This window comes from Bos javanicus, chromosome 1, assembly GCF_032452875.1.
Source record: "Bos javanicus breed banteng chromosome 1, ARS-OSU_banteng_1.0, whole genome shotgun sequence".
Lineage (NCBI taxonomy): Eukaryota > Metazoa > Chordata > Mammalia > Artiodactyla > Bovidae > Bos > Bos javanicus.
Window position 1 is genome coordinate 76,008,727 of NC_083868.1, and position 144,179 is coordinate 76,152,905.

A 144,179-nucleotide genomic window follows, 5' to 3' on the forward strand; every position below is an offset into this window, starting at 1 on the left:
ACATTTGCTTACTGAGTTTCTTTGCTCAGTTAACTTTGCCATAGTTAATCTACCTTGTTCTAGTAGCAGAATTAAGTTCCATAAGCTGGCATTTTCAGTATGTAATAACCATTCAGGATGTAATACAAATGCCAAGAAAAAGAGGACCGTTCTTTTGGAGCCTCTTTATTGTCAATACCATTCTTTAAAATGACCTAATATTAAGGTAAATCCTGAGCAGGAAAAATGTCATTAGCTGGCTTTTACCAGTCTCACTACTAACCTTGGGGGTCAGAAAAATGAAGTTTTGTTCTTGTCCTGATAGTGAATGATCTTGATCAAGTAATCCATCTCTCAAATTAAGAATCTGACAAGGCCATCAGACTAGAATATCATGGCACAAACAGCAGAAGAAATATTAAAATGCCAGCCAATCCATTTGCTATACTGCATATCATGCTGATTGCAATAAAAAAAAAATTAGTAATGTACATTCTGCCTACTATAAGAAAAGTTCCATGCTAAGTCTGATATCATTGAGTTACCCTACACAATGACCATTGCTGTGAATCTTAAAAGATCATTTAAAGTTTCCTGTACGGTATTAAATATTAGAACATGTCCAAAGGGAACTCCTTCTCATCACTTTTCTTTGAAAATTTCCCTCCTCCTTAAAGTTCCTCATTAACTTAGCTGTATCTTTCCCCAGGTACGAAAGCAGTTGAGGCAAAAGGGCCACATTATGATATGGTGATGAGTTTTGCAGAATCTATTTTTAATTTTTAAAATGACTAATTTGGAAAGCAAAAGTATGTTATTAAAGTAAATTACAACTAATAAAGATTATATTGAAGAATTTTTTATTTTGGTATTTCCTAGAGTCTTACAATCTCTTACAAACTAATTCCAGGTACCTTCATATTTACTTTTTATCTATAGATTTTTCTGCTGTTAATGTTTTGCTATAACAAGGAAGCTGAATTGGTTGGCAAAGATCAGCTGTGTGATATGAATCTTGAGATAAAGATATGGCTTATTCTAATTGTGTTTCCAGAATTTTGAGACATTTCATTAAAAATAATTTCTGAGTGATAGTCACAAACACATATAAACACACATATCCATACACACACATCCACTAACCACAAATATACTCTTAGGGTATGGTGAGAGACTATGATTATCATTTTCGTTTAGTGTTTTCAGTTCTATGTTTTAACGCAATTCGTAATTTCCCATAAGACATCAACTACAAATCCCTAATTAAAAGCAGTGAAAGGAAAAATGTAAAGAGGGAATTTCTTTCATTAATTCTTTGGAAAAATTAAAAAAAAAATAGTCCAATAAAAAACAAGGATCCATCAATTTGATCAGAACCCCTATAGAGAAGATTTTCCTCTCTGATAAAGTCCCGGCTTAACCTGACTTGGCCAATTCACCCTGCCTTCATTACTTCTTAGCAGCTTCCCTGGTGCAGCCACCAGGTAATAAGTTTAAAGGAAAAAAATCGACATGTTCAACATGGCAGAATAGAAAATTAGTAAAAGTCTACATACTCGATGTCATCAAAAGCAATCCAATCCGGAACAACTCCTTGAAGATATATTGTTATATGACATTATTAGTTAACTTCTTTGCTTACACTGTTTCTAAGGTATTCTGACACCCTGCAGCCAGACATCTTACACAAAGCACAATTAACCCATTACATGAACTGATGGTTATAGCAAGGATGATATCAGCTTCTCTGTGTTGCTTTCATTATCTGAGTTCAAAACACAACTATTATTATTATGACTATTATCTGAGTTCAGAACACTTATAAACCCATATGACTATTCAACTTCCTCCCTTGATGATTAAGCACCTCAGATTTTCTGAAAAGCTCAAAGATTTTCTACTCCAAAATCACTACCTTCAAAATCACCCCACCATTAGTGCTATTGTTTACATCAAAACCCCGAGATTTTATTAATTGTTCTTTCTCTCAATTCCTACTTTCAATAAATCAATATAATTGTTGGCATTAGTAAAAAAAAAAGATCCAGATCTGATTATTTATAATCCCAACTGCTATCGCCCTAGGCCAAGCTACAGTCTACTGTTATGCTGTTACATGTGCATGCTCAATTGTGTCCAATTCTTTACAACCCATGGACTGTAACCCTCCAGGCTTCACTGTTCATGGAGTTTTCCGGGCAAGAATACTGGAGCAGGTTGCCATTTCCTACTCCAGGGGTTTTCCTGACCCAGGGATCAAACCCTCATCTCCTGTGTCTCCTGCTTTGGCAGGTGAATTCTTTACCACTGAGCCACCTGCAAAGCCATAGTCTACCCTTATCCCTCCAGTATCGTTCCTGCTTTCATTTTTAGGCTGCATGCTCCACATAGGAGCAAGAAAGGTCCGTTTTAAATATAAAACAGATTATGTTCCTTCCCTGTTTATACTTCAATGGCATTTCACCACTTTTAGAATGTAATTCAAGCAATTACAATGGTCTGAGGGACTTCATAGATAGATAACTGCCCATATCTTTGACTTTCTCTCTTTCCACTTTTTCTCTTTCATTCATTTGACTGCAACAGAACTAGACTTACTGGTATTTCTTGAAGACAACAATTCTTCCCTGACTCAGGACCTTTCCACTTGCTGTTTTTTCATCCTGGAGTGCCCTTTGCCCACACTATGGGATGACATGCAGTCTCATTTCATTCAGGGGTTTGCCCAGCTATCACTTCAACGGATGGTGTCCCTAAATGACCCCATTTAAAATAGCATGGCAGAGCACGAAAATAGTAGATTTGGATTAAAATTCCACAGAATCTTGAGACTTGGTAGTATTATAGAAGAAGTCTCTAAAGATTTGCATCTCTGTTTTCTTATCAGTAAAACAGGTAAAAATAAGGCATGAACATAAAGTATGGCAAAATTCTGAGTACACATCTGCATGAAAATGGGTCGTTAATCTCACAAAACTGTCAAGATGTAGGATTATATATTTTAAGTGATTACAAATAATTGGAAGCAATATTTCACTGACAATAGTAATATGGCAAAACCATATAAACACCTACACTGATGTATTGCTTTGGATTTTACAGCTTCACAAATGGTTATACAGTGATCTTCAAAATGATCTGATGACAATAAAGAAGATATCAGTTCAGTTCAGTCACTCAGTCATGTCTGACTCTCTGTGACCCCATGAATCGCAGCACGCCAGGCCTCCCTGTCCATCACCATCTCCCGGAGTTCACTCAAACTCACATCCATCGAGTCAGTGATGCCATCCAGCCATCTCATCCTCTGTTGTCCCCTTCGCCTCCTGCCCCCAATCCCTCCCAGCATCAGAGTCTTTTCCAATGAGTCAGCTCTTCCCATGAGGTGGCCAAAGTACTGGAGTTTCTGCTTCAGCATCAGTCCTTCCAAAGAACACCCAGGGCTGATCTCCTTCAGAATGGATTGGTTGGATCTCCTTGCAGTCCAAGGGACTCTCAAGAGTCTCCTCCAACACCACAGCTCAAAAGCATCAATTCTTAAGCACTCAGCTTTCTTCACAGTCCAACTCTCACACCCATACATGACCACTGGAAAAATCATAGCCTTGACTAGATGGACCTTTGTTGGCAAAGTAATGTCTCTGCTTTTCAATATGCTAGCTAGGTAGGTCATAACTTTTCTTCCAAGGAGTAAGTGTCTTTTAATTTCATGGCTGTAATCACCATCTGAAGTGATTTTGGAGCCCCCAAAAATAAAGTCTGACACTGTTTCCACTGTTTCCCCATCTATTTCCCATGAAATGATGGGACCAGATGCGATGATCTTCGTTTTCTGAATGTTGAGCTTTAAGCCAACTTTTTCACTCTCCTCTTTCACTTTCATCAAGAGGCTTTTACTTTCTGCCATAAGGGTGGTGTCATCTCCATATCTGAGGTTATTGATATTTCTCCCGGCAATCTTGATTCCAGCTTGTGCTTCTTCCAGCCCAGCGTTTCTCATGATATAAGTTAAATAAACAGGGTGACAATATACAGCCTTGATGTACTCCTTTTCCTATTTGGAACCAGTCTGTTGTTCCATGTCCAGTTCTAACTGTTGCTTCCTGACCTGCATATAGATTTCTCAAGAGGCAAGTCAGGTGGTCTGGTATTCCCATCTCTTGAAGAATTTTCCACAGTTTCTTGTGATCCACACAGTCAAAGGCTTTGGCATAGTCAATAAAGCAGAAATAGATGTTTTTCTGGAACTCTCTTGCTTTTTTGATGATCCATTGGATGTTGGCAATTTGATCTCTGGTTCCTCTGCCTTTTCTAAAACCAGCTTGAACATCAGGAAGTTCACGGTTCACATATTGCTGAAGCCTGGCTTGGAGAATTTTGAGCATTACTTTACTAGCGTGTGAGATGAGTGTGACTGTTTGAGCATTCTTTGGCATTGCCTTTCTTTGGGATTGGAATGAAAACTGACCTTTTCCAGTCCTGCAATGCTGAGTTTTCCAAATTTGCTGGCATATTGAGTGCAGCACTTTCAACAGCATCATCTTTTAGGATTTGAAATAGCTCAACTGGAATTCCATCACCTCCATTAGCTTTGTTCACAATGATGCTTTCTAAGGCCCACTTGACTTCACATTCCAGAATATCTGGCTCTAGGTGAGTGATCATATCATCGTGATTATCTGGGTCATGAAGATCTTTTTTGTACAGTTCTGTGTATTCTTGCCACCTCTTCTTAATATCTTCTGCTTCTGTTAGGTCCCTACCATTTCTGTCATTTATCAAGCCCATCTTTGTATGAAATGTTCCCTTGGTATCTCTGATTTTCTTGATGAGATCTCTAGTCTTTCCCATTCTGTTGTTTTCCTCTATTACTTTGCATTGATTGCTGAGGAAGGCTTTCTTATCTCTCCTTGCTATTCTTTGGAACTCTGCATTCAGATGCTTATATCTTTCCTTTACTCCTTTGCTTTTCACTTTTCTTCTTCTCACAGCTATTTGTAAGGCCTCCCCAGACAGCCATTTTGCTTTATTGCATTTCTTTTCCATGGGGATGGTCTTGATCCCTGTCTCCTATACAATGTCACAAACCTCAGTCCATAGTTCATCAGGCACTCTATTTACCAGATCTAGTCCCTTAAATCTATTTCTCACTTTCACTGTATAAATATAAAGGATTTTATTTAGGTCATACCTGAATGGTCTAGTGGTTTTCCCTACTTTCTTCAATTTAAGTCTGAATTTGGCAATAAGGAGTTCATGATCTGAGCCACAGTCAGCTCCCGGTCTTGTTTCTGCTGACTGTATAGAGCTTCTCCATCTTTGGCTGCAAAAAATGTAATCAATCTGATTTTGGTATTGACCATCTGGTGATGTCCACGTGTAGAGTCTTGTCTTGTGTTGTTGGAAGAGGGTGTTTGCTATGACCAGTGCATTCTCTTGGCAAAAATGAAGCCTTTGCCCTGCTTCATTCCATATTTCAAGGCCAAATTTGCCTGTTACTCGAGGTGTTTCTTGACTTCCTACTTTTGCATTCAAGTCCCCTATAATGAAAAGGACATCTTTTTGGGGTGTTAGTTCTAAAAGGTCTTGTAGGTCTTCATAAAACCATTCAACTTCACCTACTTCACCATTACTGATTGGAGCATAGACTTGTATCACTGTGATATTGAATGGTTTGCCTTGGAAATGAACAGAGATCATTCTGTAGTTTTTGAGACTGCATCCAAGTACTGCATTTTGGACTCTTTTGTTGACCATGAATGCTACTCCATTTCTTCTAAGGGATTCCTGCCCACAGTAGTAGATATAATGGTCATCTGAGTTAAATTCACCCATTCCAGCCCATTTTAGTTTGTTGATTCCTAGAATGTTGACGTTCACTCTTGCCATCTCATGTTTGACCATTTCCAATTTGCCTTGATTCATGGACCTAACATTCCAGGTTCCTATGCAATATTGTTCTTTACCACATCGGACCTTGCTTCTATCACCAGTCACATTCACAACTGGGCATTGTTTTTGCTTTGGCTCCATCCCTTCATTCTTTCTGGAGTTATTTCTCCACTGATCTGCAGTAGCATATTAGGCACCTACTGACCCAGGGAGTTCCCCTTTCAGTATCCTATCATTTTGCCTTTTCATACTGTTCATGGGGTTCTCAAGGCAAGAATACTGAAGTGGTTTGCCATTCCCTTCTCCAGTGGAAGAAGATATAGTACTATTTAAATCACTGGACTACGAGAAAACTGAGATCCTAACAGTGAAATAACTTGCAATCACAGCCTAGAAGTATTAGATTTTATATTTATTACAACATTTCTATAACTAAACTTTAATACCTTTTGTGTAACACCCTATATCAGGTTTAAATACCAGAGAGGAAGATACAAACTTAAATATTCTACCCATTAAGATCCACATTGATGATTATTCAGTAATCTCTAATGTGTTGATATGCATACTGCACCATTCCTACTTACACAATGAATGAGTGTGTTTTTTTTTTTTTTCCATTGCTTCAATCATCAAAGCAAAGAAATTGGAAATTGTTTGGAGAAAGCTTATAGTACTCTTCTCAGTTCCTGAGTTTGTCACTACAAATGAGAGTCTTTCATAGACCATAAAATTAACTTTCTCCATTGTCACTTGCCCAGCTGCACAAGGCAACCTACAAGTCTTTGTTAATTGGATGAAGCAAGCTTGCTATGTTTTCCTTTCATTCTCACTAGCAACACAAGTTGTGTGAAATTTTCCAAAGGGAAAATCCTTCTTGAGAAGATTTACTCCTGACAATCTGTCAAAGCAGTGTAGGGCCAAGGTTCCAATGAGTGAAGATAAGTGAATATTGCCACACTATGCTCAATGTGCAATTGGGAAACTTCACCAGGTCATAGATACTTGAGACATATCTCTCAGAGAATTTTTTATACATTAGTATTGTAAGCATGAGAAATACTGTGGGGGCTATTCAAGCTTTATTCTACAATTGTCCAGGAAGCATCATGCTTTAAGTTCAATGGCTCTAGAATACACTTTTCATGAGCATGGATTCAAACTTTAGAAGGTTATTGTCAAAAAGTCAGCAAACCACTCCAAGTTTTCAGCTTAAATATGTCTTTGTTCCTTGTTTAAATTTGTATTGATTCCTACTGTGTGCAAGATTCTGTACTAGATGCCAAGGAAGACACAGATAACCTGGGGGCTCCGGGTTGCTTTTCTAACCTATGGTAGCTATGGTCTAATAGAACTGATGAGACTTTTATAAAAATAATGTTATAAGGTTATATCTACATATCTACATAAGGTTATATCTACATATCTAGAGTGACAACAAAAGTAAAATCTCTCTAAAAGCAGAAGAAAGTACCAAGTTTGGGAAGTTTAGAATACTTACGACTTTTATTGTAAATTCTGGGTTGTAGAAATGAACGTTAATTAAAGATTATTTAGCCTAGTCTCCTCATTTTTGATATGAGGAAATCAGAATCCTGAGTGAAAAAATAATTTCTCCTAGTTCATACAGCTAATTAGTAAGAGTCAGAAAGAAAGTTCTCCAAGTTCTCTGTCTTTGGATACTTATAGGAACAGATGTTCACAACAGTTAAGAATAACAACCTTGGGGCTCAGTAGAATTGAACACCTGGATGTTTTTAATATCAGGCAGTCAACTAGTTGCTACTTTCACCATTTAGAATCTTGGCCAGCCTCTCATGCTGCATCCAGCTCTAACTGTTCCAGTGGGAGCTCTTAGAGAAACAAACCAGAGCATCAAGAAAAGAAACAAAAAATCAATTCTAGCCTTCAACAACCCAAAAAAAAAGTCTCTGTCATTGACACATGAATCTCAATATTCTGACAAGTCTTCTTTCCAGTACCCAGGTTCACACCACCAGTTGGACAGTTACACATAGACATTTAAAATGTGCTTCAAACACAAAATATGTAAACCCAGTTGCATTATTTCCCTTGCATTACATGTTTCTCCAGTTTTATTCCCTCTCCCAAAGTAACTGCAAAATTCTAAAATGACTTGTAAAATGTGTTTATTAATAATTCAGTTTCTATCCTTGTATCCTGCTCTGTGAAAGATTGCCTTCCTCTAAACTCCACAACTTCCTAGATATAACAAGTTTCTTAAAGTTCCTGGGGGTTAACATCTTCAGTTGTAAAATAGAGACTGTAATTTCACTTCCCCTCATAAGATTGTTATGGTGAGATCATGGTGGTTATTGGACAGTTTCTTCTGCTTACTTATTTTTATCTTTCGTTTTCCATTTTATATAAAGGGCATGCATTTAACTTTAAAATCACAAAACAAACTCAAAATTTAAAGCAAAAAACACATAAAGGACACTTTTCATGTCATTTTTGTGATTATTTCCATGCAAAGATAAAATACACCATTATTTTTAAGTTCAAGCAGTAATCACAGATTATATAACAAAAAGTAGGTCCCTCTATCCATGGCAGAAAAATTGTGTTCACAAAATTCATTTCCTCTTTTCCTGGGCACACAGCCATATCACTACATTTTCAATCTCACTGGCAGTTAGGTATGGCTTCCGGATAGTTTCCTAGCCAATAAGTAAAAGTTTAAGCTTCAGGCCTTCCCATTAAAAACCTCCCACACGCCATTTGCTGTGATCTTTGCCCTTCTTTCAGCTAAATTTTAACATCCAGGAAAACTTTGGAAGCCACAGGGGAAAAGATACCACAAACTTGATCACCTTGAGTTCCTGAATAACTATATGCAGAGATGATCGCCTTCATCAATCCAATTAGTGCTAAATCTCCAAGGGCTGATAAGTGTCATCCCTCAGTCATGTCCAACTCTTTGTGACCCCCATGGACTGTAGCCTATGAGGCTCCTCCATCCATGGGATTTTCCAGGCAAGAGTACTGGATTGGGTTACCATTTCCTTCTCCAGGCAATCTTCCTGACCCAGGGATCAAACCCGGGTCTCCTGCATTGCAGGCAGACGCTTTACCCTCTAAGCCACCAGGGAAGCCAAGGACTGATAAATGCACAAAAAATAGACTTCTGTTGCATTTGAGCTATTACACAATTTGGAGTCTATATATTACAATTGTAGGACAATTTTAAATACATTTGGCTTCCTTAATGAACTGCTCATAGGAGTTAGGATAGTCTATGTTTATTCTTTGATAAACGAAACCCAAAATCCTTAATAGTTTAACACAGTAAGCATTTATGTGTTGTTCCTACAAACTTCTCGCCAGATCATCTGACCCTCAGGCATCTGTTTTATACATGAATCAGTCATCCAAACTGTTTTTATCTTGTGGCTTCACCTTTTCAACACAAGACCCTCTGCTTGAAAACAGAGGGAGAGACTGGAGAGTTTTAAAAAGGCTTTTCAGTCACATTTTATTTGCTAGAACTAGTTTTGTGGCTCTGGATAGAAACAAGAAGTTTGGAAAGTATAATCTTCTCTATATCCAAGAAGAAAAAGAAAACTAGAAGACATGAATACCAGTCATGTTTACCACACAACTGTAATCTATTTCTTATACTTCTTACCAGAAAAACTGTTCACACATTTAAGCATATCATAGAATATTAGATAAATGAGAAAATGCTATGAACAGTGTTTGATGTCTTACTTTTCTATAGAATATATTTTGCTGATTACAATATAGATCATTCTATAAACAAGTTCCTACTATATAGCACTGAAAATAACAACTATATAGCACAGAGAACTATACTCAATATCCTAAGATAAATCGTAATGGAAAAGAAAATTTAAAAAGAATATACATATGCATAACTGGGTCATTTTTCTGTATGGAAGAAATTAACACAACTTTGTAAATCACTATATTTTGATTTAAAAGGATATAGATCATTCCTTTTTTAAGTTTTACATTTAAAATATGTCACTTATCAGTGGATATTTAATTTACTTGCATATATTTTCTATTGCAAACAAAATTGTAGTGAACATTCTTTGGTTTTTTACAAGACTATCTATGGGATAAATACCTAGAAATAATCTTGCCAAGCTATATTTGTATTTTTAATTTTGATATATGTTTTCATAATTGAAAAATTTATAATTTCCTCTCAATGACTCTGGATCAATTTACATTTCTACTAACAGTTTATAAGAGCAGGCTTTCCTGTCCTTCACTGTCTTCTGAAGCTTGCTCAAATTCATGTCCATTGAGTCAGTGATGCCATCCAACCATCTCACCCTCTGTCATCCTATTTTCCTTCTGCCTTTGATCTTTCCCAGCATCAAGGTCTTTTCCAGTGAGTCAGTTCTTCACATCAGGTGGCCAAAGTATTGGAGTTTCAGCTTCAGCATCAGTCTTTCCAATGAATTTTCAGGACTGATTTCCTTTAGGATGGACTGGCTGGATCTCTTTGCTGTCTCAAAGGGACTCTCAAGGGACTCTCAAGATTCTTTTCCAACACCACAGTTTAAAAGCTTCAATTTTTCAGTGCTCCACTTTCTGTGTGGTCCAATTCTCACATCCATACATGACTACTGGAAAAACTGCAGCTTTAACTAGACGGACTTTTGTTGGCAATGTTTCTCCTTTTTAACATGCTGTCTAGGTTGGTCATAGCTTTTCCTTCAAGGAGCAAGCATACTTTTAGTTTCATGGCTGTAGTCAAGGTCCACAGTGATTTTGGAGCCCAAGAAAGTAAAATTGTTCACTGCTTCCATTGTTTCCTCCCCTATTTGTCATGAAGTGATGAAACTGGAAGCCATGATCTTAGTTTCTTGAATGTTAAATTTTAAGCCAGCTTTTCACTCTCCTCTTTCACACTCATCAAGAGGTCCTTTAGTTCCTCTTCACTTTCTGTCATTAAGATAATATCATCTGCATATTTGAAGTTGTTGATATTCCTCCTGGCAGTCTTGATTCCAGCTTGTGATTCATCCAGTCCAGTATTTCACATGATGCACTCTGCATAAAAGTTAAATAAGCAGGGTGACAATATACAGCCTTGTTGTATCCTTTTCCCAATTTTGAAACAGTTCATTCTTCCATGTCCAGTTCTAACTGTTGCTTCTTACCTGCATACAGAGGCAGGTAAGGTGGTCTGGTATTCCCAACTTTTTAAGAATTTTCCACAATTTGTTGTGATCCACACAGTCAAAGGCTTTAGCATACTCATTGGATCAGAAATAGATGTTTTCCTGGAATTTGCTTGCTTTCTCTATGATCAAACAAATGTCGACAGTTTGATCTCTGGTTCCTCTACCTTTTCTAAATCCAGCTTGTACATCTGGAAACTCTTGATTCATGTACTTTTGAAGCCTCACTTGATGGTTTTTGAGCATGACCTTTTTAGCATGTGAAATGAGCATAATTGTACGGTAGTTTGAACATTCTTTGGCATTGCCCTTCTTTGGGATTAGAATGAAAACTGACCTTTTTTCAGTCCTAAGTCCACTGCTGAGTTTTCCAAATTTGTTGACATACTGAGTACAGCAGTTTAACAGTATCATCTTTCAGGATTTGAAATAGCTCAGCCTGAATTTCATCATCTCTACTAACCTTGTTCATAGTAATGCTTCCTAAGGCCTACTTGACTTAACACTCCAGGATGTCTGGCTCCAGGTGAGGGACCACACCATCGTGGCTATCTGGGTCATTAAGACTTTCTTTGTATAAATCTTGTGTATATTCTGGCCACCTCTTCTTAATCTCTTCTGCTTCTGTTACGTCCCTCCCACTTTTTGTGATCAGAGTGAGCGTAACAGTTTATTTACCAGTTCTCCAGACACACTATTATAATTATATTAGTAACAAAAAATAATCTACTGAGCATTTCTGTGTTATAAGACCATGTATCAGATATCACAGAAGATAAGACGAAGTAGAGTAATCTGATAACAATATTATCAGATTAACACATTGTCCAACAAAATGGAAAAATCCATAGACAGAAGGATTAATTCAGTCATTACATATTTATAAGCATCTGTTTTCTCCAGTCATCATTCTAAAGTGCTGTGAATACAGTAGTCAGTGTTGTAGGCAAGGTATCAGCAGACAGGAAGTGTACATTTTAATGAGGGAGACATCACCTTAGTAGTGCTGGTGAGCAAAATACGATGATAGAACAGCCAATGACTAGGAGGTGACTTCACCTTGCATGGTCCGAGAAGATCTCTTTGTTGTGGCAGAATTTTAAGTTAAGACCTGGATGACAAGAGTAAACCAGATAAAGCTGGAGAAAATATTCCAGGATGAATGAACAATTAGTGCAAATATGTAAGGTCTTTACTATATGACATATACTACATAGTATGTAGGAAAAGTACGATTATACTAAGGTGACCTAGGACAGGAAGCTGTGGGAATTCAGAAGCTCAAGAAATATGTGGAGTGGGAGATAGGGGATTTGTGAAAAAAATCTGAATGAACCTCAGGTTTCAGTGGGCTGCCATCAGAAGGACATGTGTCAAGGTCAAGGAATAGAACTCAAATTTTAGAGATCTGCTGTATAACACCATGTCTACAATTAACAATAGAGTATTATGCATTTAAAAACTTGTTAAAAAATAGGTATCATGGTAAGTGTTCTTAACACAAAAATAAAATCAAGAGAAAGTCAAGAAACTAGTCTTTTGGAGGTTATGTGTATATTGTTACTTTGATTGTGGTGATGGGTGAAGGTGAATGTCCAAATTCATCAAAATGTATACATTAAATATGAGAAATTTTTATTAATCATACCACAATAAATATGAAAATAAGAAAATAATATGGAAATAAGAAAATAAAAACATAAACTGATAATTTCTATTAAATAATCATAATCTTCACCACTTTATCCAGCGATGACTAATACTTACTAACACAAAATGGAAGAGTAACCTCAGGAAGTCTTTGGTGAGCTTTCTCCAAAAATACCATAAAAGAACACCTAGTCACTTATTTCACAATCTCAAATTAAGTAATTTTCCCTAATATCCAAGATATAAATAATTTCAAGAAAGAAATTTAATTTTCATTTTTAAAACTTTAAATCGTATCCTCCTTTCCTCTGTCCCAGGAGATTGATTTTTAATTTTCATTTCAGTCTGTCTGACAAAGATACATTCTCATTACTTGAAACTTTCAAATATTTGAGTGAACTCAGGCAACTACAACACAGTAGAAAGTCTATTAGATGTAGTTTGTTAAAATGAATAGTTAAGGTACCAAAATAGGTTAATTATTTTCATATTTTGTAGCTAAGATGATTCAAGGTAATTTCTTTAAATAATATCAGACTTGTTCACTTTGCATTCACATATGCTTTCTAAAAGGTCAAAAAAGAGTGGGGTTTGTAATATTTAGTGTCATATAGAAAATCTATCTAAAATATACCCTCCTATAGTTTACTCAGCATTTTTTAAATTTAGCCTGAAAACACTACATAAAAATGTGTAGATACAACCTTTAAATATACCATGAAAAAAAAAAGTCTAAATATTGGTAGGAGTTGAAGGAGAAGATATAAGACCTTTTTTTTTTTTTTTAATCTCTTTACTTTGATTAGATTAAGGATGATTGAAACAATACATTTCTCATTACCCACATCTCTGCCTGCTTACCTATCAATCTAACTACCAGCAAAAAACCAAACACCTTCAGTGAATACACACAATGACTGGTCTGCTAATCTGGGCTCTGTCCTCTCCAGCGTGGAAGGCTCAGAAGGTACTTAACATAACTTCAAGGAAACATAGCATATTAAATGTTTCCTAGTTCCCCTAAACTCTCTTGTTGATCAGATCCAATTACAAGTCCCCTCATAGGATTTACAAATATCTGACTGCTTAGAATTCTCAATTTTAATTACTTGTGTTTTGAAGTACTAATCAAGAAGGAGAAACAAAAAGAAAGAAATTAGGAAAAAAGCTTCTATTGTATTTCCAAAGAAAGTAATGCTAGAGGTTACAATTAGTGTTCCTTTCAATTATAGTACCTCTCATTGAAAGGAGAAAACAACACAATTAATATGCAAAGTCTTAAAATAAAACTTTAAAATATTTATGATGCTTTCTCAATTGTTTGCTTTTAGAGACAAGAAACAGTTTGCCTGGCTCTCTCAATTTATAAGGTGATGTCTACACACTGTCCTTGCTAGTTCAATAAATCTGACACCCGTCTTGCTGAGCTGATGTAATCCACATCTCACCTCACTTCAATTTGTCTGAATTCCCTTGATAACAATTGCCATATACACTGATGCTTTTATTTGTAACTAAGAAAATTCCAATGCTGCCTTTGGCTTTTTTCCAACATGCCAAAAGCTGACACATTTTAATTCAATAGCTAATCCCTCATAGCTTAATCATTTCAGGTACATTCTGATATTTATTTTATATATTTTTAAGTTAGTAACAGTTTTCTACCCTTCCAAAAGGGATATTTTTCTTCCTGCAATCAAATTACCTGTCTTTCTCTATGCTGGAAGTTGTTATTCGTCTTTTGATAAAGCAAGGAGGTTCAAAGCCAGGGAAGCCAACCTAGCACTTTGATCACCTCACACTGTCATTTGAGAGGCATTACCTCAAAATGTGGCTTTAAAAAATCCAGATACCTCAGGTAAAATTATCAGAAAATGTCTTCTTCACCACTCTTCTGTTTAGGCCACAAGTTGCTTTTTTTATCCTTAACTTTAATCTTTTAGATAGGTATAAGACCTTGACATTCTGTAAGTTTCCTAGCTCTTGCTATTGGCAGAAAGATGTCTTCATAAATCATTCCCAGAAGAACATGGCCATTTAAACTCTTAGAGCTAGAAATTGTGTGATATAATTGTAGGTATACTTGTTCAACCAGTGATTCTTGGCATGACCTTAGGTAAATCACTTCACCTTTCCAATTCTCATTCATTTTTCATTTGTGGAGCAAATGGATATTATGGTTCTCTCTTCTGTTCTTGCATGGGATAAACCAGAGGGATAACATGAGAGAAACAGCATACTACAGTGCTGTAAATGATTACTAAAAAGGAGAATGAATTTTAAGAAAACAAACAAACCAAAAAACTCTAGTAAGAGCAAGTAATAACAGTCTCCAAGATAGTTGATAAAAATGTGGCTAATTGTGTATGCTTCAGTTGAGTATACATGAATATCTGTGAAATGAAACAGATGAGGGTCTTCTTGATTTGACTATATCATGGTGAGTACCTCTAATCTTACCTTATATAAGTTTTCATCAAGCATATATAAATATTGTTTCTACTTCAGAAATCATGTTCCAGGAAAACAAATAAATTAGACCTAGACACATCCCAAGAAATTTCAAAAAGAATTAAGTAGTTTTATTAATTCTAATTTAAATATATTATTCATTTTATACTATATTTAATGAGCAAGTAAACTTACACATGCTGGTTTTCTGTCCTAGTTTTTTCAGAATTGGTTGTGTTAATTATCAGTATAAGCTTCTAAGACAGGAAAGGTTCTGAAATGTCTTTATTAACTCCAAAAATAAAATTGAGTAGAGAACATTATGGTCATTGAAATACATTTAGGTATTAATTCATTAATATTTGTATACAGTGTAAAATAAGACTCTAGTTCTTTTGCATATGGGTATCCAGTTTTACCAACGCCACTTATTGAGCAGATTATCCTTTCCCCCACTGTATATTCTTTGTGCCATTTCCAAAGATTAGGTGACTATTTATGGGTAGGTTTATTTTAGGGCTCTCTATCCTGAGATAGAGATCTTCCACAGATCTTTAAATATGTTTTAAAGTCACTGCCATACTGTTTTGACTATTATAACCTTGTAATACAGTTTGAAATTAAGATGTTTGATGCGTCAAGCTTTGTCTCCTTTCTCAAAATTGCTAAATAAAAAGGCAAGGACATTTTCAAATTTATTTTATGAGGTCAGGATTACCCTGACACCAAAGTTATATAAGGACAATACAAGAAACTGCAAAAAAAAAATTACAGGGCAATATCCCAAATGAATACAGATGCAAAAATCCTCAACAAAATACTAGCAAGCCAAATTAAACAGTACATTAAAAATATCACACACCATGATTTGCTGAGATTTATTCTGGTAGTGCAAGGATGGTTCAATGTGTACAAATCAATTAATGAAGACACCACATTAACATAATGAAACATGAAAATCATATGATCATTCAAGAGATGCAGAAAAACCATTGACAACATTCAACCTCATTTTATGATAAAAAACGCTCAACAAATTAGGTATGGAATAAATGTGCCTTAACAAAATAAAGGCCATATATTACAAGACCAGAGCTAGCATCGTACTATATGGCAAATACCTGAAAGTTTCTCTTTTAAGATCAGGAACAAGACCAGGGCACCCACTCGCACCACCTCTATTCAACATAATACTGGAAACCCTAGCCAGAACAATTAGGCAAGAGAAAGAAATAACTGGCATAAAAATAAAAACAAAAGTTAAATTGTTTCTGTTTGTAGCTGATGTGATATTAATAAATAGAAAACCCTAAAGACTCCACCAAAAAACTCTTAGAAGTAATAAAGGAATTCAGCAAAATTTCAGGGTACAAAATCAATATATAAAAATCAGTCACATTTTTCTATACTAACACTAAATATTACAAAAAGAATTTAGGAAACAATCTCATTAACAACAGCACCAAAATGAATGAAATACTTACAAATTATTTTAACTAAAGAAGTTCAAGATCTATACACTGAAAACTATACGACATTGATAAAATAACTAAAGACAAAATAAATAGATTTCTCATATTCATGAATTATAATAATTAACATTGTTAAAATTTCTATTCTACTCAAAGCAATATATAGATTCAATGCAATCCCTATCAAACTTCCAAATGGTACATTTTACAGAAACAGAAGAAATCATCCTAAAATTCAACTGGAACTGCAAGACTCCACATAGTCAAGGCAATATCTTAACTCCATAAATATTACAGTACTTCAATGCTAAAGCAATTGAAGAAACTAATAAATGCACACCTCAGGGCAAAGTCTGAGACTTGACTGATAGAAATCAACTGATATAGAGAGGAATATTTTATTTGTATGCCAACTTTCTCACCTTAATTCTCTTCTTTGATTAATGCTATTGTATTTATTCAGAGAATAAATCTTTGTTTTTCATATTTTACAAGCAGAAGTTATGAGTTAATGTCCCCTTTTAGACTAACCAAAACTTAGATTCCTTTCATAGGAATGCTTATTTATTAATCTATTCATTCAACACACAGTTAATTGTAGTAAGTATGGGGTATTATTATAAACACTGAATATAGCAATAAGCTGAAAAGCTGAAAATCTCTTTTCTTCTAGTAATAGACAACCAGCCAGAAACAAAATGATAAAAAGATTACTGCAGAATTAGATAAATAAGCAGATTTAGAAGATGAAGCAAGTAAGTAGATTAATGAGATGGAGAATAGCTGTGGGAGGAGAACACCTCTAGCTAGATAGTTTTAAGGAAAAATCTCCAAGAATTTTCTTTAAAAGCTAATACCTGAAGGGTAAGGAGAATTACAAAAAGAAGAAGTAATCATTTTAAGCCCTCAATGATGAGAAAGATTAGAAACATTCAAGAGACAGAGGAGACAACTGTGGCTGGATCATAATGTGAGAAGTAGAAAATGATATGAGTATGGAGATATAAGTGGGAAGCATTGTGTTTTAGGTCTTGAAGACAGTGACAAGTAATCTGCAGTTAAACTAAGTTTTATGGTATATTTTTGAAGGTTAGTAAGCATGATCCTATCTTATTAAAAATGTTTTGGTTTCACTGCAGCATGAAAGATATACGCTAAAAGTCAATTGAATATGAGTCTGGAGCTCAGAAAAGAAGATGGAAATTTTGAATTTATCACCATAAAATCTATTTTGTTTAGAATAGAAAATTTGATTATAAAGAAAATGACACAAGTGATATAACATTTAAAAGACTGAGATGCATAGAAAGGGAAGATCTCACAAGAGATTTTTAAAAAATAGAAATAGATCTTCCAGTAGCCAATACTGGAACAACTAGAGCAACAAAATAAAGCAGTATTGGATTATAACCAAAATTATAAAACAAATATCCATGAGTCCATATGTTATGAAGTCAAGCTTGCTCTCTGCTCACCACAGGACAGGCCAATGAATTGGAGACGAAATGTTGAGGCAAGGAATATGACTTTATTCAGAAAGCCAGCTGACCAAGAAGAAAGCAGACTAATGTCTCAAAATAACCATATTACTGGGGTCTGGATGCCAGGTTCTTTTATAGAACAGAGATGGGGAGAGATGAGGAAGTAAAGTAAAAAGGCCATTAATCTTGCAAGTATCTCCTGGAATGACCAGTCTTGGGAAGGGGGTATGTTAATTCCTTCTTTCTTGTAGCCACTCACAGGCAGATAGGGTCCTGAATAAATGCATTTTGGTTTACCATTCAGGCAAAGGGGCAGGGTATCCTGAAGCAGGCCATTATGTAAGGACAGTATCCTTCAGAAAACAAAAGCAACAAGAAGCAAAGGTTAAAGTAAGAGAAACAGATCCAGAATGAAGTCAGTTCTTTCCTGTAATATATATAAATACATGTCGGTGGCAAAACGGAGAAGGCGATTGCACCCCACTCCAGTACTCTTACCTGGAAAATCCCATGGATGGAGGAGCCTGGTGCTGCAGTCCATGGGGTCGCGAAGAGTTGGACACCACTGAGCAACTTCACTTTCACTTTTCACTTCATGCAGAATTCTAAATAATTTATGTATTTTTTAAATTTAAATTTATTTATGTTAATTAGAGGCTAATTACTTTACAATATTGTATTGGTTTTGCCATACATCAACATGAATCCACCACGGGTGTACACGTGTTCCAAATCCTGAACCCCCTCCCACCTCCCTCCCCAACTCCATTCTATAGCAGATACACCATAACCCCTACTCCTTATATGTGTTTCACACATAATGAATTCCTTCAAAAAGATTGTATAAAAAGGGAAAAATAGAGTAATTTTTCAAAGGATTAACCAGACATTCACTAGTTTAGCCAATGACAAAGATTAACATCAAAAGTGACAAATTAGGTTGTCAGTACACCCAATATGATTTGGTGAGAATGATATTCTATGCCATTTTTAAATTTTAACTTTGTGGTCTTCCTCCCAAAAACTGCTAACTCCAGTCCAATCATGAAAACACATCAGACAAATACCATTGATGAACATTTTTCAAAATATCTGACAGTTACTCCTCAAAACTGTCAAGGTCATCGATTGGGAACACGTGTACACTCGTGGAGGATTCATGCTGATGTACGGCAAAACCAATACAATATTGTAAATTAATTAGCCTATAATTAAAATAAATAAGTTTAAATTAAAAAAAAAACAAAAAAACAAAGAAAGTTTGAGAAATTGTAATAGCCAGGAGGAATCAGAGGAAACATGATGCAGGCAGAAGGATAGAAATAAAGTGTAGAAATAAAATGAAACTAGAAAACAGACAAATAATAAAACATTAACAAAACCAAAAGGCATTTTTTTGAAGGATAAATAAAATTGACAATCTCGTAAATAAATCAAGGGGGAAGAAAAAATTAGTATCATGAATAAAAAAGGGATTTTTGTTACTTATCCATCAGACATTAAAAGATAATAAGAAAATAACATGAACACTGTTATGCAAACAAATTCAGCAATATAATATGAATACCATTATGGCAACAAATTCTACAATTTAGATGAAATGAAAAATATACTGGAAAAATATAACACAAAGTTGACATAACAATAATGACAAAATATGAATATTTTATATGTATATTTTAAAATAACATTATCAAAAACCTTCATACAAATAAAACCAAATAATTTCAAGTGTGAATTATATTAAAGATCCAAGAAAGAACAGTGCCAATAGTATACAATCTTTTTTCAGAGAATAGAGGAAATACACACTGGCCAAACCAATTTATGAAGTTAACATAAACATAAATTATTACAAAGACATTTTAAACAAAATTATGACCAATATCCCTCATGAACATAGACACAAAAATCTTTAACAAATTATTATAAAATTAAGCCAAATAATATAAAAAATTATAATACAATGTAAACAATTAGATTTTATCCCAGAACTGTACGATTGATTTAACAATCAAAAATCAATCTATGTAATTCACTGTTACCAGAATAAAGAAAAAAAGTGAAAATTTCAATATATCCAATTGACAAAATACTCATTCATGATAAAATTCTAGTGAAACTGGAATAATAGGAGCATCACCCAAAAATATATCATTAACTTTATACTTAATGTGGTGGTGGTTCAGTTACTAAGTCGTGTCTGACTCTTAGGACCCCATGGACTGAAGCCCACCAGGCTCCTCTATCCATTGGATTTCCCAGGCAAGAATACTGGAGTGGGTTGTCATTTTCTTCTCCAGGGCATCTTTCCGGCCCAGGGATCAGACCCATGTCTCCTGCATTGCAGGTGGATTCTTTACCACTGAGCCACATAGTAACAGACTAAATAGTTGCCAGTTAAGATCAGGAACAAAGCAAGGAAGCTCACTTTCTCTGTTTCTAGTCAACACTGTCTTGGAGGTCCTATCAATTGGAACATGTAAAGTATAAGCAATAAAATTTATAAAGTTCACAAATAAAGAAGTAAAACTATTCTTTCTAGATGTCATTTTTGCTTACCAAAAAAAAAAAAAAATAACAAATCTACAAAACAACTGTTAAAACCAGTGAGTAAATTTAAAAAGTTACAGGATAAAGAGCTAATATAAAGAACTGCTTTCCATGTGCATATATTAACCACAGGGAAACATAAAGCAAAACCTTTAAGAAAGCCCTATACAATAGAAAAATATAGCAAGGAAAACCAAGATCTTTGCACTAAAACTTATAAAATATTGTTGATAGAAATTAAAGAAGGGGGAAATAAATAAAATAACATCTTATAAATGGATTGAAAGTTATTGTTAAGATGTAAATTTTCCACAAAATGGCCAACATTTTCAATGCAGTTTCAATGTAAAACCCTTTAAGCTTTTTTTGTGTGTTTTATTCCACAGCACCCAGCATAGTGCTAGGCACACAGCAGATATTGCAAGAGAGGAAAGAAGGGAAGAGGGGAAAGAAGGAAGAAGTGAAACTGAGCAGGACCTTGTGAAATCCTCCTGGGAACAAAAAGGCTTTCTTGATTTCTCTATTTTTCCTTGCCACTTGAGTTTTTGTAGAATCAGTATGATTCTATTTAAGTTAAAACATTTTGCAGGAGCTACCTGAGAAGGAGCAAAGATAAAAACCCACAAATAAAATTTTCTCTCTTTAGGCAGGAGATGGACCTGGTTCTTGTCCAAATTCCAGAAAGCACCCTATCTCCTCCTTTACCTTAGCCCATAGTGGCTGTCTTTGAAATAAACTGACCTAATCTTAGATGTTTTTTAGAAACATTTCAGAATGTCTAATGCCTGTAAGAACTCAAGGTTTCAACATCTCCTCCATCTCACAGGTGGTGAAGGGATTTTAATAAGACACCCAGAGCTGAATATTAACCACTGACACTCCTTTCCCCTTTTTGCTTCTCTGTTCTGCTTCCCCTTTAAAAGCTCTTTGCCTGAGCCTATATGTTGTTGTTGTTGTTGTTTTTAATAAACTAGTCCACCATCTTCTTGGTCAGCAGGCTTTCTGGAATAAAGTTGCTTTCCTTGCCTCAAGCCTTGTCACCCAATTTATTGGCCTGTCAGGCAATGAGTAGCCAAATCTGTGTTCACTAACAGAAGAAACAGCTCTTTTACTTTGGTCTTTTACCTTATCTATTTGAATATTTTTCAGAACCTGACATCAACAACATTTCTATAAGGTTATAAAGCCAGCACAATTTAAAAAAATAAGTCCACCTCCCTAAAAGCCAACACTGGGCACTGGGTTCATAAATCCAGTTTAGACCATACTAGCAACTATTTCTGGAGAAGGCAATGGCACCCCACTCTAGTACTCTTGCCTGGAAAACCCCATGGACGGAGGAGCCTGGAGGGGTGCAGTCCATGGGGTTGCTAAGAGTCGGACACGACTGAGCGACTTCACTTTCCCTTTTCACTTTCACGCATTGGAGAAGGAAATGGCAACCCACTCCAGTGTTCTTGCCTGGAGAATCCCAGGGATAGGGGAGCCTGGTGAGCTGCCGTCTATGGGGTCACACAGAGTCAGACACGACTGAAGCCACTTAGCAGCAGCAGCAGCAACTATTTCGGGCTTTCCAGGTAGTGCTAGTAGTAGAGAATCTGCCTGCAAATGCAGGAGATGTGGATTTGATCCCTGGATTGGGAAGATCCCCTGAAATAGGAAATGGCAACCCACTCCAGTATTCTTGCATGGAAAATTCCATGGAAAGAGGAGTCTGGGGGGCTACAGTCAATGAGGTCACACAGTCGGACAGGCCTGAGCACACACAGCAGCACCTATTTCACAGGGATTTTCACGAATGCTCCTTTGTGCCTAAGTGCGTGAAATTCCTACTAAGAATCTATTTTAGAGACCAGCTGAGCCACCACCTTCTCAACATCCCACCCGGGCCACCATCTTCCCAAAACAGTCTTCCAGCAAAATGCTTAAGTGAATAAAGGAGGCTACTTGCTCTGGGTTGAATAACTGTCTTACTCTCAGCCTTCGAAACTGTAGGTAGTATGTTGGTTCATAATCTTGAAAGTCTCTCTGTGAAACTCCAAACTGTCCCCTGTACCAGGACGGCAAAAAGAGACAGAAGGCAGGGGCTGCTGCTGCTGCTGCTGCTAAGTCGCTTCAGTTGTGTCCGACTCTGTGCGACCCCATAGATGGCAGCCCACCAGGCTCCCCCGTCCCTGTGATTCTCCAGGCAAGAACACTGGAGTGGGTTGCCATTTCCTTCTCCAGAAGGCAGGGGCAGACCCCTCCAAATAGGTGGTGACAAGTCTGAAAGAAAGGGAACGTACATGTGAGGCTGGTCTTGAGTGGCTGCGAGACGAGTAGGTCTCTGAATCTGTCTGCCAGGATCTTAAACGTTTAAACAGAGGCCCTCACAGGGTTCAGTCATGTTTACAGTCCAGATGGTCTCAATAACACATTATTCTCTCAAGGTGAAGTGGCTCCTAGTGCAGGAACCATAGGCTGAATGTACATTCCAAGGACAGGGCAGGGAATGGAGAGTCTCTGGAGCACCCCTTGAACAGTTACATCCTCTTGATGATCCTCTCCAACATAGTACCATGATCTGCTATGGATCCCATACTATGCACAACAAGCCAAAGTGAATCCACCTTATGAAACTCTCTTAATCTTCCCAGACAAATCCTCTTTTTCGGTGTGCTGTGTAATGAAGCAGGACCCTACTGGACCTTAGTGGGAAATACCCTCTCCCCCATACCCTCCAGTTCAGCTCCTCTCTCAAGTACTCAGATAACAGTGTCTCACACATTTTTCCTGAATTTTTCAGCTGCTAAAACCCACCACCAAATGGAAGAAATTGACTACTTAATGAACCTGAGCTCCTAGCTCCCAGACATCCTGACATCTAAGGACTGATGACATTAACCACTCTGCTACCTCAGTCAACAAATCAGAGAATTGTGCAGGAGCTGACCACATACCCTAGGATGCCCCTCCCTCACCTGTGTTTTAATACTTTGCTGAAACCCTTCGTGGAGTTTGGGTCTTTGAGGCACATGAGGCCTCTGCTCTCCTTGCTTGGTCCTTCAATGTACCTTGCTCTGCTCCAAACTCTGATGTTTCAGCATTGTTTGGCCTCACTGTGTGGTGACAGTTGGAATTAATAAGAAAGAAAGAACCTAACTCTTTTGCATATTCCTGACCACTGTTATTTGGGAGTTTTACAGTGCTGCCTCAAGATTAGTTATAGCTGAAGCAGAAAACTAAGCAGTCACTGCTTCAGAAGTCAAGAAATAAAGGAGAAAATACTTAAATAATAATACTAATAACAAAACAACATATTTTATTTATAGCATCCTAACTACACATATAGGAGAAGGCAATGGCACCCCACTCCAGTACTCTTGCCTGGAAAATCCCCTGGATGGAGAAGGCTGGTAGGCTGCAGTCCATGGGGTCACTAAGAGTCAGGCATGACTGAGCGACTTCACTTTCACTATTCACTTTCATGCATTGGAGAAGGAAATGTCAACCCACTCCAGTGTTCTTGCCTGGAGAATCCCAGGGACGGGGGAGCCTGGTGGGCTGCTGTCTCTGGGGTTGCACAGAGTCGGACACGACTGAAGTGATGCAGCAGCAATCACACATATAAGTGCAAAAAAAAAAAAAAAGAGGTAAAAATATTACACATATCCAAATGAAAAAAAGTGAAACTAAGAGAACAGAGAAGCATTTAAATCATAAAAGTAGCAATTGGGAGCTAGAAGTAACATTAATGTTCCTCTCATTGAACCTCACTTTTAAGATAAAGACAAAAAAACTGACAGAAATAATAAATATTACTGTATGACTATCTTTGCTAAAGAAAGACTAACAATGATTTTGCTTCTAAGAGGGACAGGCTAAACTAGTTCCAAAGGAGATGTTGACCTGAGTTATACTGGTTTTGTGGTGTTTTTAAAACCCTTCTAGTTGCTGTTTCCTCTTCCAAGGAATAGCCTTTTTTTAGATACTTAAGTAGCTCAACACCTCAGCTCATTCGTGTCCCTGCCCAGCAAATGTGCGCCTTCCCTGACCAACCACTGCTATTTTACAACTTTTGTCACTTTCTATCCCTTTATTTTCTTTAAAAAGCTTATCAAATCCTAACAGCAGAGTTTGTATTGATTTGTCTACTTGTGTGTTTTCTATCTCCCCACTAGAGTGTAAGGTCATGACTTTGTCTTACTCAGGACTGTATCCCTGCTGGACTACAACAGTGCCTGGCACAGATTACACTCTCATGATTGTATGATGATGTAAGAAATAGATGAGTTTTCTGAGCAGCTCATTATTGTTCAGTCGTTCAGTCCTGTCTGACTCTTTTGTGACCCCATGGACTGCAGCACACTGGGTTTCCCTGTCCTTCACCATCTCCCAGAGTTTCCACTAGGAACTTGCTACACCAGATAGCAAGGTTTCCACTAGGTTCTGTTCACCGGGTACAGTATGTTGTGTAAGGGAAACGGACTCAAGACAAGCTCTTCACCTTCAGAGAACCCACTGCCTGGGTATACTGAAGAAGGAAAAAAACATCCTCTGTTGACTATTTAACTCTATGGTATATGAGAACATAAAAATATAAACTGTTATACTATAGATAATAACATATTACCTTATGATACCTTGAAAGGAGATCTGAAAAGCTTTTCACACAAAGTTCTGGAAGAGGTAAACAAACAGTCCAATCAGTAGAGAAGGATGGAGAAAGACCCTCCAGATAGAGAAAACTATACAAAAAAATGGCCTAAGGGTTGGGAATGCAAGGCATGTACAGAAAACATGTCCAGTTCCTACAGGACTGAATATGTGAAGGCAAGTCCTCTAACTGAAATGTTGGTATCAACCTTTGGCAATATTTGGACACTGTTCACACATATTTAGAATTTGTTTTCTTGGTAGTGGGAGGCCATTGATGGTTTTGTCTAGTGGAGAAACATTAAACAATTGAGTAGTGTCTTTTTTTTTAATATCAGGCAACTTTCTTAGAAATTAGATAAAATAATCTGGTCAATAAATCTGAAAATAAGACGGTGGAGTTTAGGGAACAGATTCTCAGAAAGATACATAACCTGACATAACCTGAAAGGGTAAAACAGCTTGTAAATACAAGGAGTAGTTTTAAAAGAGATCTCTTATCTTGAGGCTCAGTCTTTGTTCCATTCTGCCTACCCTGATCAAATCTCCAGTTTAAAACATTACTTCAGAGAGTATGGTGAGAAAAAGAGTATGTAGTTATGGAGTTCATTTAGGAATGTCTGCAAAAAAATGGCAGGGTGAGGAGAGGGTTCAGGATGGGGAAGACGTGTACACCCGTGGCAGATTCATGTTGATGTATGACAAAACCAACTCAATATTGTAAAGTAAAAAAAAAAAAAAAATCAATTCAGTGAAATTCATTGAGATTGACCCAAGGTCCAGAAATAATTGATTCACATGAACATTATACATGTGCCTAAAGGGAGTAAGTTTTCTGCAACTGTTTGATGAAATGTCTATAAGCATCTATTATGTAAAATTTTAAAATCTGGTTTAAACGTTCTAGACAATTATGATTGTTTCTTGTAAGATGTATCTATGACTTAGAGAGATAAACAGCATTACAGTCTACCACTTGGATGGTTATTATTTCTCCTTTTCTATAAATTTTTATTTTATATACTCAAAAAAAAAAAAAAAAGGCAGGTGGATACTAGAGCTTGAACTAGAACAGGGGAATGGAAGTGAAAAACAGATGGGATCGGTAGTGTGAGGTGATTGCACAGACCACTGGACAACTGGGTATTTTCCCTCTGGGGGAGTTTAGTTTTGAAGAAGAAAATAAAAATAAATTGCATTTCATTATTATCTATTTATTTGGTCAAGTAGTTTAGGGGAAGAAAAATGAAAATAGCAGTAGAATATAAAAGCAGGTGCCAGGAAAGAATTTTAAAAGAAATGGGCCATCTAACTTCATTCCCTCTCCATCCTTCTTAAAAAAGAGAGACATAAAAGCTTTCAGTGTTTGTAGGTTTCCAAATCCACCCACTTACACCTGTTCAGAAATATCTATTTTCTTGTATAATGGAAACTTCAACAAATAAAAAGGCCAGCTAATAATAACATGATGAAGAGAAAAATTGTTGTTAGCTTCTTTATATTTTTTTTCTAGGCTTAAAAGGGTGATTTTTAAAATAATATGTTTTAGAAATAAATGGTGCATTATTGGTTAGACCTATGCATGAATTTGTATTCCTGGCATTTCCTTATTTCTTAATGTAGTTAGTGCATACATTATTTTCCTATAGTTCAATAAATATGTGGATATTTGGGGAATTTCATGTCACTGTTTATTAAGATTTGAATTATATATATGTAGAAAGAGAGAATGAATCCCTTTATTTCAGAATATAGTAAAAACTGCTTAAATCTTTTATTTTAGAGCTGCAGAGACTTTAGCAGCTCTAAATAAATTCAAATCTAGCACAACAATGAGTCTTAGCAAGGAAATAGCTGGTTAAGAAGATGATCTATGGGACCTAAGAAGTAAGTGAAGGAGATAGCCATACAAAAACCAAGAGAGACACCCTTCCAAGTTAACAATGAAGGTAAAGATTCTGAATTTTCAATGGATAGAGAGTAAGAATAAGCTGGAATTTTCAATAGATAGAGAAAAATCTAGTGTGAATGAGGTGAAAAAGGCAGTGAGAGGCGACTTTGGAAAGGTCAATAGGAACAAGATTATGCTTGCCTTGGGGGCCATGGAGGAAATATTTTTTTTCTCTTTACAGAGGAAATTCATTAAAGTGTTTTATTCTAGTGAGTAAGCAGTCCATTTTATGTTTCTGAAAGTTTATTATGATGACTCGATGGGTAATGAATGCATGAAGGCAGGAGTAGAAGCAAGGAGACCAATTAAAAGGCTTTAATAGTTCAAGTAGGAAATGATGAAGTCTTGGGGTGGAGTGATAGAGGGGATATCCAGTGCTCATATTGGGGATATACAGTGGATGAATGAGTATATCTGGTAATAAATTAGCACGGAGTTTATGCCCCTAAATTCATTTTCAGTTGGTCTATGTTGCACAGAATTTCCTTTATTTTAAATAAGCAAAAACTATTCTCTGATGATTTAAATAATGCTATATTAAAATATAGTTTTAAAACTATAATTCAATACACAATGGCTTATAGTACCAAAATTTCACCTAGATATTAATGAAGTCATTTTACCCATAAAATAACATTGATGATACATTTATAACAAATATGATTACTTATTTATCATTTATGTGATTTATTCCTTATAAAATTTCTCACTGTCTTATGTCATATTTGCTTTTATGTGTTGAATTGCTATTATTTTCACAAAACTTTTATTTAAGGAATATGTCAAATGTATGAATTTCAACAAAATTGGGTCATTAAAACACAGAAACGTTTAAGCGTTAATTTATTTTCAACATACAGAAGACTTATGGGTTTCTCCATGCATGAGTAAAATATAACTGAGCCATTTGATAGTAAACATGGCTAATGCTTTTAAATGAAAACCTATTCTTGATCTAGAGAAATGCCTATTTAGCTGGAATTATGTGAACAGTTTATATTTTCTGCTAAGTACTTTCAAAGTCGTGCTTGTGTAATGAGATAGTCTACATTAAGCTCTAATAACGGTTTGCTGCATGATCATCACAATGATAATGTGTGTAATTTATCACACCTGCCACTGAAGGAGCTCTAAGAATTTCACAAACAGGCCCCTCATTAATCTATTCATTTAGCTTCCTTCTTCTTTAAAATTTCTAAAGCTGTGCAAGAAATTATGCAGCAACTGTGGGAAAGAAAAAGGCTTTAAAATAGTCAGAAAAAGGCATTAAAGTAGAGTGGGGTGCAGGATTACAAAGACAATAAATTCTGAGTAAAACTATCTGGAGAACTGTCACAATCACATGTGTAATAGATTCCTGTTTGGTTAAATTGGGAAACACCCTAAAATATTCAGATCAAATTCTTCCTTTTAGAAGTTGTACATCCCTGTTGATTTACTTACTGATCTGCCCTCCCTAGAGGTTTGAAACACACTGAAGACCCAGAGGTCTTTCATTCTAAAATAAAACTTGTGTTTCTCCACTGCTGTATAATTCTATACTCAAAAGATTGTTTCCCATGTAACTAAAGTGGATGTTATGTTTATGTATAATATACTTGGTATTCTAAAATATTATTTATATTGTCTAATAATAAAGAATAAAATATATTCTGAATACATTAGTTAAGGTATATGTTCTAGGTAGGCATAAAATGTTAGGCAAGCTTGAATATTAACAGACAACAAGTAATTGTTCTTTAATTTTGTGATCATTGCATATATATATATTTTATTAGATTATTATTTTTTAAGTACTTATAGAACACTTCCATTTGAGAGATATTATATAATATTACCAAAAGTCCAACCCTTAATCAAAGGTTTCTGCAAGGATAATAAATACCTTGGGGAAAAAGTATTTCCAAGGTTTGGATCAGGGTGGGATGAATAGGCAGAGCACAAAGATTTTATAGGGCAGTGAAAATACTCTGCATGATACCATAATGATGAATACCTACATGTCATTATACACGTGTCCAGTCCACAAAATGTATAACACCAAGTGAACCATAATATACACTACAGAAAGGAGGTGATTATGATATGTCAGTGTAGGTTCATAAGGCATATTGATACTGGGGGAGATTATGCTTGTGTGGGGCAGTGTGCATATAGGAAATCTCTGTACCTTCCTCTCAAATTTGTTGTGAACTTACACTGCTTTAAAAAAATAAAGTCTGAGGTGGCCAAGCCTTTGGAACCCATTAGGCACATTTCAGAGCTTCATCTCCAAGGAGAGTCCTCAGGGAAGTGGCCAGGTCCTGGTCAAGGTGATGGAGTGCCTGGAGCACCAAGCACTTACAGACTTAGGCAGCCATGAAGCCTATGGCACAACTGGAGAAAGTAGTTGCTTCTGTGGACTAGCTCCACCATTGGACATGAACAGAATGGAGCCCATGTGGTCAATACTGGAGGACAAATGTCTCCACTTGAGATCCAATAGTGTGGAGGATATACAGAGAGCTACTACAAATCTCCCTTTATCTTATGGAGGAGTATTCTGCGCCTCCACCCACACCCTCATCCCACCCTCTGCAAGTCTTTGCCAAAAGATGGATGAACAAGAGCCTGTCTCACCTGGCTGAGTAGCTGTCCTGGGAAGGGGAACTCTGTTCACAAGTGGGCATGTGAACACATGGATCAGATGGAAGCACAAGGGTAGTGTTTCGATATTCTGAACACTAATAGTTCCAATTTCTTCAGTCACCTGGAAAAAAATGGTTAAATGTTTTTTGGTAATTAACTCTTCTAAATACAGAAATAGGAAAGATCTGGTCAAAACAAAGCAGTGAGTTCCTGATGCTAGTGGAAATAAAGGGTATGGCCAGTTTCCAAGAAAATGGATCTAGTATTTACTCTCAGGCTATTCAGTATGAAAGATGTTATTCCCCTTTGTCTTATCCCCAAAAGACTTGTGTATCAACTGTACTTAAATAAATTTTTATATTTATGTAACTGTTAGATGTTACATCTAATCCCTATGTGACAACCTGAATTGTTCCTTTGTTAGTCATTTCTATCCACCTGAGCAGCCTTTTCTCTTTAACAAACACACTTGAAATTGCTACTGGGTACCCACTTTGTTCCCAGTAGAAAGAACTTTCTGCTAAGAGCTGAAGAGTGTTTAAAGTAGATTAAAGCTTGGACACCTAAAACTATCCACCATCCCACAAAGTGATTATATGCAAAAAAGAATACTAGCAACACATATGGTTTCTCTTTCTGAAAAGAATTTATCATCAAAATAACCCTGAGACAGCTAAAAATATGGTATTGTATATTAAAAATTTGCAAAAAGGGTAGATCTTATGTTAAGTGCTCTTGCCAGATATAAAAAAATAAAGACATAGGGAGGAAACTCTGGAAGGTGATGGGTATGTTCATGGCCTTGATGGTGGTGATGGTTTCATGTTGCAAAAATTAGATAGATACATATTTTTACATATGAATCATACTTTTAATAGTGTTCTTTAAAATAGAGTTGAAAAAATATAATGAAGATAAAAATAAATTAAGATTCGCTTTGAATGGAAATTGAAACTGTAATCAAAAATCTTCCAGCAAACAAAAGCCCCGGTCCAGACGGCTTCACAGCTGAATTCTACCAAAAATTTAGAGAAGAGCTAACACCTATCCTGCTCAAACTCTTCCAGAAAATTGCAGAGGAAGGTAAACTTCCAAACTCATTCTATGAGGCCACCATCACCCTAATACCAAAACCTGACAAAGATCCCACAAAAAAAGAAAACTACAGGCCAATATCACTGATGAACATAGATGCAAAAATCCTTAACAAAATTCTAGCAATCAGAATCCAACAACACATTAAAAAGATCATACACCATGATCAAGTGGGCTTTATCCCAGGGATGCAAGGATTCTTCAATATCCGCAAATCAATCAATGTAATACACCACATTAACAAATTGAAAAATAAAAACCATATGATTATCTCAATAGATGCAGAGAAAGCCTTTGACAAAATTCAACATCCATTTATGATAAAAACTCTCCAGAAAGCAGGAATAGAAGGAACATACCTCAACATAATAAAAGCTATATATGACAAACCCACAGCAAACATTATCCTCAATGGTGAAAAGTTGAAAGCATTTCCTCTAAAGTCAGGAACAAGACAAGGGTGCCCACTTTCACCATTACTATTCAACATAGTTTTGGAAGTTTTGGCCACAGCAATCAGAGCAGAAAAAGAAATAAAAGGAATCCAAATTGGAAAAGAAGAAGTAAAACTCTCACTATTTGCAGATGACATGATCCTCTACATAGAAAACCCTAAAGAGTCCACCAGAAAATTACTAGAAATAATCAATGACTACAGTAAAGTTGCAGGATATAAAATCAACACACAGAAATCCCTTGCATTCCTATACACTAATAATGAGAAAACAGAAAGAGAAATTAAGGAAACAATTCCATTCACCATTGCAACGGAAAGAATAAAATACTTAGGAATATATCTACCTAAAGAAACTAAAGACCTATATATAGAAAACTATAAAACACTGGTGAAAGAAATCAAAGAGGACACTAATAGATGGAGAAATATACCATGTTCATGGATTGGAAGAATCAATATAGTGAAAATGAGTATACTACCCAAAGCAATTTATAGATTCAACACAATCCCTATCAAGCTACCAACAGTATTCTTCACAGAGCTAGAACAAATAATTTCACAATTTGTATGGAAATACAAAAAACCTCGAATAGCCAAAGCGATCTTGAGAAAGAAGAATGGAACTGGAGGAATCAACCTACCTGACTTCAGGCTCTACTACAAAGCCACAGTTATCAAGACAGTATGATACTGGCACAAAGACAGAAATATTGATCAATGGAATAAAATAGAAAGCCCAGAGATAAATCCACGCACATATGGACACCTTATCTTCGACAAAGGAGGCAAGAATATACAATGGATTAAAGACAACCTCTTTAACAAGTGGTGCTGGGAAATCTTGTCAACCACTTGTAAAAGAATGAAACTGGACCACTTTCTAACACCATACACAAAAATAAACTCAAAATGGATTAAAGATCTAAACGTAAGACCAGAAACTATAAAACTCCTAGAGGAGAACATAGGCAAAACACTCTCCGACATACATCACAGCAGGATCCTCTATGACCCACCTCCCAGAATATTGGAAATAAAAGCAAAAATAAACAAATGGGACCTAATTAACCTTAAAAGCTTCTGCACATCAAAGGAAACTATTAGCAAGGTGAAAAGACAGCCTTCAGAATGGGAGAAAATAATAGCAAATGAAGCAACCGACAAACAACTAATCTCAAAAATATACAAGCAACTCCTACAGCTCAACTCCAGAAAAATAAACGACCCAATCAAAAAATGGGCCAAAGAACTAAATAGACATTTCTCCAAAAAAGACATACAGATGGCTAACAAACACATGAAAAGATGCTCAACATCACTCATTATCAGAGAAATGCAAATCAAAACCACTATGAGGTACCATTTCACACCAGTCAGAATGGCTGCGATCCAAAAGTCTACAAATAATAAATGCTGGAGAGGGTGTGGAGAAAAGGGAACCCTCTTACACTGTTGGTGGGAATGCAAACTAGTACAGCCACTATGGAGAACAGTGTGGAGATTCCTTAAAAAACTGGAAATAGAACTGCCTTATGATCCAGCAACCCCACTGCTGGGCATACACACTGAGGAAACCAGAAGGGAAAGAGACACGTGTACCCCAATGTTCATCGCAGCACTGTTTATAATAGCCAAGACATGGAAGCAACCTAGATGTCCATCAGCAGATGAATGGATAAGCAAGCTGTGGTACATATACACAATGGAGTATTACTCAGCCATTAAAAAGAATACATTTGAATCAGTTCTAATGAGGTGGATGAAACTGGAGCCTATTATACAGAGTGAAGTAAGCCAGAAGGAAAAACATAAATACAGTATACTAACGCATATATATGGAATTTAGAAAGATGCTAACAATAACCTGGTGTACGAGACAGTAAAAGAGACACTGATGTATAGAAGAGTCTTATGGACTCTGTGGGAGAGGGAGAGGGTGGGAAGATTTGGGAGAATGGCAATGAAACATGTAAAATATCATGTAGGAAACGAGTTGCCAGTCCAGGTTCGATGCATGATGCTGGATGCTTGGGGCTGGTGCACTGGGACGGCCCAGAGGGATGGTATGGGGAGGGAGGAGGGAGGAGGGTTCGGGATGGGGAACACATGTATACCTGTGGCGGATTCATTTTGATATTTGGCAAAACTAATACAATTATGTAAAGTTTAAGAATAAAATAAAATTGGAAGAATAAAAAAAAAAAAAAGATTCGCTTTGATTTAAGGAAAATTTTAAAATGAACACAGTTATAGTTTACATCAATATTAAAAAAAATAATTCTCACAACAAAAATATACTTTACTCTGCAAAAACATTCAATATAGGATTTTTATAGGCATAATTTCATATATTCCTGTTTAAGCTGTATATTTTATGTAGAAATATTATTTAAAGCTCATATGATGGGAAATAGTTTATACTCAGAAAATATTTAGATTCTTCTTTACAAGTAATATGTTTGAATGGAGTTGAGAAGCTGCAGAGCTTTGCGAAGGAGTGGCCACCCTCTCCAGTATTCTTGCCTGGAGAATTCCGTTGACATTGGAGACTGGAGGGCTACAGTCCATGGAGTTGCAAAGAGTGGGATGTAACTGTGTAATACTTTCACTTTCTTCAGCAAGCAGATGTAGCCAATTAATTATGTAAATGTCAAGTCAAGCATCCATCTGTAGGTGAAGTAGGTCAGGCAGAATAAAATATCCCCTTAATTAGATAGTAAAGGACAGTCCATTTGGAAGTGGTATATGCAGATACAGATATATTTCTGGATGAATGAAATCAGAGGACCTAGCTGCATTTAATAATGATGTTGCTTACAGCCGTCTCAGATTTAACGCAAAGCGTGCCATCCTCATTTTCTATGGCTATGAGAATCAACTGCATACGAAAGTGTACAAAATAACTCAAAACTTAAATAATTTGGGGGAATGCCTACAAGCCTGAGGACATCTGATCCCAAAGAATTTTAATTGTGAAAAAAGATTTAACATATAACTGTGTACACATCACTTCGTATGTTGAAATTTAGCCACTTCTTCAAAAAGAAGAAATAATTATCAAAAAATTATTTTTACTGTGAAACATTACAGGCAGGATTGAATCCCCCAGGTACTCCTTGCGTCCCATTGCCCTCCTTTTCAAAAGGTCTTAAATAGGCTTTATGTTGCATGTGTCAGACCCATTCATGGTCACTTACATTTACCTCCTATATTTTTCTCTCATTGAAGATAATTATATTGTTTTATATGCTTTAAGCTTTATATAAACACTATCATGCTATGCATATGTTTTTCCAACTTGTTTCTTTGTCGTGATCTTATGTTTTTAGAACTTCATCTTTGTTGATACATGTAAATAGAGTTAGTTTATTTAAATTGCCCTGTAGCATAACACATTATGGATATGAAATAACTTATTCATCCATCCACCTGTTGATGACGGCAACAAAACTTCACAGATTTGCAGGAATGACATACAGAATTTTGCAAATCTTTAGTGGTAAATGTGATAAAATCTTTTAAAGATATAATTAATAACACTAAAATATATGGAAAAATATTTGCATGTACTAGATGAAAGACTCAGTGTCATAAAAATGATGATTTCCCACAGAGAAATCAATCCATTTAATGTAATTCCAATCAAAATCAAAATAAAACTTTTTGATAATCTGATTCTTACATTCACGTTGAATATAAAGAATCAAAAATAGCGAGGAACATTTTTCAGAACAAAAACAAACTGAAACGTACATCATGTGAGCATCACTCTTGATTTCCTTTGCCTCCTGCCCCAGGCTTTTGTTTCATTGAAGTCTGAGGCATCTGCTTCTCACCATGTGTGTGCTCTAACCTCACTTGCCTCAGCTCATGCATTTGCTGTGTCCTTTTTGCCTCCTGCCTCAGAGTTTCCCTGTTCACACCAAGTCATCGAACTCTGATCAGTCTCAAATCACGGAGAACATGAAAAGTCATGAGAATAAATGTTTTATGAATAAATGTTTTTCTTTCCCCCTCTGCAAAGTCTGAGACTCAAAGTAGATTACTTATCTGAGGACTGTCCAGCAATCAGTTACACTTAAGAGCCATCCTCCTAGAATTCCCTTACTCCACTTGTCTCTCATTTCTCCTCCCCAATAGGTTGTACTACATAAGCTTTCTATTGTAGTCTCTGCTTCTTGGAAAATGCAGAATAAAACACAGCCAGGGTTACCATCAAGCTGTGGTTATTAAGACAATAATCAGGGTTATTATCTTGAGAGATAAGTTACCATAAAGCTGTGGTTATTAAGACAATTTGACATAGGTACAGGAGATGACAAATGGACCAAAGGGACAGACTAGAGTGACTCAAAACAAATTCACACAAACAAAGAAGCTAAATAAATGACATAGGAACATTATAAATTACTGGGGAAAAGATATACTACTCAACAAATTGTGATAAAGCAATTGCTTACTATTACTGATCTAAAACAAAAAGACTGCTAATTATTTCTTCCTCAAGAGTGAGTTTATTCAGAATCAGCAAAGAATTGCAATTCAGGGTCTGCAACCGTGGTGAACCATGCACAAAAACAGAGAGAAGAACTCTTTTACTAAGGAAGTCAGGAGGGCTGTAGTAAGCAAAGTCTCCATGGCTTTTAATTGGCTGACTTGGGTCTGTCTCATTGGTTAGCTCTTGCCAGGCAAGAAGAGGGAGTATTTTTCTCCTTGTAGGACTCAGTTATCATGGTAGAGGATAAGAGCTTTCCCTTCTGGCTTCATGGTCCTATTGATATGTGTCATCTCAACTACTACTCCAACCAATCTTATTTAAGGGTAATGCAGATGATAAAATTGTGATTCAGTAATTTTTTTCAATAGTCATGATACTAATAAAAGTAGAAACTAGATTTCAAACATAACTGTTGCATTCAAGGCCAAATATAATAGGAGACCATCCTTCGCTCTCCATTGTATTTATTTGAAATGTTAAAAGAAATTACAGAGCATCAAAAATTGTCTCACCTATACCTGTAAAGCAGTGGTGGCAAATATTTTAAGTTTTCTTTTGAATTAATGTGCTTATTAAGTATATTTACGGCATCACCCAAATCTTACATATATATTTTATCAAAACATTTTAGGAAACCAGGCATTATTTTTGTGTACAAAATATACACAGCAAGTATGGTAACAAAAATCAGACTGCTGGCCAGGCATTTGGTTAATCTCTGTCCATCAACAAAAATAACTTTTCCATTACTATGCTACATGCTCTGGCCAGAATCTTGTTCAGTTCAGTTCAGTCACTCAGTCATGTCCAACTCTTTGCGACGCCAGGCCTCCCTGTCCATTACCAACTCCCGGAGTTCACTCAGACTCACGTTGGGGAAACAGTGGAAACAGTGTCAGACTTTATTTTGGGGGACTCCAAAATCACTGCAGGTGGTGACTGCAGCCATGAAATTAAAAGATGCTTACTCCTTGGAAGAAAAGTTATGACCAACCTAGATAGCATATTGAAAAGCAGAATCTCGTTAGTTTGTCCCTATTAAGTAAGGGAGTTAGACTAGGTAACTTATGCATCTCTCTAAACCTACATGCAGACAGCAACATGTAAAGGAGAGAGATAGTATAATAAATCAGACATAAAGAACTGGCAATCAAAAAATGATTCTCAATCAACTGAGTCCACATATGTAAAAAACTTTCCTGCATTATAGTGTACACAACATATGTCTCAGAGTAAAGCATTGAAAAGTAAGCCTTATTAATATTTTAGAAGAAAATATTTTCTATTATTTCATTATAGGAAAGAATTTTTGAAAACAGGAATTGGAAATTATAAAACATAAAGAAAAAGATAGGTAGTTTGACTACATTAAAATTAAATAAGTAAATATATGAATATATTGAAATATCAATTTGTTGTTGTTTAGTCACTCATTTGAGTCCAACTCTTTGTGACACCATGGACTGTAGTTCACCAGGCTCCCCTGTCCATGGAATTTTCCAGGCAAGATTACTGGAGTGAGTTGCTGTTTCCTTCTCCAGGGGGGTCTTCCTGACCCAGGGATCAAACCCAGGTCTCCTCATCTCCTGCATTGCAGGTGGATTCTTTACCACTAAAATATCAATTAGAATACATTAAAGTATATTAAAATACATGGGCATGAATACAAGTCCCATACTTCAGAACATAACATATATGTTATGGATATCTATGATAATAGATATTAATATATAACTGCACACAAATTGAAAAACTGTCGGAGATTGGGAGACTGCTAGTATCAGTAAGTAAAAGACAAAAAGCCAATGCAGAAGGAGAGACAGTTTTTAGAGACTTTAAAAAACAACTAGAAATTTCCACATAAGATATTTTTCTTAATAGAAGACAATAAATAATTACTCTGCATAATAGATACGAGGTTTCCTTTTGGAGGGCTTTCCTTGTGGCTCAGCTGGTAAAGAATCTGTCTGCAATGTGGGAGATCTGGGTTCGATCCCTGGGTTGGGAAGGTCCCCTGGAGAAGGGAAAGACTACCCACTCCAGTATTCTGGCCTGGAGAATTCCATGGACTGTATAGTCCATGGGGTCGCTAGGAGTCGGACATGACCGAGTGACTTTCACTTTCACTTTCCTTTTGAAGTGAATAAAATGTTTCAGAATTAGACAGAGATAGTAGGCTGCAATCCATGGGGTGGCTGAGGGTCGGACACAACTGAGCGACTTCACTTTCACTTTTCACTTTCATGCATTGGAGAAGGAAATGGCAACCCATTCCAGTGTTCTTGCCTGGAGAATCCCAGGGATGGGGAAGCCTGGTGGGCTGCCATCTATGGGGTCGCACAGAGTCAGACACGACTGAAGTGACTTAGCAGCAGCAGTTGTGGCCCAACATTGTGAATGTGCTAATGCCATTGAATTGTTCACTTTAATATGGTCAATTTTATTACACTACATAAAATTTTTCAATACAAAATTGAAAGATACTAGATGAGGAAAATCTTGTTAATTTGATCACTGAAACTATTATCCTCTTAAATTAAATTCTACCATAAGAACAGAGAATAATTTGATTGTATGTTTAAATATAGGATATAATCATTTTAATGTACTTAATATGAAATGAAAATTGATGATTCTAAAATCCTGACAAGATCAAGGTCAGAAAAAGTTAGAACATGGTGTCTTTTGCCAGATGTCTGGCACACCAAGCCAGACTGTTGTTTGATAAAATATTATGTATGCTGTAGGAAATGTTTGATTTCCACTGAGACAAGGTTAGATGACTGCACAAGTGGCTTATTCATTCCCTGGTGACTGCATGTTCAAGGTCTAAATATTGTTAACTATTTTCTCCCCTTATACTTCTTTTGCTTTTCTTTTATCAACAATTCACCCTACTGCCTAAAACTCATTTAAGTACACAGACAAACCCATTATCTCATTTCCCCCTCCTCTAGCCCATTAACTGACACAGAAGGAAATCAGATCAAATTATTCAGAAGGATTGGACTAGAAGCCCCATACATAACATAGTGGTTAGTACAGGTGCTTGGGGGATCAACTCTTGGGCTTCCAATGGTAGTTGGTGAGAGACTGATGTAGGCACTCCACTTCAATTATATAACATTGGAGATGGGAATTAAATTTCATATAACTCAGTTGCCTGACTTGTATAATGAGAATGATAATAGTACCTATTTTCAAGGTTATTGCTATTTATTAAAATTAGAGGTAAATATAGAGCACTTTGAACAGTTTTGTCACATGGTAAGAATACCTTTTAGCTATTGTAATGTCATTATTTAGTGCAGCCTCAGAGCAAAGCACCTTGCCTAATAATGAACCAAATTCTGCTCATGTTAAGTCTAATATTTTTGAGTTATGAATCAGTACAGTTTCAAGAGAAGAAATTGCACCATATATAGTCCTTCCAATACTTCAGCTACCTGATGTGAAGAGTTGACATTAGAATAGACCCTGAGGCTGGAACGATTGAATGCAGGATGAGAAGGGGACGACAGGATGAGATGGTTGGATGGCATATCTGACTCAATGGACACGAGTTTGAGCAAGCTCCAGGAGATGGTGAAGGACAGAAAATCCTGGCATGCTGCAGTCCATGGGGTTGCAAAGAGTCAGACACAACTGAGTGACTGACAACAACAAGAAGGCTGCTGTCTTTGTGTCTTGTGCTGGAGACTGAAGTGGGAAAGGGAAGCAAAACAAGCCATAACATATATTTGTTACACTGGGAAGGTGGTGCAGGGACATGAGGCACCGTACGGCTCACGCACACTGCTGCTTGGTGCTGGCTCACCCTGTCAGTGTGGGGCAACAGCTGGGCATTTGTTACTGCAGTTGTCACCACACTCTCCTTTAGTTTCTTTAGTGTCTGTTTCATGGGCTGTTTATTAATCCCAATTTGACAAGTCAATTCATATCAAAATAAAGAAGAAATATGCATGACTAATAGAGTTCACATTTCTGCAACCAGCCTCATAGTCATAACTGGTATTTATAGCTACATTTCCCCACTACGTGTCCTGTGTTCCCTTTATCCTCAGCAAGTACCTCACCTGGTCAGTTACTTTCTGGCTAAGATGTCCCACACTTTCATTCTTGAAGCGTATGGACTTTTAGCAGACCTGCTTGTATTGGGCCATTAAAGTTTTTCCATTGACTTTAAACACAGGATATGCAATTATGGAAAAACATCCAAGGGGATATCCCTGAATTATTACAGACATATTCCTTTTTATCTACCTCATATAGTAGCAACATATAAAGTTATAAACACAGTTATATACAACTTTGTATTATATATAATATATTGGGTTGGCCAAAAAGGTCATTCAGGTTTTTCTGTAAGATGCTATGGAAAACCCCAAACTTTTTGATCAACCCAATATGTATGTACATATACAATCAAATAAAGCATTTAGTGTAGAATTTGACCTAAAGCCATTGTGGGAGTTGGTCCAACAGTCAATATAAGATTACTGTGATTCAGTTGGAATTTCACAGGCAAGCACGCAGCATGGAAGGGAAGATGGATATGAAGTTGATGAGGACACGGACAAGCTGTAGCTCATGAGGACAAAGGTCTCCATCTCATATTAGCCTCTCACTGTCTCCTAACCTCCAACTTCAGGGCTGCAGTTATTCTACAGGATATGCTGATGCTCTTCAACCAAGAGACAGACTTGTACCTGGCCTAGAAGTCATAGAAGCCAAAAGATGATCAAGAGAACTACACTAACTAGGACCTAGGCATAGAAACGAATTCTGAAAAACATATTTATAGCCCACTTCAACTGGTACAATATAAATTCATCATACATTCCAAGACAGGCAGAAAATAACAATAAAAAACAAAAACAAAACTTCAACCTGGATTGGAATGTAAGAGATTTCTAATCTTTTAAGAATCATCCCTAATCTTTTTCTTCCAAAATCAGAGATGTACTGCCCATTCTAAGTTGGAGAATGCTTTTCTAGAAGTAGAAGTTCTGCATCCCAAGTTAGTTTTGCAACTTAGAAACTCTGCGATATTTATTAATTTACTTAACAATTGTAAGGCTCGGCTTCCCTGTCTTATAATTGGGACAAGTAAATGTAGCCTCTTTTCATTCACTGATTTGTTGATATAAGTAAATGAAATAATGGATGTTGATGTATTCTCTAGCTAATAAAGAGTAATGTACACACAAATAATAGAATTATGAAATCTGCTTTTCATTTTTGTGAACAACAAAGACAGATGATGTCAGCAGACCTACAGAGATTATAATTGATCTTTGTGGCCTCAGTCCAGGGCCTTGTGACATTTTTCCAGCATTTCAACAAGCTGCCTGATTTACTTGTGAGGAATTTTCTTTCCATGTGGCCAGCAGCAGGAAATGAAATGCATTATAGCCCCATGTAGGTGGTTAATTTGTTTGAACTGTCATTTAGCTGGGCCTTCAGAATCTTCCTAATGATCTCCCTGGTGCAATGCAGTGCAACTCTTACATGTTACCTGTCACCAAAACAGCTGTTTTCAAAGATGCTATTTTGTTTTATTTTATGAATTAGCATCTTTCCATACTTTAATGAAAAACTCACAATATACATAAAAATTCTAGAAGAAAATGTAGGAGGTAAGATTCTTAACATTGGTCTTGGCAATGATTTTTTGGATTTGACATCAAAAATAAAGGCACAAAAGCAAAATTAAAGAAGTGGGATTACTTCAAGCTAAAAGGCTCAGTAAACAAAGAAACTTCTCAGCAAAATGAAAAGGCAACTTCAGAATGAAATAAAAATTTGAAATAATATATGATAAGGAATTAATAACCAAAATGTATAAAAGGTATATTCAACTAAATAGCAAAAAATAAAAAAGATCTGATTTAAAAATGGACAAAGGAACCAAAAAGACATTTTTCCAAAGAAGGCATACAAATGGCCAATAAGTACATGAAAAAGTGACCGACATCACTAAAGATCAACATCACTAAAGATGCAAATCAAAGCCACAATGAGATACCACCTCACACCTGCTATCGTCAAAAAAACAGAGATAAGCAAGTGTCGGCCATGACTGGAAAAAAGGGAATCCTTGGGCACTGCTTGTAGGTATGTAAATTAATGCAGCTACCATGGAAAATAGTATGAAGGTTTCTCAAAATATTAAAAAAAAAATTACCATGTGATCCAGCAATTCCACTTCTGGATATATATCCAAAGGAAATTAAAACATATCAAAAGGTATCTCTATTCCCATGCTTAGTGCAGCAATATTTGCAATATAGCCAAGACATAGAAGCAACTTAAGGGTCTGTCAACAGATGAGAGGGTAAAGATGTATATATATATATGAAATAAAAACACATACATATTTAATATAAAATACATAGATTTTATATATACATAAGGGAATATTATTATAATTTAAAAGTTCTCACCAGAAATACAAAACAATAAATATGTGAAAATATGTGATGGATGTATTAACTGACTAAAAGAGGGAAATCCTTAAACAATTTTTTAAAAATGTGTGTATATACATACAAACACATACACAGAAACACAACATATAGAGTACTAGGCCAAGGTCTGTGAGGTTTAGGGTGAGAATGGGGGTTAAAATGCAAAGAAACAAAGAGGGAAAAATAATTTTTCTGTCTACCCAAAAAACAGAGTCTAGTAAGTAAAAACAGTACACAATACTACAAATTAGAAAAGAGAAATAAACTGCTATTGGGCCAAAAAGGATGGAGGTTTTGGTTCAACAGCAGTTAGGACAAATGACATTATGAAGAAAAGATAACATTTGAACCGGACCTAGAAGAATGTTCAGAATTTCATTGTGTAGAGATGGGATGTGTGTGTGTTGGGAGTTATGACAAAGGGGAGAAAAATAATTATGTATGGAAGAAAAACTTCTCATGAGCATGAATATAGACTAGGATATTGACTATGACAAAGCCTTGACTGTGTGGATTACAACAAACTGTGAAAAATTCTTCAAGAGATGCGAATACCAGACCACCTTACCTGCCCCCTGTACATGGAACAAAAGACTGCTTCCAAATTGGGAAAGAAGTATGTCAAGGCTGTGTATTGTCACCCTGTTTATTTAACTTATACACAGGGTACATCATGAGAAATGCTGGACTAGATGAAGTACAAGTTGGGATCAAGATTGCAGTGAGAAATACCAATAACCACAGATATGCAGATGATACCATCTTTATGGGAGAAAGTGAAGAGGAACTAGAGTCTCTTGATGAAGGTGTCAGAGCAGAGTGAAAAAGCTGGCTTAAAACTCAACATTCAGAAAACAAAGATCATGGTATCTGGTCCCACCACCTCATGGCAAATAGATGGGGAAACAATGGAAACAGTGACAGACTTTCTTTTCTTGGGCTTCAAAATCACTGCAGATGGTGACTGCAGCCATAAAATTAAAAGACGCTTGCCCCTTGGAAGAAAAGCTATGACAAACCTAGACAGCATATTAAAAAACAGAGACATTACTTTGCCAACAAAGGTCCATCTAGTCAGAGCTATGGTTTTTCCAATAGTCATGTATGGATGTGGGATTTGGACCATAGAGAAAGCTGAGTGCCAAAGAATCGATGCTTTGAAGTGTGGTATTGGAGAAGACTCCGAGAGTCTCTTGGACTGCAAGGAGATCCAACCAGTCAATCCTAAAGGAAATCAGTCCTGAATATTCATTGGAAGGACTGATGCTGAAGCTGAAGCTCCAATACTTTGGCCAGCTGATGCAAACAACTGACTCATTGGAAAAGACCTTGATGCTGGGAAAGATTGAATGCAGGAGGAGAAGGGGACAACAGAGGATGAAATGGTTGGATGGCACCATTGACTTCATGTACATGATTTTAAGCAAGCTCTGGGAGTTGGTGATGGACAGGGAAGCCTGGTGTGCAGCAGTCCACGGGGTCACAAAGAATTGGATGTGACTGATCAATTGAACTGAACTAACCTAAGCACCTGGTTTATGTATGTTGCAGATAGTGGAGGACTGCAAATGCCCACCTTCTCAGCTAGAACTCTCCAATAAGCAAAAGTGAGTCATGTGAACAGGGCTAGTGATACAATCAGAGTAGTGCTTAGAGGCTTGCACTGTTAGCCATGGGGTGAGAAACCAAAGTATGGGGAAACACTTAGCTTGTAATAGTGCCTGTATAGGGGGAAAGGTTCACTGAGGGTGAAGATCATGCTCCAAAAAAGGAATAGTTGTGAGATGCAGGAAACAAAGAATAAAATTAAAAACATTGTGTTGCACCAGATCTCTGTCCTTTTAAAATCATTACCTGTTCCTGTCTGAAATGAGATATATTTCATTGGGGGGAAAATAAGATGTTATAATTATTCAGTGAAGTAGCATCTTTTTGAAATATTACTGCTGAAAAAATATTTAAAGCAGCCATGTAAGACTGTTGCTGCTGCTGCTAAGTCGCTTCAGTCGTGTCCGACTCTGTGCAATCCCATAGACGGCAGCTCACCAGGCTTCCCCGTTCCTGGGATTCTCCAGGCAATAACACTGGAGTGGGTTGCCATTTCCTTCTCCAATGCATGAAAGTGAAGTCTCTCAGTCCTGTCCAACTCTTAGCAACCCCATGGACTGTAGCCCCCTAGGCTCCTCCGTCCATGGGATTTTCCAGGCAAGAGTACTGGAGTGGGGTGCCATTGCCTTCTCCGCATGTAAGACTAGGATTCTGTAAATCCCCAGTGTCTTTGTCTGCATCGTTTTAGTTCTGAAGAACCTGCATTTGGAGGATCACTTCATGATACAGAGATAATAAGAGGATGCACCTCTGCTCTGAGAATGGCTTCAGGTTATCCGCGGGTGATTGAGACCAACAGCACACCTCTTGGCTAAGAGTAAACATTATGGCATATTTAAAAGTTGAAAGATTCACAATATCTTCTCCCCAAAACACAATTAAGCCACCATCCAAAAATGTGTTCACTGTCATACACCATCACCTATGTTTTCCTGTCTGATATCAACCTTGTATTGCACAAGAACTGGCCAGAGGCCAGCCTCCCAGCTTACCATCATCACTTGTTCTCCCATTTCATCTTTATGCTTGTAATTTCCCAAATGTCTCTTGCTGTTTTAATTATGCATGCTTCCATAATTTTGCACATGCCACACACTTTTCTCTTTGCCTAGAGTACTGAAACACCCAACTCAATCTGTCTGAACAATTATTACTCTTCCTCAGGAACTTAGGGTAAATGCCATTTATTCTAGGACACCTTCTCTGACTCAATCAAGATCTCCAAAGAAATATTTAACGTTATCCACTACCTTAACCGTTAAAACTGTACTGTGTGCTTACTTCCAGTGTTACCTTTAGTGAACGTTGAATTGTCCTCATCAATTCATAGATGCTCCTCAGAAGTATATACTGTTCCATAGTCTGCATTCTATGCAATAACCTATCTCTGGCCATATTTCATTGGCCTATCCTTATTTATCCTTATCTTTTTTACCAGCTTATAACTCAGAATGCTTTATAGTGTATAAACTTTTGTAGTTTACATTAAATCATTTTTGGTGCAAGATATATATATATATATATATATATATATATATATATATATATGAATAAATGTGTGCGTAAACAAAGAAATCATCTTTTCTACTGTTCTGTGCAATCCTTTCAGCAACCACTGTCTTTTGGTGACCTTAGATGTCCCAGAGATAGCAGAATAGATGGCATATGGCAAGTGTTCGATTAATTAGATTCAAAAATCAAACTGTAACTTTTGTTTCAGAGCTACTTTGAACACTATGAAATAAATAAATTAGCATTTACATCTTACTCTATATGTTGCAAAAGCAAGCACAGCTTTTACATCTTAAATGATCCAATTGTTGAAAGAAAATGTACATGCTTTTAAATGCAAATAAAATATTCTGATTCTGCAGATAATAAAAATTTTCAAGTGTTCTCAGTGTCATCAAATATACCAACTTTAGATATTCTATATAATAATTACAGATCCTCATGTAGAAAAAAGGGTAAAAGTATAAGTGGGATTTCATGCTAATGCAAACTGATTACCTTCTGCTTTAAAATCACTTGTGTTCTGTTGATCTCATGACTCCATTTCTTTGTCATGAAAAGGAGAAAAAAAAACTTTAATTTTTTAAAAAGATACATATGTATTTGAAGTAAACAGAACACTGAAGTCAGATAAATGGTGCTGTTTGGATTTTTATTTCATTTTAATTGCTTGGCTTAACTAGGTTATATTGATCTTTTTTAATAACTAGATACTTGTGCAAATGTATCTGATGAACTGAAGAGTGTATACTGATACAAATCTGTATTGGAATTTAAGATAGGTGTTAGATTGGATATTCATTATGATGTTATAATTATATCATGCATAGTTTTAAATAAAATAATTATTTTTCAAGAGTCCATATTTTGTTAATTAACTCAACAAATAATTATTGAGAACGTGCTTTGTGTCAGGCCCCTGTCTTAGGCTATGAGGATACAGCAGTGAACAAAACAAAAGAAATCCCTACCCATCTTTAAACTCATATTCTGCTGCTGCTGCTACGTCACTTGAGTCGTGTCCGACTCTGTGCGACCCCATAGACGGCAGCCCACCAAGCTCCCCCGTCCCTGGGATTCTCCAGGCAAGAACACTGGAGTGGGTTGCCATTTCCTTCTCCAATGCATGAAGATGAAAAGTGAAAGTGAAGTCGCTCAGTCATGTCCAACCCTCAGCGACCCCATGGACTGCAGCCTTCCAGGTTCCTCAGTCCATGGGATTTTCCAGGCAAGAGTATTCTAGTGAAGTAGATAATCTGTAAATAAAGGTATAGTGCGTTGTCAGTAACAATGATATGGTCAAAAACAAAGCACTGTAAGGAAACTGTTGTGCTGCTTTAAGACAATTGGCACAAATATTTTTAAAAATTATCTGAAGACTTAACAAAAGAGCAGAGCAGAGGAATCTAGGGAAGAGCTTTCCTGACAAAGGCAACAGCACATGCAAGGGTTTTTATACTATTTTACTATAGGACCTTTACATACTACATCAATTCATTTAAATGATAAAATTGTCAAAACAGCTGGGGCCCAGAGCATCTTTAATTCTAGTCAGAATCTTAATGTTTTGGTTATGGAAGAAACCATTGCTTTTTTTTCTAGTTTTTTGTTTGTTTTATCTCTTCTTTTTCTGTGTTCTTGTTTTATTGTTGTTATGAAAGTGAGATAACTATTAAGACCAATAGCATTGTATTACTAACAAGAGCTTTGAAAATAACAGATGCTTCCTTTTTGGCATCTTGCTCACTTATGGTTAGTTGCCATCATCTTGAACAGTATAACAACCTGAAGTAAAAGTGAGGGTAGAATGAAATGATAAAGCATAAAAGAATTGAATTTAATATGAAGAGAGAATTGGTATTGGCTCAGAATGCTGGTTATTTGAAAGCCCTAAATGAGGAAGTGTTTTCTTAAAGGAGAGGTGAAACCAGTTAACAGAAGTCAAGCCTTTAGCTGCATATCAGGATAAGCCTCCTGCCTGCCTCCAGACTCCAGTAAGCCTCATCTTTTGTATTGATTTTAAAAGTGTCAATGCTGAATAGGGTTTCATTAATTATGATGATGATTATTGCACAGTTAAAATAATAGAGAAACTGAATTTTGGTTCTTTGGTGGAAAAATATGCAGGGTTGAAACAAAAAAAAATCATCATGACATTAGGATAAGCTGGATACAAAATCATTTCAGAGATTGATGACATGTCATGGTAGCCTTGAATTATCTGCCTTATTCCTTTAAATTTCTATTTTGATCATCCACACAAGCAAGTGACATATTAAGGTCTATTAGCCCCAGTTATTTTGTCCTCCAAGTAACTTTGGATACTGCAGAAACAACTTTAAAATTGAATGGATTTCTTTCTGCATTATGAGATATGATATTTGACCTTTTATGTTTTTTATAAGCAATGCTTAGTTATTCTAGAAGTGGCTTGATATGCTATTATATTGGCCATAAAATATTTCTTTGTGTAATGTCCCTTTTGCCCTTTCTTTCAGCATTAGCATATATTTTATACTTTCAGTTCAACATCTAAGATCATTTCCATGGAAAGACATTCCTAGATCATTTGTGAAATTGAAATACTATACAAACTCATTGATAAGAAAAACATTTAAAAGCTTGAAACATCTTTTTACTGATCTTACCTAGGTTTGAGATATAGACACAAATGACAGAGGAGATAGAAAGGGAAAGGTATTAGAAGCAGAGAGAAAATCTTGCTGAAGACTTATTGATTCCAGACGAGAGTGAGAAGAGAGGCATGGTTCTCGCTGGCACAGTTCAGCTGCAGGGCAGTAAAAAAGCCAGGGGCCCAAATGGGCAAAGAACAGCACAGGCAGTTGTGAACCTTCTTTCTCTGTCTCACCAACTTAATAATAGCCATGGTGCCACCTGACCTTGAAAAGTAATTTTAAATGTTTATAAGAAAATGAGCAACTACTCCTACCTCCACTGTAGTTACACAAACAGCTACTTCTGGAAGCAGGAGTAGACCTTGAAAGCTACAGAACTTGAAAGCTAGCTACCATATGCTATAAGAGGCAAGAAAATCATTTTCCTAACTAGAACAAGGAACAAATGTTGAAGTCTTAAATTAAGGCAAATGGGAAGATAAAATAAGACTGAAAAATCCTGTGTATATACAGATAAAAACTTTGGAACAAGGATTAGAAACTCAAGGTTCACCTGGAAACTGTAACGGCACATTATCATGAGCTTCATTGGCCAGGTGAACTGAAGAGCACATACTTCAGTGAAAGTGTCACATAATGGTTCAGTTCAGAGACAGAGAAGGCAATGGCACCCAACTCCAGTACTCTTGCTTGGAAAATTCCATGGATGGAGGAGCCTGGTAGGCTGCAGTCCATGGTCTCGCTAAGAGTTGGACACGACTGAGCGACTTCACTTTCACTTTCAGAGACAGAGAAGTAAAATAGTCACTGTCTGCAGATGACATGATATTATATATCAGTTAAGTTCAGTCGCTCAGTTGTATCGGACTCTTTGCGACCCCATGAATCGCAGCACGCCAGGCCTCCCTGTCCATCACCAACTCCCGGAGTTCACTCAGACTCACATCTATGGAGTCAGTGATGCCATCCAGCCATCTCATCCTCTGTCATCCCCTTCTCCTCCTGCTCCAATCCCTCCCAACATCAGAGTCTTTTCCATTGAGTCAACTCTTCGCATGAGGTGGTCAAAGTACTGGAGTTTCAGCTTTAGCATCATTCCTTCCAAAGAAATCCCAGGGCTGATCTCCTTCAGAATGGACTGGTTGGATCTCCTTGCAGTCCAAGGGACTCTCAAGAGTCTTCTCCAACACCACAGTTCAAAAGCATCAATTCTTTGGCACTCAGCTTTCTTCACAGTCCAACTCTCACATAGGAAACCTTAAATTCTATGCCAAAATATTTTTAGAATAAATGAATTTAGTAAAGTTGCAGGATACAAGACTAATATACAGAAATATGTTGCTTTTCTGTGTATTAATAATGAACTACCAGAAAGAGAAATCAAGAAAACATTTCTTTTATAATCACATCAAAAAGTAAAGTACCTAGGAATAAACTTAATTAAGGAGGTGAAAGCCCAATACTTGGAAAACTATAAAACATTTATGAAGGAATTTGAAAATCATACAAAGATATGGAAAGATCCTGTGTTCTTGGATTGGGAGAATTAGCATTGCTAAAATGTTCATACTACACAAAGCAATCTATAGATATAATGCAATCTCTGAGACATTTTTCACAGAACTAGAACAAATAATCCTAATATTTGTATGGAACCACAAAGACCTTGAACCACCAAAGTTATCCTGAGAAAAAAGAACAAATCAGGAGGTATCATGCTTCTTGATTTCAAACTATACTACAAAACTAAAGTAATCAAAATGGCATGGTACTGCCACAAAGACAGATACATAGATAAGTGGAACAGAATAAGAAGCCCAGAAATAAACCCATGCACTTATGGTCAGTTGCTCTGTGACAAAGGAGGCAAGAATATATAATGGAGAAAAGACAATCTCTTCAATAAATTATCCTAGGATATTGGACAGCCTCATGCAAAAGAATGAGATAAGAAAATTTCTTCACACCATATACAAAAATAAACTCAAAATAGGTTAAAGACTTAAATTTAAGACCAGAAATCATAAAACTACTAGAAGATAGCATCACACTTTTTGACATAAATTGTAGCAATATATTTTTGGGTCTGTCTCCTAAGGCAAAAGAAATACAAGCAAAAATATACAAATGGGATACTGGGAAGATTCCCTGGAGAAGGAAATGCCAATGCACTCCAGTATTCTTGCTTTGGAAATCCCAGTGGACAGAGGAGCCTGGTAGGCTGCAGTCCATGGGGTAGCTGGAGTTGGACATGATGTAGTGACAAAACAACAACAACATATATAGATATAAAATATGCAATGAATATTATTCAGTCATTAGAAATGAAATTCTGCTATTTGCAGCAATGTGGATGGAAGTGTTATGCTTAGTAAAATAAGTCTGACAGACAAAGACAAATATACTATCTTATCACATACATGGAATCTAAAAAAATAAACAAATGTATGTAACAAAACAAAAACAACTCACAGATATAGAGAACAAACAAACTGCTATCTGTGGGGAGAGAGAAGTGGAAAGGATGAGATAAGAGTATGAGATTAAGAGACACAGGCTACTATATATAAAATAAATAAGCAACAAGAATATTTTGTACAGCATAGGGAAATATAGCCATTATTTTGTAATATTTTTAAATGGAATATAATCTATAAAAACATTGAATCACTGTGCTATACATTTGACTGTAAATCAACTACACTTCAATTTAAAAATGTATATTTTTAATGTGTGGTTTTTGCATGTTTTTATTGAAATATAGTTGCTATACAATACTGTGTAAGTTACAGGTATACGACATAGTGATTCACAATTGTAAAAGTTATATTCCATTTACAGTTATAAAATATTGACTATGTTCCCAATACACAATGTATCCTTATAGCTTACTTTACTTAATGTATACATTTTTTATGATTTTGGACATATGCATACATCACCACACCACAATCAGGGTTATAAACATATCCACCATCTCCAAAATATTTATGTCCCCTTCCTGCTGCTGCTACTTCTTTTTTGGTAAGAACACTACATAAGATCTACCTTATTAAGTTTTTAAGTGCATAGCATCATACAGTTAACCACAGGCACAATGTTGTGCAACTGATACCTTGAATCTATTTACTTCATATAACTGTAGCTTTATACCCAGTGAACAACTCCCCATTTCTTTCTTCCCTTCATCCAATGGTAACCACCATTCTATTCTCTGCTTCTATGAATGTGACTATTTTAGATACCTCATATAAATGGAATCATGATGTATTTATCCCTTGTGACTTACATTTCCTTTAGCATAGTCTCTTCCATATCTATCGATGCTGTTCCAAATGATAGGATTTTCTTCCTTTTAAGGATAAACAACATTCCATCATATGTATATACCACATTTTCTTAATCTATTCACCTATCAATAGACCTTTGTTTCCATATTCCTTAGCTATTGTGAAAAATGACAAAATGGATATGAAATAGCAAGTGCTGGCAAGAATATGGAGAAATATGAACCCTTCTCACTGCTGAGGGAATGTAAAATGGAGCAGCCTCTATGGAAAAATACTATAGCAGTTCCTCAAAAATATTAATCAGAGAAGGAAATGGCAACCCACTCCAGTACTCTTGCCTGGAAAATCCCATGGGCAGAGGAGCCTGGTGGGCTGCAGTCCATGGGGTTGCTAAGAGTCGGACATGACTGAACGTCTTCACTTTCACTTTTCACTTTCATGCATTGGAAAAGGAAATGGCAACCCACTCCAGTGTTCTTGACTGGAGAATCCCAGGGACGGGGGAGCCTTGTGAGCTGCTGTCTATGGGGTCGCACAGAGTCGGACACAACTGAAGTGACTTAGAAGCAGCAGCAGCAAAAAATTAATAATAGAATTAACTTCAGTTCAGTTCAGTCGCTCAGTCATGTCCGACTTTGTGACTCCATGAATTGCAGCACACCAGGCCTCCCTGTCCATCACCAACTCCCGGAGCTCACCCAAACTCATGTCCATCGAGTCGGTGATGCCATCCAGCCATCTCATCCTCTCTCATCCCCTTCTCCTCCTGCCCCCAATTCCTCCCAGCATCAGGGTCTTTTCCAATGAGTCAGCTCTTCGCATGAGGTGGCCAAAGTATTGGAGTTTCAGCTTTAGCATCAGTCCTTCTAAAGAAATCCCAGAGCTGATGTCCTTCAGAATGGACTGGTTGGATCTCCTTGCAGTCCAAGGGACTCTCAAGTGTCTTCTCCAACATTAGATATCCAATATAAAGAAATATATATGTAAAGAAAATAAAGAAAAAAATAAAGAAAGCTGAGCACCAAAGAATTGATGCTTTTGAACTGTGGTATTGAAGAAGACTCTTGAGAGTCCCTTGGACTGCAAGGAGATCCAACTAGTCAATCCTAAAGGAAATCAGTCCTGAATATTCATAGGAAGAACTGATGCTGAGGCTGACACTCCAATCCTTTGGCTACCTGATGCAAAGAACTGACTCATTGGAAATGACCTTGATGCTGGGAAAGATTGAAAGCATGAGCAGAAGGGGATGACAGAGGATGAGATGGTTGGATGGCATCACTGAGTCGATGGAGATGAGTTTGAGCAAGCTCCAAGAGTTGGTGATGGACAGGGAAGCCTGGAGTGCTGCAGTCCATGGGGTTGCAAAGAGTTGGACACAAATGAGCAAACGAACTGAACTGAACTGATCCAATATAAAATGCATTTGATGGCTACATATGATAATGTTTTTAACTTCTGAATCAGAGCCATATGAAAACAACCTAATTGCAATGCTCTGTGTTAATGCAAATTGACTATGGACCTAAGCTGTACAAGATAAACATAAAGTTAAAGAAAGCACTTGAAAAATGTTTCAGTATTTGGACTGACTGGAAACTAAAACTGTTTCTATTACTCCTGGATGTACCAGATTAATTCAATTCAGGATGTTTGTTTTGAAGAGCAGCAGTTTTTAGATATGGGCAGATTTTGCATTCTGGTATCCCACGTTGCAGGTGGATTCTTTACCAACTGAGCTATCAGGGAAGCCCATATATATATATATATATATATATATATATATATATATATATATATATGAAGTCCTACCAATGTGAATAAAACATTAATAATATAGAGTACTCATCTAATTATATATACATGTATTAATCTATATGTGTGCATACATGTTAGTACTCTCTCTCTCTCTCTCTCTCTCTCTCTCTCTCACTCTCTCTCTCTCTCTCTCTCTCTCTCTCTCTCTCTCTATATATATATATATATATATATATATATATATATAAAATGAAACTAAGTTGTGTGTACTTGTGTTTGAAGTGCTAAATTTGAAGTTAGAATGCCTGGGATGGAGTCAAAGTGAATGCTTAACAGCTATGAAACCTTAGGCAAATTCCTTCATTCATCCAATTCTGGATGTACTTCTTGATGAATAGGACAATAGTACCTATTATTGCCTAGCAGGATTACTATAAGGACCAAATTATACGAGAGGAAAGAGTGTTTTGTCAAATTCCATATTTTAAATAGGCCTCAACATTTGGTTAATTCATTCTTGCATTTTTCAGACATTTTACTCTTGGAACAAACAAGAAAGTATGATTTTCAACGGCATAACTTATCAGTCATAGCTACAAACCACAGTGAGTATGTAATAAGTACTATAACTTAAACCTACCAAATTATCAGTGTGAATATTAGCTGACTGTGCTTGCCAACAATACCTATTTGCTTGCTGAAATTAATAAACTAGCAGGAGAATTCACTGATGGGACTTAGAATACTTTTGTCTAATGTGATTCAGAAATAACACCCTACAAATCAGCTTACCTTTATGTAGGATTATTAAACATAAAATATAGTCTGCAGTGACACAATATTACACAATTTTCCTAGTTGAGTAACCTCTTTCCAAAAGAAGAAACTCAGAATGAGGTTTATATAATATTCGTTATTCAAGGGCATCAACATGGTCAGCCAGCTCCAGAGCAGTCAGAGCAAAAGAGAAGAAGCTCTGCTAGCTGTAGGCATCACGGGTATTTGACCCTCCATCCCTCACAATTCATTGAGTGTGACACCATTATAACACTTAGAACTTTATCACAGGTTGTATAAGTAGACTTCATTGATTTGAGATCAGACCTCAACACAAATTTGCAAATTTCATCCTTTCACATTAGCAAGGATTAAAATGGAATTGCTAGTTGGGGAAAGGTCATGAAAACTGTGTTTTTAACCCCAGTTAAACTGCTTTTAAACTCTTCTGTGACTTTAGACAACTTAACTGCCATTTCCTCACTTTAGTGTCCTTTCCTATAATATTAGGTGGTTGGACTAGTTAATCTCTAAAGTCCCATAAAGCTCCAATATTCTATTTCTATGAGCTCACCAGGTATTTCACTTTGGTATTGGAGAACAAAAAGCTGATAGCAAGCAGGCACCGGAGCCAAGAATATAATAATGAATAAATATTTATTATTACTATTCCACTTTGTCTCATTGTTTTCTTTCTCTAGGACATTCTGAAATGACTGCTTAAACTGTTTCTGTAATTATTTCTCTGAGGTAAGATGTTCTTAAGGTTAAAATTCAGCTTAGTCACTTTTTTTGGATCAGAAAGTGGGAAAACAGCATATGTAGTTTATTTGTTTCATTTAGCCACAGGTATATTTTGCATACAAATTTCAGGGAGAAAAATAATATTCAAAACCTTCAATGTATGTGTGACAGTGTATCTCTGCAGAACTATTAAAAAAATGTTGAGATGGCAAACACCCTTACAAAGCCTCAAGCCCATACCCTGGTCTTTGTAGAAATAATAATATTCAAGACTACAGAGTCAGGTTTACTACTTATGACACAATCAGTGGGAATGGTGTAATTTCTTATTCAGTGTGGAACTTATTCACAAAGAATGCCCTGCAGGAGGATGTAATTTGAAAATAACAAGTGCCTTATTGATTTATGTATCTAGTTTCATACATGAGGGAATTGACAGCTTGTCAAAAACAGCACACTGCTACTCTAAAGAACTGAAGTGTACATGGTTACCTTGGTCAGCACCTCTCAAAAGTAATTAAGAATTTAGATTTAAAATTCTACCTAATGTATGGCTAAAATTGCTTATAATTTATTACATATATTTTACATTTTTAAAATGGTCTGGTGGTGGAAAGGGTGTGACAAGTCCTGTTCCTGCCATATGCCTGGGAAGACAAAACTGCATATGTATATGTGCCCACACATGCACGCGCACACACACACACACACACACACACTCACACACACACTCACATGGACAAACTAACAATCTGTGCAGTAAGAAGTTAAAATAGAGAACTGTCAGTGAAAAGTAATTTTTATTAGGGAAGTCCCATTTGAAATAAGCAGAACTTGAACTAAAACATGAAAAATGGCCAGGATTTAGATAGGCACGAAAGAGAGTGGAAGGACATTCTCAAGAAATAAAAGGAGACTATGCTTAGACTACTTGGAGCCCAGACTGAGCAATTTGTTGGGAAGAAGAGGAACTGTCAAGACAATTGTTCTTACCCTTGATCACAGAGTGTAACAAATACACAGAAAAATAAAGTGTTGTCAAAGGACCTTTCATAATGGGTAAAGGGTTTCAGCCAATAAATGATATGGAGTTGGGAGTATGGGAGCAACCCACCAAAGATAAAATATAGCAATGCCATAAAGGATAGACTAACTGAAAAACAAAAGAGCCAGAGGATAGGAGAACAGTTAAGAAGCTTTTGTGGAAATTTCACTACAAAGTTAATGTGGTTCAGAATCAGACTAGGAAAAAATTGACAACACATAGCATTTTCAGAAAAAAAAACACTTTTGGTATTTAATTGTAGAGTTGCTACAAAGGGTAGAGAAGACTTTCAAAATTTATTCAAAGGGAAAAAAAAAAAAAAGAGGAAAAAAAATTGAATAGGAGTTGGGATAGTAGAGATGAAAGGGTTAAGGGTGTAGAGTTTGAATCTTAATGTGGCAGACAAAAATACAGAATATAGAAGAAAGTTTGAATATGATAAATACATTTGGGAGCTATCAACTTGAAACCATACAGATCGATATATTCTACATGAAATAAGTATGGTGTGGTTTGTAGTATTTTTTAAGGTTACAGATACCTGGAGAATGTAATTAACAATATAGAACTTTTTCCCAGGTAAAAGAAATATCTGTAATACTAAACACATACATAGTTTTGCACATAATTTCAGGAGACTAAGAACAAACTCCAAATACAGTAAAGACAGTTGGGGATTTATAGCCAATGAGCAGAAAGGGGAGCCAATGGATACAAAGTTACTAAGAATAAATCTATCAGAGATAGAGGATTCTTGATAAAGGATTCTTGATAAAGTTGGGCCAAGTGATCAGATACCAATGGTGGGATGTTGTCAATACTCTGGCTTAGTAGATTCTCCACTAAAACTGGGCTTAGGAGGCTAAGGGTAGGTTATTGTTGTCATTCAGTCACTAAGTCATATTTGACCCTTTGTGACCCCATGGACTGTATCACACAAGGCTTCTCTGTCTTCCACTGTCTCCCTAAATTTGCTCAAAGTCACATCCGTGGGGTCACAAAGAGTTGGACATGGCTGAGCAACTGAGCACAGCACTACACAAAGCTGGTGATGTTATCTAACCATTTTATCCTCTGTCACCCTCTTCTCCTGTTGCCTTCAATCTTTCCCAGCATCAGGATCTTTTCCAAGGAGTCTGAAGATCAAAATGAGAGGGCTCCTGACTGAAGTTTGATCAAGGAGGGAGTTTCTATCAATCTCTTCACTTTGCATACATCTCTTCATTCAAAAATATTTGTTGAATTTGAACTATATACAGGCACTGTATTAAGGATGTTTAGATGAATGAAACAGGTCTGTCCCTGCTCTTTGCAGAACTTGGATAATTGCTTTATGTCTCAGATCAGAGATTTGCTCCTCTATGATTTTCCTGACTCCACTTCATGTGGATCCAAACACTTCATCACAGATTTACCACTCCAGGCTATAACCTCCTGTTTAATTGTCTATGTATCCTATTAGACTGTAAGCTCTAGAGGATGTGGGCTATATTAACCTGGTTCACTCATGCCCAATCAGTTCAATTCAGTCATGTCTGACTCTTTGCCCAATAGCCAGCACTAAACCTGGCCAAGTAGTAATTTAGTAAATACTTAACAAAGTTTCGAGAATATAGGCAAGAAAAGCCAGGAACAGAAAAGTGATGCCATGCCAAATGCTAATCAAGAAAGATGTGGAGGTTGTCTTGTTTCCCACGTACAAAGATACAAACACTATAGCAAAAATCAAATGGATGAGAAATTAAAGACACTATCAAAAGTAGGAGTTCCATGATCTATTCAGTTACTAAAGTCTGAGGTCCTCAGAGGACCAAACAGCGAAGGCACTGGGATTTCAAATGCAATTTATTAGAACACAGAATATGGACTTGATGCCGAAGCAAATGACTAATGACTCTTGACCCTCGGGGGAGCTATAATACTTTTAGCTGATATAAGCTTCCAGCTGCTGCTGCTGCTGCTAAGTCACTTCAGTCGTGTCTGACTCTGTGCGACCCCATAGATGGCAGCCCACCAAGCTCCCCCATCCCTGGGATTCTCCAGGCAAGAACACTGGAGTGGGTTGCCATTTCCTTCTCCAATGCATGAAAGTGAAAAGTGAAAGTGAAGTCACTCAGTCATGTCCAACTCTTAGCTTCCAGAGCTCAGTTTAATTCATGATTTCATAAATTTCTTTCTCTGGACCTCATTTTCCTCATTAGCAAAATGAGGATCTGTGACAGGGAAAGAGTTGACAGCAAAATATGTGACTATATGGTGCAATACCTATGAGCAATAATTTAAAGAGCCTATGATTTCTTTGCCTACCTGAGTGTTTTGAGGCAGGTGAGGGTTATCAAAGGAGCTATATATATATATTTTTTAATGGTGACATATGGGTTGTTGAGGATAACGGGGGTCTAATTAATAGAATGGAGCTTCCCTGGTGGCTCAGTGGTAAAGAACCTGCCTGCCAATGCAGGAGCCGCAGGAGACTCACTCCCTGGGTCTGGAAGTTCCCCTAGAGGAGGAAATGGCTACCCACTCCAGTATTCCTGCCTGGGAAATCCCAAGGACAGAAGAGCCTGGAGGGCTACAGTCCATGCGGTCACAAAGAGTAGAACATGACTGAGCATGAGCATGATGATGAATTAACAGAATATCATATTTATTTTGTTTAGGCAATTTCCAGCACGACTGTCATCTTTTGTTTTCTCACTGAAAATCAAATTATAAAAGAGCTTTGAATCAGGTAAGAATGATATTTCTTTAATGAAAATCACATAGGCTCAAAGACCAGCTGCCTAGGGTGGAGTTCTAGTTTTGTTACCTGTTAGCTATGTAACCCTAAGCAAATACTTAAACTCTCTGTACTTTTTAATTTCCTCATGAGATAAATGGGAATGATTATATATTATTCATGGGGTTTTTATAAATATCACGTAGACCAATACTGGTGAAGGGCTGAAAGCATTGCCTGTCACATAATACAGGCTCCAAATATGCTTTACCATGGGGGAGAGTACCAAAATCAGTGGCATAACAAGTGTCAAGGACGATGCTAGATATTTTTACATAGATTATATCATTTTATCCCAGCTATAAAAAGGTTATAGATTGAAGTCTAACATTCAAGACTTTTCTCATATCCCTATATCTGTTTATCTCAGTGATTCCAGCCAGCTGCTGTATACATGGGGCTATACAGGGTGTCACTTCAATTCTGAATATTACTTGAATCTTGTAATTAGTAGTAAGGAAAACTACTGAATTAAAAAAAAAAAAGAAATTAAGAAAATTCTCATGTTTTCTTCTGTTTTTCTGTAGATGCAATATCATGACTGACTTTCCTATATATGACTAACCTACATTGCAGAGTTGCAATGACAGCTCTGCACATAATCATATTGTGTGGATAATCCAAGTGTATAACTTTATTTCCCTTAGCTCTGAGAATTTAGGATGATATTTCAAGATCAAATTTTCAAGGTTAAATGCTTCTGCTGCTGCTGCTAAATCGCTTCAGTCGTGTCCGACTCTGTGCAACCCCATAGACAGCAGCCCACCAGGCTTCCCCATCCCTGGGATTCTCCAGGCAAGAACACTGGAGTGGGTTACCATTTCCTTCTCCAATGCATGAAAGTGAAAAGTGAAAGTGAAGTCGCTCAGTCGTGTCCGACCCTCAGCAGCTCCATGGACTGTGGACTTCCAGGCCCTTCCGTCCATGGGATTTTTCAGGCAAGAATACTGGAGTGGGGTGCCATCACCTTTCTAATGTCTGCTAAATCTGAGTCCAGATGTCTTTCATATTCAGTCTATGTCCAAGTTCATAATCAACTCAGGATTTGTGATTTTACCTGTATGTTTAGCACAAATAAAACAAATTTGCTTTTGTTAATCCATGTCTGAATAATAACCCTAAAAATAATACCATCTTGTGTTGCATAAAAATAAAGTAAGGACAGGATTAAGTCAGGACAGGATTTTTTCTTTTCAACTTTTTTCCTGTCTCTTCAGTTCAGTTCATTTCAGTTCATTCGCTCAGTCGTGTCCGACTCTTTGCATCCCCATGAATCGCAGCACACCAGGCCTCCCTGTCCATCACCAACTCCCAGATTTCACTCAGACTCACGTCCATTGAGTCAGTGATGCCATCCAGCCATCTTATCCTCTGTCGTCCCTTTCTCCTCCTGCCCCTAATCCCTCTCAGCATCAGAGTCTTTTCCAATGAATCAACTCTTCGCATGAAGTGGCCAAAGTACTGGAGTTTCAGCTTTAGCATCATTCCTTCCAAAGAAATCCCAGGGCTGATCTCCTTCAGAATGGACTGGTTGGATCTCCTTGCAGTCCAAGGGACTCTCAAGAGTCTTCTCCAACACCCCACTTCAAAAGCATCAATTCTTCGACACTCAGCTTTCTTCACAGTCCGACTCTCACATCCATACATGACCACAGGAAAAACCATAGCCTTGACTAGACTGACCTTTGTTGGCAAAGTAATGTCTCTGCTTTTCAACATGCTATATAGGTTGGTCATAACTTTTCTTCCAAGGAGTAAGCATCTTAATTTCATGGCTGCAGTCACCATCTGCAGTGATTTTGGAGCCCAAATTTCTCCCAAATGATTAAACCCTAAATAAACATTTAGAAATCTGAATACCAATATCCAGCACCTGTATGCTTGTGAGTAATGATTAAAGAAAATAAGGAAATGGCCAATATGAATGCCATTTATAATCACTCCTGGTGTTCTGGATACAATTTGCCTTTAATTATTGACACTTACAGTGTACATTTCAGTTTACAGCAAAATACTCATGTGTATTATGTCCTTATAACAACGCTATAAATAGCTGTCAATTCTTTTTTTCCAGTTGACAAACCATGAAACTGAGAGACCCAAAAGTGAGTCAATAATAGAACCAGGGTCTCTGTATCCCCTGGCAAGTCTGACTATACTGATCTCTCCCTGCCCAGCCCATCCTACTAACTCAAACAGTGCTTTCTTTCCTCTATTCTTTTTTTTTTTCTTCAATTTTTTTATTATTATTTTTTTTTACTTTATAATATTGTATTGGTTTTGCCATACATCAACATGCATCTGCCATAGGTGTACACATGTTCCCCATCCTAAAAGCCTCTCCCACCTTCCTCCCCATACCATCCTCTGGGTCATCCCAGTGCACCAGCCCCAAGCTTCCTATATCCTGCATCCAACCTGGGCTGGTGATATTCTACAGTAATTTTAAATGCCTTATCTCAGTTTTCAGTGAGGCTGTCTATGGCCATGTTTTTACAGATCTGTAATGAAGACCTGTAAGAGACCACTGAACTAATCCCACTGATTTTTTAAATAATGGGATTAAGCTTCAGTGGTCTATTTATTTCTCAACATTTTTTATTTTAGAAAAATTTCAATTTTGTTTCTTTACCCCACAAACCATAAACCCTAGACAAATGGTCTTATTTCCATTAATGAGTTACATACAAGCTGTTCATTTTTGGTATATTTGGCAAGGGAGTATCCTGTTCACTTTACTCTATAAAGAGCTATAGAGGTCCAGGTGTCTGGCCAGGGATAGAAGAGAGATAAATTCCTAAATCCCTCCAGGTCAGTGATTCTAACTTTGCTGCTCATCAGAATAACCTGGGGAGGTTTTGAAAAATACCGATACCCAGGCCCTTCCTCCAGAGAGTCATATTTAATTGGCCTGGCCTGCTGCCTGGGGACAGGGATTTTTAAAACTCCCTAAGTAATTTGTGTCAGCCAGGGTTGAGAAACACTAACTTAAGACATAACCTAGAGCAGTTCTCCTCAATATTGGCCGCACATTAGAATGTCCAGGGGGACTTTTAAAAATACTGTTGCCAAGGCCCTGTCCAAGACCCAATTAAATCAGAAGCTCTGTTTGAAATCAGAAGGTCCAGGCATTGGTAGATGTTCAAGCTCCACAGGTGATAATGCTGTGTTATCAAGCCTGAAGATCACTGTTCTAAAACCCTTGTCATTCAATGTGTGGTCTATAGATAAGCAAAAAAGAAAAAAAAAAAAAAACTGGAAACAAGACAGAAACAAACAAACCCTATATTGTTATAATTGAAGATTCTCAAGCTTCATGGACATACCAAATAGCATGCACACTAAAGTGTGAACAGCTCTGTTCTGAATTCCTTTTATAAGGACCTGAAGGCAGTGTTGGCTTTGCCCAGCTCTCCCCTTTCTTCTCACTTGACTCTCTTCTCAAGTTCCATGTAACAATGTACAATTGGCTAGGGTCATTGAGGTAAACTGCTTGCCATATATGCCTAATTGTCATAGAGTACAAAAATGATTACTTATACCTTATTATCATCAAATGTGCTTAGTCGCTTAGTCATGTCTGACTTTTTGTGACCCCACCAGGCTCCTCTGTCCACGGGGACTCTCCAGGCAAGTATAGTGGAGTTGGTTGTCATGCCCTCCTCCAAGGGATCTTCCCAAGCCAAGGACTGAACCCAGGTCTCCCACATTGCAGGCAGATTCTTTACTGTCTGAGCCACCAGGAAAGCCCATCAAATAGTTTTCTACTAAACTAACTCCTGAGCTTGAAATGCAGGAATTTTCATAATCTAAACTGATTTAATCACTTTCTTGCCGATCTTCCACCATCTATTCTCACTCTACCCTCTACCTAAATATAGACTGCTGTGTTCTCTCAAGCATGATCCATGCCTTCTAGCTTCCTACCCTATGTATCCATCTCTACTTAATATTCTTTCCTTCCATGTTCAAATATATCCTTTACAATGCAGTTAATGCCATTGCTCCATGAAGGCTTCTCTGATTTTGCCCCATCTCCAGGTGGTAATAATCTCTCCTAGCACAGAATATTCATAGCATCCTACCTGTACCTCTCTTGAGGCCCATTTTATATCCTTCACATCAGTTTTCCAGACCTTTTTATATCATCTATTAGACGATAAGTTATGTTAGGAAAGGATCCATGCATAATTCACTTTTGTAAAATTCACACTCTTTCTCAGAGCTGTATGTATAGTAGGTAATTTTTGTCTTTCTTTTTACAACTTTTTAGTGCTTAACCAGTTCAAGCCAGGCTTCTAAGCAAAGTGTCATCCACCTTTCCTTTTGAACTTACTGATAAAAAGCATTCAGGTTTCTCTGCTCATCAACTCTGCCCTGGATAGGCTAGCATTTTATAAATTGTGATCTTTGCAGAATGTGGATTATAAATCTCTAAGGAAGATACTGTATGGTGTGGTTAAGAAACTTTATTCTTCAAAACACCTTTTTTATATTAAATTTTTTATTTTGCACTTTATTTTATTTGCATTTTATTTTATTTGTATAGCAGATTGACAATGTTGTGATAGTTTCAGGTAGACAGCAAAAGAACCCAGTCATACATATACACATATGCATTTTCTCCCAATCTCCCTCCCATCCAGGCTTCCACATAACATTGAGCGGAGTTATCTGAGCTATACAGTAGGTCCTTGTTGGTGTCCCTTGCACTGGCAGGTGGGTTTTTAACCACTAGACTTATCAAGGAAGTCCCTAGAAACACCTTTTTTTTTTTTTTTTAAAGAAATTCTCACAGGCATTATTTGTGCTGTGTGACACATTCTGGGATATTTTTAATAATAGTGAGTAATAAGTCATCCAAGATTAATGTAGGACTATTCAGGATCTTAGGGCTTACCTAGGTATTTTGTCAACATTTCTTCCTTTCCAATGAGAACATGGGAGTCCTGACTAAAAGAGATAATACAACAGCAGAATTCTCAGGCTGAATGGGTGAGCACATGGGACAAGATATCATCAAAGGAAGAAAATGAGAAAATAACAAAAACAAACAAAAAACACCTTATGTTATTACTAGGGAAACTCCTGTGTTATGTGTGGATTGAATAGGACACTTAACATATAGTCTGTTATGTCTGAGAAATACTCTGTACATAATGAGCTCAAACTATCTTAGGAAACACATGCACTAGTGAGGGTCTTAGATGTAAGGTATTCTACTCTACTGCTTTGAAAACATGAAATAAAAGCAGGAAAAGGGAGGAATTAAAAATACTTTTATCATCTCCAAAAATCTTAGCGGCTTCTATGATTTTGAGAAATAAAAACAAAGAAAATGACAGAACCAGCTGTAACAGATGGTACTAATTAGTATCTTAGAATTCATTAGGAACTATGTCAAAGTTGACTGGCTATTTGCAAAAATATTTCTGATAAGTTGTCTAAACTACTTTCATAAATGTAATGGAATATTCCACCACATTTTACCAAAGTTGAAAATTTCAAAAGAAAAGACATAGTGATATAGACAGTATTTAGTTACTATTTTCCAGTAATGACATTTCCTCATCAAAGCTAATGATAAAGCACCTTTCTATTTCCTATTAGATGACTTTATAACAGAGGGATAAATGGATTGGAGGGAAAAGTAGCTGAGTCCCTATAGCTAAAGGCTAAAAAAAAAGAGGTCAGGTATATTTATTTTATGTCTGATATCTATATTTATCTCTATTGACTCTGATTTCAGGCAATCCCAATGACTACATCCTTTGTTCCTTACTTCCTCAGTTCAGTTCAGTTCAGTTCATTTCAGTCGCTCAGTCATGTCTGACTCTTTGTGACCGCATGAATCGCAGCATGCCAGACCTCCCTGTCCATCACCAACTCCTGGAGCTCACCCAAACTCATGTCCATCGAGTTGGTGATGCCATCCAGCCATCTCATCCTCTGTCGTCCCCTTCTCCTCCTGCCCCCAATCTCTCCCAGCATCAGGGTCTTTTTCAGTGAGTCAACTCTTCGCATGAGGTGGCCAAAGTATTGGAGTTTCAGCTTTAGCATCAGTCCTTCCAATGAACACCCAAGACTGATCTCCTTTAGGATGGACTGGTTGGATCTCCTTGCAGTCCAAGGGATTCTCAAGAGTCTTCTCCAACACATCTGGAGTCTGTTTACTGATGATTCCAGAAACACATGAACTAAATTGATAAGAATATTGGTATAGAAATGTTTCATACTGAATGATTTTGTGTCTTTTCAAATGGTTTTAAAATAAAGCTCACTACCTCTGTATCATTGATGACAGTGACATTAAAAAGTTTCACCACCACACAGCTTTTCCCAGCCATACTCTTTTCTGTTTAATTGTTTAAATCACTCATAAATATCTCTCCCAGTTGAATTGCCAGAGGATTTAATACATTTTTTTCTGTCATTTAGACCAGTGGCTCCTTAACTTAGATACACACTGAAAGTACCTGTGTGCTTATAAAAATATTGATCCCTGGGCAATACCTTAAGAATGTGTATATAGTTATTCTTATGTGTGGCCTGGGGAGTATTTTTTAAATCTTCCTATGCCATTCAAAGATGAAAATGAGGTTGAAAAAATAATTATTTAGACCAAACTTTTCAACAATGAATTTAAACATCCTTTTTTACTCTCATCTTTTTACTCTCATAATGGGTATGAATCCTGATCTCTACAACACAATTCTATTTCAGACTTTTTGTTGGATTCTCTCAGAGGTCACGGAATTCTTCTGAATATCTGACTCCAAATCTGAACACAGATGACCTACTTAACGGTACACTGATAAATAACAGTAAATGTCCTATAAAAACTCTTTTCAGGAAGAGAGGGAAAAAGAAATGAAAAGTCACCACTATCTAAGGATGCTATCTCCATTGCCTCTTTAGCCATTTGTTCATAGCTACTGTGAATATAGTCCTAAGAGCACTTTTTCCCTCTACTAATTTAAAACTTACTACTTGTCCTATAGCATACTAAGAATGAGTTCTCATTTCCTTCTTTCTTTGTCTTCTTCTATTTCCATGGAAGACACAATAATAAATGATTTTAAATAACTAAATCATGACCAATGTCGGTATGAACTTACGTTTCAAGTTGTAAAACCTGTTTAGAAGTCTTATAAATAAAAACTAGTATATAAAAATGTAAATTATTGCCAAATTGATTTGTTCACTGTGACATTCATGTAGCTTCTCCTTCTGGACTCCACGTCCTCTCCAGTGAAACACTGGCAATATTATATGCCAAATGGAATATATCCAAGGTAGATGACCTTATAAGAAATAGTTATATCTGCCAGGAAATAACTCTCAATTGTTGAAAAGTAGCCCAAAAACTGAAAAAAGCCATTAATCATATATAGGCTCAATACCAAAATGGAAACGTAATGATGGACTATAGTATTCACTGATGCCAACATGCCTACTCCACTTCCATGTTTAATTATCCTTGCTATCAAGCTGTAGAAGATGTTCTTTGTAAACTTTCCTAAGCCTGTATGTCATCCCAATTCCAGGGTCCTTTGGCAGTTAATAGTAGTTGCAGAACCCACTCCAGTACTCTTGCCTGGAAAACCCCATGGACGGAGGAGCCTGGTGGGCTGCAGCCCATGAGGTCACCAAGAGTCGGACACGACTGAGCGACTTCAGTTTCACTTTTCACTTTCATGCATTGGAGAAGGAAATGGCAGCCCACCCCAGTGTTCTTGCCTGGAGAATCCCAGGGACGGAGGAGCCTGGTGGGCTGCCATCTCTGGGGTCGTACAGAGTCGGACACGACTGAAGCGACTTAGCAGCAGTAGCAGAAGAAGTTGCAGGAATTTTGAGTTTGTTAAATCCTCCTCAACTACCTTTCTACTAACTTATCAAGACAGCAGGTCGTAGAAAACATTTTGTGTACATAGAAACATGTATAAACCAAACAACTACTATCAATTCAGTGTAAGCTAAACTATATAGTTATCTTCTAGACCTTAAGAAAGTCCAGTCTTCTTTCAGATAACAAAATACCACCTTGCAAGAAAAATTCACTGAAGATAGTCAAGATTCTAGAGGTAGAATCCTGTTTTCCTTATAATTGCTACTCTAGTTTTGCTGGCCAGCAGAAGTCAGTGTACAGGTTGATACAGATCTCTGGGGATTTCACTGATGAAGGGCAGAGGCCTTGATGATACTTAGACACTGTTCATGCAAGTATATGAAGTTTTTCACATATTTTTGACAATCTACCTCTTGGAAAGCTTTAATATCATCAGTAAAGAACCATTTCTAGGATTCATACATTTACTGTACTAATAGGTCACCAAGTGCACCACTAAATACCCACTTCTGGCACTCAGGATGAAAACTAGCAAAGCTTCGATTATAGCTACAGAAATACAGATGTCATAGCTGCTTCTGTAGGTTTACTGAGTAGAAGCTTACTGAAGTCCAGAGTGTATGTCCTTGAGTAGAGTTCCAGCTGCACCTGGGATTTTCTTAATAATTATATTTATTTGTTTACATACACAGTACATATCTGTACACATACATATTAAGACATATGTGGTTTATATATGTAATCATATTGCTGACACTGAAGAATTTAAAATAACTTAGCCATTAAATCAGGGCTGTTTCTGTTTCTGTCCTATAAGTTGTTTGTTTCCTCCTTGTTTCATCAGAATTTTTTACCCACACTGCCTCCCTTACTGAATTAAGGTTCTTGATGCCAGAAATACATTATTTATTTTTGACCCCTCAACATTTAACGTGATATTCAAAAAATGCTTAATATATATTTTGAAAAACACACTATTTTCTAGAAATTCTAGTTCTTATTATGTTTAACATTTGGGTCTTCAAATTTTTTAAAATTTGTGTTTGAAATTGTCTTGATATTTTTATCTTGAAAAAAGGGAAAATCTAGGCAGAAGTGGTCACTAAGTGCTTATTAGCCATTAGACTTCAGAAATTATCACTCTTTGTGATTATTTTTTAAGAAAGAAGACTGCAAATGACCTCTCATGACTCAACAACTCAGTACAGAACACATTTTCCAAACCAGTACCATCCACTTGCCACAACTAACAAACAGCCCACGGCAATCTCAAATTCCAGCCACTTGTTTTGTGAGAAGCAAGATGAATTGGAAAGATGCAATCATCATTACTCAATTTACCCTGCCAGGGTTTCCATCTTATTGCTCCAATTTGTTCCTCACAGGCATGCTGGAAGATAGATGTGAGATGGTTTGCCAGATTCATTTTGAGAAATCACTGATTGGGAAATTAAAACTGACATTTATTTTTTGCTTCTGTAAAGACTGAATTCTGAGACACCTAATGATTAAAGTATTATAAAAGCAAATAGCACTTAAAAGTCCCTGAAAATTTGTGAAGCTAATTATACGCCCTACACGTTTACTTATAATTTGAACTGGGTAAATTTCTCTCTTGGCAAACAGCCTATTCCTCAGGAACAATGCAGACAGATACAGATCATAGATCATCAAATTCCTCTGTATGGTTATCAGAATTTCTCCCTAGGTGGGGTTATTAGGCCACAGACGAGGGCCTGGTTTTCTGATGCTGCAATTTCAGCTTTGGCAGTCTCTAGATACACTCACTGTTAGAGCAGTTATTTCAGAGTTGCATTTCAAAGGCACCTTCTCAAAGGGTATAGATTGTTTAGTCACACCTGAAGAGGAATGCTCCCAAAACAATAAGACATTATTTTCTGACTTGATTCTTGTATTGGTCTATGTCTCCAACACCTTGGGATTAAGGTTACCAGATCTGTCCTTAGAAGAAGAATGAGCAAGGGTCTCCATTGTGACAGAGTAAATAGGCAACTTAAGGGTTAGAGAAGTTAACAAAGTGATGAAATAATTTCAACTTGTGAAATTCTGAATTTTTCTGGAGTTTTGAAGCATTATTCTGCATTAAATAGAAAGACTTCAGTTGTATTATGTATAAGGAACGAAACATATGACTGGATATGAATCTGGTGAATATCTCACTGTCTGATTTACCTTGTAGGACAATCTTCCATGTATTTACTTTCGTGTACTATAAAATAAAGGGCACTGTATAAGATGTTATATGAGAAAAATTGATAAACCAAATAGGTTTTTCTGATAGGGAAAATAAACATAAAGTACAGTGGACTGATTTAAGCAATTGTAATGGCATGTGGGAAACAAAAACAAAAAAATTTATATATATATATTTTTTAAAGTTCAGAATTAACCCGTGTGTTAACATTTGAGGATGTGAAACATCCTCAAATATGATTATAAGAATTAGTATGAAAATGATGTTATTGGATAATCAAAACTGTTATTAGAAAACTCTACAAGGATAATAGAAGTGAAGAACTGAAAATCATCACTTGCTTTAAAAAAAAAAGCTGACTTCTGAAAAATAGAAACTATTAAAACTTCTTTCAAGTATTGAGTCATGGCACATGTTCCTGATTTTTTCAGTTGTGAAATATATTACAGATAAAATAATAGCTAAAAAATGAGTCGTGTTTAATGGTGTGCCCTTTTTTTTATAAATTGAACAGATATAAAGTCTTCCTTTTAATAACTTCAGTCATACTCTCTTACCTTTCTGTTTGCTATCTTGTGTGGGAGACAAAATCAGAGTTGCTTCCTCCGAGTTCCACAGCCTCATCTATCAGATGTACCAGAGCAAAATGAAGGAGGCAAACAAGCCAATGAACCAACAGAAGGTCAAGAACTTCTCCATGATCAATACTCACTGAGGCAGAGCAATTAGGTAATGTAGAAAGTAATTAACAAGGGCTCTATATGATATTGCTCACAGTTCTTTTAGTTCAGGGACATTTTCCTACAGAAACCATGTTAGTATTCTTTTTACTTCTCTGACTTTATAATGCAGAAAAGATCAATCTTAGAATTAACTCTCAGGAAGCTGAAACTTGGTAAAAAGAGAGGAGGATAGTATCATTGTGCTAGCTACAGTTTATTGGACATTAACACATTTCAGGTCTGTGCTAAATGCATTTAATATATTGTCTCAGGTAAACCTCATGAAAATATATGAGTCCAACATAATCTCTTGATGAGACATATTCGGATTTGAAAATTTAAGAAAAGTTACCTAATCTCACATGAAAACTAATCAGAGAATTGGGATTTCATGTGAAATCTCTTGTCACATTTGATGATGTTCTCTGTATCGCTTCATGTAACAATAACAGTGTTAGAAAATATGTGCCATAAAGAAATGGCAAATAAAAAACTGCTGGATTGAGAGAAGGGAGAGGGCTTTCTAAAATGGAATCATGCAAAAGTCTTTCTTTAAAAAGTTACTATATAAGGATATGAACTAAACTAGCATAAAGGTCAGAGAAGGCGATGGCACTCCACTCCAGTACTCTTGCCTGGAAAATCCCATGGACAGAGGAGCCTGGTAAGCCTGGTAAGCTACAGTCCATGGGGTCACGAAGAGTCAGACACGACTGAGCAACTTCACTTTCCCTTTTCACTTTCATGCATTGGAGAAGGGAATGGCAACCCACTCCAGTGTTCTTGCCTAGAGAATCCCAGGGATGGCGGAGCCTGGTGGGCTGCCGTCTATGGGGTCTCATAGAGTCGGACACGACTGAAGCGACTTAGCAGCAGCACCAGCAGCAGCAGCATAAAGGTATCATAGAGTCCATGAGTCTTAGGGGGTCTTGCTCAATCCCATTGGTTTCTCTCTTATCCCAGCCTAATTACCAAGTGGATTATGAGTTTGGCACTGCTTTCCAGACTTACACACATTTACTAAGAAGATAAGAACTTAATATGGGAATTGACATCCTCTCATTTTCTCTAAAAACTGTAAAATTTTGCAGATTCTATCTGAAACTAGGGAAACAATTTATAATGTGCTATTTCCTTACTCTTGGGCTTGAGGGAACACTGTATTTGCATTATTGATTGAAATGTAATTTAAATTGCCTTTGTGCTAAAGTGACTTGTGAGGTGTGAATCATTTACTTGAAAAAAACAAAACTAAACTTCCATATCTCATTAGCATAATCAAATAACAGGAGACTTTCTATGTTTTTTGCTCATCCTCAGGCCATACTCTAGTTTTCTGTTGGAAGGATAGAGGCAGATGGAAATTCCAAATCCATGTGCTTCATTAGAGTACATCAGGTAGCTTCAGATCCACACTGTGAATCTCAGAGAATCTACAAGTCTGGAGCAATTCTAAAACTCAAACTTTTCAATATATATATATTTTTAATACAGAGGTGATCACTCATTTAATAATCAAACTAAAATTTAATCCTGTTTCCTTTAGAGTCTTAATTTCCAGAAGGGCAAACCTAAAGTTTATTTATTACATAACCTAATAATTATATAAATTCAAAACTGATCACGATTTTATTTCTCGATTTAAAAATTCCTCTTTTTCTTTCTGTTTTTTTTCTTGGTGTTCTATATCTTGTCCTAACAAAGAAAAGTGAAAGCCTACCATAGACTGTAGCTTACAGGCTTCTCCATCCATGGGATTTTCCAGGCAAGAGTACTGGAGTGGGTTGCCATTTCCTTTTCAGGGGATCTTCCCAACCCAGGGATCGAACCCAGGTCTCCTGCATTGCAGGCAGACGCTTTACCCTCTGTGCCATATTTGGAGTATAAATACTATTTTGTAGTGTGCTTTTGTCAGTCATGGAGAAAGAAATGGCAACCCACTCCAGCATTCTTGCCTGGAGAATCCTGTGTACAGAAGAGCTTGGCAAGCCCCAGTCCACGTGGTCACAAAGAGTCAGACAGGACTGAGTGACTAACACTTCACTCTGTCAATCACAGCAGAAGCATTTTCCAAGTTGTTCCACAAACTTCATAATTAACATTTTAATGACTAAGAAATAATTATTTATGAATATAATTTATTATTACACATGAAGATCACTTTTAGTCAAAATAAATACAATTTAAAATTTTAAAGCCCTCATATCCCAGATTTGGAGAGTATTCATTACTTGTTTTATTACTCTGTATGACTATGGTGTTGGAGAAGATCTAACTAGTCCATACTAAATGAGATCAGTCCTGGGTGTTCATTGGAAGGACTGATTGGGAGTTCATTGGGAGTTCACTGAAACTCCAATACTTTGGCCACTTTATGCGAAGAGCTGACTCATTGGAAAAGACCCTGATGCTGGGAGGGATTGGGGGCAGGAGGAGAAGGGGATGAGAGAGGATGAGATGGCTGGATGGCATAACCGACTCGATGGACGTGAGTCTGAGTGAACTCCGGGAGTTGGTGATGGACAGGGAGGCCTGGCGTGCTTCGCTTCATGGGGTCACAGAGTCGGACACGACTGAGTGACTGAACTGAACTGAAGGTCTTCTAGTCATTTCTCAAAACATGAGTCTCAGGTTTACTCTGCTCTGGTTCCCACCATGTGGAGGGGGTCTATATATACCAGGAGAAGAAATACATATTGATTATATTTAGTTTGAGAATTTCCATTGGTTCTTTTCTATATATTTTATTTCTCCACTGAGATATCCTATCTTTTCATTTATTATATTTCATCAAGCATATTTTATTCAATGCCTGAAATAATTATCTGCTTATTCTAACATTTGGGTCATCTCAGATTCGGCCTCCATGGGCCACATTTGTTCTTCCCAAGAATGATTATATTTTTGTTTAGTAGGCAGTTATTGGTTAAACATACACTGGAACCTTTGTCTCCTAGGCAAAGGTCAGATCTCAGCCCAGTTTTTTGGTTGTTGTTTTTGCTTTATGTCCTGCCTCAGTGGGATTGCTTAGAGTCTGCCCACATATACATGGTTTAAGGATTGGCCAGAGATCTAAACAAAATTTACATACAGATTTGGGGTGCTCCTCTCTGGTTCTATCTGTCCTGGGGTTCTACACTTACTATTCAGAAGCAGTAACTGCCCTAAACTCTGTCATCTAATACTTCATACCAGAAAGCCTGTAAATCATTGGTGTTTTATTCCTTAGCATAACATTAAAGGTCACCTATCCTCAGGCTAAAATAACAGGAAATGCACCATGTGTATGCCTCTGCTTCCAAGTTTTTTTCTCCTCACGTACATCTTCCAGATCCTTTAGGTAGTTAATTTTTTGATTTTTTTCCCCCAGAGTTTATAAATTGTTATCAATGAGAAAGTAAGTTTGATATGAGCTCAACAGATCATCACAGAAGCAGAGTCTTGACTAATAAACTTCTTTAAAGCCAACAACAAGAGCAAATTAGAATACCTGGAAAGTGTCATAACTAAACCAAACACACGAAGCTTACTGGATTCATGGTTGTCTTAGACTTGAGGAGCCTCGTTATAAACAAAGAACAAATATGTTGAGAGTAGCTCAGGATCTTTGAGTCAGCCACCCAGAGCCTGACCATATTAATGGTTCTTCTAGAACAATCTTAATACAGATCTCAGTGACACAAATCTGAACTTCAGCAATGGCTTTCTAGATCACTTAGAAGCATCTTTCTTCTAATCCTGCCTGAATATTGGTTTTGAGTACCCCTGGCCTCAAAAAATTTAATATGTCATTGTCAAATTAATTCTGAATTTCTAACTTTTTTTTTTACTTTTCCTCTCGTAAGTGGTAAATAGAAAACACTGAACATGGTCTATGAAAATTGGTGCTCAGTTTATTCTTAGTAGTTGTATGACTTTGGATACATTTTTTTAATCTCTCTGTATCTCAGTTCCATAGTAGGAAAGTGGGGTTAATATAGTACTACCCTAATTGGGTTGGTTTACAGATTGAATGATGGAACGCCGGAAGACATCTTAGAACTGGGGAGCACATGATGCCCCAGCGAGCGTTTGCTACTGTTATAATTACTTGCCTCCTGGTTCCATTCTGTGAAATGAAGGATATATTTATATTTGAAAGATGAAGGATTCACATGCAACAAATGTTTTAAAAGTAAATAAATAAACCTCTGTTCAAATTTGAAGGCAAAAAAACTTGGCTTCAGCTAAATAGAATGATCTGCCATTTTTTGCTCTGTACATTATACAATTTGTAGCTTCCCATGTCAAAGTGACTTTTATATGTGTGAAATGACACTCTCACTATTTTATGTGTTAAAATTCTTCCCATCCCTTAAGGATAAGCAAGCAAAATATCAAACCACCTCAAAACCATTCCTGAGCTCACCCAACTTGCCATCTCTCCTTCCTCTAACTTTCCAACAAGGCACTTCATGCATTTCTTACACAATTCTTCCATTCATATCATAAGTTTTCTCATAGGCTGTGGGTTGCTTGACAATAGCAACTGTAATTTATCTATCATTTTATCCTCAGCAATTCTTCAAGCAATACTTATACATAGCAAGATGTCTATAAATATTTAGTGAGTTGAATTAAAATATAGTACTCAATACTATGAGAATCTCTTGGACTGCAAGGAGATCAAACCCGTCTATCCTAAAGGAAATCAGTCCTGAATATTCATTGGAAGGACTGATGCTGAAGTTGAAACTACAATACTTTGGCCACGTGATGCGAAGAGCTCTCATTTGAAAAGACCCTGATGTTGGGAAAGATTGAAGGTGGGAGGAGAAGGGGATGACAGAGGATGAGATGGTTGGATGGCATCACCAACACGATGGACATGAGTTTGAGTAAGCTCTGGGAGTTGGTGATAGACAGGGAAGTCTGATGTGCTCCACTCAATGGGGTCGCAAAGAGTCATATACAACTGAGTGACTGAACTGAACTGAACTGAACTCAATACTTACATTAGCAAATAAAAATTTTACGTGTCTGCATTTATAAGTCTGCAGGAAACTTAAAATATTATATAAATTGTCATTTTTTTAAAATGATAACCCAAATTGGTGCTACCATCAACAAAAAGAGAAAAATCTCTCTCTGGAGCATATTTTAGGACTTTTATTAACATGCGGTTATATCACGGTATAAGTAATAATGTTATTTCACATTCCAACGTCCAGCCCCATGGCCCCTTTGGCTCAACACAATTCACAGCTAGCAAAAACTGCTTATTTCTGGATTTCACACCTGGTCTCCTGGGACAGAGTAGAGCAGCAGTAAATACTATTGAGAAAGATCTGATAGATTCCTGAGAGCCATCTGGGCACAGTGGTATAAATGAGAAACTAAAGCGTTTTATCTGTCATCCCCAAAGTTAACCTCCTACCTAGGGGACTAAGACAAAAACAGAGGCAGAGTTTTGTTCTGGTGGGCTGGCAGAAGCTTTGCTTCCCATCTGACAGAAAGCAAATGTGGAATGTGCAGGCAAATAAAGCCTGTCCCATTATCAAGCACTTGTTCCTGCTGCAATGGTGTGATTCCATAAGGCTGCCCGTGCAAGCTGTTGCCCAGAGATCCATCTGGAACTGTTTACAGAGTGTAAATCTTATTTGTTGACTTCTGGACATCACTCCTTGTTCTTTACCTAGTCTAAATGCTGCTTTGTAGGTCTATATAGTTAAGGACTGCTTTGGTTGGTTTACAGGAAAGTCAAACACTGTTTGTACTCTTTAAAACTCCTCAAATGTTAAATTAGAAGTGCTCTAAGAGATTGCTTAGCTCTCTTTGTTTTTCTATTGTGGAAATACAGCTTCTGTGCTACAATAATTCAAAAGTTCAAAATGATCTGGAGTGGATCACTTGGCTTTGTTGTTCATCAGCTGGTGATTGGTGGTTTTACATCTCCAGGTCCTGGTTTTGTTAACCATTAAACAAGCAAACTGCTTATAAATTTTTAGAGACCCTTATAGTACTAACTTGAGAAGTCAAATGTTCTATGATGGCTTCAAGATTATACAGGGTGTTGGCAGAATTCCTTTCTTTGGGGTTTTAGGGCTAGTTGCTGGCTACGTACAGCTTGCAGCGTCTAGAAGCTGTGTGTACTCATTCACCTCAGTTGTGTCTGGCTCTTTTGTGACACGTGGACTACAGCCCACTAGGTTCCTCTGTCCATGGGATTCTCCAAGTAAGAATACTGGAGTGGGTTACCATGCCCTCCTCCAGGGGATCTTCCCAACCCAGGGATCAAACCCAGTCTCCTGCATTACAGGCAGATTCTACATTCTTTGCCACTAGGGAAGCCCAGACAGTTTCCAACATGTGTCTTTGTATTGCTCCAGACTATGCAGAATGAGATTCTCTAACTTTCTCTTCAACTAGCAAGTATAGAAAGCTTGATGGGGGTCATGTGATTAGGTCAGGCCTACCAAAATACTATATACTGTGCCTTCTAATCTAATCTAATTACAGGAGTAAAATCCATAATTTTTATGACACTGGGCAAGTATGCTGGAATATGAATATATTGAAAGTGAAAGTGAAGTCACTCAGTCATGTCCGACTCTTTGTCACCCCATGGAATGTAGCCTACTAGGCTCCTCTGTCCATAGAGTTTTCCAGGCAAGAGTACTGGACTGGGTTGCCATTTCCTTCTCCAGAAGATCTTCCCGACCCAGGGATTGAACCCAGGTCTCCCACATTGTACGCAGACGCCTCACCGTCTGAGCCACCAGGGAAGTCCTGACTATTTTGGGGGACCTATTATAATCCTGACTACCACAGGTAGGCATCAAGGCTTCAGTTACTTTTACCATTCCAGGCCATAACATTCATCATGGTTCTTCTAGTGATAACCACCTACTATATCTCTCTGCCTTGGATATACTGAGATATTTGTTGTTTTTATTAGACTGACTATGTCTTCTTTGCTTTGCCTTTCTCTCTCTGTAGTATTTCTCATCTGTACCTACATATCTGGTATAAACAATTCTATTGTTAAATGTTTGAAACTAAGGAGGCTTGAACTATAAATTATTAATACTAAACCTGTTGACTCAGAGACTCAATTTTAGAAGATATTTTTACCAAGTTTATGCCCCAGTGAGTAATGCTGAAGAAGCTGAAGTTGAATGGTTCTATGAAGACCTACAAAGCGTTCTAGAACTAACACCAAAAAAAGATGTCCTTTTCATCACAGGGGACTGGAATGCAAAAGTAGGAAGTCAAGAGATATCTGGAGTAACAGGAAAATTTGGCTTTGGAGTACAAAATGAACCAAGGCAAAGGCTAACAGAGTTTCTCCAAGAGAACACACCGGTCATAGCAAACACCCTCTTTCAACAACACAAGAGAAGACTCTACACATAGACATCAAAGATGGTCAATACCAAAATCATATTGAATATATTCTTTTCAGCCAAGATGGAGAAGCTTCATATAGTCAGCAAAAACAAGACTGGGAGTTGACTGTGGCTCAGATCATGAAATCCTTACTGCCAAATTTAGACTTGAATTGAAGAAAGTAGGGAAAATCACTAGATCATTCAGGTATGACCTAAATCAAATCCCTTATGATTATACAGTGGAAGTGACAAATAGATTCAAGGGATTAGATCTGATAGACAGAATGCCTGAAGAACTATGGATGCATGTTCATGACATTGTACAGGAGGCAGTGATCAAACCAAACCCAAGAAAAAGAAATGCAAAAAGGCAAAATGGCTGTCTGAGGAGGCCTTACAAATAGCTGAGGAAAGAAGAGAAGCTAAAAGCAATGGGGAAAAGGAAAGATACACGCATCTGAATTCAGAGTTCCAAAGAATAGCAAGGAGAGATAAGAAAGAATTCCTCAGTGAACAATACAGAGAAATAGAGAAAATAATAGGATGGAAAGATTAGAGATCTCATCAAGACGATTAGAGATACCAAGGGAATATTTCATGCAAAGATGGGCATGAAAGGACAAAAGGACAAAATAGACAAAATTTTGGTGCAAAATGCACAAAATTTTGTCCAAAAAGGACAAAAATGGTATGGACCTAACAGAAGCAGAAGATATTAAGAAGAGGTGGCAAGAATACATAGTAAAACTATAGAAAAAAGATCTTCACGACCCAGATAATCACGATGGTGTGATCACTCACCTAGAGCCAGACATCCTGGAATGTGAAGTCAAGTGGGCCTTAGAAAGCATCACTACAAACAAAGCTAGTGGAGGTGATGGAATTCCAGTTGAGCTATTTCAAATCCTTAAAGATGATGCTGTGAAAGTGCTGCACTCAATATGCCAGCAAATTTGGAAAACTCAGCAATGGCCACAGGACTGGAAAAGGCCAGTTTTCATTCCAATCCCAAAGAAAGGCAATGCCAAAGAATTCTTAAACTACCACACAATTGCACTTATCTCACATGCTAGCAAGGTAATGCTCAATGTTCTCCAAGCCAGGCTTCAACAGCACATGAACCGTGAACTTCCAGATGTTCAAGTTGGATTCAGAAAAGACAGAAGAACCAGAGATCAAATTGCCAACGTCTGTTGGATCATCAAAAAAGCAGGAGAATTCTAGAAAAACATCTACTTCTGCTTTATTGATTACACCAAAGCCTTTGACTGTGTAGATTACAACAAACTGTGGAAAATTCTTCAAGAGGTGGAAATACCAGACCACCTGAGAAATCCATATGCAGGTCGGGAAGCTACAGTTTGAACCAGGCATGGAACAACAGACTGGTTCCAAATTGGGAAAGGAGTACATCAAGGCTGTGGTACCCTGCTTATGAAACTTCTATGCAAAGTACATCATGTGAAATGCCAGGCTGGATGAAGCACATGCTGGAATCAAGATTGCTGATAGAAATATCAATAACCTTAGATTCACAAATGATACAATGTTTATGGCAGAAGGCAGAGAAGAACCAAAGAGCCTCTTGATGAAAGTGAAGGAGGAGAGTGAAAAAGTTGGCTTAAAACTCAGCATTCAGAAAACTAAGATCATGGCATCTGGTCCCGTCAGTCCAGTTCAGTCACTCAGTCATGTCCGACTCTTTGCGACCCCATGAATTGCAGCACGCCAGGCCCCCCTGTCCATCGCCAACTCCTGGAGTTCACTCAACTCACGTCCATCGAGTCAGTGATGCCATCCAGCCATCTCATCCTCTGTCATCCCCTTCTCCTCCTGCCCCCAATCCCTCCCAGCATCAGAGTCTTTTCCAATGAGTCAACTCTTCCCATGAGGTGGCCAAAGTACTGGAGTTTCACCTTCAGCATCAGTCCTTCCAAAGAACACCCAGGACTGATCTCCTTCAGAATGGACTGGTTGGATCTCCTTGCAGTCCAAGGGACTCTCAAGAGTCTTCTCCAACACCACAGTTCAAAAGCATCAATTCTTCAGCACTCAGATTTCTTCACAGTCCAACTCACACATCCATACATGACTACTGGAAAAAACATAGCCTTGACTAGACGGACCTTTGTCAGCAAGGTAATGTCTCTGCTTTTGAATATGCTATCTAGGTTGGTCATAACTTTCCTTCCAAAGAGTAAGTGTCTTTTAATTTCGTGGCTGCAATCACCATCTGCAGTGATTTTGGAGCCTAGAAAAATAAAATCTGACACTGTTTCCACTGTTTCCCCATCTTTTTCCCATGAAGTGATGGGACCGGATGCCATGATCTTTGTTTTCTGAATGTTGAGCTTTAAGCCAACTTTTTCACTCTCCTCTTTCACCTTCATCAAGAGGCTTTTTAGTCATCTTCACTTTCTGCCATAAGGGTGGTGTCATCTGCATATCTGAGGTTATTGGTATTTCTCCCTGCAATCTTGATTCCAGCTTGTGCTTCTTCCAGCCCAGCATATCTCATGATGTACTCTGCATATAAGTTAAATAAGCAGGGTGACAATATACAGCCTTGACGTACTCCTTTTCCTATTTGGAACCAGTCTGTTGTTCCATGTCCAGTTTTAACTGTTGCTTCCTAACCTGCATATAGGTTTCTCAAGAGGCAAGTCAGGTGGTCTGATATTCCCATCTCTTGAAGAATTTTCCACAGTTTATTGTGATCCACCTAGTCAAAGGCTTTGGCATAGTCAATAAAGCAGAAATAGATGTTTTTCTGGAACTCTCTTGCTTTTTCCATGATCCAGCAGATGTTGACAATTTGATCTCTGGTTCCTCTGCCTTTTCTCAAACCAGCTTGAACATATGGAAGTTCATGGTTCACGTATTGCTCAAGCCTGGTCCCGTCAATTCATGGCAAACAGATGGAGAAACAATGGAAACTGACAGACCTTATTTTCTTGGGGTCTAAAATCACTGCAGATGGTGACTTAAGCCATGAAATTAAAAGATGCTTGCTCCTTGGAAGAAAAGCTATGACAAACCTAGACAGAGTAGTAAAAAGCAGAGACATTACTTTGCCTACAATGGTCCATCTAGTCAAAGCTATGGTTTTTCTAGTAGTCATGTATGGATGTGAGAGTTGAACTATAAAGAAAGCTGAGTGCCAAAGAATTGATGCTTTTTTGAACTGTGGTATTTGAGAAGACTCTTGAGAGTCCCTTGGACTGCAAGGAGATCCAACCAGTCCATCCTAGAGAAAATCAGTCCTGAATATTCATTGGAAGGACTGATGCTGAAGCTGAAACTCCAATACTTTGGCCACCTAATAGGAAGAACTGACTCATTGGAACAGACCCTGATGCTGGGAAAGATTGAAGGCAGGAGGAAAAGGGGACGACAGAGGATGAGATAGTTGGATGGCACCACCAACTCAATGGGCATGAGTTTGAGCAAGCTCCGTGAGTTAGTGATGGACAGAGAAGCCTGGCATGCTGCAGTCCACGGGGTTGCAGTATCGGACATGACTGAGCAACTAAACTGAACTGAAACCTGTTGACCCAAAGATTCAATTTTAGAAGAAATTTTTATTATATATATTTTTAAAATTTTGGATTTTTGTTACCAAAGTTATTGGTATGGATTTGCTTTTGTTGTACTCCATTTAGTTTTTATTTTGACAATTACTTCAATTATTCTTCCTACAGGGTTTATTCACAAATTTATTTAAGCCTATTCTCTCTTTGAAACCTTGGTTTTGGTTCATGAATTCTCTTCCTTCTTTTTTAATATTTCAACATTTAAATGTATTTAATTAAAGTTTCAGTTGGATTAGTTCATATTCTCTGGTCCATTGGGTATCAATTTACCTATCTGTTATATTCACTGGCTGCTCCTCATTACTGTGTACGGTCTCCTATGTGGTGATATACTTGATTACAATACAATTTTTAGTCGTCATTCTTTTTTACCCTGAGGGGTAGTTTTGCAATTGTATTTACCCATCCTTCCTGGGTTCAGTGGTTCCACAATCATTTTTGAGTTTTCAGTTTTCACTTTTATGCTGTTCGTAACATTGAATGCCTAGTGGAATTCTTGCCTTATGTCATCCTCAGTCAAACTTGAGGTTCCAAATGTCCCTCAAATAATTATTTTTATATATAAAGATAGGGAAAATTATATCCTTGGCCTGTTTGGCTAAACTTTTCTAGTATCAGTAAATAAAGATGATGATTATGATAATGCTAATAATAATAGGCATATTTTACAGATTCCTGATTTATGAAGGGAGCCCAGTTTGAAACTCCCTAGTCGGCATGATCCTGGTCTTGTGTGGACTGAAAAATGCTCATAGCCCTGACAGCTTTGATACTGTCTGCCAAGTGAAATGTGGTTACAACTCCTACTCACTTTAGGGCTACATATTCAGTCTTCATCTTTGACATCTGAAAACTTCTCTTTCTTGCTTGACTTACAGGGTCAGTTTGAACAGAAGCATAATATTTTATTTTTAATGCTTCTAAGTATGTGGAGATGGGAAAGAGGTGAATAGGGAGAAGATAACTTTACACCATTTAAAACTGTCTATTAGTAAACTGCTCTAGAAAGTAGTGAGTTCCCCTGTACTGTATGTGATAAATAATAGGAGAGATGGCTATGTACCAAAGGTGCCTGAAGCAATTTCTTTTTATGCAAGAATTTAGATGAGGTTACTTGAATTCTTAAGTTTAATGATCTAAAGGTGTAGATGCTACATTGTGTGTGCACACACACTCAGTCATGTCCGACTCTGTGACAGCATAGATTGTAGCCTGCCAGGCTCCTCTGTCCATGGAATTTTCCAGCACGAATACTGGAATGGGTTGCCATTTCCAGGGAGATGCTACATTCAGTTCAGTTCAGTTCAGTTGCTCAGTCGTGTCTGACTCTTTGTGACCCCATAAATTGCAGCATACCAGGCCTCCCTGTCCATCACCAACTCCCGGAGATGACTCAAATTCACGTCCATCGAGTAGGTGATACCATCCAGCCATCTCGTCCTCTGTCATCCCCTTCTACTCCTGCCCCCAATGGCATCTAAAAAAGCTACATCCAGTGTCTGCAGAGCCTTAGTTCTCCCATCTAAAATCTTAATGCCTTTGAACAATTCATTTTCCTTCCAACAGGCATAGTTTCATTTATCTGTAAGATGAGATATAGATAAAATGATCTCTAAGCTTTAAATACTATGACTATCACTTTCCTTCAGATCGCTTTATGTAAGGAAAAATTTTAACAGAAGTTTGACTCAAACTGCTGACTGAAACACTTTTATGACTTTTCATGCCCATAAAGTACATTAAAATGCTGGGAGGAATGGCTTCCTCTGACCGTGGGATTATATGTTACACTCATTTGGTGCTAATATAAATTCAGAACCTCCACATAGCTCCTTAGTTTGAAAGTTTAGACTGCTGTTAAGCTGTTGGGCAGAAAAAAAAAGATATTTTCCTGGTCCTAATGACCAGCTTACACTGGCAAGCACACAGGTAGCTGGTAACTAAAAGAAAGATGCTGTTGTCAGCAAGCCACTTTAGCACAACCTTTATCACAATGCATACTAATCATCTGTTTTCTTTTCTGTGCTCTTAACTAGACTGCAAGATGCTTGAGAACAGAAGTTGCTATTTATACACAAATATACCCCTAGTACCCAATACAATAAAAATAATAGCTATGTGGCATGAGACTGATCTGCTTTGATGAATTATCTTATTTAAGATATGATCTTCAATATTGTCAGGCTTATCTAAAAACCATCTCTGGAGAGAGGTAAAAATATTATCCCAATTATACAGATGAGAAAATTAAGGGAAAGAGAGCAGAAGAGAAATTAGAGAGTATACTGAAAGCACTGAATGCTTTAGAGCTTCAAATAAAAGGAGACTGAATCCCAGTTAGAAAAGACTTTAAAAGGAAATGGCATTTGAGAGAAGTCTTGAAGATAGATAAGATTGTGATAAGTTGATAAGATTTTGATAAGAATAAATACTATGGATGTGAAAAATGAAGATGGCATAAATCATAATCATGCAAGGTGGATAAGTCATGGTTTAGCTCAAGCACAGGGTGTTTGTGTAAAAGTGGACAGTAAGAAGGTAGCTGTTTATTTTTCTCCTCTTCATTCAACTCAGAGCTTTATTGGTGACATTTCTATTTAGGCAGAAGTATCAAGCAATGTCAGCTGAAACTCTATTCTAACTATAGCATCTCCAGGATTGGGATGTGGTCTTTGTTGACCAGGAAAGTATTTTATGCCATAACCATTAACAAAGAATGCTGTCAAGAAATTATATTCTTTTTGAGAGATCCTCTTTCCTAAAGATTTGGCAAGGGAAAAAATATCTGATCCTACCCATATTCTAGTATTTTATTAGTTCTTAGGCTTACAGAATTATAGAAATAGAAGTGCTCTAAAGAAATCATAAGCATTCAAGGTTGAAAGGTGCTTTGAATATCCTCTAGCCAGATTTATCTCCCCATCTTCCTAGAGATTTTCCTGTGTCTAAACCAAATGGCTGCCTAGCCTTTCTTACAGCTCCCTAGAGGGAAAACAAGCCTCTGAGGCATCTCTAGGTCATATGTCCTTTCATTTTCAAGGATGGAAATGGTCCTATTGCCCAGATTTAGAATCATGCATTAATGCTTCTGTCTACCAAGAAGGATCGAGTAACACCAAGGCTGTCAAAAAGGATAGATTGGAAACTTGCTGTTTTGTGACAAATAAAGTGTGTTATTTAGGATGGCAGAACACGTGAAGAGTGAATGAAAGCTTGAGACCTATAACTCAAAAACTTTCCTACTGTTCATTAATAATAGGGCCAAGTTACTCAGTTTGTTAGTGCCTGAATTTCCCAGTCCCCAAAACAGAAAGACTAACTCCATATTATAAAATTGCCTTCTATAACTTAAAGCAATAATAAAAATGAAAATTATATAGCAATAAAATATAACTTATACATATAAAATTTCACTGTTTTATGTGGATCACAGTTTATGGGTTTACTCCTTACTCTTATTTGATTCTTTTCATTACCCAACTAGGATATAAGTTCCATGAGAGGGAATCTATATCTCATGGAAGTTCATTTCATCTCAGCTTTCAGCAGAAGCTCTGACCTCCTTCAAAAACATTTTAATAAATGGAATTTTTTGCATTTTTATCTTGCCAGAATTTCCATTTAGAAATCCTTTATTAAATTTGTGGTTGCTTTATTTGATTTTCCTTTTTTATTATGTAACTCACGGTGACTATAACTCACTTGGCTGTAAGAATCATGATTTAATCAGAGAATGATGTCAGAAATTTTGTCTAACTGCAAATAATTTAAAAACAAACATAAATAATTATCCCTGAGATTATCTAGAAATTCACTGGAAGCTAAAATGAAAGAATTATACTAGGATTCTATACACACAGATACACACAAGCAATTTATTTTTTAGAATTAAATAATATCTCCTTGAATAGAGATTATATAATAAACCAGTAAAAGCAATGTGTGAAATAACACAAGTGCAGCAAGGAAAATTGATTTGTAATGTTTAAGCCACATGCATTTTCTAGGACACCAAAGGATTCTAGCATTTCGAAACCAGCAGTTTCTTTCCCCTTTTTACTTGCTTAGATTTTTCACATTTTCATTAAATTATTTTCTAAGGTATAGAAAGAAAATTAAAGAAAACAATAAATTCTCCTTATTTGTAAGTCCTAAAACCTCCTTCCTAGCAACACAACACTACTGAATATAAATAATAAGCCCATGTTTAGCACTCAGACACTCAAATCAGATCCCAGAAAATGGTCATTCACTGCATAGCTAAGTACTGATGCAATCCTGAGCTTCTTTGATTCATAACAGTTCCTGTATTAAGCTAAGTCAGAAGAGTAATCCCAAGTTATATAAAGCTGCTTGTCGTGTTATTAGAAAAGGTGGTCTCTTTTAAAAATAAAAGTATCCTTTTGGATGTATTCTCACTACTGGTATCTTACTGGTAACAATGGAATCACTCTTACATAAAAGGAAGTCACATTTATCAGGAATTCTAAAGAACTTTATGATTGTAAATATAAAACATTAATTTAGAGTGTCACCAGTTCTGCTCTCCCCACCTGCCTCTATCCTAAGCAATGATAGGAGGTAGAACCAGACACACAGGAACCTTCCATTGGTCTATAGGTAAGCACTTCATTTAAGAATGACCATTTCAATCTATATATTGTCAGTAGGCCAATGGAGTAAGAGATACACTAGTGTTGTGCTAAGGTAACAGGAAGTAAGCCTTCAAACAGCAGCTTTTATTTTATATGGCCCCAAGAATTGATGCTTTAGAACTGTGGGGCTAGAGAAGATTCTTAGGAGTCCCTTGGACAACAAGGAGAACAAACCAGTTAATCCTAAAGGAAATCAACCTTGAATATTCATTGGAAGGACTGAAGCTGAAGCTGAAGCTCCAATACATTGGATACCTGATGTGAAGAACTGACTCACTGGAAAAGACCCTATGCTGGGAAAGATTGAAGTCAGGAGAAAAAGGGGACTACAGAGGATGAGATGGTTGGATGGCATCACCTACTGAATGGACATGAGTTTAAGCAAACTCTGGGAGATGGCAAGCCTGGCATGATGTAGTCCATGTGGTTGCAAAGAGGCGGACACTACTGAGCAATAGAACAACAACAAATATTCTGAGGAAATCTCATCCTTGGATGCATGGTAACAGTCAATGAAATAAACTTTAAATACTGAATTGCAGAGTTGCTGAATTGCATAGCAGATTTTCAAGCAACCTGATGTGCTATTTAGAACACCTAGGCAACTTGGTATTGTTAACTGTGATTATCTCAGGGTGATAGGACTTAGGATTAACTTTGTATGGGTTTTTGTATATTTTTCATTTTTTTTTAAGTTCTCCAGCCCCAAAAGATAAAACAGCTCTTTTGAGAAACAACAGCATGTAGTGGGGAGGTGAACAGGCAGTGGAGCCAGACCACATGGTTCAAATCCCAGTTTAAGCTCTTATGAGATACGTGACCTTAAGCAAGTAGCTTTTCCTCCATGGCCAGAGTTTTCTCATTTGTAAAGTAGGAATGACAATAATAATAGCAATTACCATAAATTATAGTAGGACTCAATAACTTGAAATAGATAAAACAATTAAAATAATGCTGGCATAAAGTAAGCACTTCATAACAAATTATAATTTTTTTAAAAGACATATCTTCCACACTAATTCTATTTATCCACAGCATGGCTTGGTAATGTCTTTCATATGGTGATCTTCAGGCCCTGTATCCAAAACAAACCTCTTCAATTTTGATAAGAGATCACATCATTTCCTTAATCCTCATTATTGACATTATTGACCTATTTCTAAGAAAAGAGCAATCTAAGTACTAGACACAGCACATTAAGTAGAAGTTTGAAACTACTTCAGGGGAATAGAGTAGCACAGGTCAGAGAACAATAAATGTTATTACTAATTGTGTGGGTGAAATCTCTGGGCATTCTCAGCTTCTTTATCTGCAGCATTGTCTATTCCATTTCTTTTCCATTCATCATCTCTACTCCTCTATACATAAAATGGGCAGAAAAGTATAGACCAGCAGTAGAATTTTCAAAATATCAGTATTTCCATGAAAATACTTTAGAGTCTGGCACTATACAAGTGGATCCACTCTGTGATAGGAGTGATACCTCCTTCCTATCGTTAGAAGTTAAATAAACAACTCATTGGAAGTTTAAATTTAGACACCATCAAAGTCAAGTACAAAGGAGAGCAATTGAGCATCTGCTAAGTGCACATGAAAGTATGTTGTCTTCCCTCAATGAGGGAATTTAAATGACTCATTGTCTTTGCTTAGTAGTCTACCACTATATATTCCCACTTTTCATCATTCCTCTCTTTTCCAGTGAAAGTGAAAGTCATTCAGTCGTGTCTGACTCTGTGCGACCCTATGGACTGTACAGTCCTTGGAATTCTCCAGGCCATAATACTGGAACAGGTAACCATTCCCTTCTCCAGGGGATCTTCCCAACCCAGGGACTGAACCCAGGTCTCCTGTATTGCAGGCAGATTCTTTACCATCTGAGACACCAGGGAAGCCCTTTCTAGGTAAGGGGAATATCTAATAAATCAATCCAAAGAGATTCCTGCACCAACTTAGTTATCTTTTAAGATTAAATACATACTAGGAAAAGAGGAACATTCAGAGATAATTCTGCCCTTGAAAAACTTGGAGTCCAGTAAGAAGGATAGGTGAGTACACCAAAGACCAAACCACAAAAGTCAAATACACCAAGTGTTGTATGACATTCCAGGCTCTAGGAAGTCTGAAAGACTCTATCTAATAAGATGATATGACTTGTGCTTCAATTTACAAGAACTTAAAATGACTTTGGTTCATTGTTAACATCTAGAAGAGTGCATCAACAGTTCAGTTCAGTCCAGTCACTCAGTCATGTCCAAATCTTTGTGACCCCATGGACTCCAGCATGCCAGGCTTCCCTGTCCATCACCAACTCCCAGAGCTTACTCAAACTCATGTCCATAGAGTTAGTGATGCCATCCAATCATCTCATCCTCTGTCATCCCCTTCTTCTCCCACCTTCAATTTTTCCCAGCACCAGGGTCTTTTCAAATGAGTCAGTTCTTCGCATCAGATGGCCAAAGTATTGGAGTTTCAGCTTCAGCATCAGTCCTTCCAATGAATGTTCAGGACTGATTTTCTTTAGGATGGACTGATTTGATCTCCTTGCTGTCCAAGGGACTTCTCAAGAGTCTTCTCCAACACCACAGTTCAAAAGCATCAATTCTTAGGTGCTCAGCTTTCTTTATAGTCTAACTCTCACATCCATACATGACTACTGGAAAAACCATAGCTTTGACTAGATGGACCTTTGTTGGCAAAGTAATGTCTCTGCTTTTTAATATGCTGTCTAGGTTGGTCATAACTTTTCTTCCAAGGAGCAAGTGTCTTTTAATTTCATGGCTGCCATCTCCATCTGCAATAATTTTGGAGCTCCCAGAAAAGTGCATCATAGTGGGTGAATAGAGAAGCCACCATTTTTTAGTTTTTCAGAATCAAAGACTGATACTTTTGTAAAATAAAATATAAATTATCCCCATAAAACAAAAGGAAGAAATACAAAGATGTATCAAAAACAGTCTGTTACCTGACTCAATGACTGTGCCAAGGATTTAAGTAATCTTGAAATATTCCTTTCCAACCAAGTCATTTCATATACAAGGACCTAAAAAAACATGTAAAGGGACTTTATATTTATAAAATATAATAAAAGGGACTGTATATTTGCATACATATATAATACAATATTATATAATATTTATTATATAATTAAATATAATATAAGTAGTTTAAAACATAATTATATATAATACATATAAATGTAATTCATATATATAATTAATTAAATTAAAGGGACTGTATATTTATATACAGTCTTTAATGGAAAGACTGGAAATTTGGGGATGTCATTCACATTGAATGCTTCAAGAATAAAATCATAGTCATTTCTGAGAAAGAGTTCTCTAAAAGGTATTTTAAGTGCCTTAGCAAGAAATACTGGTTGGGTTATAGACTTGGATTACTGTGGTATTGAATGGTTTGCCTTGGAAACGAACAGAGATCATTCTGTCATTTTTGAGATTGCATCCAAGTACTGCATTTCAGACTCTTTTGTTGACTATGATGGCTACTCCATTTCTTCTAAGGGATTCTTGCCCACAGTAGTAGATATAATGGTCATGTGAGTTAAATTCATCCATTCCAGTCCATTTTAGTTCACTGATTCCTAAAATGTTGATGTTCATTCTTGCCATCTCCTGTTTGGCCATTTCTAATTTGCCTTGATTCAAGGACCTAACATTCCAGATTCCTATGCAATATTGCTCTTTACAGCATTGGACTTTACTTCCATCACCAGTCACATCCACAAATGGATGTTGTTTTTGCTTTGGTTCCGTCTCTTCATTCTTTCTGGAGTTATTTCTCCACTGATCTCCAGTAGCCTAATGGGCACCTACCGACCTGGGGAGTTCATCTTCCAGTGTCCTATCTTTTTGCCTTTTCATACTGTTCATGGGGTTCTCAAGGGAAGAATACTGAAATGGTTTGCCATTCCCAGTGGACCATGTTTTGTCAGAACTCTCCACCATGACCCTCTGTCTTTGGGTGGCCCTACATGGCATGGCTCACAGTTTCATTGAGTTAGACAAGGCTGTGGGCCATGTGATCAGTTTGGTTAGTTTTCTGTGATTGTTGTTTTCATTCTGTCCACCCTATGATGGATAAAGATAAGAGGCTTATGGAAGCTTCCTAATGGCAAAGACTGACTGAGGGGGAAACTGGGTCTTGTTCTGATGTGTGGCCATGCTCAGTAAATCTTTAATCCAATTTTCTATTGATGGGTGGGGCTGTGTTCCCTCCCTGTTGTTTGACCTGAGGCCAAACTATGGTGGAGGTAATGAAGATAATGGTGACCTCCTTCAAAAGGTGCTATGCAAACACTGGAGTACTCAGTGCCTCCAACCCTGCAGCAAGCCTGCGGACCTATGCCTTCACTGCAGACTCCTGGACACTCACGGCCAAGACTGGGTCAGTCTCTTGTGGGGTCACTGCTCCTTTCTCCTGGGTCCTGGTGTGCACAAGATTTTCTTTGTGCCTTCTGAGAGTGTATTTCCCTAGTACTGTGTAAGTTCTGGTGGCCCTATGGTAGGGTTAATGGTGACCTCCTCCAAGAGGGCTTATACCATACCCAGGTCTGCTGCACCCAGAGCCCCTGCCACTGAGGTAGGTCACTGCTGATCTGTACCTCCACAGGAGACACTCAAACACAGTTCTGGCTCAGTCTCTGTGGGGTATCTGGGTCCTGGTGCACAGAAGGTTGCTTTGAACCCTCCGAGCACTTCTGGTGGGTACGAGGTTTCATTCTAAATGTGATTTTGCCCCTCCTGCCATCTTGCTGGGGCTTCTCCATTGCCCTTGGATGTAGGGTATCTTTTTTTTTTTAGCGGAATTCAACATTTTCCTGTCGACAGCTGTTCAGCAGCGAGTTGTAATTTTGGAGCTCTTACAGGAGAAGATGAGTGCACATCCTTCTACTCCACCATCTTGACTTGTGTAAGAAAGCCTTCCTCAGTGATCAGTGCAAAGAAATAGAGGAAAACAATAGAATGGGAAAGACTAGAGATCTCTTCAAGAAAATTAGAGATACCAAGGGAACATTTCATGCGAAGATGGGCTCAACAAAGGACAGAAATGGTATGGACATAACAGAAGTAGAAGATATTAAGAAGGAGTGGCAAGAATACACAAAAGAACTATATAAAAAAGATTTTCATGACCCAGATAATCATGATGGTGTAATCACTTACCTACAACCAGACATCCTAGAATGCAAAGTCAAGTGGGCCTTAGGAAGCATCACTACAAACAAAGCTAGTGGAGGTGATGGAATTCCAGGTGAGCTATTTCAAATCTTAAAAGATGATGCTGTGAAAGTGCTGCACTCGATATGCCAGCAAATTTGGAAAACTCAGCAGTGGCCACAGGACTGGAAAAGGTCAGTTTTCATTACAATCCCAAAGAATGGCAATGCCAAAGACTGTTCAAACTACTTCACAATTGCACTCATCTCACATACTAGTAAAGTAATGCTCAAAATTCTCCAAGCCAGGCTTCAAAAATACATGAACCATGAACTTTCAGATGTTCAAGCTGGATTTAGAAAAGGCAGAGGAAGCAGAGATCAAATTGCCAGCATCCACTGGATCATTGAAAAAGCAAGAGAATTTCAGAAAAACATCTACTTCTGCTTTATTGACTACACTAAAGCTTTTGACTGTGTAGATCACAACAAACTGTGGAAAATTCTTTTGATGGGGATACCAGATCACCTTACCTGCCTCCTGAGAAATCTGTATGCAGGTCAAGAAACAATAGTTAGAACCAGACATGGAACAATAGACTGGTTCCAAATTGGGAAAGGAGTACATCAAGGCTGTATATTGGCCCCCTGCTTATTTAACTTCTATACAGAGTACATCATTTGAAATGCCCGGCTGGATGAAGCACTAACTGGAATCAAGGTTGCCAGGAGAAATACCAATAACCTCAAATATGCATACGACACCACCCTTATGGCAGAAAGCTAAGAAGAAATAAAGAGCCTCTTAATGAAAGTGAAAGAGGAGAGTGAAAAAGTTGGCTTAAAGCTCAACATTCAGGAAATGAAGATCATGACATCTGGTCCCATCACTTTATGGCAAATAGATAGGGAAACAATAGAAACAGTGACAGACTTTATCTTTTTGGGCTCTAAAGTCACTGCAGATGCTGACTGCAACCATGAAATTAAGAGATGCTTGCTCCTTGGGAGAAAAGCTATGACCAACCTAGACAGCATATTAAAAAGCAGAGACATTACTTTGCCAACAAAGGTCCGTCTAGTCAAAGCTATGGTTTTTCCCGTAATCATGCCTGGGTGTGAGAGTTGGACTATAAAGAAAGCTGAGTGCCTAAGAACTGATGCTTTTGAACTGTGGTGTTGGAGAAGACTCTTGAGAGTCCCTTGGACTGCAAGGAGATCCAACCAGTCTATCTTAAATCAGTCCTGAATATTCATTGGAAGGACTGATGCTGAAGCTGAAACTCCAATACTTTGACCACCTGATGGGAAGAACTGACTCACTGGAACAGACCCTGATGCTGGGAAAGACTGAAGGCAGGAGGAAAAGGGGACGACAGAGGATGAGATGGTTGGATGGCATGACCAACTTGGTGGACATGAGTTTGAATAAGCTCTCAGAGTTGGTGATGGACAGGGAGGCCTGGCATGCTGCAGTCCATGAGATCACAGAGTTGAACATGAATGAGTTACTAAACTGAACTGAACCAAGAAACACCTTAAAAAGAACAATCTTCGTGATTGGCTTCGTGTGGTTGCATCTGACAAGAAGACTTATGAGCTTCATTACTTCCAGATTAGTCAAAATGAAAATGAACCTGGGTTGAGGACTAAATTAAACTATCCTTTATAGGGCTTTGCTTGCTAATAAAACAAATTAAACATACAAAAGAAACATATTGAAATGGACCTTTAGCTTATCAGTGAATAAAAAACATTGTATGTTAAGCATTCATCTTTTATTTAAGTGTATGCTGTTTATATGCTGCTGGCTTTCCTTTAATTATTTTCTTCTTTTTAACATTTTTATTGGAGTATATTTGATTTTGATTTTGATTGGAGTACAGTTGATTGGGCTTCCCTCAAAACTCAGTCGGTAAAGAATCTGCATTCAATGCAGGAGACCTGGGTTCGATTCCTAGGTCAGGAAGATTCCCTGGAGAAGGAAATGGCAACCCACTCCAGTATTCTTGCCTGGAGAATCCCATGGATAGAGGAGCCTGGCAGGAGTCCATGGAGTCGCAAGAGTCAAACACGACTTAGCAATTAAAGATAGAGAGAGAAACGGACTTTCCCCAAGGTCACATAACACAACTTTAAGAGAATAGGAACAAAAACTCAGGTGTTCACAGTTCTACATAAGAGATTTAGAAATTTTTAAATTATACCTCTTATGTACTTGGTTTCATCCTGTGTGCACTCTTTATCTCAGAGAGGTTGATGCTAAAAAATTAGTCTTGTCTGAGTTTCCTATTATAAAATTTTTCTACTTTAGATAAAACCAATTTCCCAACTTATTAACAAAATACTTTTTTTCCCAAGTAGTCTATCTTAACTTTCATTGTAGTCACTTAGCTAGTGTTGGTTCATCTTCCTTTCTACTCTCAAATGACTTCTAAAGTGGAATGAAAGGAAGGAAAAAGGAGAAATAAAAAAAAAAAGATTGTTATAATGCTGAAAATTACAGCCATTTCTTGTCTATTACTCCTTAAATTATTCACCTACATCCACAGTGATTCTATATATAGGATAATAAAATTGCAGAGACATGAATGTACCCTCAGAAGAAAAGTCCAATGTCTGAACTATATTACTATTCTATCCAGACTCCTTGTTGGTTTTCCTTTTGACGTTCACATCTTAACTTCAATTTAGAAAATAGATGAGCAACAATCCTTTCATGCCATAACACCAAAGGCATATTGTCTCATCACTGAAACTGGTATGGTCATCATCACCTGAAAGTTTCAGTTGATCTAAAATGAAGAATGCTTGTAATATTTATAACACTAAAACAAATAGATTGGGGGATTTATTTTAGTCTCAAAGATTCTATTAACTCTGAAGATTCTCTGGCGTATTCATCACAACAATGTTCTTAAAATGATAAGAACTCCAATTGAAACTATATCCCTTTAATATCACAATAAACTGTGGGAAATTCTGAAAGAGATGGGAATACCAGACCACCTGATCTGCCTCTTGAGAAATCTGTATGCAGGTCAGGAAGCAACAGTTAGAACTGGACATGGAACAACAGACTGGTTCCAAATAGGAAAAGGAGTGTGTCAAGGCTGTATATTGTCCCTCTGCTTATTTAACTTATATGCAGAGTACATCATGAGAAACACTGGGCTGGAAGAAGCACAAGCTGGAATCAAGATTGCTGGGAGAAATATCAAGAACCTCAGATATGGAGATGACACCACCCTTATGGCAGAAAGTGAAGAGGAACTCAAAAGCCTCTTGATGAAAGTGAAAGTGGAGAGTGAAAAAGTTGGCTTAAAGCTCAACATTCAGAAAACGAAGATCATGGCATCTGGTCCCATCGTTTCATGGGAAATAGATGGGGAAACAGTGGAAACAGTGTCAGACTTTATTTTTCTGGGCTCCAAAATCACTACAGATGGTGACTGCAGCCATGAAATTAAAAGACGCTTACTCCTTGGAAGGAAAGTTATGACCAACCTAGATAGCATATTCAAAAGCAGAGACATTACTTTGCCAACAAAGGTTTGTCTAGTCAAGGCTATGGTTTTTCCTGTGGTCATGTATGGATGTGAGAGTTGAACTGAGAAGATGGCTGAGCGCCAAAGAATTGATGCTTTTGAACTGTGGTGTTGGAGAAGACTCTTGAGAGTCCCTTGGACTGCAAGGAGATCCAACCAGTCCATTCTAAAGGAGATCAGCCCTGGGATTTCTTTGGAAGGAATGATGCTAAAGCTGAAACTCCAGTACTTTGGCCACCTCATGTGAAGAGTTGACTCATTGGAAAAGACTCTGATGCTGGGAGGGATTGGGGGCAGGAGAAGAAGGGGACAAGAGAGGATGAGATGGCTGTATGGCATCACTGACTCGATGGACGTGAGTCTGAGTAAACTCCAGGAATTGGTGATGGACAGGGAGGCCTGGCGTGCTGTGATTCATGGGGTCGCAAAGAGTCGGACACGACTGAGCAACTGAACTGAACTGAATATAAAACTTACACTTCTTACCTGCTACCTAAGCACATGTTTTTGGAAACTTACTAAATAATATGTTCAACATGAAAGGACAATAATAAATCTAATCCTTTGTGTTCTTCAATTCTTTATATCAAGAATTCTCAAACTTTTTGAGGAAATTAATCTATTTCTATAAATTTATGGTCATGTCTATGAGGAAAGTGGGAAATAGGCCTTGCTATCAGTTCCCTCCACTCCCCACTCTTCTGGGAATCCTAGAAGACCAAGAGGGAAGAAAGGAGAATCATAGTAGTGATAACACAAGAACTATACAATAGCTAAATCTTATAGATAAAGCAATGGGAAACATTCCAAAAATTGTTTCTTTATTTTTAAAAAATTCTCATATGTTTTAGAGAAATCAATATTTGACTGTGTGGCAACACTGGATTCCTACTATGAAATTAGAACTCTAATGAGTTCCCAATGCATCCGTTCATGCTAAATCACTTCAGTCACGTCCGACCCTCTGCAACCCTATGGACTGAAGCCCTCGAGATTCCTCTGTCCAAAGGGATTATAGGAAAGAATACTGTAATGGGTTGCCATAGCTTCCTCCAGGGGGGTCTTCCCAACTCAGGGATTGAACCCACATCTATTACATCTCCTGCACTGGCATGTGGGTTATTTACCACTAGCACCACCTGCAAAGCCCCAAGTTCCCATTAGAACATACTTATTTGTGGTCACTGCCGTAACCAACACAAAACCTCTCATTTAAATTCCAAGCTTAGAAATGAATGGAGTAAATCAATAGAGTAAATGTGTTGATTGTTCTTCCCTTTTCTGAACATTAGCCATCATTTTTTTTTAGTTGGAGCATGTTTTTAGCTACAGTTCAGTTCTCTATTTTGCATCTTCAATTAACTTCAATTTAACCTACATTAACAATCTTTGAACTAACCAGGCAGAAATACACCAAACTACAGCCTGAAATAGGTGAAATGAAATCAATGTTACTAAATTTGCATGTAGTGATTATAGGCAGAAAAATTCCATCGTTGCCATGACAATGCCACATGTGCCTTTGATTTTTTTCACAGAATAACAAAATGTGCATTTAATAGAGATGTTTAATTGTCTTTCACTCTGGATTTTGCTCACCAACATAGCAGTATGCTTTTTGCTCAACATCACAGTATTGAAGTCACTCTGCCTCCAGCTGCCATTAACATATTTTGTATTCGTGCTTTGTATAAATTCTCGAAAATGTTTTCAGTTTAGCTTCCCAACTATGCGTTTAATTTATATTTAATGAGACAGGAAAATGTTAAGTGTGAATTGATTAACTTAAATAGATGTATTGGTGTTTAACTTCCCTAGTGGCTCAGACGGTAAAGCATCTGTCTACAATGTGAGAGACCTGGGTTCAATCCCTGGGTTGGGAAGGTTCCCTGGAGAAGGAAATGGCAACCCACTCCAGTACTCTTGCCTGAAAAATCCCATGGACAGAGGAGCTTGGTGCAGGCTACTATCCATGGGGTTGCAAAGAGTCAGACACAATGGAGTGACTTCACTTTCAACTAACAGTGGATAATTTTGTTGCCTAACTCCTAAAGTTGTTAAAATCTAATACCTAAACAGATTTTCTAGTTGAAATTTATAGGTAAATTTAAGTACAAACAGATTAAGATGATACACAGACTGGTCCTTTTTGTTATTTAAGTCTTGTGACTGACCCAATTTCTTCAAGCAACTCGTGAAAAGGTCCTTAGAAATCTATTAGTCCTTTTTCTATTAAACATAAAATGTTCTTTTACAACCAAACCAGAAATGGTTATGCTTAGCCACTTGGACAAAATACGAGTGTTCACTCAATCAAGCCATAATTTGTTAGATGTAAATCTTACTATTAGTCATAAATTGTGGCACTCATGAGATAAAGTCCTAAGTATTATACAAAGCTTTCAGGTCTCTCATAAAACTATTCTTCCACTTACAAATCAGCACCAGGTACTCGGATAATATTCACATAAACAAGCAGCTATCTAACCCAGTTGACTCTACACACCAGTTTCTTCCATAAGTTATGAACCTATTGTCCGTAAGTGACAGGAGCAAACTATGATTCAGTGATAGCTTGGCATCACTTTCCAGACCTTCCAAGCTAAAATACTCTTTTCAAATTCTGACAGGGACTATGATGATGTCTTTTGGCCTATCAGTAAATGTCCTACGAAACCATTGGTCTGGTTAACTTTGGTTTCATTTAGGTGTATGGATTAGGCAATGCTTTCTAACATGGCTGACTTGAGTAGGGCTAATTATAAGGCTCCTCTAAGCAAGGTAATCTTATGGCAAGATCATAAGATCTTGGCATTTCAAAAACATATCCTCTTGTGAAAGAATTCAGAAACAAATACAATTCACATGCATATGAGCCAAGCTGAAAGAGAATATTCTACTGAAAGTGTATGGTACTTACAACTGAGGATTATCAAATACTCAGTGAAGTAAATAGAAAAAGATTCCATAGTGTAGTAAACTACTCTTAAAAGCTCTGGTTCATATACATATTTCTTTTAATTTTCTCATGGTCACACCATAATTGAGTAGCAGATCCAAGATTTAAACTCAGGTCCATAACTTTAAAGCCTATAGACTTTCATTATACCCAGTGTCAACTGAAAGAAAAAGAAAAGCACAGCCTATAAGCTGAGAATTATATTTTATTTGGTAAACTTGCTGAGGACTTAGGCCAGGGAGGCAGCTTCTTAAGTGGCTCTGAGGGACTGCTCCAAAGAAGTAAGGGACGAGTGACAGTGTATAGGAGCTTTTGAAACAAACAAACAACAACAACAAAAATCCAGGTAGTCGGGCCATCAAGAGATTATATCAATTAAAGAAAACCAGACATCTCAAGTTAATGAATTTAGTGCTTTTCTGTGAATGAGAAGATGCAAAAGTCTGGGCTCACTGAAATCATTCCTTTGATTAGTACCTTAACAATATAGGGCTAGTATCCTATCTTTTCTCCATATGAATCCTCTCAGGTTACAGAGTTGGGGGTAGCTGCTGATGGCTTGATGGTGGCATCATCCTTTGTTTACTAATATGGCAGGCAGCATTTTGTCCACATTTTATTTTTGTCCACAGCTTTATTAATACTGAGACCTGCTTAAACAGTAGAACAGACAATGAACTACACCACAAACCAAGAAGTTTTCTCAGTATATTTACCATATGAATTACAGTATAAACTAATTCTCCAACTTCAGACACAAGAATGTATCCTAAAAATTCATGAAGTTCTATTTAAATTACTCACTCGGCAGAGAGTGTTTCAAGACAGGATGGGACACCAACAACTGACCAGGGCTCTTTGTTTTTTGTGGACCTACTGCTGCTGCTGCTGCTGCTAAGTCGCTTCAGTCGTGTCCGACTCTGTGCATATCCTTAAATTAACACCTTCTCACGGTTTCTCCATTTCTATGGATGACATCATCCTCCATTACTCCAAATATACCATAAACTGAGTAACCTGGCTATATGGCCTCACAGTGGTGATGGGTCCACCTGAAGCCCTCCCCTTCACGTGCCTTGTCCAAAACTGTGGTACCATGCAAATAAAACGCCCCATGTGGTTTCACTGTCTTTCTTCTGGCTGCTTCATTTCTAGGGTGCCCTACCTAGTTGACTAAATTAATCTTTCTAGAATTACCTCCAAACTTGTCAACTACTTACTCAAAAGCCCTGGAATTCTCCGTTACCTATAAAATAATCATTTCCTTCTCATCTAAAGAACTCTACAATAATAAGTCTCATTTCTACCTTTCCAGATTGATTTCACATTACCCTGAACTGATATCATACACTCCAGCCAAAGTGTTCTATTTACTTTTCTGAACATGCACCACAGTTTCTCATCTTGAGGCCATTACTTTAGGCTAAAATGACTTTCTTAACCTAGGGTCAATCTATTTAAGTTCAGCTGATCATTCAAGACCCACCTCAAATGAATCTGCTGTCTTGCTGATTTTTGTTTTGTAACCACCACCACACCCAGATCTTAACCTCCTTTAAATTCCTCATAGGAAATTACTTCAAACAGGGTCATTATTTTATGTAATACACAGACATACATGTGCAGACACCCCTGCATCTCTCTTTTAGATTTAATTACTCATCTCTACATCCCTCATAGTGTGGGGTCTTAAAAATAAGTACCAGTAAGTGCTGCCTGAAATAAATTAAAGTAACCTAATGCACCTTCTGTAAAATGTTGAAAAGATGCCCCAGTGTATTCATACCAAAATGCATAGGAGTGAACACTACAGAGCTTTTCTACAGTAATAAAACTTCCTGACTTCATTAATGCAAGGTCAGAAATACAAGCCAGCTTGGTACAATAAGTGCTTTCACATCACCCTCACTCCTACCCCACCATACACCTAGGGACACATTTTTTTTTTTACCAAGTCACAGATGGCATAAGAGAGAAAATGGAAGAACAGCTGGTAGTTCACAAAGGTACCTTGGGCTTTCTCAGAAGCTCAGTTCAAACTGTCCCCATAGCCGGAACAAAGCAGTGAAAGAAGCAAAACTGACTGGCAATAAAGTATTTTATTTCACTTGAATTGCCTGAATAATAGCTTCTACCCGCTGTTTAGCTTTAACGTAGGTGACCTGGCATGTACAATTGCAGTGTGTGGGCTTCATCAATAACGGCAACAAAGGCATCCTCTGAGAAAGCTGCCAGCAGTATCAGCCTTTAGGTGTCGCTGGTCAGTCTGAGCATCCGTAGGCAGGAAAAAATAGAGAAATAAAAGGAAGAAGGGGGAGTCAGGATGATGAGAGAAGGCAAGCCAGTGGTAGAACAGAGCATCCAGCCCCACTCTTCTGCTGAAAAGTCTTATTTGTAAAATGACTGACAAACTCCTTCAAAGATTTAGCTGATATTCTATTTGAATACACTGTTCAGTTTACATCTCAAGCAGAAGGAATACTATGAGAAACCCAAATGGAAAATGCTTTTCATATTTATGTAGCATATTTACCAGAAAAAAAAGATTTTTATTCCAGGTTTGGAGATTGGATGAATGATTCACTGCTGCTGCTGCTGCTGCTAAGTCGCTTCAGTTGTGTCCAACTCTGTGTGAACCCATAGACGGCAGCCCACCAGGCTCCCCCGTCCCCGGGATTCTCCAGGCAAGAACACTGGAGTGGGTTGCCATTTCCTTCTGCAATGCGTGAAAGTGAAAAGTGAAAGTGAAGTTGCTCAGTAGTATCCGACTCTTAGTGACCCCATGGACTGCAGCCCACCAGGCTCCTCCGTCCATGGGATTTTCCAGGCAAGAGTACTGGAGTAGGGTGCCATTGCCTTCTCCAGAATAATTCCCTAAGTATATATAATTCTAGATTCAATATACAAACTGAGTTTTCTCTTCTTGGAAGCCTCTCTGGGCTGGAGCTTCATTCTTCAAAATGTCACCTCCTAATTGAAACTTTCACCCAACCCTCCCAGGAAAATGTACATATTTATAGAATAAGCCCCAAGTGCTTACTATGTGCCAGGCAATACTTTAAACCCTGAGGATACCATTGTCACATAAGATGCATTGTCTTCAGATCTCATGGAGCTTATATTTTAATAGAGGGAGAAGGAACTAGTGGTATGGTGCAGGGAGCAGAGGAATGAATAAACATAAATAAACCAGATAACTTTAAGTATGTTAAGTGGTATGGCAAAGATAAAAGAGTGTAATAGAGGACTGTCAGGTTTGGGGAGTATTGAAACTGAGGTCACTGGGGAAGAGTTCTCTGAGAAGGGGATATTTGAGTTGTGACCTGAAAAAAAATAAATAAATAAATAGATGAGAGAGCAAGGCAGAGAGTGAATAAAACTGGGCAAAAAATATCAACCCAGAGCATTCCAAGGAAATGATCCAGAGCATTTCTGGCAGAGAGGCCCTAAGATAGAAATTAGAATAAGTTTGTTACATGTGGCATGTGCAAATAAAACCAATGCCAATGTGGCTGGAACACAGTGAATAGAGCTCTTTGTTATTGTTTAGTCGTTAAGTTGTGTCCGACTCTTTTAAAACCCCATGGACTGGAGCCCACCAGGCTCCTCTGTCCATGGGATTTCCCAGGCAAGAATACAGGAGTGGGTAGCCATTTCCTTCTCCAGGGGATCTTCCCAACCCAGGGATAGAACCCACATCTCCTGCACTGGCAGGCTGATTCTTAACCACTGAGCCACCTGGGAAGCCCAGTGAACAAAGCAGAAAATACTAATGCAGAAAGTGTGACTAATAGTCAGAGGTCAGATATAACAGGCCCTGGAAAGGGAACTGAACTTGATTCTAAGGTCAGTTATGGAAAGCCTTTTGAGGATTTTAAATAGAGGACTGACAGGATGTAATTTGCATTTTAAAGGATAATTCCAGCATCTGTGGGGAGACTGGACAGTGAAGAACCAGAGTAAGGAGGGAAAGAAGAATGAAAGTTTGGACGATAGCTCTCTCAGGTGAGAGCTATCATTGGCCTGCATCAGAACAGAAGCAGTGCTGCCTCCACAATGCTCCTTAGTACCCTGAATGAACCTCCACCACAGAATTATCAAACTGAATACTTTTGAATGGGTGTTACCTACATTAGACAATAGGATCATATTTAACTTCCTAGCCCCCATCATACAATGCATGGCTGACTCTCAGTAAATGTTTATGGCATGAATTACAATACTGTGGTCTCCTGTGTTGCTGAGAGCTAGCATTGATATAAAAGAAGCCAAAAGCCAAAGATTCCATTCTGGATCCATGACTCATAGTTCTTCACCTTGCATAGATTATTTGATCCCCAGACTCCTCAAGCCTCGGTTTCCTCATCTGTCAAAGCGTATGCCACAATTTAATTAATTTCATGGTTTTGTTAATAGTAAAATGGATAATGGATGAATAGGGCATTGTATGAATAAAATAACATTTCAAAGTTCCATTGAAACTTAAGTCTTTATTGTTAGTTCCTCTCTTCTTTTTTTAAACACTTGCCATTTTTATGAGAGAAAAATCTTGCCTCCAAATCACAACTCACTAGAATTAGCTTTTGAAATCTTAGCAGATCTACTGAAAATTTGGAAATTCAGAATAACCATTTGATCCTCTCAGCTTTCTGGTTGTGGTAGATAGTTTAAGAAAGTCCAGGTAATTCCTACCTCCTTCTAAGTTCCCCAATTATTTTCTTACCCCCTGCATAATACTGGACTCTATTAGTAAAGATCAAAAGCAAATACAAGGAAAGTGCAGTGTAGAGAAAATAGCACTGCACTTACAGGCAGGAGGCCTGGAGTCTCCTGCTTGGTTTTGCTACCTTCCAATGTAGTTTGCAGCATGATTTTAGATGTATCATTTATCATGTCTTGATTTTAAACTTTCCATCATTTTTGAGAAGACTACAAGAAGGGTGTTTAGTTTTCCAACAACGGTTCTCTTATACCAACTGAATGCCCGACAATTCAGTTCAAAGCAGATATTAAATACCTGGAGTTAGTGCTGACCCCACAGGATAAGCATTAACCCCACAGATTAAGGCAGTCCCACTAGATCACCTCCACTTCAGATACCAGTCAGAAATGGGGTCCCCAAGTTACCTTCACTTCAGCTCAGTTCAGTTCAGTGGCTCAGTCATGTCCGACTCTTTGCAATCCCATGGCGGGCAGCACGCCAGGCTTCCCTGTCCATCACCAACTCCCGGAGTTTACTCAAACTCATGTCCATTGAGTCGGTGATGCCACCCAACTGCCTCATCCTCTGTCGTCCCCTTTTCCTTCTCTCCCTTAATCTTTCCCACCATCAGGGTCTTTTCAAATAAGTCAGTTTCTCCCATCAAGTGGCCAAAGTATTGGAGTTTCAGCTTCAGTATCAGCCCTTCCAATGAATATTCAGAACTGATTTCCTTTCTGGTTGGATCTCCTTGCAGTCCAAGGGACTCTCAAGAGTCTTATCCAACACCACAGTTCAAAAGCATCAATTCTTCGGCGCTCAGCTTTTTTTATAGTCCAACTCTCACATTCATACATCACTACTGGAAAAACCATTGCTTTGACTAGATGGACCTTTGTTGGCAAAGTAACGTCTCTGTTTTTTAATACTCTGTCTAGGTTGATCATAACGTTTCTTCCAAGGAGCAAATGTCATTTAATTTCCTGGCTGCAGTCACCATCTGCAGTGATTTTGGAGCCCCCAAATATAAAGTCTGTCACTGTTTCCACTGTTTCCCCATCTACTTGCATGAAGTGATGGGACCAGATGCCATGATCTTAGTTTTCTGAATGTTGAGTTTTAAGCCAACTTTTTCACTCTCCTCTTTCACTTTCATCAAGAGTCTCTTTATTTCTTCTTCGCTTTCTGCCATAAGGGTGGTATCATCTGCATATCTGAGGTTGTTGATATTTCTCCTGGCAATCTTGATTCCAGCTTGTGCTTCATCCAGTCCAGTATTTCTCATGATGTACTCTGCATATAAGTTAAATAAGCAGGGTGCCAATAAATAGCCTTGATCTACTCCTTTCCTGGGGTTCCCAAAATGCACCTATCAGTTGCAAAAATTTGCTAGAATGATTCACAAAACTAGGGAAAGTACTATACTTGACATATTATTATAAAGGCTATAGATTCCCTGGTGGCTCAGCTGGTTAAAAATCTGCCTGCAATGCAGGAGACCTGGGTTTGATCCCTAGGTTGGGAAGATCCTCTGGAGGAGGGCATGGCAACCCACTCCAGTATTCTGGCCTGAAGAATTCCATGGACTGTATAGTCCATGGGGTCAGAAAGAGTTGGATATGACTGAGCAACTTTCACTATAACCACACTGCAACTTCAGAAACAGCCAAATGGAAGGAATGCGCAGAACAAAAATATTAAAAAGCAGAGAACAAAGTATTGGAGGAGTAGGAGTATGCAGAGCTTGCAAGCCCTCCCAGCACATCAGTATGTTCTCCTAGAAGTCCACCTAGCCTTGTTTCATAGTTTCTATCAAAGTTTCATTAAAAACACAGCAAGACATGACCGATTAAACCATCCTCGTGTTTTTGCCACACTACTGTGTTTGTGGGAATTTCAAGGAGAGATTTGTCACTGCCGCTGCTGCTGCTGAGTCACTTCAGTCGTGTCCGACTCTGTGCGACCCCATAGACGGCAGCCCACCAGGCTCCCCCATCCCTGGGATTCTCCAGGCAAGAACACTGGAGTGGGCTGCCATTTCCTTCTCCAAAGATTTGTCACTGTGGGGATACAAAGGCAACTAAAGTAAGGATTTCACTCTCTGCACTGAGGGCAAAGTAGATGTTATATTTTCTCCAGATCATTTTCTGTACATTCTTTCATGGCCAGTAACAAGCAATCATAAAGTCACTGACAAACACTTTGTTACTGGCAAGTAATCATAAGACAGAGTTTGACAACTAAACATGAAATTATTGCAAACTGTACCAAAGGCATCTTAAATGTCAGTCAACAAAGGAAAGTCACATTTATAGCACCACCTTGTGAAAACATAAAGAACTGACTTGCCAAAGCAGCAAGCAAAAAGCAAGCTTTTCTAAGCTCCTCAAAGGAAACTGCTTTAAAAATTAACTTATTTTTCATTGTCTTTTTGTTCTTTCACAATATATATGTATGTTAATAGGCAACTCAATTTGGAAAGTTTTTTTACTCATTTTCAGTATTTTCCTGTAAGCATAATTAAATCATTTTGATATTAATTACTGAAAACACATGGACTAAAACTCTATGTGCTGTCCTTAAGCAAATATGAGTTTATATTTAGTGAAGCAAAACATTCGTCATCTTCCTTTTCTGTCTCTCAGTGTTCTCTTCTCTTTTTTCCCTCCCTTCCTCCCTTCCCTTCTTTTTTCCCTTCTTCTAACCTCATCTCTTGTCCCTCCATAAGTACAAGGACATTCAATTTTAAAATGAGTGGAAAAAATAGAGGTCAGGGAATTCATTTATAATAGTTATACATCATAGGGCATAAATCAGAGCAGCATAAATTGTATGTCTATTATCTAGTATTCCAATTGATACTTGTTCTACAAATTAAAAGTATAAAATTTATGGATGTTATTATGACATTGGTTTTCTGAATTTCAGAAAGAAGACTCATTAATGCTTTACTCATTAAATTTTGTAAAATGTCATTTATTTTTCTAATTATTTGCAATGTGTATGATTACCTAGTCCAGTGGTTTCCAGATGTTAGCATGGATAAGAAACATTTAGAGTATTTGGTATTTTTTACCGACCAGATATCTATCCCTATTCCCAGGCATTGATTCCAGGGAACTGAAGTTGGGACCCTATGCCTTGCTTTTTCACCAGCACACAGTAATTCTAAGGTGACTGACCTATGGGCCACTCTCTGAGGAACACTTCAATGACTCTATAACATTTCATTTTACCACTTGAATCTGTTGATTCTTTTTATTCCCATTTAATCAATTTATTTTCCTCTTCTATCATATTTTTCCATGGACTATCTTGGCCCTAGATTTGCTGTTCTTCTATTCTTATATTTCTCAATCTTTTGAATTCCTCAGTATAAAATGGATTTATTATCAAGACTTGGGGTAAGAGGACAGTCTGTTAATTTCCAGAACAAAGGGAACACTTAAAGGTTCAACAATTAACAATATTCAGACAAGATTTTGAGTTCTTGAGGAACTGTTTGTCCTTTTCAATGCAGTGTTCCCTTGACCTAGCACAACACCTATCACTAACAGTCAATAAACAGTTACTAAATAATGACCAAATGAATAAATAGACATTGAAAAAAATTTAGCTTGAAATAACTACTACAAAAGTACTCAGTTACTGACACTGACCCTTAAAACGATCTACATTAACTTCCTCATTTACAGATGCACAGAGGTACACAGAGTCCCTCCCGGGTCACTTGCCTTGAGCAAGCCACTTACAGAAACAAAGCCAAGTCTTCTGACTCCTGGTACCTGCCCCCGACCCCCATTACTATAGCAGATTATCCAATTGTTTTCTTAATAAATAACCTTGTGGCAATTTAGTCACTTTTTAAATAAGGTTCAAGTCCTTTTTTCCCTTTATTTCTTTATTATTCTTTATTGTTCAGTTTTAACCTGACTACTTAGAATTTCTGAGGACTGCTATCCCTCCACTCCTGTTCTCTGACCTTCAACCTCCAAAATCGTATTATCTTCAACTTCAAAATTTGCCTGAATAAAATCCTTAACCAGAAAAGAAGAGGTATAGCTGTACTCTAAGCACAGCTCTACTCACTACAATCATTTTAACTTTTCTAACTGAAATTCCTATAGTCAGGCATTTATAGAGTATGCTCAATAACTGTGTTTTCATCACATTCAAGGTGGATCATTAGTCTCCTTAGTTTGTAGAATAATTGAGCAGAGGGAAAGAAATGTGTGGACACACATATGTGATGAATATACACACTGTTTATATATTATATGTGTGTGCAAATACACATATAAATAATGAAAAGGAAGCCATTTGGGATGCTAGAGAGAGCTTTATAGAAGCTACTGGGTCACATGATTCTGAGCTTTGGTTCTGCCACTAGCTTTTGCAACATTTCCTTCCTTCTCTCAACCCTGTCCCCACTTTCCAAATCAGAGATTTGAATTTAGTGGTCTAGGGAGGCCTAAGATTCCCTCCAGAAGCAGTGTCTTAGGAATCTTAAGGTCACAGAGTGGGCAAATTGCTCACAGTCTAAATGGTCTAACTTGCACAGTCTTAAAGTTAGAACATGAGCTGTACATATGAAAAGATTAGACCATAATTCTACTGTCAGCCCATTTCTAGTCCACATTGACAGTTCTCAACCTAGTAAAGGGAAGTTGGAACTTAAGCAGTTGTTTCTGTCATTAGCCCTTGTGCTGTGCTGTGCTTAGTTGCTCAGTCATGTCCAACTCTTTGCAACCCCATGGAATGTAGCCCACCAGGCTCCTCTGTCCATGGGGATTCTCCAGGCAAGAATACTGGAGTGGGTTTTCATGCCCTTCTCCGTGGGATCTTCCCAATTCAGGGATGAACCCAGGTTTCCCACATTATAGATGGATTTTTTACCAGCTGAGCTACCAGGGAAGCCCCATTAGCCCATTGAGTGAGTGAGTGAGTGAGTGAAGTCGCTCAGTCGTGTCCGACTCTTTGCGACTCTGTGGACTGTAGCTCACCAGGCTCCTCTGTCCATGGGATTCTCTAGGCAAGAATACTGGAGTGGGTTACCATTTCCTTCTCCAGGGGATCTTCCCAATCCAGGGATCGAACCCGGGTCTCCTGCATTGCAGGCAGATTCTTTATCCTCTGAGCCACCAGGGAAGCCCCATTAGCTATTAGTAAATAATAGCCCATTAGCTATTAGTAAATCTATCCCACCTACTCCCCACACTCTTCAGTCTCAGACTGAGTTAAAACATCACTGAGGGTTGTTCGTATGTCTCCAAAGCGCATCAAGTTCACAGATATTAGTTCCTGTCTTGGCTTCATCGTAGGCACCACTCTCACTCTATTTTTTACAGAAAGATCCATTCTTTCACTTTCAAGAACCCAAATAGGAAACTTTTGCAAAAGTTTATTCTTTAACTGAGAACTGAATTTCACAAGGTTCATGAGATGGTTAAAAAAACAAAAACAGAAACAGCTGGATGAAGAATTCTCTCTCTGCTACTTACAATCTCTAAGACCTTGAACAAGCTCCATAATTGTGTCGCGCCTCTATAAATGAGGATTATAACAGCCACCTCACAAAATCAGTGTTGTCATCAAAGATGATGATGTTCAAAGAATCAATCTCAGAGCATAGCGCATCCCAAGTGGTGAAAAACAGTTACAATACCCAAAAGGCCCTTTCCATGCCTCACATTTCAGAGAGACATGTGAGAGAAAAATCCCATTTTACCTAATTTGAAGTCTGTAAAAATATAATGCTATTGTCATTCTCTGAGAAAGTTCAGTGCTGTGCAAAGAACACAGAAAGCTGCCCACATACATCCTGCCACTGTCATTTAGGAAGAAGTTTTAATTTCACAAAATTAAATGCAGCTGTACCTGTTTTCTACCTGATTTCTGGCTTGATATGTGGCTAAATCACTTGACCTCCCTGGGTGTTCAGGACCCCATCCGTGCAGGATGAGGATGGAGCTAGACGACCTCCAATCGTCCTTCCTGTTCAGGGACTGCAGCGGTGCAGCCAGCTGGAGGCTCTGCCACTTAAGCCCTGCGCCTCGCTGGCTGAGTGCCAGAACGGCTCCCTGGCTTCCTCCTCCCGCGGGAAGGGCTTCCCTGGGCGACCCAGGAGGCTGCCGGCTGGAGCGGGGGCGGCTCTCCCGCGCAGCTCCGGAGAGGCGAGAGGCGGCGAGGCGAGAGCTGTCTACCCACCATCAATAATGCGGTCTTTTGTCAGCAATAAATTCCCTCCAAAATTAATGAAACAGCCCTTTTAAATTCTCATGCCACTACCTCATCTAGCAGGAGCTTGGCTAGGCCTCCTGCTCTCTAAATAAATAGAAAAGCCGTATAAATTGTCTGGAGGCGATATCTAGCTAGCTGGGCACAATCTAATCTTCTCAATCGCCTACAGAAACAAGGAGAAGGATGGAAACCCAGGATCGATGCTTGCTCTCCATTGCAGAAGGCACAGCACTCCATCACCCACCCGGAGCAGGGCAGGGCTCTGCTGACATCTGTCGCCCTGGTCACTCATTCTGCAGTAGTCTGCATGTGACCTAGTCCCAGAGGATACCATTAAGGAATATTAAGGCAGAGGGATAACCCCTTCCTTTTACACGTGAAGATGCCAAAGCCCAGAGGAAAAAAACAAAGCACCACAATCTACCCTCTAGTGCCTTAGTGTTCTAAATCCCAGCTTCTCAGATTTTAAGGAGCATGCAGTAGTCGCGGGTGGGTCGAGGTTGGGTTGTGCATTTCTGTAAAGCCCCCAAGTGCTGCTTCTGCTACTACTGATGGTCCTGCATGCTTCTGCAGGAGCACAGGGGGGGCAAACCACAAGCTCCAGTGGGGCAGAGCCAGACTTGTTTGTCTTTACTGTTTCCAGCAACTGACAACAGTGTCAATTAATCAGTGCATTAAAAAGGCAGGGTTTTATGATTAGAAATCTGTACTCTGGAGTCATCCTACCTAGGCTCACATCCCAGCAGCACCACTAACAAGTTGTGTGCCTTGGGCAAGTTATTTAACTTCTCTATACTCCAGTTTTATCAACCGTAAAATTGTATTACTAAAAATATGTGTCTTATAGAATTGTTTAGATGGGAGGGAAATGAGCCTATATATATATATACATATATATATATATAGTGCTTAGAACAGTATCTGGAGAGTGGTATAACACAAAAATGTGACTTGATTCATGTCACATTTAGCAGATCTTAGAAGATCTGGGCTATCACTTGTATCTTGGACATTATAGTTCAGTGTTAGCAAGCAGTATCTGGCAGAAAAACATTCTATTTATTTAATTACAAAATGACATATCCACCTAACAAACCTGTAGAGTAATGAAATGTGAATGCAAATCGCATGAAAAGATATTCTCTGGTCAAAGGTGGCAAATAATTGAACACAAACATTTAAGCCAACCAGCAACTCAAACACATATGACTTAGTAATATGAAGGAGTCCAAGCCTTTTGGTGACACATATCTGAGTTCAAAACCTGATCATCCACATTCAAACAGTGGAAAGGTAAGCCAGCCATTCTCTCAAAATGACAATTGGGACAGGGATAAAATGCAGAAATATTTATCTTGCTTAGAGGGTTGACATGCAGAATAAATGAGCTAATGTTCATATGGCATGTAATGCTGCCATGTACATAACAAAAGCTCAAAAAATAATAGCTTGTAATGGTAATAGTAGTAAATCTATAAAGCGTTTACAACAGGTGCAGACTGAAAAAAAGCAACTAATTGTTTTCCAACTGGTGTCCCTAAAGGCAAGGCCCCTTAAGTCTCACAAAGGAAATGTGGACTGGAAGAATGTTCAGGCTTTCTCCAGCTTTGATAGATACAATGCATAGTTTGATTCCAACATACTAGAAACTTGTGGCTTGGAGCCTGGACTGGAGGTTGTGTCAGGCTCTCTAGTGAGGGACCAGAATAAGGCCTGTGTGGACCTGAAACGTCTGCATGCAACCAGACACTACAGAGAAATGGTGGATTGTCATATGACCTTGAGTTCTGAAAGGAGAATGATGAATCTTAGGATTTAATATTTAAGCCACAGTGTCCTGAATGATAGTATACTCCAACTGATTTCATGTGGGGAAACTGAGACATGGTTTTTCTGAGAAAAAGTTAGGTATGTATGGATCAGTAACCTGAGTCATCAGTATAATCAAAAGCCCACATGTCCACTGTCAAACAGTAAGTCTATTAGTACATGCTTGAAAGTTCAAAAAAACATATGTTAGGGAGAATTTCTGGAATCAATCAACTCTCATATATACATATAAAGTGCTTAGAGGTTGTCAACAACAACAAAAACTGCACAAACTAAAACCCATGACTTTTATTGAATTTATCAGATAACAGAGATTACAGGGAAACCTGCTACACCCAAAATCTGGAGAAACAGGCAAATCCAGAATTACAGCAACCAAAATCTACTTAATTGAAGCCAAAATCATCAGACCCTAAGCTGGTAGGAATATTTAAATGATTTTCTTGATGAATTACTGGCAGCTGACTGTGGTCTAATGTAAGAGTGAGGAAATTGTAGGGACTGCAGTCTTAGGGGGGCTCCACATTTTTATGGGAGCATGAAACCTCTAGAAACCCCAACTGTGAGAATCCCAGAAAAATCTCATCATGGGTTCTGGCAGGGGGATGTGAGGAAGCACCATAATGCACTACACTCAGAGTTTTCTCCATAGCAAAGGCTTATGCTCCAGGAAAAAAACATTGCCTGAACACAATTTTGATACCATCTCCTAGCTAGGGAAATGGAGTCCCCTCCAGAAATCTTGTCTAACCTAAGGGAAAAAGAAATCAGTCAGTTGGGACAGTGCTTCAAGGAGATAATTGGAAACTGTAACCAGGAAAGGAAATGGAGTCAGGGGAAGAAAAAAATGTGACTGAAAAAATTACTTTAGGTCCCAGTCAGGTACATGGAGAAGGCAATGGCACCCCACTCCAGTACTCTTGCCTGGAAAATCCCATGGACGGAGGAGCCTGGTTGGCTGCAGTCCATGGGGTTGCTAGGAGTCAGACACGACTGAGTGACTTCACTCTCACTTTTCATTTTCATGCATTGGAGAAGGAAATGGCAACCCACTCCAATGTTCCTGCCTGGAGAATCCCAGGGACGGGGGAGCCTGGTGGGCTGCCATCTATGGGTTCATACAGAGTCAGACACGACTGAAGCGACTTAGAGGCAGCAGCAGCAGGTACATGACTCTACTGAAAAAAAGTCTAAATTGGACTTTTATAGAATACTTACCCTCCCCACTCCCATACCTTACCACCACACCAACATGGCTCTAGTATAACAACCATGGGTTAGAGCAGAAAGGCCTACAAATGGACTCCCTTTGAGAAGCACATGGGGAAGCCACGAAGTGAGGAGAGGAGGGAGACAAATACAAAGATATGGCAGACTGATACAAAGTTTATGTGAAAAGACGAAAACCCAGAACACTCAACACAATATTGAAGAACAAAACTGTAGAACTGACACTAACCAACTTTAACACTTACTATAAAGCTGCAGTAACAAAAACAGCACTGGTAAGAGAATAGACAAACAGATCAATGGACTAGAAGAAAGAGCCCAGAAAAAGACCCACATAAATACAGTCAACTGATCTTTGACAAAGGAACAAAGGCAATGCAGGGAGCAAAGATAGGCTCTTCAACAGTGATGAAACCATTGGACATCCACAAGTAAAAGTAAATCTAGACACAGACCTTACATCCTTCACAAAAATTAACTGAAAGTGGATCACAGACATAAATGTAAAACAAAAAACTAAAATTCCTAGACAATAACATAGGAGAAAACTTGATAATTTGGTAATGACAAACACTATGTAAAAGATTTTTTTTAATGTCCTACCACTGTTAAGATTTAAGTGGCATGCTTTATCTCTATTTATTTATTTAAAAAAAATTTTTGACCATGCCATGGAACATGTGGGATCTTAGTTCCCCAACCAGGGATCAAACCCATACCCTGTGCAGTGGAAGTTCAGAGTCCTAACCACTAGACCACCAGGGAAGCCCTGACAATGACTTCTGACATACGACATCAAAGGCACAATCCAAGGGAAAAAAAGAAAAAAAACATGATAAGCTGGACCTCGTTAAAATTAAAACTTCTGCTCTGTGAAAGACAGGGCCAAGTAAATGAGAAGACAAACCAGAGACTGAGGAAAATATTTGTAAAAGATAATTCTGATAAAGGACTAAAATCAAAAATATACAGAAAACTCTCAAAACTCAACAACACAACAAAAAATTTTAATGGGCAAAATTTTGATCAGATCCCTCACCAAAGAAGATATACACATGGCAAACAAGCATATGAAGACCTACACAGATAACTCTCCTCAGGGAAATGCAAATTAAAACAACAAAGAAAAACCACTGCAATCTTATTAAAATCAGTAATATCTTTAAAAAGTGGCAATTCCAATTGCTGGTACAGATGCAAAGGAATAGAAACTCTTATTTATTTCTTGTAGGAATGGAAAATGGTACAGCCATTTTGTAAAATAATTTGGCAGTTTCTTACAAAGCTAAATATAGTCTTAACATATTATTCAGCAGTTTCACATTTAAGCCTTAACCCAACTGATTTGTAAACTTATGCCAACACAAAGATCTGTATGCAAATATTTATAATAGCTTTATTTATAATCATCAAGATAGATTTTAAAAGGTGAACTTGTAACCAAGCTGTGGTACATTCATACAATGGAATACTATTTAGTGATAAGAAGAAATAAACATAAGGTGAATTTTAAACCCATGTTTCTAAGTGTGAGAAGCCAGTCTGAAAAACCTACATCCTGCATGATCCTAATTATATGACACTGAAAAAAGCAAAATTATAGAGATGGTAAAAAGATTAGTGGTTGACAGGTGTTTGGAGAGTTGAGAGGTGAAGAAGATTGAATAAGTGAAGTAGAAGGAATTTTTTAAGTTGGTAAGGAAAATATTCTGTATTATACTGTAATGGTGTTTACATGGCATTATACATTTGTCAAAATTCATAGAAATTTACAATACAAAAAGTGGACCTTCAGATATGAAATTTAAGAGAAATCGTTTATGAGGCTAGGGAATCCCAGGACAGAGTGCAGACTGTGACTAAAATCCAACTGTACCACAAGTTTATAAAGTAACTTCACTGAAGGGGATGGAAGGAAATGTGCTGATCTAAGTAATTTTGGAAATGAGTAGAATCTGTAAGACTAAAGTGAAAAGGAACTATACAGAACACTTCAAAGAGAAAAAAAAGAAATGGTAGAGATTAAATAAAACCCCCCATGGGAGAGATTCCAAATAATTTATATGGATATTCAGCCTAAAAGAAAATAACCACACTCCATGAATGGGAATATCTTAGCCAAAAGGAACCTAAGCAGACATGACAAATATTTGCAGTATTTTATCTTGGATGAGATTTTTGGATCAGAAAAAGGGAACCAGGTAAAAAATTGAGTAAATCTGAATAAAGTGTAGGCTTTAGTTGATGATAAAATATCAATATTGGTTCATGAATTGTAACAGATGCACTATGTCAGATGTTAACAATAAGGAGAAGTGGTTATGGAATGTATGGGAACTCTCTATCTTCACAATGTTTCTATAAATCTAAAACTTTTCTGTGGGTTTCTCTGGGGGCTCAGATGGTAAAGAATCTGCCTGCAATGTGGGAGACCTGGATTCAGTGACTGTACTAGGAAGATCCCCTGGGAAGGGAATGGCTACCCACTCTAGTAAAACAAGAAGTTAGCTAGACAAAAAAGTGAGTGTCTTTCAAATATCTGTGAAAACACAAATGCTTCCTGGGACTTATTCTTTTATCTGTTATCAGTCACTTACATATTAGTAAGTAGAGAGATGTGAGATCAAATTCTGGTCTGAAGTTTGCAGAAAACAGAAGAAAGAGTTCAGTGATTCTTGAATGTAAACAGGCAAAAAGCAGGGTGTATGGGGGTCATGATAGGCTAGGTGGATGAGTATACATTCTAATTTTATACCCGTGTAACAGAAAAGTCAGTCAGATAACATAAGCTACAGGATGTTTTGGGAAAGAATAGAAAGAGCAGTTTGGTACTCTTTCGGTATTATTTAGGTCAAGTCATTTCCTAGCTTCAGTTTTTCCATGCACATAATCAGGGAATGGATTATAGCATTTAAAGAGTCATTTAGCTGTATCTTTCTGTGATGCCACAGTATTGTTCTATCATGGGCTAAATGATAGGGGAAATTAAAAAGAGGCAGAAAGTTTAGTTAAATTCACCTTAACTCCTATGTCAATTTCATAACCAAGGGAAAAGGCCTATTGCATTTCTCATATGGCACAAGATCTCCTACTTAAAAAAGGAACGAAATGAAATTCAATTTCACGTTTGTTTTTCAGTAATAAAAATAAATTGATTTTTAAACAGAAAATTTGCATTTGATCAGAAAAAGGGAACATGTAGTTGGCTTATTCTTTTAGTTTGGTTACACTTCACAGAAACAGACCCATAAAGTATAATATGTGTATGTCACAGAAAGAAGAAAATTATTTATGTCATAAAAGAATAGAAGCATATATCTGTTTAAATAAATTATCATTTAAAAGGACATTCTCCACTTCCTATACGGATTGCCACTTCATGAAATCTCTCAGATGTAACATTATGAAACTCAAGTCTCACTGCCAAGATTTCATACAAAGAGAGATCAAATCAAGAAAAAAAGCTAATGATTATAGGCTTGTTTTATTTACTGGAGAAATTGATGAAGGAGTAAACAAACTAGCAAAAATAAAGAATTGTTTCAATCTAATTTGCAGTTGTGTTACATAGTAGAATTCCTACTCAAAATTTAATCTTAAAAGACAGAACCAATAGAAAAAGAGAATTCATTTATGGCAATTTAATCTTAAATTTTTATTACACTTCCCTGACGGTACTGATACTTGATGTGTGTACATTGAGAGTCAGTGTGATTGATGAGGGGAACGCTTTGCAACTTTGATCGTTACAGCCATACTAGATCTTGGAGAACATCAATTCAGCTGTCATATGTTCCAGTTGAGAAGCCTGATACTTGAGAGACATAAAATAACTAACCTAGAGGCAAATAGTAAATTTATACCAGGGTCATTACAAAATCTCACATCATGAGAGTCCTACTTTGGTGTTGCTTTACCCACATTAAAAGATATAAAACTAGGCAGGAATATTCAGGAATTTTGTGAGCCAGAGGTTAAACAATTGGCAACTTTAAATTGACAATGATGGGTAGATTTACATCATGGAAATGAACAAATATTAAAACTGTTGCCTTTTTTTCTTTCCTTTTAGGGAGTTGGTTAAACAACACACTACTGGCCTGAGTCCTCAAGTTGCAATTAGATAAGAGTGGGTTTCATAAAAAATAAACTTGATACTAAAGACTACGAATGTTGATATCTTAAGACCATTCTTAGCATTTCTAAGAGATGGTGTATTCTATTTATGTAGCAAAAGCTTAGAAATAGCATTCCATATTTGTAAAGAGTTACAGTTGAACATATGTGAAATTTGTGTAACTGTGATTGATAGAGAATGTCAATCCACAGTACAGAGAATTGAGGATTTCAATTTTGGTTGTGTTTCTCTTGTACTGATTTCTTACCAAATTAGAAATAGATATAACTATTTTGGGCTTCCCAGGTGACACTGGTGGTAAAGAATCCACCTGCCAATGCAGGAGACATAAGAGACACGGGTTCAGTCCCTGGGTTGGGAAGATCCCCTGGAGGAGGGCATGGCAACCCACTTCAATATTCTTACCTGGAGAATTCCATGGACAGAAGAGCCTGATTGGCTACAGTCCATGGTGTCACAAACAGTTGGACATGACTGAAGCAACTGAGCATGCACATATAGTTATTTTATGAAAGCAGGGTTATTTTAATGGTGATGTTATCAAGATATGGTGATTAGTTAACTTAGCCAAAAAGTCAGTGAGTCTAACCTGGAGAGGAGCATGAGCGGCTCCTGGGAAGCACTGAGGAGCCAAGGGAAGAATAAAATATAGGGAACAGATTTCCAAGGATATATGAACCTGATCAAGGAAGAGAAAGGCTCACAGGCCAACTTATTTTAAGTCCTTTCTCCTCGATTTGTTGCTGTGACTTGGTAAAAAAAAAAAAAATGCTGACTCAATTCTCGGACTTGGATGACCTAACTTCATTATAGAAACTATCATAGTTAATAAATATCATCGAGGCTAAACTAACTGAATGGTCAGACATTCTTGGAAGTCTGGGAAATGAAAAAGTGATGCATTTCATTTTTATAACAGAATTTGAGGCATTTATGAGACCTTCAAATGAAGAAGGCCAATTGGCAGTCTGACATAGCAGGGTTTTTCTATTTCAGCTCAATTGACTGCTTGGACTGGATCATTTTTTGTTGGGAGTTGAGGAGAAGGGGGGTATCCTGTGCCTAGAAGGATGCTTTTCAACAGCACCTGGCCTAAAGCCATTACATAGCAGTAACACACTCCTCCCCTGCTCATCAAAAATGTCTCTAGCCATTGCCAATTTTCCCCTGGAGGAAATATCTGCTCTCAGTTGAGAACCATACATATATAGTGTGGAACTATAAAGTCTATGGTCAAGAAATAGATTTGGAAATCACCTTTGAGGTAATTGTTAAATCTTAAATAATGGTGGAAATTCTGCAGAAGCATGTTTAAGGTAAAAATAAATAAATAAGAAGCCAAAGTCATTGGAGACGTTAGAACCCTTTCTGTTGTAAATGATAGTTATCTAACTCGAATTAAAGAAATAACAAAATTTATTGGACTTCTAGAAATGAGATCTTGCTAACACTGATATTTAAGGAACCAGAATAATGTGCTCATGAAGGAAAAGAAAGAACAGGCAATGATGTAAAAAGGAACCTAGAAAAAATGGTAATAAAAAACAAGGAGATTCATTATCTTCTCTACTCAACTCATATTGAGCCTCCCTGTTTTGAGACTGAGTTCAACTTTCCTGTTTTCACTGAAGTTATTACTATATCTTCACTCATTACTATCATTCCTGTCTCTGATTCCTTTTCTTAGTGACTATGCCAAGCAAGCTTGCGATTAAGTGGGCTCTTTTCAGCAGTATCTGTTTCTGTTTTGTAAATTCTGTTCTCCTTTCAGCTAGCTTTCTATTTCCTGAAGGATAAAAGCTTGTCATGTTGTAGTAGACATACAGAGCCTCTGACGGGCTCAGTGTAGTTAGATAGTCAATAGATATTTCAGTATTAAAAGCTGATTGGTGCCATATATTGCTGTTTTAGAAGAGCATCATTTTAGTAAACATTATTGAGTATTTTCCTCATGCACCACACTTTGTTCTAGACACAACCAGAAAAAATACAGATCCCACGCAAACTCAGAGCAATACTAGTTTAACATCACTCTCCAGTGGTGCTCCCTCTCTACACCACCTACCAACATGCTAATTACTACTTACCTCAAAGAGAGGTAAATCTAGCTTCATTTTCCTTCTAAAATTCAAACTTATTTTCCCACTGAAACATTCTAAGACACACCTATAGTTGTTTTCCTTGAACCCAATCTGTGTTTCTAACAAGAATATGGTATGCTATTTAGAAATAGTACTAAATGAGGAATAGAAAGACATTTTCATTCTTACATTACCACTAACTTTTACTATGAAACTTCATAAAATTATTGCCCTTTCTGGTCATCAGTCTCCCACTTTGTAAGGTAAGGTAATTTGATAAATGATTTCTAGGTGCTCTTCTAATTTTGACATAGGATTTAGTGATTTATATCAAGTAAGTCATTCTACTTGATGTTTGACTGCAGCATCTGTAAAGTCTTATGCACTGTAGAAGATAGCAATACACAATGTATATATTTCGATGATTGGAAAAAGTAATTTAGTAAAAGCATCAAATGAGTTTTCAGCTTTATAGTAAGTCATGTCAGTTGACAACATTTCTTTTTTTGTGGCAAACAGATCTAGTTCATCTTGGCAATAAGATAGAGGTGGATAGACCTATGAATACTATTGCAACTAATTCTGCTTCCAGCTACTTCGAGAGAATGCTGAGGTTAGCAAGACAGTGAGGTGGATAATAAATTGCTTTTTGTATAGATGGATATATTTTACTTTCTATCACAAGACTGCCTAATAAGTGAGTCCCTTGAGCACAAGTTGGCTTCTATGAATATTATTTAATCTTCGCATTTCATCACTTTAATTTAAATAATATCCCATATTTTACTTTATCTACAGATAGCCAAGCATTATCGTCACAATGCTGTGCTGAAAAATCACCACTTCCTATCCGATGGGGGCCTATTTGATGAGTTTTTTTGCTGTGGGCAGGGATGCCTTGCACATATATTTTATGCCTCCTGTCCAATGCTAATAATCATGCAGAATAAAAAGAGAATTTGTGACTCCCTTTGTTTTGTAGAGTTCCTGGAAGTTCAAGACTATGCACAATGACCACTGAGTTAAATGTGCCAGTTACTTGTGTTTTAAGCTATGTATATGAATTGCAAACATTCACGTTTACAAAATATAACCTTCTGCAAACTACTTCCATGCATTTCCAAATATTGCACACATAATAATAATCGAAAAGAAAAATAATTAACTGGATGCTTCCACCCTAATATCTGCTATTGATAAATTTTGTTGTAGTTGGTAATTCCTTCCAGCCTTTGCTTGTGCAGAGGTAATTTACATTTGGCTTTTTTACATTGCATAACGTTTCTCATTCTGCCTCACAGTCATTGTAATGTAAAATGGCTGCTTAACATCTAATTTCTCATGCTCAGACTAAGCCAAATGGTACTTATTTGCCATTTCTTATACCCAGGCCATGATCTGGGGCCTTAGAACCTTTGCATGTACTATTCCCATGGCTTAAAAATGTAGGCCCATCTTCCACATGTTCTTATTCTATACATACTTAAAGGTTGAGTTCTAGGAATATGATTTCAGTAGAAGTTTTCATCCCCAGAGAGGATTCACTTCGCCTTTCTCTGAATTTCCAGTTAGTTTTCATTTGCTATCTTGGATTTTTCCCCTTTGAATCACCGATGTGACTGAGATGCATTCTTTGGCTTAACTATGAGATCCTTGGGGAGAAAACTCATGTCTGACCGTTCATTGTGTCTTCTATACCAACCAGTACATACTGGAGACAAATAAAAGCTGATGAAATAAGTGATATGTGGGTTGTATTTATTTTCTATAGCTGTCTTATAAGATTACTGAAAATTTGGTAGCATAAAACAATTTTTTTTTTAATTTTACTGGTTGTATAGATTAGAAATGTAATCCAGGTCTCACTGGGTTAAAATCAAGGTGTCAACAGAGCTATCTTCCTTTCTATAGGATTTTCTAGGTGAGGATATGTTTCCTTGCCTGTGCCTTTCTTCTGTAATTACAACTTCTTTTCACTCTGACTCAGCTGGAAAAGGTGGTCTGATTTCAAGGACTCATGGGATTAGATTCCATCTGAAAGTGAAAGTGAAGTCGCTCAGTCGTGTTGGACTCTTTGAGACCCCATGGACTGTAGCCTACCAGGCTCCTCCCTCCATGGGATTCTCCAGGCAAGAGTACTAGACTGGGTTGCCATTTCCTTCTCCAGGGGATCTTCCCGACCCAGGGATTGAACCCAGATCTTCCACATTCCTAGACAGTCCCAAATATCCCTATTTCAACATCTTTAATCATATCCGTAAAGTTACTTTTGCTAAGTAAGACAAAGATTCATAGGTTCCAGGGATTAAGACCTTAATGTCTTTGGGATGCAGAAGGCAATGGCACACCACTCCAGTACTCTTGCCTGGAAAATCCCATGGATGGAGGAGCCTGGTGCGCTGCAGTCCATGGGGTCGCTAGGAGTCGGACATGACTGAGCGACTTCACTTTCACTTTTCACTTTCATGCATTGGAGAAGGCAATGGCACCCCACCCCAGTGTTCTTGCCTGGAGAATCCCAGGGATGGGGAAGCCTGGTGGGCTGCCCTCTACGGGGTCGCACAGAGTCGGACACGACTGACGCGACTTAGCAGCAGCAGCAGCAGCATCTTTGGGACATTGTTATTCTGCACTACCACAGATGGTCACAGTAGAGTTAAAATAGAATGGAGCTAAGAAGCATTCAAAAATGATTGGGAGTGTCCTCTCCTTAAATAGCTAAGAAAACATTCAAAAAGGAAAAATTTCTTGTTCCAAACCCCAAATAGAGTAAACGAAAAATTAAGATCTTGACTCACTGGGCAGTAATCTTCATATTTAACTCTACCTCTTCCCCATATCTCTGCTCCTTATTGGAAACAGAAAATATTTTACTTGATAAGATGTATAAGGCTCAACGAAGATAAAGATATTTGCTCAAGATTACACAGATGGAAAGAGAAAGAACCAGGCTTGAGTTCTGCCTCTTTATGAGTTCTACTCTAGTGCTTTTCCTTGCAGACCACTCTGCACCATCCCCAGGTAAGTCCAGTAAACAAATACTGAAAAAAAAGTCCAATAATGACTTACTGTGACAAAAATCAATTTCCTTTTTATATTCTCAGCAATAATAAAGTTTGTTAATAAATCTAAGTTGTCTAGACTCCCTTGGGGGTTGTAACTGGGGGAGAAATTGGGTTACCTCAGGAGAAAATTCCTCTCATGACTCTCTGAACAATAAGGTGATATATTCCTTTATAAGAACTGTAAAGTATATCCTCTTTGAGTGCCCTTTAGAAAAATCAAAACCCTGAAGATACTTTAGCCTCAGGACAGGTCAAGACAACCAACTGTACTGACAAAGGGAGTAAGGATTCTAATTGCTATCACTGCTCTGCTGAGCAAGGGATAAGAAGGCTTGTCTGAGCCCAAGTGTTTGGGAAGTGTGAAGCATTGAAAGGAAAAGAATTTCTGAAATTATTCTACAGAATGAAAGTGAAGAGTCCTATAACTCATTAGAGTATACATATGACTTTCACATCTCTTCAGTTAATTCTTAGAATACCTTGTGAGGAAGGGTTTTTTCTTAGCGCCAATTGGACATGGAACAACAGATTGGTTCTAAATAGGAAAAGGAGTACGTCAAGGCTGTATTTTGTCACCCTGCTTATTTAACTTATATGCAGAGTGCATCATGAGAAACGCTGGGCTGGAAGAAACACAAGCTGGAATCAAGATTGCCAGGAGAAATATCAATAACCTCAGATATGCAGATGACACCACCCTTATGGCAGAAAGTGAAGAGGAACTAAAAAGCCTCTTGGTGAAAGTGAAAAAGGAGAGTGAAAAAGTTGGCTTAAAGCTCAACATTCAGAAAACTAAGATCATGGCATCTGGTCCCATCACTTCATGGCAAATAGATGGGGAAATAGTGGAAACAGTGTCAGACTTTATTTTGGGGGGCTCCAAAATCACTGCAGATGGTGATTGCAGCCATGAAATTAAAAGATGCTTACTCCTTGGAAGGAAAGTTATGACCAACCTAGACAGCATATTCAAAAGCAGAGACATTACTTTTCCAACAAAGGTCCGTCTAGTCAAGGCTATGGTTTTTCCAGTGGTCATGTATGGATGTGAGAGTTGGACTGTGAAGAAAGCTGAGCGCTGAAGAGTTGATGCTTTTGAACTGTGGTGTTGGAGAAGACTCTTGAGAGTCCCTTGGACTGCAAGGAGATCCAACCAGTCCATTCTAAAGGAGATCAGTCCTGGGTGTTCTTTTGAAAGACTGATGCTAAAGCTGAAACTCCAGTACTTTGGCCACCTCATGCAAAGAGTTGACTCATTGGAAAAGAACCTGATGCTGGGAGGGATTGGGGGCAGTAGGAGAAGGGGACGACAGAGGATGAGATGGCTGGATGGCATCACCAACTCGATGAACGTGAGTCTGAGTGAACTCCGGGAGTTGGTGATGGACAGGGAGGCCTGGCATGCTGCGATTCATGGGGTCGCAAAGAGTCAGACATGACTGAGAGACTGAACTGAACTGACGTATTGAAAAATTAGTCTCCGATTGCTATAAATGGATTTGTCCAAGATTATCTCAAACATAGTTTCTCTGACCAAATTTTTTCCATGATGTCATGTTCCTATAGAGGAATGTCTTTATATAACTACAAATAAAATGTTCACAACATTTATCAAGGGTCTAAATAAAAAATAAAAATGAGTATAACTGACTTGACTAGTTTTTTTCCTTACCTCTTCATTCCTAATTATGTTCTTAGGGAGTTCTCACATACAAACTGTCCATCTTCTCTATAAAGCCTAGCATTTTCTCCAACTTCTAAACTAACTTTTCTTTGCTGGGTACTGTTGTTATCTGTTATCTCCAGTGAGTGCTGCCACTTCTCCCAGATATGGATTGCTTTTAAGCTCTTTCTGGGTACCACCACCTTTCCTGTGTCCACATCTGCTTCTTCTTGATACCGCCACATCCACTGCATACAGAGTGTATGTTTCCACTAGATTCTGCCATGTTCCCATTATCCCCATGCTGTTATGCCTACCAAATCCCACAACTGTCACTAGACACTATTATTGTTTAGTCGCTAATTTGTGTCCCACTTTTTGTGACCCCATGGACTGTAACCCATCAGCTTTCTCTGTCTATGAGATTTCCCAGGCAAGAATACTGGAGTGGGTTGCCATTTCCTTCTCCAGGGCATCTTCCTGATCCAGGAATCAAACATGCCTATCCTGCATCTCCTGCATTGGCAGGTGGATTCTTTACCATGAGCCACCAGAGAAGCCCCTTAGACCCTATTACCAATATAATTAAGTATCATTAAGGTCCTGGAGATTTCACTTTGGGGCCAATTCTATAAATATTTCTCATTATTATTGTATTTTATTCAGTTATCAGCATGACAAATTATAAAAGTAATGATTTCCTGAACTCTGCCTTAGAGAAATTAATAATCTTAAACTTATACATGTCCTCTTTTGGAGCCAGACACAAAGTCTATAGAGGACCTCTTCACCCTAACAATTAAACAGACAGCCCTGAGGTACTCCTTCTTCTTTCATATTCTCTCCAAAAGGCTCCTCAGGCTCCCAGAAAGATTTCTAAAAGGCTCACTTCTTTTTGGTCCAGGCATGAACTGATCTATAATACAGCATTACTTTGACCAGTTAATGGATTGTAAGAAAAGAAAATTCATTTGGCCTTGACTAGCAGAATTTTCTCTTTAAAGAGACTCAGTTAATGTTTTAGGATTACATTTTCTTTTCTCCACAGATCCAATTACACAACTTGGTTCTGCAGTGAATGATATTCTCATAAGCTTAATAATGCAAACAATTTGGATTTTGTTTTTCACAATTTTGTCAACAAAGTATAGAATTCTTATCTATAAATCATGGAAATGTTAAAATTGTGCTACAATTATTAGAAACTAAAGGCAGAAAAAGGGACAAAAGAGAGAGAAGACGAGTTTATACCTGAGCAAAATGCATCGTTTGTTTGGGAACAAACTGCTACTGCTACAGTTTATTAAACTTAGGGGTGGTAAAATAGGGAGTACCAAATACCCACCAGAAAAAGCGAAGTCAAAGAAAAGTAAGAGATTGTCCCTGTAGTAAACCCTGCATGAGCAAGCGGGGTATAAGACTTACACTTTTTGTTGTTTGCCCTGCCATAGTAAGAGACTATTTGGGGGATGAAGCTCTTGTGTACTTCAATCAATTTCTTCTCAATGTGCAAATAGAATTCACCTATCCTAAGTAATATACATGAACCCATTGTTGAAGGGAGAAGGCAATGGCACCCTACTCCAGTACTCTTGCCTGGAAATCCCATGGATGGAGGAGCCTGGTAGGCTGCAATCCATGGGGTCGTTAAGAGTCGGATACGACTGAGTGACTTCACTTTCACTTTTCACTTTCATGCATTGGAGCAGGAAATGGTAACCCACTCCAGTGTTCTTGCCTGGAGAATCCCAGGGATGGGGGAGCCTGGTGGGCTGCACAGAGTCGGACACGACTGAAGTGACTTAGCAGCAGTAGCAGCAGCAGCAGCATGGTTGAAGAGCACCAGCCTATTATAACCCAGAGTAGGTATACCCAGTTTTCTCCTCCTCTCTTCTAGGCAAGAAAGACCAGTCACTTGCCACCATAAGAGGTCCTAAAGATCAGGGAAACAAATCTTCATCTGACACTGACTTCTCTGCCTCTACAATCTTGTGCCTCCTTAAGCTCTGCTATAGGACAGAGCCCAAAACTTAAAGAAGGCCTTTTGTAACTTCTCAAATTTTTATAAGCATGCTATCATGAAATGAAGGATAAATTCCATGTTATCCACAAAAGAAAATTTTGTAATTCAGATGAGTAAATATACAACATTTGCTGTTGTTCAGTCACCCAGTCATGTCCCACTCTTTGCAACCCCATGGACTGCAGCACGCCAAGCCTCCCTGTCCTTCACTATCTCTTGAAGTTTCCCCGAGTTTATGTCTGTTGCATCTGTGATGTTATCCAGTCATCTCATTCTCTAATGTCCTTTTCTCCTTCTGCCCTCAATCTTTCCCAGCACCTGGAACTTTTCCAATGAGTTGGCTGTTTGCATCAGATGACCAAAATACTGGAGCTTCAGCATCAGTCCTTCCAGCCAGTATTCAGGGTTGATTTCCCTTAAGACTGATGGGTTTGAGCTCCTTGCCCAAGGGACTTTTAGGAGTCTTCTACAGCACCACAGTTTGAAGGCATCAATTCTTTGGCCTTCAAGGCCAAATATACAACATAAACATAACCAATATACAACATCCCATGTGAAGACAGAGTGCTGCCATCAGCCATTTTCTGGTGTTTTGGCTTCCTGCACTGCCAGATGCCTATTTATGAACTGCCTGTCACTTAGAAGAATGATGTGCATCAGACCAGCTTTTTGGAAGAGTCAGGCACATGTTAATAAAAACTGTAAAACAAACAAACAAACAAAAGAATACTTTGCTCTGTTCCAAAATCAAAGGCAAATGTTTATTAACCAGTAGTAGCTGTAAAATTTTTATATCATAACATCTAGGAGGCCCTAAAAAACATTTGTTGAAAGTAGACATTATAAACATAACACTAAAAATGGTAAACTGTTTTACCGTAAATATTTTTCCCCTAAGTCCACACGAAATGAGAGTGGGAAAAGAAGTGATGAATCCAATTGCCCATCAGACTCTTACCATCCTTTTTAAATGGGACACAGAAAATATTGTTTCTATATCCAAATTACAACCCACACATGATACCTACTAGGAAAAAGGACATTTTGTGTATAATAAATAATTAGTCATCAACCTTTTTTTTTTTTTTGCCAGTCTGTAATTGAATGTTATTTTTTGCCTGTCAGAGGAATTTTCAAAATTATCTGGACTTTCTAAAGCTTATAAAACAGTGAACTTCTTTTTTCTTGTTTCTTTCGTCCTGTGGAATAATTCTCCCAGCAGTTAAAAAGCATTTGGGTATACCACTGATTTGTAGCCTGCAGTGATTTTTTTATATGGCCATAAACACTAAACTTCGGTTGGCCCATCTAGTGCATGATACTGATTCTAAGATAGCAAGGGATTCAGCGAATTTCAAAACTGCAACTCACCAAAGAGGCCCAGAGATTATATCGACCCATTTGTGTTTCAAATTGCAGAGTCATTCAAGAAAAAGTTGCTACTATAGCTCCACACCTGGAAGTGATCCCTGATCATCTTTGACATTTTCCAAAACAGAAAATTATTTGGCTTTACTTGAAATGTCACTCCTCTGCAGGTGAAGAGTTTATTCATTCTGGAGAGTGCAGGATGGAACAAACCATGCTGATGCATGCTGGCTACAGAAAGTTTAACAAAACTGACTACATTCTTGTGAAATAGAATTTGAGTGTTTGCTGAATCATGTGGAGGCAATGAGCAAAAGAAAAGCTCTTAATCTTCAGAAGCAGTAGGGTGCTGAGGGAAGTTTCCTGGTCTAAGTCAGAATGCAGGATTTGACTCCCAGCTTCAACTCTAACTCTTTGGAGGAGAGTCAGCCACTTCCCTAGGTCTCTGTTTCTACATCTGTAAAAGCACAGTTGGAAATACTATTTGGTAGTAGTAGTAGTTCTTTGGTTTATTAAAAAGCCTTTGCTTTCTCATTTCTCATTTTATATCTCATCCTTAGGCTCCTCATCTGAAAAATAGGGCTTAAAATTCCAGGCCCTGATAAAGATGCTGTTCTTTATCCAGAGAATATGGATGCGAATCCACTTTGAAAACCATAAAAAAAATCAGGCATGTGTTTTATTCATTAATATAGCTGTAAAATAATAATATATTTAAAAGAATCTGTTGCCTCTATTTGCCTAAAATATTTTTTAAGCATTAAAATTGAGTGTTATGGCCATAACCTAATTTGTTTAAATTGATTGGCTATTTCTAATCTCTTAACTCACATGGACATGTTATCTCTTAGAACAGATATGGAATTTTCTTTCTGGATAAGAACATGAATAGCTGAGAATTCACACCAGCCATCCTCTAAGTCTGTATCAAAGCCTGCAGCATGGCTACTGAAATACAGGGAAAGGAGCAAGACGCAATTATACAATTATAGTCCTCAGGGTCAGCTCCTTTCCTCTTTTTTTTTTTTTGGAGCAGTGTCACGGTAGTGTCATTTGAGAAGTGCAGTGGTATTTTCTCTTGAGAGGAAAGAAAGCTCACAGCCATTCTGAAGAAGCTTCATGCTTTCTTATGTGGGGCTCTTCACTGTTCTGTGCCTCTGCCATTCTTTGCGGTTATAAATTTGGTATCATCTGAAAGAATTTCTCTGATGAGCATTTGTTGTGAAAACATCTCTTCTGACATATCTTTAGCCATTCAAACCCTTCCCTACAGTACTTACTGCTACCCTAATCAAACTGTATTTCTCACTATTCACTGTATATTGCCTCTTATTTTCCTACTTCTGTTCCTGCTATTTCTTCACTTGGGATTCTCTCCCTCAGTGGTTCCATGGTGAAATCGTCTCCACCTTTCAAAATCTTTTTGAAATTCTAAACACTGGATGAAGACCTCTATGATGGCCTTCACATGTACACACTGTTGTATTTAAAACGGATAACCAACAAAAACCCACTGTATAGCACAGGGAACTCTGTTCAATGTTATGTGGCAATCTTGATGGGAGTGGTGTTTGGGGAAGAATGAATAAATGGATATGTATGGCTAATTCTCTTTGCTGTCCACCTGAAACTATCACAACATTGTTAACAGGCTTTAATTTATTTTAATATAAAATAAAAAGCTTTTTTTCCCCTGAAGGTTTGACTGTTTTCATCCTCTGGAATCCACGGTTTTTTAGCCCCATCTAAGAAAGTACTTCACTCTCCCTTTACCTTTTCATGCATTGGAGAAGGAAATGGCAACCCACTCCAGTGTTCTTGCCTGGAGAATCCCAGAGACAGGGGAGCCTGGTGGGCTGCCATCTATGGGGTTGCACAGAGTCGGACACAACTGAAGCGACTTAGCAGCAGCAGCACGAAAGTACTCAACAATATTACTTTTGCTGCTTACTTACCTCTCTGGTCTGTCCTTTAAAAAAAATTTTTTTAGAGAACAACATCCTTTATTCGGCACCAGTAATGCAATAAGTGCATCAGTAGGGTCTCTTAATTCATTCCAACATTGACACGCTCACTTGCTCGCCCCTCTAGAGATGGTTCTGTCTGAACTGGAGTTCCCAGTAGCCACAAGTCCAAGTCTTTGTTTCTTTGTCCAAGTTTCTGTACATTTTCATGTGACCAAGGGCCCTGCCACTGTCATCACACAGTATCACTGGACTCTCGACTTCGCTCACAGGCTGCTCTGCTATCAGATCATTTGCAAAGATTTCATTGACCTCTTTCTGACCACCTACAAATCAAACTTGCCTGTCATCTTTACATCATAAGCCTGGACCGTCTGCGTGACCTTCTTCCCAGTAGGTAAGATCCATATCCTGAAACCTCTGGTGCCCCACAGCAGGCTCTGCATGACCCACCACCCTTAGGGTCTTAGCACCCTAAGAAACACCAGCACTGTCCCCACGTTGAGAATCGACCCTTGATCCAGCGGTCCAAGAAGCTGACTGATGACTCATGCGCACCGCTCTCCTATCGTTGATTTAAATCCACATGACTTTGGGCCTAGATGTGGTCATTACAGTATCTCCTTAAGGACTTGGCACATAACTGTTAATATGTGCTAAATGTATGGGTATAGATTACTAAATTTAAATGCTACCAATTATCTCAGCAGAAATATCAATAACCTCAGATATGCAGATGACACCACCCTTATGGCAGAAAGTGAAGAGGAACTGAAAAGCCTCTTGATGAAAGTGAAAGAGGAGAGTGAAAAAGTTGGCTTAAAGCTCAACATTCAGAAAACTAAGATCATGGCATCTGGTCCCATCACTTCATGGCAAATAGATGGGGAAATAGTGGAAACAGTGTCAGACTTTATTTTGGGGGGGCTCCAAAATCACTGCAGATGGTGATTGCAGCCACGAAATTAAAAGACGCTTACTCCTTGGAAGGAAAGTTATGACCAACCTAGATAGCATATTCAAAAGCAGAGACATTACTTTGCCAACAAAGGTCCATCTAGTCAAGGCTATGGTTTTTCCAGTAATCATGTATGGATGTGAGAGTTGGACTGTGAAGAAAGCTGAGTGCCAAAGAATTGATGCTTTTGAGCTGTGGTGTTGAAGGAGACTCTTGAGAGTCCCTTGGACTGCAAGGAGATCCAACCAGTCCCTTCTAAAGGAGATCAGTCCTCAGTGTTCTTTGGAAAGAATGATGCTGAAGCTGAAACTCCAGTACTTTGGCCACCTCATGTGAAGAGTTGACTCATTGGAAAAGACTCTGATGCTGGGAGAGATTGGGGGAAGGAGGAGAAGGGGATGACAGAGGATGAGATGGCTGGATGGCATCACCAACTCAATGGACGTGAGTTTGAGTGAACTCCAGGAGCTGGTGATGCACAGGCATGCTACAATTCATGGGGTTGCAAAGAGTCAGACATGACTGAGCAACTGAACTGAACTGAATTATCTCAGCATAACCAGGCTAGTAAAACTAAGTATAACTAAGTCTTACTAATTCTGAGTCTCCAGTACCTACAGGAAATGTTGTCTCTTGCAGAAAGAGTCATTTTCACCTCAGTATCTCTGAGACTCACTCAAGAAGTTTGCTCGTGTTTTGCTTAGGGATGTTTGGAATGTGCTGTAACCCTTATTCATCTCATGATACCTCGTGATGTCTTCAAAGTACAATTGTTCCAGGTAAAGTTACCTTTTCCACTCACTTTGTAATTTACCAGAATGTTTTTGTCACTGAAAACATCCTTGAATGTCATCCTTGTGTCTTTTTTTTTTTTTTTTACTATTTATTTATTTGACTGCGATGGGCGTTAGTTGTGGCACTTGGGAGCTCCGATCTTCCTTGTGACATGAGGTGCTTTAGTTGCAGCATGCAAAATCTTAGTTGCAGCATGTGAGATCTAGTTCCCGACCAAGGATTGAACCTGGACCCCTGCATTGCAAGCTCAGTCTTAGCCACTGGACCACCAGGATTTATGTAAATAATAAATAAATTTATTTATTATTTACATAAATAAATAGTGTATTTATGCACATTATTTATTCTCTCTGTGATTGTCATGACTTTCTTCTCTGCATGTTAAAATCTTATGAATCCTTAAAAAGCTAGATCACATGCCTCTTAAGATACCATCCCTGCCTTAACAGGATTTGACTCCTAACTTTCTTTGAAACTTGATTAGCAGTTTATATTAACTGTATTAACTTACTTCCCCTAGAAATGGAAATAATCTTATCTCTACTACCACCATGAACTCATCTTCCCTCTGCCACACTTCTACCTCCTTCAGCCCTCCACACACAGAACACCTAGTATCTTTGAGGTCAAGACCAAGTATGTTTCATCTCTGTAGTTCTCACATTACCTGATATATTACCAAGTACATATTTGAGGATCAGTAAGTACTGATGAACCTAAAGTACATAAATTGCAGAGGAAAAATTCAATGGAATTTCAAGATTTACCTTTCAACTGCTGTGTCACAATCATGCAAACAGTCCTATAGCATTAGACAGAGGAGAGAGTACAAAGCCTAAGAGCTCCAGAATCCTACCCAGGACCTTACTAGAACTGTGGCTGTATCTGTGCCTCAATAGTCCAAGTGGAAAATGTAAATAACAGGGCTGGCACATAATCTGGAAGGCTGGCACAGATGCATATGCTGAGCTCCCAGGAGTGAGGGAGTCCTCTTCCCAGGGGCTTGCTTCTGAACCCACAGTGAATGGGTAACCTCCAAAAGAACTGAAATTTTTACAGTGGCATGAGTTTAATACCTGGATTGGAGATGGGTGAGAGGTCCTTGCCAAATTGCCGGCACAGTGCCCTATGGCTAGAAAGCAGTGGTGCAGCACAGGCCTCCAAACAACCTGCTCACTTCCTTGAGCAAAGGGCAGCAGTTTGTCACAGGGGAAAAGGAAGCAGCCAAGAACTTTCCCCAGGAAGGTGGAGAGATGGTGGGAGGCAGGACACTGCAGCTGCACAGGTCCCTGCCTCACTGCATGTGCTCCATTGTCACGTCAAATTTAGCTTACAAGACAAAAATTCAGATATCAAATTATTAAAAATTTTAAGATGGTAACCAACCACAGAACATTAAACACTAAATGCAGGGCCCTGTGCAGCTGCACTAGCTACAGCCTCATGAAAGTGAAAGTTGTTCACTTTGCAACCCCATGGACTGTAGCACGCCAGTCTCCTCTGTCCATGGAATTCTCCAGGACTCTTTACCATTTGAACTACTCAAGAATCTAGTAAGCTCATGAAGTCACACTAAAATTAGTAATAAATCTCTAGAGTTGATGTAAAGTCTACATTTTCATGCACTGAATAGTGAAAAAACATGTAAATCTTCAAGATTTGCTGTTTATACTGAATCACTGGGCATCACACCATGAATATGGATCTAACTTTAGTCTGAATATTCCTCCCTTCTAATCCTGAACCCCTATAAAGAAAGAGGAAGGGGCTTCCCTCATGATTCAGTGGTAAAGAATCCACCTGCAATGTGGGAGACCTGGGTTCTATCCCTGGGTTGGGAAAATCCCCTGGAGGAGGGCATGGCAACCCACTACAGTATTCTTGCCTGGAAAATCCCCATGGACAGAGGAGCATAGCAAGCTACAGTCCATGGGGTCACAAAGAATCAGACACGACTGAGTGACTAAGCACAGGAAGGAAGGAAGGGAGAGTGGGAGGGAGGTAAGAAAAAAGGGAATGAAGGGCAAAAAAGGAAGAAAAGAAGGAAGAAAACAAGCAAGTTCCATTTTCAGTTTAACTAAGACATAGGGAAAAAATCCACAAATTCAAAAATACATACAGGCTAAAGCAGCTGAAATTTGCCCTTAGCCGCATGGAATGAAGTGGCATAGAGAGTAGTGGTACATGGTAGAGAAACCAAGTTTCCAGTGGGCCTGAAAAGCAGCAAAAAGAACCAAAAAGGAAAAAAAAGAAAAAGAAAAAACTGTATTTCTTGGAGGCCAGGAGTCTGAGTCAAAAGGAGTTTGGAAAAATATTTTGAGCGATGAAATAGACTGAGATCCAACTGAGACAGCATATGGGTTAAAATGGAGTGATTAAATGGAACCAAAGTCAAAGAATGAGAGTTAAGTTTTTAAAAATTCAGAAAAATCCAGAAGAACACAACTTCTGACAGTAAGAGGCTCAGTCATGTTTCTGGGACAAGAGCTATGCTCCTTGGTTGTATTAACCAACAAGGAAGCAGGAAAGCCCAGGACAGGATGAAATCCTCCAATGTCCAGTTTGGTTGAGGCATGTGGAGAAGATACACCCTCACAGGAAAACTTACAGTATAATCCTATTTGAAGAAGATAGTTGGTATCATTTGCAGCAGAGGACAAATTTGGAAGGCCATAATATTCCTTGACCTCTTTTTCCTCTTCTCAAACCTTTGAAGAGCTGCTGCTGCTGCTAAGTCGCTTCAGTCGTGTCCGACTCTGTGCGACCCCATAGACGGCAGCCCACCAGGCTCCCCGTCCCTGGGATTCTCCAGGCAAGAACACTGGAGTGGGTTGCCATTTCCTTCTCCAATGCATGAAACTGAAAAGTGAAAGTGAAGTCTCTCAGTCCTGTCCGACTCTTAGCGACCCCATTGACTGCCGCCTACCAGGCTCCTCTGTCCATGGAATTTTCCAGGCTAGAGCTACTTCAGGCAAATTCAGTTCATTCAACCATGTATTATAAAGAGATGATCTAACATAGCTTTGATAAAAAAAAAACACTATAAGAAAAATGAAAGAATCATAACTTACTATTAGAAAAAAGAAGTTACACAAAAAGTATATTGCCATGTATTAATAACATATGAAAATTATAATCAAAGATCTATTATTAAACTCAAAAGTTTAATAAATCAATCATGGCCACAAAGGAAAATGGCAAACTGAAAAAATAGGAATTGAGGAAAGAGGGAAGATAAGAGGAGGAAGTGAAATATAAGTAGCCAAATTGAAAGAAGTACAAGAAAGAGTGGGTATTGTGGAAAATACAGTAAAGAAAATTGAGGATAGGAGTAGACACATTAAATAAAGAAATGGAATTAAAATACATTTGTGAAAATGATAGATATGAAATGGGATGACAATGGAATAAAGCAGTGGATGAAATAGAGTGCAAATGACAGATATAGAAGGTTGGCAAAGCAGGGCAAATAGAAACATAATAAGGTCTCTGAAGAAAAAAGAACAGACAAAAAGACAGGAAAAATATTTTAAAATAAAACTGAAGGAAATTTTTCTGGCATAAAAAGGCATCAATTTAAATATTAAAAGAGTAAATTACGTACCAGTGTGGAAATGGTAAGCAGAATGTACATTCCTAGAATAGTGGATGGAGTGAGGCACCTCCAATTGCCAAGATACGGTGCAAATAAAAACTTCCTGACATGACCCCCTCCAGCAACACAAGATGATATTTGCAAATAATATGATTGTATTACTTGACCCATGTAACTAACTAAAAACCTAGTATAGTCTGAGAATTCAGTAATACAGCAGGGCTCCAAACTATAAATTGGAAATAAAAATAATCTATGTAAACAGAAAATAAGCTAGAGGATTAAATAGCGGGGGAAAGAGCACATTTATATCAGCTGTAAAAAAAAAGAAAAAGAGAAAATTATTAGGAGAAACTTAAGAAATATTCATATATTACACAAGGAAAAAATTAGAACACTACTGAAAATCTCAAAGGAACTGAACAAATTAAAAATACCTCTACTTCTTAAAAAGGAAGAATCAACAACAGAAGGATGTCAATTCTTCTGAGTTTATTTATAATGTAACATGATATTTATGTTTTATGAGCTGCTGCTTCTCCCAGGCACAATCTCTACGCCAGATCTCTGGAGCTGTTGGCAGCACAATGGCAAGCTTCTCTTTGAGTGAAACCCCACAGCACCCTGGTAGATGGGTGAGGGGGCAGCCTACAGTTGGAAATCACCTCTTGGCTTGCCTCTTCTGTATCCAACCACTGCCTTACAAGCCTGGGCAAAGGCATTTACAGCCTTGTACTCTCAGCATATTGCACCCAAGTAGAGTGTTCTTTTCACAAGTAGGGACTGAATGGGAAATGAAAATCTTCATTTCTGAACCAAATTTGCCTAGCACTGAGCTTCTGAGGTACATCAAGGCAGAATGCAGACTGCTGATGTCTTGCTCCTTCCAGGAATAAAGTTCTGTTATTGGGAGCTGCTGGGGAGGGACCCTTGTGTTCTTGGCTGTGGCATTCTGAAGTGAATTTTTCACCTTGCTGAGCTGGGTATAGAGAGGGAACTCAAACACCATAGATTCTGGCCTTTCCCAGTTCTTACAGATTTTTTTTTTTTTTTTTTTTTTGCTTCTTGCTCATAGGACCATTTCTAGAGGCTTTAAATGGTTGCTTTTTATAATTTTCACTGTTTCTCTGGGAAAGAGATCAATAAAATTCCTCACACTGACATGCCAGGACTTAATCTGCTAAACTTTTATTTGTAATAAGAAAATTAAAGGAGAAAACTGTACCAAGATTTTTAATCAGTCAGATTAGCAAAATCTAAGTATGTTTCAGCACACTCTGTTGATGACTCTAAATAAACCATCCTACACACTATTCAAGTTGTATATAAATGTATATGATCCCTAGAAAGGCCAATCCTGAAAAACAAGTTACAAAAGCATTTACCCTTTGACCTCACAGATCTACTTCTGGTTTTTATCCTATAGTTATATCTGCATGCACAGCATTATTTTTAAGAACAGTAAAATACTGGAAATAATGGAATTATTGAAGGAGGCTAAATTAAGAGTGAAGAAATAATTTATATAGTGATATGAAAAGAGCTCCAGGATATATTCAATGGTGGAAAAAAAGGTGTATACTAGTTGCTTTGTGAGAAATTGGAGGGAAGGAACAGATATTAATTTACTTGAATTTTCAGAAAGAAATTCTGTATGTGAGTATGGGAGTAGGAGACACAAACCTCTTTGCATAAAATAAGTAACAAGGATAGATTGTATAGCACAAGGATATACAGTCATTGTTTTCATAATAACTTTATATGAAGTATTATCTGTCAAACTATTGAATCACTATGTTGCACATCTGAAACCAATAAGATACTATAAATCAACTATAATTCAATTAAAAATAATTTAAAAGGAAACTGTAAAGACATCAAAGAAATCAATAAAATTAGAAACTGGTACAGAAAATAGATACGGCAGGGGTAGGAATGAGGTTTCCACAGTGTTCTTTCAATACTGCTAGGCGTTTTGAACTATGCGAATGTATTATCTGCATAAAATAATTAAATTTACAAAAGAATCAAAACATAGAATTTCTGGTAGGATAAACTTACCAGACAGAAAGTGGCCTTTGCTTTCATTATATTCAGCTCCTTGAATTTACAGATGAAGAAATGAAGGTCAAGATAGGAAAAGGGACTACCCTAGGATACATGCCAAGTTCTTAGTAGAATTGGGATTGGGACTCATATGTTCCGATTCTAAATCAGGTCTTTGCCCACTTTTGAATATCTGCTTTTATATTAGAGAATCCTTTGTTTAACTTTTACTATGTATCATGGAAAGGAAACATCATACTGAAAACTAATATACTCTGAACCCTTTCTGCCCTGTGGTGCCCTCTATCCACCTGGAATGTGTGGCTTATCAAAACAGCAGCCTCCACATCACCCCTAATGAAGGCATGACAGCTCCATGTGCTAGGAGTACCTTTTATTAAAAATTCATGAAAGCAGACTCCAAATGGCCACATTCTGCAGCATTTTCTTCTTGCAAACCACTTTATTAAAGTTTTCCCCTTTTTTGGCCATCTTAGAAATGCCATCTTAGGCATTTGTCCACCTTGATGATATCATGGGTATTCATACCTAAATCCATACCTAAAATCATTCATATCTTTGGTAATGCCACAAAACAGTCTGTCTAAAGATCAGAGAGAGAGTGTCTAAATTACCAAATACTAAACCAGAGGTAAAAGCTGTAGAGAACAAGACTTGATTGAGGCAAATGAATTTAAGCTCTTTCTACAGATATTTCTTAATACATTGGCCCTGGCTGCTTCTAAAATGTGTAAAGAAGGCATAATTTTTCTTCGTGTAGTGTCTCCCTATGAATGCTTTCTCCTGCTCACTCTCAGCCCCTGAGGTTCAAAGATTGCTGAAGAGCACCAGCTACAGGATTAACCGTGTGATCCAGATGCAGCCAGAGGACCCCATCCTCCTAACCAAAGTGACTAGATCAGGTATAGGCACATAACTCAGACTTCACAGGTGGTACTAGTGGTAAAGAACCTGCCTGCCAATGCAGGAGACATAAGAAACATAGGTTCAACCCCTGGGTGGGGAAGATTCCTCAGAGGAGGAAATGGCAACACACTCCAGTATTCTTGCCTAGAGAATCCCATGAACAGAGGAGCCTGGTGCATAGGGTTGCAAAGAGTCGGGCATGACTGAAGTGACTTAGCATGGAACATAATTCAACCTGAGCCAATAAGAACACATGAAACTTTGCTGGCCATGTCCAGAAAAGCCTCCTTTTTCTCTTGGAGTTGTTAAACTGAAAGAACGTTAAGTCTAGAGATTCCAGCAGTCAGCTTTGCTCTCACACAAAAAGAATTCAGAAGAAACCCAACATAGAGAAATCAGAATCTGAAAGACTCCTGATGACAGTACTTGTACCTGAATCAGCTGTTATCTTAAAATTTGTCCTTGAACTTCCCAGTTCTACGAAAAGGGAAAAATAGGATCTTTTTTGTGTGTGGTTGTTTAGGCTAGATTTGAGTATCTGTCCCCTGCAGCTCAAACATCCTAACAGAAAACTTGTATTTAATTATAAGGTATGTTATAGAAACATTTTCTTAAGTTTTAATGCTCTCCAAATTATATTATTTTATTCCAATAAAGTCCCCATGAAAACACAAAGATTATATTTAAGGAAGCAGATATTTAATGCATATTCCTTACTTTAATCTCAAATTCTCTGAAGCACTTAGAAGTTTTTCAGTAGAAAAACAAGATTCTAGAGAATAAAACACTAGGAATAATTTTTATGATCCTTCTTATAAGTTATAAAACACCATCATCTGCTAGCAATTTCATTCTCCTTAGCAAATACTGAGAGACAGTAGAAGACAGAGGAGCCTGGCATACTATAGTCCATGGGATTGTGAACACTGAGACACAGTTTAGCAACTGAACAACAACTATCCCCATGACAAGTTTTTAAAGTGGACCATGTGTCAGCAATATCATTTTGAAAATAAACAAAGCCAAGTCCTAACTTATCCAAATCACAGAGCTAAGGAAGGCAACAAGATCTGAATAAAAGTATTCAAATTTATTCTTCAAATTTATTCTTCATATGTCCATTCCACCACATTGACTTAGATCAGAACAAACAAAATGTGACTGTTCAATTGAAAGATTTAATCTCAATTGCAACTGTTCATTTTCACTAGAGTTCTGAAAACCCTATGGATTCTCTCTTTTACATTTGCAAATCAGTAAATCTATCTGGGCCATTTTTCTTCAACCAGCCCTGTTCAGAAAATCTGTGTTCACATTATACAGAGATATTGATTTTGCTTGCCAAAGAAATATTTTTAAAGTATTGTTTATGAAGAGTATAGGGGAAAACCTCTTTCATTCATAACAGATAAGTAAGCATTTCTTACAGAGCTGCCTGAGGCTACTTTAAGATAATCTAATTTGCCTCAAAAACCATTTACAGAGTTGATAAACCCTGTGAAATGGTGCTAGATGTGATGGTGGATAAAGATGAGGAAAACGAGCAAAAGGAATAAGAGAGAGCCCCTGTTCTAGGGAAACAATGGGCGTAGCATGGTTAAGGGGATAGGGCAGGGCAAGTTGTTCAGGATTTAGAATTGCAAACCACAAAATTCCTTCCATGTTAATTGGGAAAAGAGTCTGGTTTGCAGGTTGTGTGAGTGCCTGCCAAGTCACCTCACTCATGTCCGACTCTTTGAGACCCCATGTACTGTAGCCCACCAGGTTCCTCTGTCCATGGGATTCTCCAAGCAAGAGTACTGGAGTGGATTGCCATGCCCTCCTCCAGGGGATCTCTCTGACCAGGGATCCAACCCACATCTCTTACGTTTCCCACATTGACATGTAGATTCTTTACCACTAGTGCCACCTGGGAAGCCTGGTTTGCAGGTTAGGTGGATCAAAATATGTCTGAGGTGGAGATAAAGTCAGAATTGGGTATGTGTAACCAAGAACAACGGAGAAGGCAATGGCACCCACTCCAGTACTCTTGCCTGGAAAATCCCATGGATGGAGGAACCTGGAAGGCTGCAGTCCATGGGTCGCACAGAGTCGGACATGACTGAAGTGACTTCACTTCACTTAACCAAGAACAAAATCCAGGGACTGCTTCTGCAGACTCCACTGTTCCTACTAATGCAGACACATGTGGCAGCTGTCCTGAACATTGGATGATAGATCCTGAAATACTCCTGTCTTCAGAGGCCATACATTTTGGTAACCAGGCTGGCCTGAAAATGGTTCCCATGGGGTGAGTGTTCCCTCAGGTTGCTCTCTTGTGAGGATGTTTCTGGTTGGGTAGGTCTAGGTCACATATCTGTGCCTCTGCTACTAGGAAGACAAAGGAAACAAGTATCTGGGATCTGAATTGAGAATAGGGACTACACACTTAACTGAAGGGAACTTCTCAAACATGGAAAGGCTGCTAAAGGGCTCCTGACATTTTCTAAGCATATACATGTCTACGAGACAGATTAGAGGAAATACAAAGGGCAGATTTTAGCAGGAAATCTTACACCTTCTGATGGACGACATGGCAGAGAGCCTTGGAGATAATGACTCTGAGAAAGACTGCACTTGAAATAGAGCTTCGGCAGCAAAGGTGGACTCCTAGCACCCTAATTATTCTAATCCTTTCACAAAAGTCTTTGCACTCCTCGAACATCCCAGATAAAGTCAGTGTGCACTAATGGTGGTTTTAGAAGCTTTCAAGGTGCTTTCAGAGACAATAATACTAAAATGTAAATTGCCCCCCCATGGTTTCAAACATCAAACTCATAGATGTCAAACTCTAAACTGAATCCAAGTACACTTGTCAAATGAATAAAACAAAACTACAAAATGAAAGATTAGCATCTCAAAGTCTAATGATGAGTCAAGCAAAGCAGTTCACATTCAACTGTTTGACGTGATCCCCAAAGCACTGATTTATGATAGCCCTGAGCTAACATGAAGCTGGTTCTGAAGAAATCTTTCATCCTTGCTTTAAAGAATGACTAGCAGAGCGTTAGAGAAACAGGTCAGACTCTATCAAAGGAAAGGCAGGATTCATGACTGTAATGTCCTCCAGGGAACTGTATGGGACACCAGGTCACAGGACACAATCCCCGAGCCATCTTCCCCAACACTCCAGCCTGTGCCTTCCTGAAGAAGCAACTAACTTTCATAGGGACTGTTCACCTAGCCAGCTGCTAATTCATTTAAACTTTTTTATATTTGAAGTTTTTAAAAGGCGGTAGGAAAATAGACTATCCCCTTGCTCTCTGAATATCTAACATACATCATTTACATGATAGTTTTGTGGGGTTTTTTTAAATTCACTCAGTTAAAAATGAAGATTAGTGATTCTTACTTAAAACAGAATACAATGTAATGATTACAATTATGTCTGTGGAGAAATGCAGGGTACTAAGTATTTTTGATATAAGAGTTAAATTTTTGAACACGCAGAAAAAAATCTGCAGGGATATGCCAATTTTTAACAATGATTGTGTTTAAATGTTTGGATTTTGTGTGGTGCTTTTAATCCAGCTTTATTCTTTATTTCTTCACTTCCTGGATGTTTCAAATCATCAGCAAAACATACATACATACTACATTAATAATCAGAAGTATAATAGTACGGGCACAGTTTAGGATGTCAAAGTAAGTCATGATTACTTTGCTGCTAAGTTGCTTCAGTCGTGTCCGACTCTGTGCGACCCTATAGATGGCAGCCCACCAGGCTCCCCCATCCCTGGGATTCTCCAGGCAAGAACACTGGAGTGGGTTGCCATTTCCTTCTCCAATGCATGAAAGTGAAAAGTGAAAGTGAAGTCACTCAGTCGTGTCCGACTCTTAGCGACCCCATGGACTGCAGCCCACCAGGCTCCTCCATCCATGGGATTTTCTAGGCAAGAGTACTGGAGTGGGGTACCATTGCCTTCTCCACATGATTACTTTAGTACGATGTAAAATACATGATAATTTATTAATATTTTGAATATATGTTATCCCCAGAAACTTATTTTCAAAATAAATAATTTGTAATTAGTTCTTTGGGAAGTTTAACTTTCTAAATTGGACTACTTCCTTACCAAGAAAGAAACAGCAAGCCTAAGAAACATTAATTAAATTTTTGTCAAGGCCTCGCATCAATTTCATGGACATCCATACTACTAAGAAAGTAGCATAACATTTTTTTACTGCAAAACTTTACATCTCTACAGATAGGATACAGCAGGAAGTAGGAGGGAGGTTCAAGAGGGAGGGGATATATGAATACCTATTGCTGATTCATGTTGATATATGGCAGAAACCAACACAATATTGTAAAGCTATTATCCTCCAATTAAAAATAAATTAAAAAAAACCAACATCTCTAGACTATTTCTGAGATCCTTCATTTACATATTATCCTCTGGTCTGCATTTCTGTGGGGTTATGTAGCTGTGGCCACTGTTCCCTAAAGCCAGTGTTGCTTTCCCTTGCCCTCACTCTCTCCCCACTGGTAGAAGAGCTGGTGGAAAGAGCATGCATGTTGGCACCATGCAGCTTGCATTTGAATTCGCATTTGAGCATTTACTAGTATTTATGATCTAACCATTTAATCATCTGTAAAGTGGGCATGTGGATAAATAGTAGTACACAAAAACTCAAATAGTATCCAGTAGTACCTAAAAATAATAGTACTCAACAAGCATTTCATTTTTTGGAAAATTAAACTATTTGGAACATGTAAAAGCAGTTTTCAAATAATAAAGTAATATGCAAAGGATTTTCTTGGGCTCCAAAATCACTGTGGACAGTGACTGCAGCCATGAAATTAAAAGACAGTTGCTCCTTGGAAGGAAAGCTATGACAAACATAGACAGTGTATTAAAAAGCAGAGACATCACTTTGCTGACAAAGGTCCTTGCTGTCAATGCTATGATTTTTAGTCATGTACAGATGTGAGAGTTGAACCATAAAGAAGGTTGAGCACCAAAGAATTGATGCTTTTGAACTGTGGTGCTGGAGAAGACTCCTCATTGTCCCTTGAACAGCAAGGAGATCAAACCAGTCAATCCTAAAGGAAATCAACCTTGAATATTCATTGGAAGGATTGATGCTAAAGCTGAAGCTCCAGTACTTCGGCTGTCTGATGTGAAGAGGTAACTCATTGGAAGAGACCCTGATGCTTGGAAAGATTGAAGGAAAGATGGGTGGCACAGGATGAGATGGTTTGATTAGCATCACCGACTCAATGGACATGAATTTGATCAAACTCCTGGAAATAGTGGAGGATAGAGGAGCCTAACATGCTACAGTCCTTGAGATTGTAGAATCAGACATGCCTTAGCGACTGAACAGCAACAACAACAATGCAAATGATTTATTCTGCTCAGCTCTAAATTTGTTCCCTTTAATAATAAGCTCTGGCCTTAAAAACCAGATAAAACTACCAAGTATAAAAGAAATCTAGTAAGTGAGCTTTAAGTGTTGCCAGGAGTCTGAACTGAACTAAAGATACCAAGTGTCATGTATATACATATACAAGACATTCATACTATTCCAGAGTTTCAACATTTCTAAAATCGGAATGTATCCTAAACCAGTGGTGTCTTGTAACTGCTGCCACCAGATGGTATTGGGGACACGATCGTTACCTACCCAAGGGCAAGCATCAAAAGAACCGTTGTCAACCGTTGCAAAGTGGGTACCTGTAGCTTGGAAGAAAGTCCCAGAGTAAAGGATGAAGCACTATTTGAAGAAATGCTGCGACATCAGTTTCCTAGAGGTGCAGAGGAAAATATTAGGAGAAATGACATGGAGGTGAGTCCAAACAAGACCCGGATGAGTCAGACTCTGATTGTGGAGAAGCTGCAGTAAAATGTAACCAATTTTTCATGTTTTCATTTTTAGATATGTACAAGGAGCTGTATAATTTTACAAACTGTCACAAATGACTTATCGATAAAAAACTATCAGTACAATATAAAATACAAAGAGATATGAAAGCATGCAGTATAATTTTTATTGACAGCATTTTTTCTCTTAGATGTTAAAATGTTACATCTTACAATCAACAGATACAGTGAAATGCAGTAAGTGTACAATTGTTCATTTTTTTCCCTGTTACCCTGAACACTTTAGTATGTTCTCTTAAAAATAAGGACATTCTCTTATAAAATTGTGGTACTATTATTACAACTCAGGAAATGGATAATAATTCCATAATGTCATCTAATATCCAGTCCATATTCAAATTCTCCAATTGTCCAAAAATGTCTTTTATAGTTTTCTTTAAATCAGCATTTAATCAAGTTTCATGCATTGCATTTGACTAAAATTTTTATTATTATTAGCACTGTGTATCAGCTACTGAGTAGGGACAAATTTATTTTGTTTTAAACCTGCTCCTATTTATCTTTTAAATCATTGGTGTTCATTTTGTTCTATCCCGTTTGTATCTTGTGGAGCTTTTTTAAAGCAGGAAATAATTAGCAACTTTATAAAAAAATTTGCCTGCCTGGAGTCTACATCAATTTTTTTTTTATGAAGTTTCTTAATCTTTCAGAGTTAAGGATAAATTGAAGATCATTTCATTTTCTGAACTTACCTTTTCAATTGAAGCAGATCTAAGTTGCTCTCTGGAGCAACACACACGTACATGAGAATTTCCAAATATCTAGAGAAGTATTGCCTTTGAAATTTCAGTGTCATGTCCCCTGAGTGTTTTAGGTTTGGCTAATTGTGAGTAACTTCCTTATTTTGCTGAAATATTCCCATCTTCCTGGTGCCACATTAAAAATTGTTTCTTTCATACTTCCTTTGGAGAGGAGTTCATGCTTTGAAAATGATGTTCACATCTTGGAAAGAATAGCATTCCTCGATGAATTAAAATGATCTTTTTCAACAAAGAACTTGATGTTCCTTTTTTGTATAAAATGGTTTAGTACTGTTATAGGGGAAAAATATACCAACTTGAGGGAAGCGTATGGACTAAAGAACAAAGCAAACTGATGTTCAAAATAGTAGGCTGGGCGCACTGCATATTTCTTATTATGCTTTTCATTTATGGTGAAGTCAAAATAAATGAGATTTTTGGGGAAAAAAAATGGATACTAAAAGTGACACAATACCCAATATAGAGTACAACAGAGATTATCAAATTTGCCATCTTATTTATTTTTGACTGAACAGTTTTCTATCCAGTACGCTAGAATATTTCATTGAAATTGTCTGGTAACACTAGTGCTGAAATTATGTTGTATATTCATATTTTAAGTTGTTCAGAATGAATATTTTGTCTGCTTTTACCTTGAATAGGATTTTCCATAAATAAGACATCTAGATAGTAGAATTTTGTATGGGTAGAGTTTTCCTGCTTATACAAATTATTCCATGTTCAGTAGGTAGCAAACAATAAGCTAACCCAGAAATGTGCTATATACAGTGATATTTAATCATTGGTTTAGCATATCTTCTATTAAATTATTATATAGATTTACTATGCTAACCAGTTTCACAATGGATAAATCTTAATTTCCTATCAGCTTATATGTTATTAAATAAGTGAACAGACTCTATGAACAAACATTCCCTTTACTTCTGTTTCTACTATACCCCCAGAATAATGAAATTTTTAAAGTCAAAATATATGATGTTGAGATAGAAGATTCTTCAGTTATGCCTCTAAGAGCCATTATTACCACCTAAGAACCAGGACATCTCAGTGGGTGAGTAAAGTCGAAAGCATTTCTATTTCTTGAGGTTTTCAGTTGTTGCTGTTGTCCAGTCACTCAGTTGTGTCCAACTTTTTGTGACTTCATGGCCTGCGGCATGCCAGGCTTCCCTGTCCTTCACCATCTCCCGGAGTCTGCTCAAACTCATGTCCATTGAGTCGATGATGCCATCCAAGCATCTCGTCCTCTATCATTCCCTTCTCCTCCTGCCTTCAATCAGGGTCTTTTCTAGTAAGTTGACTTTTTGCATCAGGTGGCCAAAGTATTGGAGCTTCAGCTTTAGCATCAGTCCTTCCAATGAATAATTAGGATTGATTTACTTTAGGATTGACTGGTTTGATGTCCTTCCAGCCCAAGGGATTCTCAAGAGTCTTCTCCATCACCACAGTTCAAAAGCATCAGTTCTTTGGGGCTCAGTCTTTATGATCCAACTCTCTCATCCATACATGACTACTGGAAAAAACATAGCTTTGAATAAATGAACCTTTGTTGGCAAAGTAATGTCTTTGCTTTTTATTTTTTTTAATTTTATTTTTAAACTTTACAATATTGTATTGGTTTTGCCAAATATCGAAATGAATCCATCACAGGTATACATGTGTTCCCCATCCTGAACCCTCCTCCCTCCTCCCTCCCCATACCATCCCTCTGGGTCGTCCCAGTGCGCCAGCCCCAAGCATCCAGTATCGTGCATCGAACCTGGACTGGCGACTCGTTTCATACATGATATTATACATGCTTCAATGCCATTCTCCCAAATCTTCCCACCCTCTCCCTCTCCCACAGAGTCCATAAGACTGTTCTATACATCAGTGTCTCTTTTGCTGTCTCGTACACAGGGGTATTGTTACCATCTTTCTAAATTCCATATATATGTGTTAGTATACTGTATTGGTATTTTTCTTTCTGGCTTACTTCACTCTGTATAATAGGCTCCAGTTTCATCCACCTCATTAGGACTGACTCAAATGTATTCTTTTTAATGGCTAAGTAATACTCCATTGTGTATATGTACCACTGCTTTCTTATCCATTTGTCTGCTGATGGGCATCTAGGTTGCTTCCATGTCCTGGCTATTATAAACAGTGCTGCGATGAACACTGGGGTACACGTGTCTCTTTCCCTTCTGGTTTCCTCAGTGTGTATGCCCAGCAGTGGGATTGCTGGATCATAAGGTAGTTTTA